The 126,455-nt window shown below is 41.6% G+C and overlaps 2 protein-coding genes and 5 long non-coding RNA genes across 18 annotated transcripts in view; 4 read left to right on the forward strand and 3 right to left on the reverse strand.

The window, feature by feature from the left end:
- LOC134299380 (uncharacterized) overlaps positions 1 to 18,484 on the reverse strand; it is a 19,345-nt gene extending 861 nt beyond the window's left edge. The window contains exons 1-3 of one of the 2 annotated variants that reach the window (XR_010006569.1): positions 18,396 to 18,484; positions 12,020 to 12,112; positions 9,452 to 10,555 (exon numbers count right to left, since the gene is read on the reverse strand). This is a non-coding gene — a long non-coding RNA (uncharacterized LOC134299380). Of the gene's footprint in view, positions 1 to 9,451; positions 10,556 to 12,019; positions 12,113 to 18,395 lie in introns of those variants that run through there. The other variant, XR_010006570.1, reaches the window with a different exon arrangement.
- The window catches only part of LOC134299381 (uncharacterized), a 38,502-nt gene extending 12,114 nt beyond the window's left edge, over positions 1 to 26,388 (forward strand). The window contains exon 2 of the long non-coding RNA XR_010006571.1: positions 26,234 to 26,388. This is a non-coding gene — a long non-coding RNA (uncharacterized LOC134299381). The remainder of the gene's footprint in view (positions 1 to 26,233) is intronic.
- Positions 26,389 to 32,461: 6,073 nt separating this feature from the next.
- On the forward strand, positions 32,462 to 39,806 carry LOC134299382 (uncharacterized). The gene is made up of 2 exons (XM_062982113.1): positions 32,462 to 36,221; positions 39,435 to 39,806. Exons 1-2 carry the CDS (start codon positions 34,605 to 34,607, stop codon positions 39,516 to 39,518), a joined length of 1,701 nt encoding a protein of 566 aa, XP_062838183.1. The 5' UTR covers positions 32,462 to 34,604; the 3' UTR covers positions 39,519 to 39,806.
- Positions 39,807 to 52,033: 12,227 nt separating this feature from the next.
- On the forward strand, positions 52,034 to 65,823 carry LOC103278731 (uncharacterized). 5 transcript variants are annotated; one of them, XR_010006578.1, is made up of 8 exons: positions 52,035 to 54,139; positions 61,442 to 61,515; positions 61,691 to 61,732; positions 61,813 to 61,888; positions 61,997 to 62,067; positions 62,166 to 62,209; positions 62,649 to 62,793; positions 63,036 to 65,823. It is a non-coding gene; the product is annotated as an uncharacterized LOC103278731 (long non-coding RNA). The 5 variants fall into 5 exon arrangements; XR_010006581.1 differs by lacking the exon at positions 63,036 to 65,823 and adding an exon at positions 62,457 to 62,540 and having other exon boundaries at positions 52,874 to 54,139; positions 62,649 to 62,935; XR_010006579.1 differs by lacking the exon at positions 63,036 to 65,823 and having other exon boundaries at positions 52,041 to 54,139; positions 61,816 to 61,888; positions 62,649 to 62,935.
- Positions 58,763 to 70,445, reverse strand: LOC134299385 (uncharacterized). The gene is made up of 2 exons (XR_010006584.1): positions 69,933 to 70,445; positions 58,763 to 63,998 (listed from the first exon to the last, which is right to left on the reverse strand). It is a non-coding gene; the product is annotated as an uncharacterized LOC134299385 (long non-coding RNA).
- A 1,104-nt stretch (positions 70,446 to 71,549) lies between these two features.
- LOC134299384 (uncharacterized) lies at positions 71,550 to 97,546 on the forward strand. 2 transcript variants are annotated; one of them, XR_010006583.1, is made up of 5 exons: positions 71,550 to 71,833; positions 75,290 to 75,544; positions 78,541 to 78,797; positions 79,289 to 87,594; positions 97,412 to 97,546. It is a non-coding gene; the product is annotated as an uncharacterized LOC134299384 (long non-coding RNA). The 2 variants fall into 2 exon arrangements; XR_010006582.1 differs by having other exon boundaries at positions 78,541 to 87,594.
- LOC134299383 (uncharacterized) lies at positions 97,317 to 117,122 on the reverse strand. Of its 6 annotated transcripts, none has more exons than XR_010006576.1 (14): positions 115,874 to 117,122; positions 115,225 to 115,345; positions 113,784 to 114,009; positions 112,527 to 112,625; positions 111,816 to 112,012; positions 111,618 to 111,707; positions 111,465 to 111,536; positions 111,340 to 111,383; positions 106,665 to 106,890; positions 105,028 to 105,882; positions 104,516 to 104,605; positions 104,364 to 104,435; positions 104,239 to 104,282; positions 97,317 to 97,619 (listed from the first exon to the last, which is right to left on the reverse strand). XR_010006576.1 is itself a non-coding variant. In XM_062982114.1 (2 exons), exons 1-2 carry the CDS (start codon positions 103,435 to 103,437, stop codon positions 98,486 to 98,488), a joined length of 1,737 nt encoding a protein of 578 aa, XP_062838184.1. In that variant the 5' UTR covers positions 103,438 to 104,229; the 3' UTR covers positions 98,214 to 98,485. The 6 variants fall into 6 exon arrangements, 1 of the variants encoding a protein (XP_062838184.1); XR_010006574.1 differs by lacking the exon at positions 97,317 to 97,619 and adding an exon at positions 98,214 to 98,593 and having other exon boundaries at positions 104,364 to 104,605; positions 105,028 to 105,270; positions 105,784 to 105,882; positions 115,874 to 117,121; XR_010006573.1 differs by lacking the exon at positions 97,317 to 97,619 and adding an exon at positions 98,214 to 98,593 and having other exon boundaries at positions 115,874 to 117,121.
- Between the last annotated feature and the right edge of the window lie 9,333 nt (positions 117,123 to 126,455).

Genomic DNA, 126,455 nt, shown 5'->3' on the forward strand with positions numbered 1-126,455 from the left:
CTGTCACGTTTTCCCCTGGCGCGTCCAAACGGCACCACAGGGAAAAAAACGAATGCATTTGGCACAAACCCCAATTTCAAGAGTTCTTCCAGAACTTTATCACACAAGGCGGATAAACCGTGTGGATTCTATTGCCTGTCTACCTTCTCCCCATGATTCTCCCATCCTTAACTGTTAATCAGTAAAAGCTCTCAGTAGGTCCCAAGCCCACAATGGTCCTGTCACTTACTCTGGTGCAATTGGTCCCTTCTGTGCTGGGCTGCCAGCAGTAAAGGCTGGGAGTCTCCTCCTCATCCTTGCTATTTCAAAAGATGTCAATTTTCATTTTATCTATTATATTATATTTGTGTAAGCTTTTTTTTCAAAGCTGAAATTGCAAATAACTCAAAAATAAAAAAATAAAAACAGTGGTAGTGCAGGAAGGTGGGATGATGAGGATATGTGGAAGTATGATTGCAGGACCATAAATTGATGAATCTGCACAATTGTAGGAGCAAAGAGAGGTGCAATATTTGAGGTGCTTTACCCGGTATGTAATAACTACCAATGATAGCACAACTGCAGTGGTATAACTGATTCATGTGATAAAATCTTTAGTGAAATCTAGGCAGTAAACATACAGTAGAGTCTCGGTTAACCGAGCCCCGGTTAACCGAGCCTCCATATTATCCGAGGCGCCGCTGGGGGCGCCCCTCCCTCTCCCTCTCCTTCTCTTGAGCAAAGGGAGCTCGAGAGAAGGAGAGGGGGGAGGAAGCAATCCGGAAGCACCCCGTGATCGGCAAGGGCTTGGCCCATAGAAGCGCCCTGCGATCGCTGCAGAAGCGCTCGTGGGGTGTTTCCATGGGCCGAGCTTTCGCCCCTTGGGAAGCACCTCACGGGCTCTGCTATGCAGCACCACTTGTGGGGTGCTTCCCAAGTGGCGAGGGCTCTCCCTGGATCTTCCTCGGCCAGGCCCTTGCTGGAGGAAAAAGTTTCCTCCAGCAAGGGCCTGGCAGAGGGAGATCCAGAGCAAGCTCCAGCAAGGGCCTGTCCCTCTGAAAGATGAGGAGCATGCTGCGGGTTTTTCTTGGCCAGGCCCTTGCTGGAGGAAGGGCCTGGCCGAGGGAGATCCAGGGAGACGTCCCTCGGTGAGCCCTTGCCCCTTGGGAAGCATCCGTGAGCATTGCTAGGCAGCAGCGCTCACGGGCGCTTCCCTTAACCGGATTGCCGGAAGGGATAATAGGGCCTCCTAGCAATCCGAGCAGCTTGGTTATCCGAGACTCTACTGTAGTTTGATGCCTGCTTCAGATCCAAATGAAAGAGATTCAGGCCCTAGAGACAAAGCTAAAATGTCACCATCACTACTATATAGGTACAATTCTTTAAGATGCTTGACTACAGAACCTGGACATCAGTTATGGCCTTTGCCTATCCCCCCATTTCCTTTATAGTGCTCCTTTAAGCAAGCCACTCCAGACTGCTGTATCATAAGCTTGATCCTGAAAGGTTTCGTTTTTTTTTTTTATCAAAACATAAAAGACTGCTCCAGTTCTTCTTTAAGTCAAAGGCAACACCATTAAATGACATTATAATCCTGATTATCTCTTTTGTGAGTATTATCACCCTCTTTTCCGATTCCGTAGGCTTTGGTCAATTTCTGCCAAGATTGCTTCATTCATTTCCAGGCTTGAGATAGCTGAGTTTATGGTCTCATTCATCACGCTGCCAACACTTTAGGGTTTCCCTTTGACATTTTGCTAAAGCAGATTCATTTAATCTACCCTGTGTAATGGGGCCATTGGCAGCATTTAGCAGTTATTGGCCTGGGCCATCCATTGGTTTGGACTCCCATCGTTTTGCTTCCTCCATTCCATTTTGGAATCTCACTCATACTGTGGGACTCATTTTTTGCCAAAGGAATTGCTGCACAGAGGGCCAGTTTGCTTTTATTTTATAGCTGTTTTGAGTTCCATTTGAGGTACAACCCCACCAATCTAACTCTGTACGCACACTATGAGAATTCAGAGGTTTGTGAGGAAGCAGAATTCTAGAATATTCCCCTATATTAATTATATGAAAACCCAAAACAAAAAATAATTTTTAACTTATAAAAACATTTTTAATATATGTTAAAAGCTATTACATCAGGAAGAAAGATCCACATAAACCTTTGTCCTTTGGCACAAGGTTACGCTATGATGAAGGTTTTCTTTCCAAGGAACTAGTATTAAACATAGTTTCATTTATTTTATTATTTATTTACTATTGCATTTTGTCAGCCTTTAGATAAACATTGAACTAACTATGAAAAAGAGACCTTTAATTTGGAATAGCATAATTCACATTTGTGCCTCCTTGATCTTCTGATTTATTCTATGTAACGTGTAAGTCAGACCTATATCATAGATAATTCTGAAAGCTTTCTTTTGCTTGATGTTCCTCTGTCTACAAAAAAAGCTGAATGGGATTATTACTGCAGCTATTTTATCTGTACTGGCTTCTAGTGAGTTTCTAGGCTCAATTCAAAATGTGGGTATTAATCTGTAACAGCTTGAGTCAAGTTACTTTAAAGACTGTCTCATCCCAGATATACTTACCTGGATCCTAACGTAATCTCATGGGATTCTCTCTGGAATCACTTACTCTTCAGCCATGTAATAACAGGTAGTTGGCTACTACATAGGTGGCTAGTGCCTTTTCAGTGTTAGCAACCAACATGGAATACCATGCCCTAGAGATGCTTGCCATGACACCAACATTATGGTTTTTCAACCGCAGTGAACACCTTTTTTCTTTTCCCAGCATGGTTTTAATTAAATATTTCAAAAGGGCTTATTTTTAGATCGGACATACGCTCTGTTCCTGATTTTAGCCTTGCTTTTAAAAAGTATTTTTAAAATGTTGTTTTCCTCTTGTGCTTGTATTTTGTAGTATTATTTTGAAAAAAAAACTGCCCAAAGAAATTAGTGGACATTTTCTCTCTCTCTCTCTCTCTCTCTCTCTCTCCCCCCCCCCTCCTAATTGATTGATTGCTCATGTTTCTCCTTGGGAAGATGAGCTACTAAAGAAGAGTTAATAGAAAGAAACATAAACAAAATGAGGGGGCTAACAACTTTAGGATACTACTCCAACTTTCTCTGCTTGCCTTCAAGAGAGTTGCAATTTTCAACTGCCATATGCCAACTTTTCATGTTGTAGTGATTTCAGCTAGGACCATGGTTAGAGAGTCCATGCCTGGTGAGCTTCCACTAAACCAGATCAGCCAGAACGTAGAACAAAGCACTCAGGGTTTGAAGGCAAACTACAGAGGTTTATTGCAGTTTGGTCAGAAGGGATGCAAGTACTAAGCCATCACTTGAAAAAGTACAAGCATACTTTCACAGTAAGATGCAAGACATTTTATACATTTTGACAGCTATTCAGCCTTCCCGTGCCTCCCCAACTGGCTGAGAAACGGACTGACTAGGATCCATGCAGGGATTGGCCAGGGGTTTCTCTTTTGTCACAGATAAGAGAAAGGTATTCCCATGGTGGGAAGAAGAACTGATTATTCGTTGGTTTAAAAATCTAGTCCATTACAGAAATGCCTCTGTGAGGGGTTAGAAACTGAAGAAGATGATAATGTGGGTATGCAGATGACTCCTTGATTGACTTAAGTGTCCAGTTCCAAAAAGACAAAGGTGCAAGGCAAGGAAAACAAATGGTGATAATGCTGGATATTCATAAGCTTGGCTGTTCTTTTAAAAGGATAATTCATTCACCTTTGTTTTAGCCTTCACTTCAGTGGGAACTATAAGCTTCTGGGCACTTAAAATTAACACAGCACACAATTAATGTAAATTACACAAACATATTATTTAGTACATTTACTAAAGGGTTTAGTTTGGGGTACAGTAGCTGCTGGGTCCTCCCGGACCTTTTAGTGGCTTTGGAACTGCAAAACTTAGAGTGGAAAAGGTTTTTAAAAATAAGAAAAAATATATCTTGTGTGAGGTTTTTTAAATGTCTAAATTAATTTTGGAGGGGTGTGTGGTAGCTTGACAACAATGTGAAAAGTCTTACATGCAGATAAATGCTTTACCTCTTCATTAAATGCCTTACAGGACCAGTCATTCACTCATGTTCCCATGCCTTCACATTTTTTCATTTTAGATAATACAAGCATTTTTTTTCAAATTAAGTTTTGACTAAATAAAACTGCAGAAAAACAGATGGAGGACAGGTGTGGCTGATGCCCAACATAATTACCCCTATCCTCCCATCAGAAAGTATGCTGAGAAATTGTCCATAACTGGCAAGATTCTTGTATTGCATTTCTACCCAAATTGGCTGTAGTCCAAATGAAAGTGAAACACATAAATGTAATCATTAATCTTGGGTAGATCTTCCTGTCTCCCTTTAATAGGAAGCTGGCATAGGAAATGTATGTCCCACATCCTATGCAATAGAAATGTTCTTCATCTTTTAATCTCAAGCATTGATCCTAAAGTACATATAAAATTTATTGGGTTACCTAAATAATAATTCCCAGAGCTCAGAGACATAGCTGTTTGGCTGCATCTTAGGCCCTTTCCACACAGATGTATAAAATCCACATTGAATTGGATTATATTGCCCAGTTCAAAGCAGATATTGTGTATTATCTGCCTTAATATCCTTGGTTATATTACTGTGTGGAAGGGCCCTTAGTTGTTGACTCTAGAAGATCCTGATATTAATTTCATCTCGGGTACAACAAAGTGTGTCCCCATGATGGCATGCAATCCCTCGGTCCAATATTTCCTGGTCCCACATTTCTGCAGAGTCAAATAAGTCAAACTACCTAGTAAAGGCATTATCATCGTTAATGTAGTAAGTATTTGTATTAACAGCAATTTTGGTACCAAATGCAGAAGTGACATGAAAAGAATAGGAATTAGTTCCTGTGCCACAAAAAAGTTTCAGCAAACGGTTAATCCAACAATATGCACATGTGAATTGAAAACACCCAGATCACCTAAATCTGGCATAAGTAAAAACTCAACAACAAAAAGACATTTCTGACCGTCTAGAAACTACTTGGAAACTCTTCCAAAATGTATGTATTGAGATTTCCTATGCTGCAATCTCTTGGGAAGACAGCTGGACAAACATCAGTGTGCTGGAAGAAGCAAAGACCACCAACATTGAAGCACTGATCCTCCAAAATCAATTACACTGGACTGGCCACATCTGAATGCCCAACCACCGTCTCCCAAAGCAGTTATTCTACTCTCAGCTGAAGAATGGAAAACGGAAGGTTGGTGGACAAGAAAAGAGATTTAAATATGGGTTTAAAGCCAACTTTAAAAACTGGAATAGACACTGAGAACTGGGAATCCCTGGCCCTTGAGCACTCTAATTGGAGGTCAGCTGTTACCAACAGTACTGTGGAATTCCAAGAGGCACAAATGGAAGGCGAAAGGGAGAAAATGTGGCAAGAGGAAGGCATGCCAAGGCAACCCTGACCGGGACCGCCTTCCATCTGGAAACCAATATCCTCGCCAAGGAAGAGCATGCGGATCAAGAATAGTTCTCCACAGTCACCTATGGACCCACCGCCAAGCCCCTACACTTGGAACGCCGTCCTCAGACATGAGTCATCGAATATGATGATTGATGTTTCCTACCAAGTTTAACCTTTCTTGTGATTTCCATTTTGTTGGCCAAATATATAGATATATATATAGATCTGTGCTCTTTTTCTTACATGCTTGGGGTGGGACACATTGGGGTTCTGGTTAAGCAGAGTTATCTATTCTTCCAGTTTTGCATGTTAAACGTGCTCAGTAAGGGATTCTAGAGTGAGGGACTATTTACTTTTCCTGATGTATATAGGCGCACACAGCTACAGTAGGGTATTCTAGAATAGACTCCAGCTTTTTCCAACTAAGCTGGACAGACAATGAGGAGAAAAGGAGGGTTGTGTAGGCATTAAAAGACTTCATAATGAAAGTTTCTTTGTCAGATACTTTGTTAATTGAGGTATGTCTGTAAAGGGTGCTAGAAAAGGAGGACCATTTATAACAAGTCAAATTATATTTGGAATACCATAGGTCTGAGGTGTCCTAAGGAAGGGGCGGTTGGTGGCACGGCATCTTTTCATCTGGGCCCTTAACTGCAGTATAGGTATTTTACTCCCACAAAATTCAGTTGGCATCACTGTGATCAGGCTCACAGCTATCTGCACATATTTAATTAAACATTCTCAATAAATGTGAAAAACACAGCTTTTCAATCCATGTTAAAACAGATGTTCACATGGAAACAAAATATTTGCTAAATATTCAGTAGCTAATATACATTTCAGTAGTTATTTTTGGGAGGTTATCAGTATTTCCAAAGCTTTTCAAATGGTGGTTATTTTTTAAAAAATAAAATGACTTCCATTTAGAAAGCTTTATGAGATGTTGTTTTTTTATTTTTAAAACACACACACACAGACTGATTTGGTTTTGCAGCTAATGGCGGAGCTATAACCTAGATTTTCTGTGGCTATTGCATTAGGCAGAAAGAGTTATGAAACTTCATGCCTCTCTACATTCTGTTGAGCTTGCAATCTTGGGGGAAGGGGAGAGCACATTCTCAGGTACTAAACGTCAAATTGCTGATTGGAACAGATGCTGGAGTGAGCTGAGTAAGCAAGACTTTCAAGAGTGGCGTTTTCTTAAATAATAGAACTTCTGAACTGGTCACGGGCTCAGTATTACACAGTGGTGGTACTGTTTTTATTTTAATGGGTTTTCAGAGGTATTGTTGTGCTGCTATTGTAATAGATTTTAATTTCTGAGATGAGCATGAGCCGGTATCGTAACCAGCTTCAATTAGCTCTAACCTGTGGAGCTGTAGTTTTCTCACCAGCATCACCTATGGTTCTTTGAAAACTTGACAAAGGGTGTACAATGAAAAGGCCTGTATAGATGGACCAGCTTTCTGGAAGAATAGTTTCTATCTAATGCTTCAGGTCCCAATTTAAGCAGGGCTACAATGAGGTCCAGTGAGCCTGGACACTGGTCAATAGTCAAAGGGTTCTCTGAAGAAAGAGAACACTTGTGGAGGCATTTAATTCATGTTTTAGTTTCCAAAAGATAGCCCATCCCATCCAACAGGCAAAGTACATATATCAAATAATTTGTTATTGTTGTTGAGAACCTTCAAGTCATTTCCGACTTATGGCTACCATACCATGGGGTTTTCTTGGTCATATTTATTCAGCGAAGGGTTGAGTCTGTTTTCACTGTGGCTTGCCAAAGGAAAACCAGTGGGTTTTCATAGTGAGCAAAAATTCGAACTCTAGTCTCTAGAGACACAGTGCAGTGTTCAAACTACTGCAACACGCAGGTTCTCATTCAATGGTGAGTAGAGTCTCACTTATCCAAGCTAAACGGGCCGGCAGAACCTTGGATAAGCGACTATCTTGGATAATAAGGAGGGATTAAGGAAAAGCCTATTAAACATCAAATTAGGTTATGATTTTACAAATTAAGCACCAAAACATGTTATACAACAAATTTGACAGAAAAAGTAGTTCAATACGCAGTAATGTTATGTTATAATTACTGTATTTACAATTTTAGCACCAAAATATCATGATATATTGAAAACATTGACTACAAAAATGCCTTCGATAATCCAGAACCTTGGATAAGCGAGTCTTGGATAAGTGAGACTCTACTGTATATCTTGTTTTAATAAACTCCAAGTGGGTTGAAGAGGTTCCCGAACAGATACATAGGTTGATATTAACTAATTCAACCTGTATTGTTAGTGTTATTGAACAACTTGACCAATATTTTAAATACCACATTATATTCATATCTCATCAGGCTTCAAGTTGGTCAATAAGCACGTAAGTATCTACTTGGAAACAGCTTTAAGCCACTTGGATTTGTTAAAGTGGAATATAGTAATAAAATCAACAAATATGTGATCATTCACTTTCATGTGCATGCTAAAGCAAGAACTGGAAAATCAAGCTGCAAGTTTTCCTACTGAAACAATGATTGTCAAAATCATATCAACAAATCTTGGTTTAATGTTAAATTGTTATGACCCAATGGGTAAATATCTATGTCCCATCCTTCATGCAAGGATCTCTGTATTTACTCGATTCTAATGCTCACCTTTTTTGACTAAATTACCTTCCCAAAATTAGGGTGCACATTAGATTTTTGGGTTTCAGAGTTTTGAAAATTGAGATATGCATTAGATTCGATTGCACATTAGACTCAAGTAAATATGGTATTTCCTTTTGGTGTATATGAATAGCTACTTGGGGAAAAATAATAGGGACATAAAAACAAAATTTTATAGTATAGAGGCTGGACAAAATATAGATTTACCTGAAACTGCCTGCTATAGGGTCAGCTAGGTAGCCAATAGCCCTTCCGATGTGACAGCCCTCCAGTTTCCAGGAAAAGTCTTAGCTAGTTTTGCAGCAGAGCTTTGCATTCAGAAATGACAGCTAAAGATGGGATAACCTGTGGACCTTATGTTCCAATCTGAGGGCAATTACCAGGATCAAAACAGTGCGCCACAGGCTTGCATTAGCCTCATCATGTCTTTTAAATCCCTGTGTACCCTGCGGTGTCATTGCATTTGTCACTATCGATGCCAGAGGCAACTGTTTTCATGTGGCCTGCCGTATTCCCTCTAGGCTTTGTTTGCAGTGGTCCGTGTTGGCCCATTAGCACTTTCCCTCACCTTTCTCATAATTTATCAAAGAAAGTGGCAAAATATGCTGTTGATCCATCTCTCTGGTTTAATTTCGCAAGACAGGTCGTAATGACTGCGTTCCTCGGCCAGTGATGCTCGAATGCTGTTTCCCCATATTTAATGTGACACAACTTTGGATAGCTGTAATTACTATGACAAGATAAAGGGAATTAGCTAAAACTTAATTAAACCCACGTGATGTGAAACTCTGACACTGTACATATTTAATAACATTAACACTTTGTTTCTGGCTTATTGAAAAGGGAAAGGGTGCATGAGCATTTCCTTTTGCATTAGAAGTATGCCAATTAAGGAAGAAAATTAAAACACTGATTGTGAATAGCCAGATAAGAAACAAAACTAAAAATGGGTATATGCTTGGCCTTGTGGATCAGTAATTAGTTTCCTCGGGGATACCTGTTTGTTAAAGCAAGGATTAAGGTTTACTTTCCTCTGCTGTTCGGTATAGTGTGGTTTTCCTTCTTGCAGGAACCTAGAGTGTATGAAAAGAGTAAAAACAGAATCTACATTCCCAAAAGCACTTCTGACAGAATTTTCATTCACATCATGGGCCCATTTTTAGGTTGCAAAAAATATATTAATGCCATAGAGTGCTGGATCATTTCTTGAACTTCCTCAGTAGTAGTAGTAGTAAATAATAATAATAATAATAATAATAATAACAACAACAACAACAACAACAACAACAACAACACACCCCCCCCCCCCCCCCGTAGGTGCCACCTTGCCGTGGTGGAGGGGCTTAACTACTCCAATGATGACTGAGAGCTGTGCTTGCGGTAGTGTAACTACCGGCAGGTCCAACCAAGCCAGAGAGGCCTCAGCTGAGGAGTGGAACTAAGAGCACCTAACCCATTAGCATTATGGAGAATCAAACCAAAACGAAGTCTATACTCGCTCGCGTCGTCGCCCAGGATAAAAAGGACCGCGGTGGATGCTGCTGATTCGGGACATCCATCAACAAGTGGGCTACGGAATCAAAATACAAATGAACAGTCACAGAAGCAGCAGACATATACAATGCCAGAAAACCGCACAGTTATAAAATGCTATTACAAATCTGAACCTCAAAAGCGTGGCTACCAAAAAAGGATGCATCAGCTATGGAAACAAGAATACCCTGACTCACAGATAACAGAACCCCGACTGGCTGACCAACGAAGATTCATAATCAGAAACAAAGTGTTCAGTGAAGTTGAACTCAAAGAAATCCAGATAATCTGCAAAGCAAATTACCATTAGACCACAGCACAGACAGCAGCAGAGACTCCAGCAACACTTGGAATGGTGGAACAGATTCAACCAGAAGAAAGTGTGGAGCTTTTGCAATAATTTGAAGTAAACAAAATCCAGCATATCTATCTTGTTTGCTGTGTCATACAACAACAATAAATAATAATAATAATAATAATAATAATAATAATAATAATAATAATAATACATTATATTTGTTACCTGCCTCTCCTAATGGCTAGAGGCTGGGTACAACAAAGTCAAAACATATGAACATAAAATATATACAATAAGATAGATAAAAACACACCATTATAAAAATACACCAAACACAGGATACAAAAATCAATATATTGAAGTAATAGAATGCAAATTAAAAACACATGATTCAATGTTGACTGAGTAGGTCTGCCAGAAGAGATGGGTCTTCAATTGGGTCTTAAATTTTGACAGCTCATTTAGCTTTCAGATATCTTCCAACAGATCATTCCACAGTTGTAGGGTGGCCAATGAAAAGTTTCTCTGGGTGAAGGTTTCCAATTGGGTACTTGCTGGTTGACGTAAGCATCCCTCAGAGGACCTCAGTGTCCTAAGAGGCAGATTGTACGGGAAAAAAGAGATCCTGTGGGTAACCTGGACCCAAACTCATACCTTAGCTATCCCTTTGTATTTTGGAGGTAGCTGTCTGCCTTATTAAAAATAAAGTAGAATATGGAAACAGGTGTTGGTCCCATACCTTTAAAGAAATGTTTTCACATTTTTGAAAATTCTAAAACTTCTATAGCATATAGGGACTGTAGAGTGTAATGGTATGCATGCTGGCCAACAAATGTCTGGAACTCTCTCCCCCGGACTGTGATGGAGGCTCCTTCTTTTGAGGCTTTTAAGCAGAGGCTGGATGGCCATCTCTTTGGGGTGCTTTGAATGCTATTTCCTGCTTCTTGGCAGGGGGTTGGACTGGATGGCCCATGAGGTCTCTTCCAATTCTACTATTCTATGATTCTATGATTCTATGAAATGTATATGTTAGGTTGATTTCCCCACTGCTCATGCAAGTGTTGGAACTTGCATAACTCCCAGAAGTTGCCCTATTGAGAAATGCATATCTGGGGCAAGGTAGAAGAATGATAACATCGGTGTGAAAGGCCAACTTTAAATAGAATCATAGAATCTCCTTTCCTGTAGTTTAAAGCCATTGTTCTGCGTCCTAGTCTCCAGGGCAGCAGAAAACACTCTTGCTCCCTCCTCTCTGTGACTTCCCCTCACAGATTTATACATGGCCATCATGTCTCCTCTCAGATTTCTCTTCAGGCTAAACATCCCCAGCTCTTTCAGCCGATCTTCATAGGCCTTGTTCTCCAGATCCTTGATCATTTTAGGCACCCTCCTCTGGACATCTTCCAGCTTGTCAACATCTCCCTTCAACTGTGGTGACACAGTATTCCAGATGTGGTCTGACCCAGGGCCATAGCCAGAAAAAAAATTCGGGAGGGGTTTTGAAATATCTGCTTGAGATAGTGCCTGGAGGGACTCTTAATGTTTTGCGTCTCATAGACTCAGCATGGGGATTTGGTTAACCAATTAAAATTCATGAGTAAACCAGTTTTTTTTATAACCTGAAAAATTTAGGGGGGAGGGGGTTGAACCCCTAACCCCCCCCCCCCACCTCGCTACAGGCCTGGTCTGACCAAGGCAGAATAGAGGGGTAGCATGACTTCCCTGGATTTAGACACTGAACTCTTATTTATGCAGGCCAAAATCCCATTGACTTTTTTAGCTGCCACATCACATTGTTAGCTCATGTTTAATTTATGAGTTTTGGTAAACTTTTGTGAAGTGATCTTTCTCTTGGGGAAAATAATTTTTAGAATAGTTTATAGATGACTTGGGAAATTATATGGCTTCCCCCCCCCCCCCCCCGACACTGGTACTGTGGTCAGAAAAATGTGGTATCAAATATGAAATTGCATTTCTTTTGTTTGACAAGAGACCCCTCCCTCTTTTGCATTCATGATCCATCATGAAATATGCAATTTCTGTGTAAATGAATTACTTTGACTCCTCCTGTGGTGATTCGCCCCATTTCACTCCGCCAGTCCCAGAAGGCATGAGCAAGTACTTTGGCCAAAAATGGAAGACCAGAGACCTAGAAAGAAGAAGAACCAAATTACAGACCCAAGCATGAGCTACTACACGATTCTTATAAAGCTACTGAAGAGAGCATACTTTATATGATTTGCATGCATTTTCAAAGTAGGTATTTTAGGAGCTTTATTTATTAAATTTTAAAACATTATGTCAGGTAACAATGAACCCCTCCCCTACTGCTTTTCCTGCACCCAGGTGATTAATACAACAACCAAGAAGGGAAAATAAGAACGGCTCATAATTGCTTCATGTTCAAATCTTCCGCCATGAATTATTAATTATAACATGATTGTATTAAAATCTAATATCCCAAAATGCTATTTTTCAATCCAGGAGGTTTATGTTTGATGAAGTCATCCAAATCCTCCATCCCTTCCTGGCGAGCTCCTCTTGGTCCTACTTCTAATAATGCAAATAGCTGGAGCTTGTTTCAATTGAACTTTTGTATACAGAGAGCATCTGAAAGACATTCATCAGTGCCCTGATGTACAGCTTATGGTTGTCTGAAGAGGGACCACAAACAGGGCTCTATCACAGTAGCTGCTGAGCAAAAACTCACATTCAAAGCAAATGGCAGAGCTCACATGTCTGTTGCAACCCTTCTTCACTCCACCATCACCCTTTCCTTGTTTTTCGACTCTGCTGATGCCTCCCAAGACTTTACTTCAGCAGAAAGAAGCTTTGTCAAATCGACAGCCTTTTCTCTGGCAATCACATCATTCCCCTTCCCAGAGGATAAGCAGGGGGCATGTGCCAGGATATATGCCAGAGGAAGCTGGCAACCAACCATGGGGAGTGCAAGCCAAATTTTTCAAATGGCTCCATTCCAGCAGAGAGAATGTGTTTTCCAGATGCTTAACCCATTCAGACTGCAATCCCCCCACTTGTTTAGTAGTAAACTTCACATGAATGAGCTTACTTCTGAATACACATGTTCTAAATTGCTCTCCAAGGTTAGCATTTGGCAGCCTCAAACTATCTCTGAAGCCACCAAGAGGAATGGCATTGTGTCTGGAAATTGATCATTACCATTTTTTCAAGAGGTTTTAAACCAACATTTGTCCTATCTAGAGTAGACCCATTGCAATTAGTAGAACTTGTTAATCATTTGCTCCTACTAATTAATGATTCTCGTTTCAATTGTTATCTCATATTTCCTTTGGAAATGCTAGGATTCAAATCATGGATAATTGAGGATTTTGTTCAGTCCACATTTTGAAGCAGTCTTTTATTTTTATTTCTCACATTACTATGAGAACTAGGATTGAATTAATGTTTTGTTTTTGCAGTTTTCCAAATATTGTAATCCAGTTATTGTCTAAAAATATATACCAACATTCATTTTAGGTTAAACCCCTATAGATGAATCCATAGCTTAGTTTGAAAATCATTAAAAATGTATATTTCATGAAAAATGCATTAAAAATAATACGGATTTTGATAGGGCTTTTACGAACTCTAACTCACAACTGATTGGGAAATGGAATGGATGGCCTTGACAAATACCCATGTGAAACTGACAGATTGCAAATAAATGGATCTGTCCATCTTTGTTAAAACCAATAAAATAAGTATAAAATCAATTCAAAGCTATAAATCACACTTGCTAAAACAGTGCATTAAAATAGCTTTCTCATACTGATGTGTGAGGGTTCTAAAAAGAAAGAAATGTATTCAGGTCTCAAATATTTAAAGTTTTACTGAACCCAGGGTAGATATCATCTGTATTATTCAGCGATGTACTATTTTCCTGAAATGGAGAAAACTTTGTAGGAAGCAAAGTGGATCTGCCCTTTGGCCAGTTAGACCTTTACAGGTTAAGAGTATGTGCTTTCAGTTCATATGAGTCATCTTTTATATTGAGTAGAAATGTTTGTGATTCCTGAAGTTCTCTCTCAGGAAAGCATAGAACACCACTACACTGTATTTATTTCAGATAAAAATACACATAACTGTTTTGTTTCTTTAAAAATAAAACTATGGACATTTTTTTAAAAAAAACAGATCAGCTAATTATTTGTTGAAATAGTCAACGTTTGGCCAAGGGCTGCATAAAGTTACCTCAGGGACCTGGTCCAATCTGTAGAGCAACCAGTTTTCCATATCTGTGGAAAGCACTCGTACTAATCACGAGGAAATTGCACATAACGGATTGTGAAGCATGCTTCAGCACAATGGAAAAATTAGCTTGTGGATATTGACAAAGGTTGAAAATTTTTATTGGACCATTAACATTTACAAAAGGGAATAATTGTTGATTATACCAATCCATAACACGGTACTGGCAAACTATGCTCTTCTGATTTCTAATAACACTACTTCAGGGAAGGGGAAAACATGGAGGCAGGGAGTTATGCTTTACTAAATAAGAAGTGCAAAGGGCAATAGGGAAATTGTGTGATCATCACTGGAGGAACATGAGGAATTTCAAAGTTAATTGGCACCAGGATGGTCGTGTAAGGCTGGTTTTTGCCATATACATGATTGGTTTTTAAAGCAACATCAGGAGAAAGAAAAAGTGACTATATTGACCAGTTTTGGTAAAAGAGAAAGCAGAGGGCTTTGCTCCCTACTTGGAGATTTGCAGATACCATTTCCTACTCTTGGTTCTCCAGGCTCATAGTCAACCTTGGTCTGGGTAGGAAAATGACTATAGTATAACAAGGATTACGTACAAAGAAATTATGGATGACATAGAACCATGGACTCATAGAGTTGGAAGCGTCCACAAGGGCCATCCAGTCCAACCATATTCCATGTAGGAACACACAATGAAGGCACTCCTGATGTTGTTGAACACGGCACCCACCCACCCCAAATAAAAAAGATGTATAGTTCGCCAAGGACAAGGTCCTGAAAATGAAATACAATGGGCTCTTCCCTTTCTATGAAGTCTTCCTCAACCTGTCATGGACCAGTAGCAGACCACACTCCCAAGAAATCTGCTGCTGCTGCTCAGTCGCTTAGTCGTTTCCTACTCTTTGTGACCTCATGGACCAGTCCACGCCAGAGCTCCCTGTCAGCCATTGCCGCCCCCAGTTCCTTCAAGGTCAAGCCAGTCACTTCAAGGATACCGTCCATCCATCTTGCCCTTGGTCGGCCTCTCTTCCTTTTTCCTTCCATTTTCCCCAGCATCGTGACCTTTTCCAAGCTTTCCTATCTTCTCATGATGTGGCCAAAATACTTCAACTTTGCCTCTAATATCCTTCCCTCCAGTGAAATCAGTTTTTCCTATTTTACATTTTTTGATCTAACTCTTTAATCTGCATGATCTGGATCAGTACCAGATCAGTGCAGGGAGACAGGTCTCCTTAAATGTGCACTGACCAGGACTGAGCATGGATCTCATAAAGTTGAGTCCAACTGAGAGCCTCTCTTATGAGCCCCAGGAGTCTTTAACGGGTGCCTGGTCCTGATTTTGTCCTGATCACATGGAGCCAGCCCTGGCTCTTTAATCGATACTAGTTCACACCAGCGCTGGTCTCATGGACCTGGTGCGAGGTCTCTCTGTCTCTGTTTCCCACATTCAGCTCCTTCTGAATTCAGGGGCAGATGGTAGCCAGGAATTTCATGTGCCATTTTGTACATGAGTCTCTACCAGGGCATTTGGTCCTATGTGAGACCAGAAAGCAGTGATTTTACCAATTGAGAAGTTATTTATGCCCAGAAAACTGTTAATGCCTTTGGCTGATTGCTTCAGTGTCGGGTTCTTTAGCGCTGTGTACGAGTTTTCATTTATTCGGACGGGGGATGGAGAAAATAATCATTGCTTAAAAATGCATTGGGCCATTTTGGGAGTTGAAATGCAAACAACTGTTTCAAGCTACTTGAAGCATCCATGTTTCAATATGATTGTGCCATGTTCACATACAAATCTGCTATAAATGGGCATAAAAGCTCCCCGACATGTAGAATTGCATACCTATAGAAAGCCAGTGTGAATAGCACAAGTGCCTGTCATCTAGTTAGCTCAGACATCAACCTTGTGAGAAGAAAGCTTGCTGGAGTTTGTGATTTTGAATAGAAAGCCTATGTCTGAGTAAGAAACAGTGTTTATTTAAAAAAAAATCCGTTACTTTACTGTAATGGAAAAATGGAGAATGGAGAACAAATGGTGGCAAAAGAAAAAAGTTGCAGCTATCAAAATTATTTCAAAAATATTATGTTTAACCATCTATACTCACTGAGATTAAGGGCACAGGACCTCCATGAAAATGGATAAACCATGAACTAAAAATGCAGATTTTTAAATCTGAGAGAACAGCTCTCCAATGCAACTCCATGGTCGATGTTGGGCAGAAGCTGACTGTAGAGTCACGCTGCAGTGGTTCTCAAACTGTGGGTTCCCAGATGTTTTGGACTTCAACTCCTAACAACTGGTAAACTGGCTCTGATTTCTGGGAGTTGTAGGCCAAAACATCTGGGGGCTCACAGGTTGAGAACCACTGCACTAAAGGACCTACAGATCCCTAAAGGGATCATATTAATCAAATCTGCAAATAATCAAATCCTCAAAATCTAACCTACAAGTGTAGAAAGCCAGCAGCATTTCTTTAATTATGCCACATATCCTTAATTATGTCATCTTTCAGATGCCTGTTTGGTCCTGCAGAAATGTATATGAAGTTCATTATTCCTATGAAGTCATCATCCATATGTTCCATGATACTTTAAAAATTAGACTGAGTTCCCACACCTGAGGAACAAACCTGATAATTTCCTTCCTAAACATGTCCATCTGTTCAACTGGCTAGCTGCCCAATTACAATGTACAGTTCACTGGGTAGGTTTTTCACAACTGAGGTACTAAGGCAGCATGTACTGAGAAAGAAAATCTGTTTGGTGCCATATGTCAAATTTTCTTCAAAAGAAGTCCCAGTTTTTGTCAATCTAGATAAAAATATGTAAGTGCAATGCTTTTTACTAGAGATCTACGACACTGATTTTTTTTAAAAATCTAAGCACGGTAGGTTGAAATGAAAGTTAGAAACTATATCCAGAATCCTAAAATTTAACATACTCCAAAATTATCCACCTCAGTGACTGATAGTGACACCTTTGCTTTCTTTTTTTAAAGTATTTTATTAAAAAAAGAAACATACAAGCGAATTGAATAAACATATACAATTAGAAACTTAATCACATACTATCTACTACTACTAAGCTACTATGCAATTATTTAAAATAACAAAACAGGAAGACAAGAAGAAAACAGACACAGAGGGAAACAAACAAACTTCTGGGAATCTATTGAGACTCAAAATAACTCTTTTTCACCAAAAATATAGCAGAGTGCTAGAAGTACACAGCAGAAACGTACATGTGGTGAGCTGGGATAAGCTTCTGTTGCTTAGAATGGCACAGGATTGCAGAGCCAAAAATCTAAGTTCAAAAGTATTGAAGTAAAAGAAATACATTCTGGATAAGAATGTTCTTGGAGCTAACTAACTTTCTAAATTTCATATTCTAAGGAAGGCAAAAGAATGATATCAGAACAATATGCATGCAGCTACATCTTGCCTAGAGAATGGCAAGATGCGTCCTCACAGGAGGAGACAAAAGGCAGAAAAGAAGAGAAAATGGAGGCCAATCATGTGGTCAAAGCCTAGGCCCGAACAAGATGGCAATAAGGAGGAAATTACTTCATACCTCACAGAAATCAACAAATGGGAGACGAGATAATACCAAACGGAGAGAAGGAGAGACAGAAACCACCTTCTAGGAAGGCATGCATGGGAATAGGGAAAGGAATCCCTCATTCTAATCCTGTTTTTGTAGTCTAGCTACTCATTGGGGACTGGAGACTTTTGGAGTCCAGGATGACATCCAACACAAACAAAATCCACAAAATTCCCACTCTGTAATTGATTGTTATTTTCTCTTGTCAGTCTACTCCCTTTATATGATAATGTTATCACACTTCTACTTTAGACAACACCTCACTAATTCATAATTCCTCCATCATTCTTGTGAAAAGTTAATGAACAAGTCCCAATCTTTCTTAAAGTTGGTGAAAGATTTTATCTTAATCAGTAGTTGCAAAGAGACAAAAGACCACAGAAGAACATTAAGAGGCTGTCTTTTGCTGTTGCTGCCTCAGAACTCGGCTTGCTTCTTCATCAGTGGACTCTGTTGCTTTTAGGACCTTATCACACAACACTCCCCCCCCCCCCCCCGGTGCCATTTCACCAACAAGTGTGGCAAAATGGCAGACGCCCCACACACTTCTCTGATGCAGTGACACTTTCCCTATCACACAGGAGAAGTGTAATGAACCTTACCTGTTAGGCCTGGGATGAAGCCTTGGTAACAGTGAGTGAGGCAGCCTCCATTTTGTTGAGGAATGCCAGGCAGCCATCATGAGTGTGGTTAGAAAGGGGGAGGAGCTTAGAGAGAGATTCTTAGGATTGGCCAACCAGAGCAGATGGGAGGAGCCAAGTCTTAGAGTGCAGAAAAAAAAAGAGCTCCAGGGAGTTCTGGTTTGAGGGTTTGAAGAAGAGAGTTCTGTTTGAGGGTTTGAAGAGAGCAGTTTGGTTTTGGAGTTGGGAGATTGTATGTGAGAGAGAGAACGGAAAGCTGTGGAAACTGACAGGCGAAGTCAGGCAGCTTGGATCTCTTGACTCTCACTATTGGGCTGATTAATAGAAGGACTCTAGGTTAGAGTTAATTAACAACCCAGGGGAACTCGTGTCTATTCTCAGCAAATAGAGCGATGGTTTTTGTGACCAATAGATAGATTGGTTAGTTGGAACTGTTTGAAACTAAGTGAAGTAAATCTGAAACATACAACTAAGTTAAGCTGAAGAACGTCTGTAACCAATTACGCTTATGAACCTCTCTGAAGTAATCATTTACCTGTTTTCAAGAAAATAAATTTTTATTCTATTCTTCAACTTTCAAGAGCCTCCACAGTGTATATTTTCCATCAAGAGATCTTAATAAAAGTTCCAGCAATACAACAATAAAATACCACAGAAAAGCCTCATAGTGAACATCAGTTTGGGAGCCTGGGGCGAAAACGGTGTGGGCAGAAATGGAATGAAGTTTGTCTCAGACACATTTAACAACAAAAATCCTAAAGACATTTTAGGTTGGTGTCAGCTACCAGTTTTAAAAGAAAATCTGTTATAATTAGTCTCTCAGCCTAGTCTCCCCGCTTTGCTCATATTGGTGGCAGAGGTGGGATATTATTATAAAATATTTCCCCACTGCCTCAACAATTCCTTTATATTGGTGGCAGTGATATTATAAAAATATCACAGGGATATTATAAAAAGATTTCCCCCCCTTGCTATCGTTTGCGTTATAAGAAGCATCGCCCAACCGGAGCAGAAGTATGCTGATGTGAGAACAAAGTTCATTGCCTGCTTTTAATATCTGCCTTCCTATGTCAGTTTATTTTTAGTTGACACTTCTTAGCCTGCCCAATATAGGAAGGATGTGTTGCCCAGAGGAGGAGAGAACTTAGAGGGGGTACAACTACACTACTATAGCCCTCTGATTCTATTTTAACATTCATAGTTTCAGCCTATATAATCCTAGGATGTATAGTTTAGTAAGAAAGTGCTTCCATTGTTATTCAGTACCTCATGAAGAACCGTATGTCAGGATGCAAAAAGCCCAGTATTCACCCAACTGACCTTTTCACTTCTGACCAGAGCAAAAGGGGGGGGGAGAGAGAGAGAGACAGAGAGAGAGAGAGAGAGAGAGACAGATGAGGAAGACCATTTGTTTGGAAAGAATGATTTGTGACCTGCTCTGTGTTTCAAACATGGGAAAGAACTGTTGACGGGGAGGTGTGAATGGGAAAGGGGAAACATGGGAGGGAGAGGGAAGAAGCATCTTGATATACTGGGGAGCTGGCGGAAAAGGGGCAGTGTAAGCTTTGTGATCATCTTGGCAAGGCGGATTCAATAAAGTTCCCATAGCCCCAGCTGTGTGAGCTTACCTTTGTGTCCTACACCTTCCGAGGACTGACACCGTAGGGCAAAATCAGAGTGGTATCAAACTGGTTTAATTATACTATATGTATACCCCTTAGAGATAGTCTTACAGAAAACTTTTTTTTCTAAACCTCAAATCTATCAGTGCCTGTGATGACACAAGTATTACACTAGTATAGATAGAACAAGCTTCACAGTTTAACCTTATTGTTTAAACATAGTGGCTAACAATTTATGTTAGTCACTGCAAACAACCTGAAAGATGGGACATGTTTATTTACTTTTCTGGAGGTAGTTCAAATACAAGCCAGCTAGCAGATGCAAAGGTAAATCCATGACACCGAATGTTACATGGGAACAAAAGTATTCAAGGCCATTCACTTGCAAGGAGAAAGATTACAATGGAAATCAACAGGGTTATAAAACCTTCAATCATTTTTCTAATAAAGTTCTACTGGACTATGGAGACTGATGAAAGTTTTCCCATAAATTTGTGCCTTTAAAAAAAGAGAGAGAATGCATTCTCGACAGCCTAAGAGGCCTTGAGAAGCCAGCATCAGTTGTCCATATTTCTAGAACAGTTAGGGAATAACAGCCTGAGAATCCATATGTCCAGAATGACCTAATCAATACAATATAAAATATTTTCTATTTTCCCCAAAAGTATAACAAGGGTGATTTTTTTTTCATGTCAAGAGTGACTTGAGAAACTGCAAATCACTTCTGGTGTGAGAGAATTGGCCGTCTGCAAGGACGTTGCCCAGGGGACGCCCGAATGTATGATGTTTTACCATCCTTGTGGGAGGCTTCCCTCATGTCCCCACATGGAGCTAGAGCTGACAGAGGGAGCTCATTTGCACACACACACACACACACCCCAGGTTGGATTTGAACCAGCAACCTTCAGGTCAACAACCCAACCTCCAAGTCAGCAGTCTGCCAGCACAAGGGTTTAACCCATTGCACCACCGGGGGCTCCCAAGTGTGAGACGAAAGCCACATCATTGGGAGATCCTACACAGACACTCTATAATATAATTTGAAGTCAGCTCAAGGACAGAGTATCCGCAAAATGTACACTTTCAATGCATACTGCAATGAACTTCAAGCCAACATACAGTAGAGTCGCACTTATCCAACACTCGCTTATCCAATGTTCTGGATTATCCAACATATTTTTGTAGTCAATGTTTTCTTCTTTTTTTTTTTTGAATAGTTTTTTATTGATTTTCCAGAAATTTAGAGAATTACATTACAAAAATTATGAGGAGGGGAAAGGAGAAAGAAGGAGAAAAGAAAAAAATAAATAAAAAATAAAAATAAAAATAATTATTACACACAGCCAGCAGACAGCAAAAAAAAAAAAAGGAAAAAAGGGGGAAAAAACAAAAAAACAAAAACAAAAAACACACCAATAACTTCCAGTCGATTCCACAGGGGCAGTAATTCATTTACATTATGCTATAAATTTTCCTTGCCCATATCCCCGCACATTCTCAGTCTGACGCATGTCTATCTTTGCTCTGACCAACTATTCAAAATTAATCTGATGTTTCCCTTGTAAAAAATTTTTTACTGGTGACCAGTCCGTCCTTTGTTTTTTGGTATAATCTTGCAGTAAAAAGGTCATAGTATCCATGTCCATGTATTCCCTTAATTTGGTGATCCATGCGTCTTCCGATGGGATATCTTTCGAACGCCATCTTTGAGCTATTAAAGCTCGAGCAGCTGCTGTTATGTGAAAGAATAATATATCTTCATTTCTTTCTAAGTGAAAGTTGGTAATATTTAACAAATAATATTCAGGTTTAAAATCAAAATTCTTATCTAAGATTCCTTTTGCATAATTATGTATCATTTTCCAGAAACCTTTGACCTCTTTACATTCCCACCATACATGTAAAAAAGTCCCTGTTTTATTATTGCATTTCCAACATTCTTTTTTCTGGTTTTTGTAAAATTTAGATAATTTCTGGGGGGTTAGGTACCATCGGAAAAACATTTTATACCAATTCTCCCTTAATTTGAGTGAACTAGAATATTTCATTTTAGTTTTCCACAATTTCTCCCAGTCTTCAAATTGAATTGGGTGTCCCACATCCTGTGCCCATCTAGTCATAGTGTCTTTTACCCCTTCAGATTCTGTATTCCACTCGAGTAGTTTTTGATATAAAATCTTGATGAGATCCTACAGACACTCTATAATATAATTTGAAGTCAGCTCAAGGACAGATTATCCGCAAAATGTACACTTTCAATGCATACTGCAATGAACTTCAAGCCAACATACAGTAGAGTCGCACTTATCCAACACTCGCTTATCCAACGTTCTGGATTATCCAACATATTTTTGTAGTCAATGTTTTCAATACATCATGATATGTTGGTGCTAAATTCATAAATACAGTAATTACAACATAACATTACTGCATATTGAACTGCTTCTGTCAATTTTTTTGTAAAACATGATGTTTTAGTGCTTAATTTGTAAAATCATAACCTATTTGATGTTTAATAGGCTTTTCCTTCCTCCTTATTATCCAACATATTCTCTTATCCAACGTTCTGCCGGCCCATTTATGTTGGATAAATACATGTAAATACATGCAGCTACTGTATTTACATGTAATACAGTAATACATGCTGTAAATACATGCAGCAGCACAGCTCAGTGGACTGGCAAAGTGAAAAAAACCCTGCATTTTCTGGTATGTGTTTAGCCACATATTCTTTGGTTCTTAGTTTTGATTCCAATCCACATTCAGTGGATGTTGTGGCCAATATTTCAACCTCGAACAAGTTCCTGGGGTGTTTGTGTAGGTTCTGCACAACCAAACGGTTTTGGTTTTTTTGTTGTTGTTGTTTTTTCAATCCAATTCCAAACTAAATTATTTTATCTGTATACTACCACCCTAAATCATGGCCAGGTATTTTGGCTGGGCAATTTGATGTAGCTGCATTTCCCAAATAGATCTTTCATTTCCATAAAAGAATTAAAACAGGTCTGGAAACGAGAAATGACGAGGAAAAACCAAAAAGGAAATCACCTCTCCAGGTGTCAAGAAAATATTCCCTGTTTAACTGTTTCAATTCACAAGTTATTAGATGTAAAGCTGTACTTCAGAGACATCCAACACACTAATGGTAAAATCTTGGACTTCGTTTTTATAGGCAAGTAAGGTCTTTGCATTTTTAAATGAACTGCTACGTACACAAGCCTTCTCTTGTCACAAACCAGCATGTAAAGGGGAAAGCTTGAGCAGAAGCCTCAACAGAATATATTACACTATGTTAAATGTTAAAGACTATTAAATAGTTGCACAAACAAAACAAAGACAGAAGGATGAATATGTTGAAGTTGAGGAGAAAATGTTTTCTTTGACTGGTTTGATTATAAGATTAACTTTGCAAAGCATCTTCCTCTTAACCTCAACACCTTTTTAAAACACGGAATTAAATAAAAAATTATCGTTGTTATGTACTTTCAGGTCTACTCCGTCTTCCAGTAACCTTGTTGTAAGGTTTCTTTAGCAAGATTTATTCAGAGGAGCTTTAGCTACACTGCCAAATAATCCAGTTTCTGAATCCAGATTATCTGATTAGAACTGGATTATATGAGTTTACACTGCTTTATAATCCAGTTCAAAGCAGACAATCTGGATTCAGAAACTGGATTAAGGACCCCTGCTAGAAGTATCCCTGCATCATGTGATGGGTTCCAGCTCCATCCGACTCCATCTTGGCTCCGTAGAAAATGTCCTACGACGGAGGCCAGACCTCGTGTGATGGGGTTGTATATAGTAGTAAAGATGGGGCATAAGACTTAGGCACAATCTACACATGCTGTGAAATCCAGAATGATGTGGATTAATTTTTTTTGGGGGGGGGGTCACTAGAAAACACACACCCATAATGTGCACTGCAACATGTATCCACATGGAAAACACGTGTTTTAAAAAATCAGGAGAAAGTCTAAAATCGGTAATAAAATGCACTGCAGCAGATCAGTGTATGAATTCTGCAGAGAATTCAGTAGCAATGTGTAAACAGCTCCACCACTGGAAAATTTGGATTAAGGAATTGCTTCCCCCCACTTTTTAAAATTTAAATTTAAATTTTTGTGGTATGAGGATGCCATGAGAGCTTTTTCCGCAGTTCCCAGAGTGTGTATGTGGAGACTCTTAAGGAGTGGAACTGGATTTTTTAAAATCCACATTCTGACCCAGATTATAGGACTGTAAAAGCAGTCTGAAGATTATGATGTATCTCTACATTGCAGAATTAATGCAGTCTGACACCATTTTAACTACCATGATTCAATGCTATGGAGTCCTAGAAGTTATAGCTTGAAGCTCCTGAACTCTTTGACAGAAAAAAGCTGAAGATTCTTAAACTATAACTCCTAGGTTTTCATAGCACTGTGTTGTGAAAATTAAAGTGGTGTCAAACAGCATGAACTTCATAGTATGATACACTGTGTCTTGCACAATGTCACACAGTCGGTTTCTATGGCCAGCATGGATTTGAAGCCTTATCTCTTCTTAAAATATAATTTATTGAAATTTTTCAAGTATATAAATAACACCTGAAACCAGATAGTCAAATGTACTGTATGGATTAAAAACAAAACAAAAGCTCCAAAAATGGATTAAGGATGGAAGTAACTTTTTAAATTGGAAGATAGGGTGTGCTTGTAGCACCCACTGGAGCAAAACAAGACTGGTATATTTTGAGAAAGCAGATTTGTTTCGGCTGGCAAAAGCTTCCCACTGAAAGCAATTGGAATATTAACAGATGATAAACATTGGACTCAGTTTCTACATTGTTTTGGAAGAGGCATCGAGTAGGCAGAAATGTTAACTCAATGCCAAGATGTTGTCTAAAAGAAGAATGTTAAAGATGCAAAATTTGCAAGAGGAAACTGCAGGGATGTGGCAGGAGACAGTGCAGGAATACAAATGGATGAAAAATAACTATAAGAACTTTAGATTGAAACTTGGATCAGCTGAAGAACTGGACCTGCAAAAACGTAGACTGGATGAGTGACACTGAGTGTGAAGAGAGTAATTATGTGAATAGAGAGGTTGGAAAGATTGGCAGAAATTATTTTGTAGAGGATTATCCTATGTCCTTCCCTCCCTGCACAATTTTTTTTTTTAAAAAATGATTCCCAATTTGTTGAATTGCAAAGATTTGGTTATAAAAACCCACAAAGTTAAATATAAGTAAGAAGAATATAGAAATAAATATATTAGTATTGGCCCATCATCTGATTTTGGTTCAGGGTAAAGAATTCTGAAAGAATAGACATTTGTGGTAAACTTTTCTTTTTCATGTCAGGCACGACTTGAGAAACTGCAAGTCGCTTCTGGTGTGAGAGAATTGGCTGTCTGCAAGGGCGTTGCCCAGGGGATGCCCAGATGTATTTTTTTTAAAAAAATTTTTTTTACCATCCTTGTGGGAGGCTTCTCTTATGTCCCTGCATGGAGCTGGAGCTGATAGAGGGAGCTCATCCGTGCTCTCCTCGGGTTGGATTCGAACCTGGCAGCCTTCAGGTCAGCAACCCAACTTTCAAATCACAAGGCTTTAACCCATTACACCACCGCGGGCTCCTGGTAAACTAATTGATGAATGGGCAACTGTTTTCAAAGATGATTTTTTTTCTGTGGATAATTGGGAAAACTGTAAATCAGTAAAATTGATGCTTGAAATATATGGCTATTAAAAGGGATAGTGAGAGCAAATTAAATTGATTGTGTTAATGTTTATTTAAGAGTCAATGTGTTACAGTTTTGCTAAATGCAAGATGAGCGAGAACAAAAATAAAAACTAGCTGATAATGATGACACGGTTTATTTTTGCCTAGGTAAAGGTAAAGGTTTCCCCATGATATTAAGTCTAGTCATGTCTGATTCTACGGGGTGGTGCCCATCTCCATTTCTAATGTATTTGGATGTGTTTGTATGAATTTTATATGTTGTACGCCACTTTGAATCCCACCCACGAGAGAAAAGCGGGATAGAAATGAATAAATAATAATGATAATGATGATAATAATAATAAGCCAAAGACGCCTCCTAGGTCATGTAGCAAGCATGACTGCATGGAATGCTGTTACCTTCCCACCGAAGCAGTACCTATTGATCTACTCACATTTGCATATTTTATACTGCTAGGTTGGCAGAAGCTGGAGTTAACAAGGGGAGCTCACCTTGTCCATGGAACTGAAACGTCAACCTTCTGGTCAACAAGTTCTGCAGCTTAGGAGTTTAACCTGCTGTGCCACTGCAGCCCCTTTTGCATACATAGTAATAACTGGAACTTCCTGTAATGACCATCGTATGTGAGTGTTTGTTTGATTATCATAATTCCATTTTATAGAAAGAATTTAATTCTGTGAGAGAGGCACTGATAGATTATATAGTTTGTTCTAGTTAAACATTGGGACTAAGTTTAATTTTCTTTTTCTAATTTTATTTACTACGCTTTCGTTCTTTGCTCTTTTTCTTTTTGTTTTACGTACTGTTGTGCTGTATATTTTAACCCCGACCTTTTGGAATCCCAAGCTCAACAGTCAGACCACCCCAACATGCCGGTCTCAAAACCAGGCAATGCAGTTAGTCCAATATACTCTCTCAAGCAGTGAAAAGTATCAGTCTGTTCTAACATGTTTTTCCTTTAAGCTGTATCTTATTAATGCTTTGTGTTGTGATTTGAAGATAAACTTGGACTTGATTTACAAGTCTGGTTGTTGATGCTTGCAGCTCTGGGAAAAGCCCATTATTGTGGCGGGGGGGGGGGGGGATGAACTAAAAGCAGGGAACACATTCGATCCGCATAAACTGCTTATTAAGACGAATAAAGGAGTTAGTTAACACAAACATCAGAATGTCAGCATTCTCAAGACATAAAGGTAAAGGTAAAGGTTTCCCCTGACGTTAAGTCCAGTCATGTCTGACTCTGGGGGTTGGTGCTCATCTCCATTTCTAAGCCGAAGAGCCGGCGTTGTCCATAGACACCTCCAAGGTCATGTGGCCGGCATGACTGCATGGAGCAAGACATATGACTCATGAAATCAACAAGCCAGTGCAGCTTAGAAATCAGGTATGATACTCTGTGCTTCATTAAATAGTGATGTGCATTTGTATGAAATTGCTATCCATTTTGTTTTGTTTCATTCGTTCTGCTCCGTTTTTGTTTTTGTTTGCCACTTCCGAAAATGGGACCCTATCCGATTAGGATTTTTGTCTCGCATCCAAAAAAATGAAAATGTTCAGACCATTGGCAGCAATGGGAAGGCTTCCAAGGTGTGCCCTCCCCTCAATTTTAGGGCTAGAGGAGTGAAAATCGCCATACATGGAGGGCATATCGACCCCTTTTAGCCCACCAACTTAAAAAAAATCTAAATGGAGAAGGTAGAAGCCTAACCATTTCTTTCCTTTGAAAAATATATTTTAAAAGAACCAATACTACCCAGGGGGAGGAAAAGGTTTTTTAAAAAATATAATTAAGAATACAAGATTTAAAGAATTAAAATATTACAGTACAGCAAATAGAAGCTACAGAGATTCTTTTCCCCACCCCAAAGCCCTGCGTGCACTTCCCAGCCGAACTCACCCCACCCCTTTAAAAATCCCAGCCCCCTTCCCTTCAAAGAAAGAATAAAAATAGAAGCAAAGCAGCCAAGCTTGGGGAAAAAATAAGATACAAACAAATCTCTTTCCCCTAGCAGCAAGGCAAGGACAGAAGGCAAGACAAGGCAAGAGGCAAGGCAACAAGGCAGCAAGCACACTAGCACAGAGAGACTGAGTGAACTGAGTGAGCAGCAGTAAGGCAGGCAGCCAGGCAGCCAGGCAGCACCAGCAAAGGACATGCCCACAATGGGCTCTTTGTGGGCAGTTGCCCCATTAAATACCCTTGCAACATCACAGTTTCCTTGGCCTCTGATTGGACAGTACGAAATGAATACCCGAATAAAACAAATGGAGCAAATAACGCGCACACCACTATCATTAAAGTTTCCTGATTCAATTCATCATTCACAAGATCAGCAGTCAGGTCTTTTAATCTGGTGGGGATTTCTGGGCTATATACATTCTCCTTTCTTGTCTGTTGAGTTTCTTCTGCCTTATCCCTGATCAATGATTGGGATTCAGAGATGAGAGATTATTTAAAATTTAGTAAAGCTTTGTATAAAAAGAGAGAGAGCATTGTGATTTGGAATTCTGGAAGAAGCTCTGGTTTGCAGACAATGAACAGCTTGAAAATTGTTTCCCTATAGAAATTGGCAAGATTTACATCTAGTGCTCACTTTCTTAGTAATGTCAACTGTATTCATAAGAACTGTCACAATTTTACTCCCAGAACAGAGAAGCTGTCCCCAACCTGTGCTAAAGTAAAGCTTCTTAAACTGTGGGTTGAGATCCCCTTTGGGGTCTCCTTACTCAATGTAGGGGCTACAATAAAAGTGTGTATCTTGCCACCTACTGGCTGTTTTAGACATTTATATGAATGTTAGCAACAGCATGCAGCAATGTTTCAGCTACTTCATAAAAAAAGAAAATCAGCCTGCCTTGTTTAGCAAGCCTTTTTGCTCGATGAATTTCTCTTCAGTTTCAGAAATATTTCCCTTCGAAATTTAATTCTAATAAACCATACTCAATTGAAGTTAAAAACATCAGTCATCTACTATTAAATGTTCGAGAAGAATTTGCCTGCAACTCTGATTCGAAGGAGCAGGGAGGAAAGGATATAGATTACATGCATGTATGTGAACAGACTATGGGAGCAAGATGGAGGGAGATATAGGTCCATTTCAAGCACATGGCTCACTTTGCAACCTGGGACCTTTTAGGTTGGAGTTACAAACCCCCAAAACACTCCACTGTGATTCCCCAATTCAGGAAGAAAGGGAGAGCAAACAGAGTACATTCTGCCACTTGAGGCTGCAAATCAAGCATGCCAACATGGCATGAAAAAGTGTTGAAGATTTTATGTCTTCCAGCATGAAATAGTCAGCTGGGATTTAATTCTTTATTTAAAAAATAAACAAGTGCATTCATATGAAAATTTACTTTCATATTTAACACATAGTAAAATTATATGTATGGCAAATAATTGTTTTAAAATAAATTTCTTTACTATTTATTATGAGCAAATCTTTGATTTAGGCCTGGGCTGTGGCGCAGGCTGGAGAGCAAGCCAGCTGAAACCAGCTGCAATGAATCACTCTGACCAGGAGGTCATGAATTCGAGGCCCGCTCAGAGCCTATGTTTGTCTTGTCTTTGTTCTATGTTAAAAGGCATTGAATGTTTGCCTATATGTGTAATATGATCCGCCCTGAGTCCCCTTCGGGGTGAGAAGGGCGGGATATAAATGCTGTAAATAAATAAATAAATAAATTGTGTATACCTATTTTACATACCTATATACCCAGGATGATGTAAAAATTTCTTAGGATGTTGTGAGTATAAAGCCCTGTGGTAAAGGATCTGTAACTGGATCAAGAACAGGCAGCAGCCAGATACCTTCCAGTTTTACAAGATCTTTAGCCTTCTTTGCCAAAGAGTGCTGTTGCCTCACTAAACTAAATATCACAGAATATTACAGCATTGAGGCATAGAATTTAAAATGGGATCAAACCTCATTAATACTACAGTGCAGATAAGTCCCAAAAGGAACTGTTTTAGGAAGGACAATGTTTTATTTCCAATAACCCAGTTACATGCAGCTCAATCTAAATTCATTCCATATTATTTGATTTATTTTCCCATTGTGGACAAAATAAATTCCTCAAAGCAGACAGCTGCAATCCACATCACGTGACTCAAGGGAAACTGGGTGGTTACTCCCCCCACCCAAGAACCTTAAAATGCATGTGTGTGTGTGTGTGTGTGTGTATGTATGTATCCAAAGTGAGGAAGCTGAGGCCACATACAAGAGAAACAGCCAACAATTCTGGGTGTGCAAAATCTATTCCCCCCCCCCCCCAAGATTCAGGAGATTATTCATAATTTGGAATCCTTAAAACAGAACTGGGGGGCAGGTACCTGAAATTTGACACAAAAACAGGATGAAAACAGAACGCTTTTCTGCCATTGTGCACACCCCTACAACTTACCAAACAGACAATACATGCTATTTGCTAATTACTGAAATTCATTTTGTAAAGAAATGGCTCTAACAACTTCATTTGTTTGTACTTGGATGTAAGGCTTTAAGAATTATAACTACAGTGTTCCCTCACTACTTTGCGGTTCACTTTTCGCGGATTAGCTGTTTTGCGGTTTTTCAATAAACTCTAAAAGACTATTATAAATCATAAAAAATACAATTTACAGCCTAAGGAAGGGAGGAAGGAGAAGCCAAAGGTGGAGAAAAGGAGCCCAAACAGCAACGGGAGGAGAAGGAGGCAATTTATCAACACACAATTGGTTGATAAACTTAAAATAGTGTATAACTACTAAAATAATGTATAAATATTAAAATTAATATAGTGTCTCTACTTCGCGGATTTTCACTTATTGTGGGTGGTCCTGGAATGTAACCTCCACGATAAGTGAAGGAACACTGTATTCATATTTTGCATGGAGCAGGAGAACAGTATAATGCAGTGTGGTGTCCAAGACAATTTAATTAAAACAGCCATTCTCCTATGTGCCATATACACTCGTGTGTGAGTGGACCTTGTGTATTAGTTGAGAGCAGCTTTAGGGGGGCAAAATTGGGTATTTTGATATGACACATGGATAAGTAGAAGGTAATTTCACAGAGCCAATGGTGTCTTGGGGAGACTGTTGTCCCTGGCCATCATCACTATTTCCCTGCCCAGTCATTCAGAAAGACCAAAAGCAGTATTGTTGTGGCCAAAAGTAGGCTGAACTGGTGCTTCTTTTGGGTTCTCTTGGAATGGACTAAGTTCTTGACTTTTATGACCTAATTCAGGTCACTTCTATACTGTCTATACTGTCTAATATTATATTTATGGCACCCAAGAAATGGGTGGATGGGGAACCCCCTCCCTGGAGTTATACTATGAGGCATTTCAATTTGCTAGGTTAGTAGAACTGGAATTGGAAGGGACAAAAAGGGTGAAATTAGAGAAAGAACTAAACAAAAGGAAAAAGATATCATGTATGGGAGGAAAAATCGATAAGAAGAGATTATCAGTTTATCCCAGATTATCTGGCAGTGGAGATTCATATAATCCAGTTTAAACAAGATAATCTGGGATCAGATCCTGAGATAGAGGGCAGTATAGAAGGGGCCTCAGGGGAGGGAAGGTTTCCTCTTTTGATAAGCATCAAGGTACAACTCTTACACTGACTTGTGGATAAGTCAACCTAGGGCGGTTTGGGGGGGGGGGGGGGCATTTTTTGACAAAAATTTCTGGACTTATACATGAGCAATCAGTGTTCCCCCTCACTTATCGCGGGGGTTAGGTTCCAGGACCACCCGCAATAAGTGAAAATCCATGAAGTAGGAATGCTATATATTTATACATTATTTTAGTAATTATACACCATTTTAGGTCTTTATCAACCAATCGTGTGTTGATAAATCGCCTCCTTCTCCTCCCGTTGCCGCTTGGGCTCTTTTTCTCTCGCTTCGGCTTCTCCTGCCTCCCTTCCTTAGGCTGTAAATTGTAATTTTCTATGATTTATAATATTCTTTTAGAGCTTAGCATGAGGATATTGGATGAACGGATTTTAACCATATTTTTTATATTTTATACTGTATTAATTGTTTATAATGGATTTTATATACTGTTATGATTTTAATTATGTGTCGGCATCGAATTGTTGCCAATTGTGTATGCCGCCCTGAGTCCCTTCGGGTGAGAAGGGCAAGATAGAAATGATGGAAATAGATAAATAAATAAATAAATAAATTTATTGAAAAACCGCGAAACAGCAAATCCGCAACAAGCGAACCGCCAAGTAGTGAGCGAATACTGTATACAATAATTTAGCATTGTGTCATTTAAAAAACAAAACAAAAAGGAGCAATCATTCCCAGTTTTAAAAAAAAAACAATAAGTGTTTTCATCAATAGCTGATGAAAAATTAGAAATTTGGAAAAGTCCAGACACACACCAGGAATACTCCCTGAACAAACAGCCTAGGAGTCAAAAACTTTGATTTTCAGTCTGTGACAGAGCGAAGAATTCTGTGCGCTACTCAGGTTAACGCCAAACAACCTTTGTAAGAATATACTTCAATCAGACTGAGGATCGCATAATGGTGCCTCCGTATCGAGGGGGAAAAAATAGAACAGAAATGACAAACCCAATCATTATCAAATAAAAACAGGTTAAACAGAATAGGGTAGACACGGATAATTAAAAAATATATATTATCCTTCCCTATTGTGTCAGACATAAGACTGTAAAAAAATAAAAAAATAAATGTATTTAAAAGCAGCGAAGCATTTTTAATTGAAGAAAAATTGGAATTTATTTTGTGCAGAGAGAGAGAGAGATTCCAGCCTTCCCTCTGCTCTCCGAGAAGCATCCCATATTCTTAGATGTGATGTTGCCTTGGCAACCACACTTGGTGACCTCGTTATTTCAACCTAATCCTGCTTTGAAATTATAGATGCTCCACCCTTTTGCCTGGCTAGGCTGATAACATAATCATTGTAAATGAGGATTGGGGAGGGGGGAAAACAGCAAGATAGCATTTCCCTAGTGACATAAGACTAGTCGCACCTTATCAAGAAAATATTCCCAACAATTAAAGTGCATAAATCTCAATGCCCCAGAAAAGGGAGGCTTGGGGGATTATTATTTGTGCGGGCGTTGAGTCTGCTGTTCTGCTTTGCAAAATGCAACTGCGGCAGTGTGCTGGTTAGATTTGGAAATTAAAATTCACCTACATTAAATTTCTTTTTTTTTAATTCCTAATATTATGAGTAAAGCATAGGCGTTCCAAATTAAGCATCTGTTTTGACGACAGAAGGATCTAGGAACTATACAGTATGCAAAACTACTCATCAAAAACAGACTTTCGGGTTTTTAGTGGGCTCCTTTATTGAAAATGGGTTAAAATCATAAAACCGGGGAGGGGAGGAGAGTGTGTGTGAAACTATTTCAGCTCTTACTGCAGTGGAAAAGAAATAGACTTGCTCATCTTACACACTACATGAACTATATTTCTTTTAGGAGAAATGTAGACAACATGATTTGATTGAGGACCCATCCAGACAGGCCCTATATCCCAGGATCTGGTCCCAGATTTTCTGCTTTAAACTGGGACCTCTTCCACACAGCTAAATAAAATCCTACATTAGCTGCTTTGAACTGGAATATATGGCGGTGTGGACTCAGATAAACCAGTTCAAAGCAGATATTGTGGGGTTTTCTGCCTTGATATCCCAGGTTATATGGCTGTGTGGAAGTGTTGGAAATAGCAACCTTCTACAAGCCTCCTACACTAGTTATTTGTTATGTATATAATTCAGATTGCTTATTGTATAAATGTGTGTTGATATGCAGTTTTCCTTAACTCTATGTTGTGGGAGGGGCTGCAGACCATGTGATCAGATCTGGGACTATTCAAGACTCAGACTCCATTTTAGAAACTGTATGCTTTTAGACGTCACTAGGAACAGTATGCTTACAGAAGCCATTAGACTTTCAATGTAGTGACTTCAGTAGAAACAGTACAGTTTAGAAGTTAGTTGAAAGAGACTATGGAGCAGTGGTTCTCAACCTCAGATGTTTTTGGCCTACAACTCCCAGAAATCCCAGCCAGTTTACCAGCTGTTAGGATTTCTGGGAGTTGAAGGCCAGAAACATCTGAGGACCCCAGGTTGAGAACCACTGCTATAGAGACTCTATTAGACTCTCAGAACAGAGAGATGCTTTAGACCAGTAGTTCTCAACCTGTGGGTCCCCAGAAAAGACATTGAAATCCACAAGCACATGAACAATTTCAACAGAAAGGAGAAAACCATGAAAATGAACAAATTCTGGTTACCAGTATTAAAAAAAAACACCAGAATCAAGACAGTAAATAAGAAACACCACTCAAAAACAGGGGAACTACAGATAGCAATTGCAACATTTGCATTTGCTTTAACAGACAAGCATTATTTCTCCCACACTGGAGATTCCACAGATACACACATGTCATGGAACCCAGTTACAGGGCTTTGGTAATTCAGCCCTGTAACTGGGAGTCATAACATAAACAATCCCAGGAGCACCTGGCAGAAGAAGATAGAATATGCCTGGGAACTTGGGGCCGAAAGTATAAACAATTATAATTGGTCTAGTGTGTGAAAATGGTAGTAATGTGATATTGGGGGTGGGACTTGATGATGATATTTACGTGTGGTGTTACGTAGCATCAAAAGTTATAAAAATAGTTGTATGTAAACATTGGGTCATTCCTGACTTTTCCAAAGTCATGTGTTCTTCAATAAAGATTGGATTTGAGAGCAGCCATCTCTGATCTGCGTTCAGACTGATCCTTTGAAGTGAGCAGGACAATTAAGTCAGGAATCCAGTTCTCACCCTCCTGCAAATTTGCAGTGAAGTGATAATGAGCAGGGAAGGAGATCAAAGCCATGACGGAGCAAAGGGGCCTCCGCTGGGAGCTCTGCCGTTGGCAGAAGAGACATTGCAAGCCATAGCTTCCTCTACGGGGTACCCCAAGCCGGACGGCGTGACCCAGAGGATTCCCAGAGGGGGAAGAGGCGTTCCGGCGGCGGCAGAAACCAGTTGGGGATCTGGAGGAAGCATGCCGGAGACCGTGGCCCAGCGGTTATCCATCCTGGAAACTCATTTATCCAGGCTGTCGGATACCGTGGGGAGAATAGTGCCAATATTGGAAGAGAATCTCCAAAAAGAGCACATCCGATATGGCGCCGAGAGAGAGCCAAGCAAAGGAGGCGATTGGAGCCAGAGGGGACAGCGAGCTTCAACGCAGAGTCCCGCGGCGGCAAGGGACGAGGGAGACGAGGAATATTGGCAAGAGCTGGAGTTCCGGGACAGAATGGCGCGCGAAGTGGAGCGCCAGCAAGCTCTGGGAACTCTGAGGCCGCCAACCCCAACAGAGCTCCCAACCCCCCGAATGGGCGTCGGAGTAGAAAGACCACTGGGGCCAGGGATCGGGTCCAGTGGATTAGCTGACGAAGGCGGAGAGGAGCAGGAGATCCAGGAAGAGGAGGAGGATGTGCCGTACGACGGGGAAAGGCGAGATGCGGGGGCTACAGCGAGGCCAGTATGCGGATGGGGGGAAGGGCCGACAGCGGCGGCAGGATTTCGGGAGCCGCGCAGAATGACCACCGGAGTGGGGTGCGGCGTGATCCAAGGAAACCCGATGCAACCCTTCCCCATGCCTCCCAGACAGCATCAACGGGCCGCTGAATGGATGCCAAGAAGGGAAGATCTCAAGCTAGAATACGGAGGGGAATCAGCCGAACTGAACTTTTTTCTAATTAGCATCAGGGGATACATGGAAGACAATGCACACACATTCCCCTCCGAAGCAAGCAGGGTTCGGGCCATCGGCAACACACTAAAGAGAGGAGCGGCCAGCTGGTATGTGCAACTACATGCCAGACAGGACCCATGCCTGAGGTCAGTGCCCCGCTTCCTCGCCGCACTGGAAAACCGGTTCAGAGACCGGCTAGAGCAATTGAGAGCTCGAGACCAGCTTAGAGGAATAAAGCAGAGGGACAAAACGGTGCCCGAGTACGCAGAAGAATTCCTCCACCTCGCGGAAAGGGTACCAGAGTGGTCTGAAGTGACCAAAGTGGAATTATTTAAAGAGGGACTACGCCCCGAGATTTTCAGCTGGGCAGCGCACAGAGATGACCCCGAAACGCTCCAGGGATGGATTCAACTAGCGGGGCGCGTTGAATCCACCCTGGCCCAAGTAAAGCGCTTCAGGAGCAGCGGCGGCCAGCAAAGACCGGTGGCGAGAGGTCGAGGAGAAACGAGGAAGCAGGAAAGACCCGGAGGGAGGCCGGGGATTCCCTCCAGAGGAGACGACAACAAACCTAAACCGGGATGCTTTGTATGTGGGAAGACGGGCCATCGAGCAGCAGAATGCTGGGCACGGAAGGGGGAGCCGCCAAAACCCTCAAAGCCCAAGCCAGCAACCGGGAGGCGTGCGGAGGAGGAGGTGCAAGCCCCAGAATCTCCAGAAAAATTGGTGAGTCGGGACAAACGCATGATAGTAGTGCCAATCTGCCTATCGGGGCTAGAGAATCGGGCCACCTGCAAGGCATTTGTGGATTGTGGTTGTTCCAGGAATATTATAACTCCAGAGTTAGCAGGAGCGTTGAAATGCCAGCAGATGGCGCTTGACTCCCCAATTGCGTTTTCGCAGCTAGACGGATCAGTGGCTACTGGGGAAGTATCTACAAAGGAAATACGGGAGGTCCCATGTAAAATAGGCAAATGGGAAGGAAGAATATCCTTTGTGATAGCCCCTATTGCCACATACCACGTAATATTAGGGATACCATGGCTCGAACAGGCAAATCCCGAAGTAGATTGGAGAGGAAAGAGCCTAGCATTTAAAGAACAGCAGACGCAATGGGAGATAAGCAAGATTGCAGAAGAGGAGGACGAGGGAGATGAAGAAGGTGAAATAGACCCACTGCTATTGCCACCTGAATACAGAGACTTTGTGGATGTGTTCAATCAGAAAGAGGCAAGTAAATTACCTCCCAAAAGGAATATAGAAGTAGAAATTGAAATAACCCCCGGAGCAAACTTACCAAAACCAAAAGTGTATCCCATGTCTGTGCAGGAGAAGGAGGAATTGAGGAAATACATTGATAAAAACCTGGCGCGGGGCTTCATTAAGCCATCCAATTCTCCTCTCGGGGCCCCAGTGTTATTCAGGAGAAAGAAAGACAACTCCCTAAGATTGTGCATTGATTATCGAAATTTAAATGCAATTACTAAGGACAATAAATACCCTATGCCCTTAGTAAAGGATTTAATTACCGTATTGAAAAAAGGGAGCATATTTACTAAACTTGATTTAATTGAAGCATATCATAAATTAAGGATCAAACCGGAAGATACTTGGAAAACTGCATTTTCCTGCGCATTCGGCCATTTTGAATATAAAATTTTACCTTTCGGTTTAAAAAATGGAGGCGGGTGCTTTATGCAGCTCATAAATGAAATACTGCACCCATTGTTGTACAGAGGGGTATTCATATTTCTTGATGATATCTTGATTGTGACTGAAGATAAGGAAAAGCACGTGAAATTGGTCCGGGAAGTTTTGCAGAGACTAAGAGAAGCAAAGCTGTACGCAAAACTGTCCAAATGTGAATTTAATAAAACTCAAATTGACTTTCTGGGGTATCGGATATCTCCAGAAGGGTTAGCTATGGATCCAGCTAAAGTATCAGATGTAAAAGAATGGGGAGTGCCTCAAACAAGGAGGCAATTGCAATCGTTTCTGGGGTTTGCAAATTTTTATAGATCCTTCATAAAAGGCTTCGCGCAAATAACCGCACCCCTTACTGAACTTTTAAAAACAAAAGGGAAAGGGGAGACAGCAAAAGTAAAAGCTCCTGGCGCCAAACTAAGTTGGACGCCAGAATGCCAAAAGGCATTTGAAACCCTAAAAGAATGCTTCACAGAAGGACCCATTCTAAAACACCCCGATATCAGGAGCCCTTTCATAATCCATTGCGATGCCTCAGACTGTGCGTATGGGGCAGTACTATTGCAAAAGGATCAAAATGGGAACTTAAAACCCTGTGGATATTTGTCCCGGAAGTTCAGCGAAACTGAAAAATGTTGGCCGATATGGGAAAAAGAGGCACTAGCCATATTAAAAGCCTTAGAATGCTTTTAGAATCCTTTCTCGAAGGAAGCGGAATCCCATTTGAAATTTGGTCTGACCATAAGAACCTCCAGTATTTAAAGTCCCCTCGAAAATTGTCCCCCAAGCAGATTAGATGGGCACAATACTTCAGCAGGTTCGATTTCCAATTAAAGTTTTTTCAAGGGAAGCAGAATGTCTTGGCAGATGCTCTTTCACGCATGCCTCAACACGAAGGAATACCCACAGCAAAAGAGGGAACAATATTCTCTGACAAACAATGGGGCTTAGCTGTCAGAACAAGAGCACAAACCCAAAAGGAGAACACTGCTATGGTTGAACTCGACGGAAAAGATAATTGGGGAAACGAGCTGAAACAGTCTTATGACGGAGACCAGTGGATCGCATCCAATGCAGAACAGGGGGAGCAGAAGGGGGGATTTTGGTTTGTGAACAAGAAACTGTATATCCCAGCAACATTAAGGATCAAGATTTTGCATCGTTTTCACAATAACCAGAGCGCTGGTCATACAGGAATTACAAAAACAACAAAAGCAATAGCAAAACATTGCTGGTGGCCAGGGATGAGGAAGGACATAAAAAATCATGTTGTTCAATGTGATGATTGTGCCAGAAATAAATCGAGAGGAGGGAAGCCAATGGGATTATTACAAACAGTAGCAGAACCTACCAGACCTTGGGAATGTGTAGCTATGGACTTTGTGGGGGAACTACCGGTTAGCAAAGGACATCGTTATATTTGGACAGTATTGGACCTGTTTTCTAAACAGGCCCACTTTATAGCACTGACGAAACTACCATCAGCCGAGAAACTAGCTGAATTGTACATAAACCACATTTACAAACTGCATGGATGTCCCAGTAGAGTGGTCAGTGACAGAGGAGTACAATTCACAGCAAAATTTTGGGAAAAATTCCTGGAAATGCTAGGAGCAGAAAGGAGTTTAAGTTCTGCTTTTCACCCCATGACAAATGGGGCGGTAGAACGTACTCAGCAGACACTTGGGCAGTTCCTTCGAATGTACTCTAACATGAGACAAAATGACTGGTCTCGGTGGTTGGCTTTTGCAGAACTAGCTTTTAATTCGACTATACATTCAGCAACAAATAAAACCCCCTTTGAAGTAGTTTACGGGTATGAAATACAGCCTCTGCCCCAGCTGCCGAGATGGACAGAGAATGAGGGAACAGAGGCAGGGAAATGGAAAGCGCAAATGATGGAATGCTGGAGTCAAGTGACTGCATCCTTAAAAGAAGCACATAAAAAGTATAAAGTATTCGCAGACAGAAAGAGGGTGGAAGGTGATAAATTGGAGAAAGGAGATTTAGTGTGGCTAAGTACCCAAAACATCAAACTGGGGCTACCTTCGAAAAAATTGGGCCCTAAATATATTGGACCATTTAGAATACAGGGTGTTATCAACGAGGTGACTTTCCAGTTGGCATTGCCAAAAAGTTTAGGGAAAATACACCCTGTATTCCATCGTAGCTTACTGAAAAAATATATGGGTACTTTGGACAAAATGGACACATAGAATTATTGTTTTGTTTCAGGCTTGTGATGAAAGAAGAACCGAAGAGGAGGACGAAGAAAAGGAGGGCACCATGTCATGGAACCCAGTTACAGGGCTTTGGTAATTCAGCCCTGTAACTGGGAGTCATAACATAAACAATCCCAGGAGCACCTGGCAGAAGAAGATAGAATATGCCTGGGAACTTGGGGCCGAAAGTATAAACAATTATAATTGGTCTAGTGTGTGAAAATGGTAGTAATGTGATATTGGGGGTGGGACTTGATGATGATATTTACGTGTGGTGTTACGTAGCATCAAAAGTTATAAAAATAGTTGTATGTAAACATTGGGTCATTCCTGACTTTTCCAAAGTCATGTGTTCTTCAATAAAGATTGGATTTGAGAGCAGCCATCTCTGATCTGCGTTCAGACTGATCCTTTGAAGTGAGCAGGACACACACACACACACACACACACACACACACACTCCACTTGCCTCACTTCCAACAGAACTTCTGAAGATGCCAGCCACAGATGCAGGTGAAATGTCAGGAGAGAACGCTACTGGAATATGGCCATACAGCCCAAAACGTACAACAACCCAAAGTTTAAATTGTATTGACATGCTTTTATTGTAAGCCGCTTTGAGTCTCCTTTGTGGAGAGAAAAAGCAAAGCAACAACAACAACAATCAGAAGAAGAAGAAGAAGAAGAAGAAGAAGACTTGTAGTGTATTCATTCACATGGTGAAACTGCTTCCTTTTATGCTGGTTTCACCCTGGATTACGTGGTTAGTATAGACATTATTCTACCTATTCAACTTGTATGCAGAACACATCATACGACATGCAGAGCTTGATGACTCCAATTGCTGGAAGAAACATTAACAACCTTATATATGCAGATGATACTACTCTGATGGCTGAAAGCAAAGGGAAGCTGAGGAGCCTTATCACCAAGGTGAAAGAAGAAAGTGCAAAAGCTGGGTTTCAGTTAAACACCAAGAAAACCAAGATTATGGCAACCAGACATATTGATAACTGGCAAATAGAGGGAGAAAACGTGGAGGCAGCAACAGACTTTGTATTTCTAGGTGCAAAGATTACAGTAGATGCAGACTACAGCCAGGAAATTAGACTATGTTTACTTCTTGGGAGTAGAGCAATGACCAATCTCGATTAAATAATGAAGAGTAGAGACATCGCAATGAAGGTCTGCGTAGTGAAAGCAATATTATTCCTCGTAGTAACCTATGGATGTGAGAGCTGGATCATAAGGAAGGCTGAGCGAAGGAAGATAGTAGGAAGAAGGAAGATTATTTGGTATGGCACTAGAAAGCTCTCTGTCCGGGTATTCAAAACATCTCTTCCTAAAATACCAGTTCCAGGATTCCATAGGATGGAATCATCATAGTTAAAGAGGATTCATAGTGCAATAACTGTTTGGTGTGAAAGGGCTCCTTATATTAAACCACATTTTAAAAAAACAAATCATGCCAAACTAATCTGATCTCTTTTTTCGACAGAGTTACGAGTTGGGTCGATACAGGGAACGCCGTAGATGTAGCGTACCTGGATTTCAGTAAGACCTTCGACAAAGTCCCCCACGACCTTCTGGCAAACAAACTAGTAAAATGTGGGCTAGACAAAACTACAGTTAGGTGGATCTGTAATTAGCTAAGCGAACAAACCCAAAGGGTGCTCACCAATGCGTCGTCTTCATCTTGGAAAGAAGTCATGAGTGGAGTGCTGCAGGGTTCCGTCCTGGGCCCAGTTCTGTTCAGCATCTTTATTAACGACTTAGACGAAGGGTTAGAAGGCATGATCATCAAGTTTGCAGATGACACCAAACTGGGAGGAATAGCCAACACTCCAGAAGACAGGAGCAGAATTCAAAACGATCTTGACAAACTAGAGAGATGGGCCAAAACTAACAAAATGAAGTTCAACAGGGACAAATGCAAGATACTTCACTTCGGTAGAAAAAAATGGAATGCAACGATACATAATGAGGGACGCTTGGCTCGACGACAGTACATGTGAAAAAGATCTTGGAGTCCTTGTGGACAACAAGTTAAACATGAGCCAACAATGTAATGTGGCTGCTAAAAAAGCCAATGGGATTCTGGCCTGCATCAATAGGAGTATAGTATCTAGATCCAGGAAAGTCATGCTCCCCCTCTATTCTGCCTTGGTCAGACCACACCTGGAATACTGTGCCCAATTCTGGGCACCGCAATTGAAGGGAGATGTTGACAAGCTGGAATGTGTCCAGAGGAGGGCAACTAAAATGATCAAGGGTCTGGAGGACAAGCCCTATGAGGAGTGGCTTAAAGAACTAGGCATGTTTAGCTTGCAGAAGAGAAGGCTGAGAGGAGACATGATAGCTATGTATAAATATGTGAGGGGAAGTCATAGGTAAGTGGGAGCAAGATTGTTTTCTGCTGCCCTGGAGACTAGGACGCAGAACAATGGCTTCAAACAACGCCCCTCCTGTCCCTGCTACTATTCAATGCTAGGTCTATTGTCAACAAAACTGCTACCCTCTCTGACTTTATTCTCGATCAAGCAGCGGACCTGGTTTGTATCACAGAGACCTGGATCCGTGAGGGTGATAACATTCCCTCACATGAACTGACACCTCCAGGCTTCCAGATATTTCAACAGCCACGGAGTGGGGGTCGGGGTGGAGGGGTAGCAATACTCTCCCATGATTATTTTAACATCAAAGCTATTCCAACTCCAAAGATAGCCGGTATTGAGTGTGTTGGTGTGGTCCTGGCTAGCAGGGAATCCCTAGCCATTCTTCCGGGAGAGAGTCTGCTGAATTTATTAGATCTTGTGGCGGACTGGGTCCTGAAGTTCCCCAGACTTATTGTTCTGGGTGACTTTAATGTACATGTCGAAGCACTGCCATCTTCATCTGTGACTAAGGACCTAGTACCAACCTTTGAAGCTCTGGGGCTCTCACTACTCAAGACTCGCCCTACTCATCGGGCCGGCCACACTCTGGACCTGATTTTTAATATCGGAGTACGAACATCTCTATCCGCGGTAATTGATGTTCCCTGGTCTGATCATGCTGTCCTGAAGGCCTGGATTGAGATTCCATCTCCTCCTCCCCATCCTGCTACACCAATCTTTGCTCGGCCCAGGAGACTCATGGAACCTGCTAGGTTCTTGAATGCCTTTAAGGGCCTGGGAGCTATGTGCGTCACTCTCAATGAGCTAGTCAACACTTGGAATGTCAGTTTGTTGGCTGCCTTGGATGAGATTGCCCCCAGACGCCTCCTTCGCCCTCACCGGAATCGCTCCCCCTGGTACACTAATGAGCTGCGGACGATGAAGCAAGCACGAAAGCGGCTGGACGGAAACCCGACGAGGTGTCACTGTCCGCTTTCAAGGCTTTTCGTAGGTCCTACGAATCAGCCATCAAGGATGCTAAAAAATCTTACAATTCCTCTTTAATAGACTCTGCTAGATCGTGCCCAGCTCAAGTATTCAAAATTGTTCGTGCTTTGACCAGTCCGGCTCCCTTAGTCCAAAACCCAGCAACCATGGCTCTTACAGCAGAGGCATTCCAGAAGTTTTTCACTGATAAAATCACCGTGCTTCGGTAGGAACTGCCCCCTACAGTTGATACCTTAAGTGAGCTTGAGACTTTGTGGCCGCTTAGTGGGGCTATCTTTGACCGATTTACTCCGCTTGACAGGGAAGATGTCGCTAGAATCCTGGCTGTTGCAAAACCAACCACCTGTTCCCTTGATCCGTGTCCCTCCTGGCTGGTGAAGAGCTGCCTGGAAGATCTACTCGATCCGCTAATATAATCAATGGCTCTCTTGAACAGGGGGTCTTCCTGGACAACCTAAAAGAGGCAAGGGTTCGTCCCTTGCTAAAGAAGCCTAGCTTGGATCCCATGACCCTTGCCAACTATTGTCCTGTCTCCAACCTCCCATTCTTGGGTAAGATGATAGAGTGGGCTGTACTGGGACAATTGCAACAATTTCTGGAGGATACAGCCAGCCTGGACCTTTCCAGTCAGGCTTCCGCCCTGGCCATGGGACGGAGACAGTCTTGGTTGCCATTATAGATGAACTTCGTCGCCAGTCTGATAGCGGCGGATCAGCACTACTGGTACTTCTCGACCTTACCGCAGCTTTTGACACCGTTAACTACGAACTACTGATTCACCGTCTCGCCATGTCCGGAGTTCGCAGTCAGGCCCTCAATTGGTTCAACTCATTTCTGCGAAACCGGAGCCAATGCGTGGAGTATATGGATCAAGTCTCTGACAGATCTCCCCTCCTATGTGGGGTACCCCAAGGTGCAATTCTCTCCCCTCTTCTCTTCAACATCTACGTTAGACCCCTTGCTAGTTTGGTTCGGAGTTTCGGCCTAGACTGCTATCAATATGCGGACGACACCCAATTCCTTCTGCGCCTGGAGCCTGGAGCAACGTCAATACCAGACAATTTCACCTTATGTCTGGAGGCTCTATCGAACTGGCTACATGCTAGCAGACTGAAGGTGAACCCGGCGAAGACCGAGATTCTCTGGCATGGCCGCTCGACCGGTCTGACCCATTTGCTACCCACCTTCGATGGTGCTGCCCTATCTCCTTCGCCTACCGTTAAGAGCCTGGGTGTCGTTTTGGATTCGCAGCTGACAATGGAAGCTCAGGTCGCTGCTGCCAGCAAACAGGCCTTTTTCCACCTACGACAAGTGAGGCAACTGGCACCCTATCTATCTGATGAGGCGCTGGCAACAGTCATCCATCCCACGGTCACGTCTAGGCTGGACTATTGCAACGCCCTGTATGTTGGCCTTCCAATGTCCACGACCCGAAAGCTCCGTATTGTTCAGAATGCGGCAGCCAGGCTACTCACAAGAACACCCATGAAATGCCACATAACACCAGTGCTGCAGCATCCGCATTGGCTTCCAACTGATTACCGTGGTCTATATAAGATGCTAGTTCTGACCTTCAAAACCCTTTACGGCCAGGGCCCATCGTACCTTAGGGACCATCTCTCCTTCTCCCATCATCGGAGGTCGCAACGACCATCCCAACGAGACTTACTTTATGTACCGGGTCCTAGAGAAGTGCACTTGGAAAGGACCAGACGCAGAGCTTTTTCTATTTCTGCCCCTGCCTTATGGAATGCCTTGCCGCCCTATATGAGAGCCATGCATGAGTTATGGCCTTTTACCCTCGCACTCAAGACCTGGCTCTTTACTAGAGCTTTTAATCTATGTTAATTTTATTAATATTTTTATGTATTTATTTTTATCCTTTACAATTTTATCTTGTAAATCGCCTAGAGCATCGTGGATGGAGGGCGATTAATAAGTTATTAAATGATGATGATGATGATGAAACTACTGGAAAGGAGATTTCACCTGAACATCAGGAAGAACTTCCTCACTGTGAGAACTGTTCGGCCGTGGAACTCTCTGCCCAGGAGTGTGGTGGAGGCTCCTTCTTTGTCGGGGGTGTTTTGAATGCGATTTCCTGCTTCTTGGCAGGGGGTTGGACTGGATGGCTCATGAGGTCTCTTCCAACTCTACTATTCTATGATTCTACCTGAACATTTTCTGAAACAAAACTCCCAAGCAATCTCCTGAATGAATCCAGATGTTTGAAAACTACTTGCACCTAATGTTTCCTAAGCAGATAAATATGTGTTGCTTATTCTCTGTTTGTGAGCTGAAGAACAACATATGCTTTACACCTTTCACCCTGCAGATGATGAATATGAGACAGGGCTCATGGCTTTTAAAAAAGTCTCTGTGGCTCAAAGTGGTTGTGTTAACTAATTGCTATAAACTGGGGAAATCTGTTTTATAATATATTGCTGCCTTCTGGGGTGAAACACATCCTGTAACTTCTAAAGATATAGCCAATGAGATTATTAGAGACTAACTGACTGAGAAAACAACTTTACTTAGGAGAATGATTTTCTAGAATCTAATCTTGCATTGGTGAAAGCTATAAATAGAGATACTGATAAAAGTCAAAATAATGAGTATGAATCAAAGAGGTATGGTAAAATCAGTGGATTTTCAGCACAGAAGTCCCATTAGACAGCTGGTCAAAATATTTGATTCAACAGAGCCCATGTTTAATGAAATATCATTTTTATGGTGCTTGCTCGAATCTTCTTAAAAGTCCTACAATACATATTTTAACTAATAGATACTAGTATCAGGCACTACTATTGTAGTATTGAAATTATTGTTCTTACACATATCAAAATACATTGTGTATTTTGTTAATAGGGAAGGGGAGAATTTGTATTGCATAGGTATAACCCTATGACCCCCATGGCAACTAAATGGACAATACTAACTCCAGGGATTCAAGTTCTTCCCTGAGTTAGGGCAATCCAAACAGCTGCAGGCATTTCCTAAGTGTAAATGGCTGCAACAGCCATCTAACATTAAGGTTATGCGCGGATTTAATTTCCTCCATTTCCCCCATTTGTTTCGGTACCTTTCGTACTTCGGGAGCATGTAACAGTAAGGGGTCTCTGTACGAAAATCCGTCTGACATGAAAGCAAGCGGGAGCCAATCTCGGCTCTTCCTCCCCTATGTTGTGGTTTGACCTGATGAAGATTAGGGGCTTGGGGTTTCAGAGCCTGAGAAAATGCTGGGACCAGCTGCAGTTTCAGGGCCTTAGAGAATTCTGGAACTAGATGCAACCGAAAAGGGGGAAAAGGAAGGGCCGTTAGTGTAAGATGCTGTTTCTGAGACTCCATGTGAAAGTAGAGATGTTTTGGAATCCAGCAGCCAGATCTTTCACCTACAAGCAGTCTTGATAACATTCGCTCATCCGGGGGAACAGTTGACTTGGATACACATTTGAGACGGTTTCTGAGGGAGAAGGGATTCAGGTGCAGAAGGCCATTATTGAACATCCTGAATATTGAGAAGGTATTATTCTGTGTAGAACAATACACCATTTTTGATGCCATCTCTTCTCTCAAAATTCTGTTTTTGTTCACAGAAAATTGCATTTTGTGCAAAATACATGTGTTTTCTATGCAGAATAATTCCTTCACAACAATCTACAACATTTGAGTATGGACAAATTTCATTTTCTCCTACTGTATTTTACATAATTACACAAGCCAACTCATGTTTTGGAACCTTAAATGTTAAACCTGTTTCTGGGTGTATTTGACCTGCTGATTCCAAAAGTGGCACAAGCTTTCCCCTATCGGCACTAGTTTTTGAGATACAGAACATATGCCTTCTACCATCTGCTAACCCATAGAAACATATCTAAGAAACTACAGCAGGTGCAGTATATCCAGTGAAGTCTGAATTAGGACCCTAAATAACCCCAGACACAGACCTAAAAACCAAGACACCAATAAGGGGTTTTTTTTTGTTTTGTTTTTTGGTTATTTTTGTTAGGCTGTGTTATTAATCCCTATGTATGAGAATGAAGTACTTTGGGACATATTCCTGGTCAGAGATGTTGGATCAGATTTAGAATTTGGTTTAAAAAAGTGTGGTTAGGTAGGCTGATTAATCTCAATAGGCATCAACTGCGCTGCAAAAAATTAATACTTTTTGTGTATAGTTGAGAAAGCTGTGTAAAAGCCACTGAGATTGTTAGCATCTCTCTGCCCCATACAACAGACTTTTTTTGTTTTTATATAATTTTGGAGAGAAAGTCTTGATTTTTTAGATTGCACATTATTGCAGAACTTTCCAAACTGTTATGAGATATGTTAGCGTGTCATCTTTGTAGGCATGTTACATGAGCATAATGAGAAAGCTCTGAATTTGTGTGAAATAAGCAATAAATCATATATATATTTAAAATATATAGATGTAATGTTTTTATGAGATATTTTGTGTCCCCATACATGTCATTAGTACAATTCATATCTGGATTCCTATCTTTTACAAGGTGTTGGTTTAACTTCCAGTTTGCTAGGGGAAAAAAATGTATGGCAGTGTCCCAAAATGTTGCAAGTCTAAAAGCTATGTACTGCAAGTTGAATATCCCTTATCAAAATGCTCGAAACCAGAAAGGTTCCATAGTTTGGAATATTTTTTTCATACTTTGTAAGACTAGCACATACATAACTAAATATCTTGGATAGGACCTAAGTCTAAATACAAAATTCATTTATGTTTCAAATATACCTGTAGTAATTTTAATATACCATATTTAATAAAATATGCACAAAAATCTTTGTGTAGATTGAAACACTGGAAAGCATACATTCCACTCCCTTAGCCATACATGTAGACAGTTTTGGATTTTGTAGTTTTTCAGATTTCAGCATTCTGAATAAGGAATTATCAGCCTGTACAGTGTCATATTACACAAAATTAGTACAGAGTTTGAAGCATTTATTACACATGATGGACCATTTCAATGTTTTCTCTAATAGATTTGCATTAGGATCTGGTGTCTTTCAAATAATAATACCATTAATCATTTAGAATCATAAGGAGTTTATAGTTATCTAGTTACCATTAATATTTACATTTATTGGGATGTGATGATGAAGTAGTTGCACATTACCAGTACACTCGCTTTAGATGTACAATAATAATTCCTAACTATGCATTTGTCTTCCAAATCAGTGTAGCAATTGTTAAACAGTTTAAAGATACGTTTCCATCTTGAAAATGCACACAGTTGTAGCTAACACTGTGAAAGCAGAAAGAAACCCTTTGACAGCAGTCAGAGAGGTAGAGTGAAGACACCTCTTCTTTTCTTGGGCAGGAAATGTGAGCTAGGAAGTGCCAAGGGTTTGAACTGGATGGCCCTTGTTGCCTCTTCTATTTCTGATTGTCTGCAGCAAATAGAAAGAGTGACACAGAAGGGGAATGATAAGGGAGCAAGGAATGATTTTCCTTAAGTTGCAGATGTAGGTGGGCACAGGTGGGTTTTGGGTTTCAGGAGTTGTATTTGTGCTTCTTGCATGTGTGGTTGCAGATTGTGAACTCTATCCTAGTCATATTATTGATCCTCCCACCCCACCCAAGCTACTTGTTGTGGGATTTTAAAAAGTTGTTCAATATACAATACTGTTTTTCTTTTCTTTTCTTTTTTTATATTTTTTTACATTCCTTCTTTATTTTACAGTATCCCAGACATATCACATTGTATACAATCCAACAATAAAGAAAAATCAGAATCAAAACATCTTTATGCATATTTCTTCATCAGTTTTAGACTTTTCCATTCCTTTACTACATATCTCTCTACTACACCCTTTTATCTACTACACCCAGGCACCTTTTAAAACTTTAAGATGTGCTTCTTCCTTTGCCCGGGTGAACTGCGGGGGCCTTACTTAGAAGCTCTGGAAATCCCAGTAACCAAAAGCACTTCAAGTTGAACAATCAAACAAAATTTTATTTTCACAAAGTCCTTGGCAGACTTGGCACACATAGTTAAGGTTGCAAATATAAACAGTTAACTTATAAAACTTTGCAGATGTTCTTTTCTTACTTTTCCTCTTTAGTTGCTGGTTTAACTTCCTCTAAAGGCGAAGAGATCCTGAGATCCTCTTTACCCTAGCCCTGAGCTATCAGAAAGAGCAGGTCTATAACTATCTAAGCTCCAAGCTAGTTTTTGAGGCGAAGTAGGTAGAACTTCCTCCAGTGGCAGAGAAATCCTGAGATATTCTTTGCCCCAGTGCTAAGCTACTATTTTTAGAAAGAACAGGTATTTCCCTATTTGTGCTCAGCACTGGTTTTAAAGGCAGGTCAGTACTGATGATGGCTTTGTCAGAGTTGGCCTGGCTTGGCCATACAAGCACATCTGACATCGTTTTTCTTCAGTCTAGAAGGCAAGAGGCTTCTCAAAATGGAGCCTTCTTTCCCCAGGAAAAGGGGTGGTCTCTAGAACAATAAGATACATTTGCAAGCTGCAAGCAGCAAAGACTTTGCTGAGCTGGCTACAAACTCTACTAATAGCTAACTATCAGAGTGCTGCAGAATCTACAGCAACCCTGGAACAAATGAAAACAGGTGCTATTTCTACAACTTATGGGCAGCTTGTAAAATCAAACTCCTGGGAGATGGAACAAAAGTAGTTGTTGTTATTATTATTATTATTATTATTATTATTATTATTATTATTATTATTATTATATTTTGCACCCTTTTGTGGGGATTTGTTGTCTGCCTGCCACAGTTTGAAGCTAGTTTCAAACTGCAATAATTGGACAGGGTAGATAGAACCTGAGTCCACTTTCTAGTCCCAAACAGACCCACTGACACAAAGGGCCTTTCACAAGTACCTCCTTGCATTGACTCATTGGTTCACTGGGTATGGCGGAGCAAGGGGTTTTGGCTTCAAAGAGCTGGCCATGACCAATCTTCTGTTTGCAGCTGGGACTCAGGAGAAAAAGTCGAGGGCAGAGTAGAATAGAGGTCTGGCAGGGAGGAGGAAGCAGGTCTGGTATCGCTCACTGTCTTCCCTCAGTCCTTCCGGACTCGTGCATTGCAGGATTTTGAAGTCCAACAACTCCTTTATGGGTCCCAAATTCAGCTGCAGATTGGACATTTTCTTTTTTTGTGATAAATTTTTATTAAGGGTTTTCAAAAGTATAATAAAATAAAGGTAGGGCAGACTTTTGGAGAAAGGGATGGGGGTAATGGGAATAGGGTAGAAAATGGCAGGAATAAGAGGGGAGGAAAAATACGGGGTGAGTTTGTACTTCCATTCTTCTTTGCAATACAATAAAATGTTTTAGAATTTGTGTGTGTGTGTATCGTTACCCCTTTTCTTTAGTCTATTTCCAGGACCTTTCCTTCTTTCCTTCTTTTGGTTTTTACAGTTTGTTTTTCCTCTTTCAACTATATTTTCATGTATTCCTTAAAGGGTCAGTGTTATAGGTCTACCTATTTGTCTCTTCATAAAAATGTTAATCTGTCCATATCCATAATCTCCATTATTTTATCTAACCATTGATCTTTGGATGGCACTTCTTCCAGTTTCCAAAATCTTGCATAAACCATCCTTGCTACCGTAGTCAGATACACAAACAAAATATCTTTATCCAAGTCCATTTCCTCATCTGTCGTACTCAATAGGAAGTATTCTGGCTTCATTTGAATATTTATTTTTAGACTCTTTTGGCAAGCCTCCCGGACCATTTTCCAATAACTATTGTCTTTTTTACAGACCACCACATATGATAGAATGTGCCTTCTTGTAGGCCACATTTCCAGCATTTATTTTGTACATTCTTGTACATAACCCTGAGTTTTTGTGGCATCATATACCAACAGTACATCATTTTGTACCATAGGTATATCTTGGGGTTTTTGTTTTTTTGTTCCACATCTATTCCTATTCATTTAATTGAATAGGTCTTCCTATATTTGCTGCCCAATTAATCATGCAGGTTTTTTTACTAATTCTGATTCGGTAGACCATTCCAGTAATTTATTATATAATCCTGTTATATTCTTCTTGTCTGTGGGAATCAATTTTTCCCAAAATGTTTCTTTATCACCGAAGCCTATCTTCTTATCAAGATTAAATTGTTATTTGAGTTGGGCATTTCTGATGAAAGAGTTTTCCTGAAGAGAGAAAGAGATGCTCAGGAGGGAGGATTGAAGGAGTGGGGCACTGGGCAGGTCTGTGTTGCTCTTTTCTCACCAACAAATCATCCTCCCCAGTAGTTAAGCTGGCTAGATTTTCAGTGGCCTCACCTCTGCTGCATTCTTCTAATGCCATGTCTCCCATCCCCTTTTTAATGAAAGACCCCCCCCCACAGACTACTTTTATGTTTCTTGCATACCACCTTCGGTCCATGGAGCACCGATTGGGAACCAATGCTTTAAACAGATGAAATCCATTGTCCCTGATTAAACGATTTTTGGTTCAGGTCATTTTTGTTTCAGCATCCCTCAGACTTTTCCTTTTCCAGAAATAGTCATTTCTTCAAAATATAGTGACAATGATTTTTCAGTCTGACCACACTAATCACATATGTCTTTCTTCATTATGACAATTCTGCTATTTTTCATTCACATTCCTTGATACTGAGATCTCGACCCAATGGACATGGATGCACTTGTGAATTAGCTTTGACTGGTGCTACTGGGAATGTTTTCTTTAACTCCTCTGTCTATGGAGTCGCCTAAAACTAAAAATTAAAATATGGGAAGTAATATGTTTCATGGGGATTGGAAACCAGAGTCAATTAGCTATTGCAAATATACTACTAATGTTTTTAGATTGCATTTGTACCTTAATACATGATCAGATGTATAAAAACTTGTCAGTATGTCATTGTCCTTGTTAAAATGCTGGAATAGCAAATAATTAAAATAAATATTAAGAAACAAAAACACCTTGCTAATAAGCAAATGTCTACAACAATGAGAATCCCAAGGAAGTGGAGGGAATGGCTATGTGTTTGCTAATCGCCCATGAAGCACTTCAATTAATTTTTAACAGCAAAAATAAAAGGGTCTAGATTTAGTATATTTTGATAAATTGGAGCCCACCTTTCTCCTAGATGACTAGTGACTCCCAGTGGCCAAATTTAAAAATTGCATAAGACTTACAGAATGGGGAAAAAACTACTATGATGCTACAGCTAGACAAATGGAGAACTGTTTAGGTTGTTGTGAGATTTCTGGGCTGTATGGCTATATCCCAGAAGCATTCTCTCCTGACACTATTTGAGAACACAGAAATGCTAGACCATTCTAACAACTACCACGTCAGATTACACAGAGAAGCCATTGAAATCCACAAGCATGTGAACAATTTCAACAGAAAGGAGGAAACCATGAAAATGAACAAAATCTGGCTACCAGTATAAAAAAACTCTAAAATCAGAACAGTAAATAAAGAGCAAGACTCAAAAAGCAGAGGAACTCCAGACAAGAATAAATTAGGGCCAGCTAACAACTCCCAACAAAGGATTCCCCCAGGCAGCTACCAGTCAGGCCTTGAAACTGTGGGCCATTATCATGCTTATCAAGTTGGCAAATTGCAATATTCAAAGGTCAGGAGAGAATGCTTCTGGAACATGACCAGGCAGCCTGGAAAACTCACAACAACCCAATGATTCCAGCCATGAAAGCCTTTGACAACACGGTGGGAGAAAGAACGTTTGTCTGTTGGAGGCAAGTGTAACTGCTGCAATTACTCACATTGATTAGCATCAAAAGCCTTGCAGCTTCAAGGCATGACTGATTCCTGCCTGGGGGAATCTTTTGTTGGGAGATGTTAGCTGGCTCTGATTGTTTCATGTCTAGAATTCCTCTGTTTTCAGAAAACAGTTAATTCCATGGCCAAACTTCTGTTTGTGTGTCACAAATTTCATTAAACGTGTGGAGGATGAAGTTTCTCTTGCCAGGATAAATTTTCGCCCTCTAGTCAACTGTTACCATGTTTTTAGGAACCGACATGTATAATCTGGGAACAAACCAACATAAAAATCCTGCATTTTCTGAGTGTAGGGACGTACAGAGATTAGAATATCCGCATTTTCCGGACAGAACTGGAATATTCCTGCAACTGAAAATCTTGCGTTTTTAGTGCTTTGTAGCTATTCCTCCTGTGTTTTCAGAGGACGTAGTTTGGCCACCCAACATACTGAAACGGGAGCTCCTGGCATAAAGGTGTTGTGTGGATAGGCCCTCACTATATGACATATGGAGCAGCCTCTATAGATGTATATATTTTATATAATTCATTTGCGGGTGGAGGAGTCCGATTTCTTGACAACACAGTCATGTTAGAGATCATAGCAGTTTCTAGAGAGAAGTGTGGATTGAGGGTTTTGAATCCTTTTGAAGCAGGGAGAAACCTCACCTTGATTCTATGTAAATACAATGGTTAACTAGAGGGTACTAGTTAGAGATTTTAAAAAGGATGGTGTATATTATATATGTCTTGAGAAGGTATGTCTCCTATCAAAGGAAGGTTAAAGGTAGGAGGAGATAATGTCCTTGTATTGTATTTAATTCAGAGCTGCTTTGTCTCCTTTGTGGAGAGAAACGCAGAGTACAAATAAACATAATAATCATAATAGTAATTGAACATTTGTAATGCAATTGCAAAGGGAAATATGTAAAAAGTGTAGAATTATTGCAGTTTGACTTCACTTTAACTGGTGGGTGGAAAGGAAAGAAGAAAAAAGAATAATACGAGTATCTTTAAATATATTTTTGCATAAACTTTCATTGATATAAACCCATTTTTTGGATTGCAGTACTGAATGAAAGTAATAAAAATATTACGGTATCTAATGAACTATGAATGTTGTTGATTTTTAAAAGTATCTCTATTCCATTCCACAACAAGCCATGAGGTGGCGTCATTTCCAAACATATGGTTGGATTGATGGTTAGAATAATTGCAGTCTGAATGTCATTCCAATTATTTCAACAAGACAGAAAAATACAAATGAGCTGTGGCTAGATGGTGTTTAGAGGTCTGTGAATATGCCAAGGGACAGGTTACGTGAGCCTAAGTGTTTGCTTACTGTTCTCCAGTCTTGCTTCCTTTTGAGTTCTGGTTATGTTTGAAGGGGTATCATCCAAGGAATGTGGCCGGTGCAATGGGCACCAGGTGAAACCTGCCTCTGAAACAGTGTGGCTGTGATGGACTGTAAAGGCAACCTGGAGATGCTCTGAAGGCAGTACGTGAAAAGGGGAGGAAGGAGAGCCTGACACCCCAAGTCCCTGGACCCATTCTGACCACGACTACCCACCCTCCTCTTCAGAATCCACCACCAACTACAGGTTAGAGGCCCCTGCTTTCCTTAATGATATGTAGGCGTTAAGTGCTGCAAGTGAGATTTTAAAGTGTTTTGTCAAATCTGGAAATGTAAGAAAAATGTTGAGGCTTGTTAAAAGGTCCAGAAATATTATTTGACTAGCTTGGGGACCCGGTAGTGCCCGGGTTATTAGAATAAAACATTGTTTGTTTTGGGATGTTAGGGAATATCCTAAGTTTGGTCCAGTTTGGTAAGGGTGAACTATAACTCCCAGATTCCCAGGGCAATCACCCCCAACCCCTGCTTGTATGCACAGTTGGCCATGTTGGGTCTGTGTGCCAAGTTTGGTCCAGATCCATCATTGGTGGGGTTCAGAAGGCTCACGGAATACAGGTGAACTATGACTCCTGGAGATAAAGGTCATTCACCTCCAAAGTCCACCAGTATTCTCAGTTGGCCATGTTGAATGTGTGTGCCAAGTTTGGTCCAGATTCCTTATCTGCTGGGTTAGGTGTTCTCTGAATACAAGTGAACTATAACTGTTGGGTGTCAAAGTCAATCACCCCCAAACCCCACCAATATGCAGATTAGGCCATATTGGGTCTGTGTGACAAGTTAGTTCCAGGTCCATTGTTGGTGGGGTTCAGAGTGCTCTTAGATTGCAGGTAAACTATACACCTCATTCGCTACAATTTCTATAAATTATGGTGAATTCTCCTCAAACCTCTCTCTAGTATGTTCAGTTGCTGATCAATTCCTCTGTTTGCTGTGTGCCATAGGAAAGGGTAGGAAAGGGTTAATGGAGAGACAGTGGGCGGGATCATGCAAATGGAGAGAGAAAGTAACACTGGGATGTGCTCGCTGTAACTTGCAATGTCCTGGGAAGGAGTGATTGGTGGCTCCACATCACTGAGAACTATAGCCTATTTGTGGAGGTTGGGGGCTGTCTGTATGAGCGTGCCACATACACACATACAGATTTTCACTTCTATTACAGTATGTGTATAAATGATTGAATGGATCTGATTGTCTTATATATATGAATGAAAACATCCTCCCTTTCCATTTTTGCTTTCAATGACCCACTGGTTACACCAAAAACAATCTAAACACATTTCTCTTTCCTGTCCTTTTGCTACTTCAATAAATCTCTTTTTTGCTAAAGGATCAGGACATTCTACGTGAAAGTGTCCTAGTTAACCAAAGCTTTGTATTTTCTGGCTACTGCCCACATTACCCTTCTTTTCTGAAACTGCCCACCGTGGTCTATCTCCTATTGCTTCCTACAACAGACTGAATCATAAAATGAAAATAACTCTCACAGCCAAACCACTATGTTGGAGTCAGAGGTTAACTGAAAGGACATCACAGTGGCTCTGGTCTGAAGCCACTTCCCTTTCCCACTTTAGCCCAGAGTCTATCCCCCAGAAATGCTATTGTCCAGAGGGTGGAGGAGGCAATAAGGCAATAATATTTAGATCTGTTCCGAACCAGTGCTGATGAGCTTGTGAATGAGGTGTAAGTGGCAGGTTCCTTTGGTGGGAGGCAGGTGTAGAATGGATGACACTTCCTTGAGAGTAGTAAAGGATCTAGAAATATTGCTAAAGGTATCTTGAAGTATTGCTAAAGGTATCTAGAAGTATTAGTCACCAGTGTGATGCAGTCAATGTCATGTTAGGCTGCAATAGGAGAATGATGATTACATCTAAGGATGCCACAGTACTACTCTTTTTTTGTCACACCTCATCTGGAATAAAAATGCGTGCAGTTCTGGGCACCACAATTTAAAAACAATATCAACAAACTAAAAAGCGTCCAAACAACTAAAAATTCTGGAAACAGTTCCTATGAGAAGCAGCTTAGGGAGCTGGGGATTTTTGGCAAAGCATGCCCTTTTAGAGATCATAAGCTTTTTGAAAACCAGGAATTTCAATAGCCTTTTGGATGCATGACCCTTTTGGAGATTAATTGGCATACACACTACAGCTTTTGTAAAGTATGATCTTCCTGAGAAAAGTTAAATACTTGTTTGAGTGAATCTTCTCCTTAGTGGTAAATATCCACTAGTATTCACGCAAGGCAAATTTGGCTTTTCTGTTGTTAGAGTGATATACTTGGTTATTTCTCTGAACTGTTAGGAACAAAGATATGCCAATGCACAAAATACATAGCAGATCTTCAGAATTGTTATTTCAGTTGCCCAAAAAACATCATCTCTCCCATAAAATATATTACTTTTAAACCATTCCAAAGCTTTGCTTGTCTATAATGGTATTTTAATTATCATTTAATTAATAATTAATTATTAAGGGGTACTTTGCTAGTGCTTTTGGTGCACAAAGGCAGAAGACTAAATGGCCCAAGGAGTCTCTTCCAACCCTCTTTATTATTATCACAGAGACACAGTATGACACAACAAATGAGATATACATATATGCTGGATTTCGTATCACAAAATCACAAGTCAAATACTTCCCAAGCGTTTAGGACTGTGTGATGTTTATTATTATTGTTGTTGTTGTTGTTATTATTATTACTGTATTATTATTGACACAACGACATTGTATGACACAGCAAACAAGATCTATATGCTGGATTTCGTATTATCAGCATTGTGGCTGGGTGGCCATCTATCAAGGGTGCTTTGCTAGTGCTTTTGGTGCACAAAGGCAGAACAGGGTTGGACTAAATGGCCCAAGGGGTCTCTTACAACCCTCTTTATTATTTTTATTATGATTATGATTATTAACAATGAGGCTGTATTTGTTCCCGTTTTGTTTTTTTTACTTTGAAATAAGATATGTGCAGTGTGCATAGAAATTTGTTCATAGTTTTTTTTTAACTATAGTCCGGCCCTCCAACGGTCTGAGGGACTGTGAACTGGCCCCCTGTTTAAAAAGTTTGGGGACCCCTGGTTTAAACAATAACTTCTCTAAAGCATTCTGTTTTAGGCTCTTCTTTGTTGCATACAGACTAACACTCTTTTCAGTCTAATACATAAAAGGTTGACTACTCACTGCAGCATACTGACACTGACTACTAAATACTAACTGCTGACTTCATAAACTGTACTGCTTCTGAAGTAAAACTGCTTCTAAAATTGAGTCTCAGTCTGAATAGTCCCAGATCTGGTCACATGGTCTGTAGCCCCTCCCATAACCTTAAATAACATAGAGTTAAGGAAAAAACTGCATACTAAATCATATACATACAATATAGTAAGCAATCACAATTATATACATAACAAATAACTAATATTGTAGGCTTGTAGAAGGTTTCTATTTCCAACAGGCATGACTAACTTGGAGAAGAGACAAGTAAGAGGGGGCATGATAAGCATGTCTACATATTAGGGAGGATGTCCTATTGAGAAGGGAGCAACATTTCTTTCAAACTAAGACGACTCACAAAATTCAAGAGTCTCCCAAGTCGAGCTGAGTCAGCAGCTCTGCTGCACATGCCTACATACAACAGGGCAGCTTTCCTCACAGTCTCATTTTTGATGAATGCGAGCACACATACACATACACACACACACACACAGATTTAGGGCACCCATTCATTTTCTTAGAGGTTTTTTCTAGTGGTGTTTTTAATTCAACAGCATTTCCCTTTTAGTTTAACTCAATTTCATCCTAAAGCCTCAACTTTGAGTTGAAGCATCTAAAGAGTCAGAGTTTCATAAGCCCTTTCCTGACTTGACTCCAAATAACCAGTACCTAAGTGGAGGTTGGACTCGATGGGGCTGAGATCTGGCAGGGAGGTTGCTTCATCAAGGAGGTCATGTCTCTCCATGACTTTCACAGAGGTCAAACCTGGTGTCAAAGGAGTGAAGTTTAGATAGTCTCTGCTGCAGTAAGCAGAGGCAAAACTTGGGGGAAAGGTGAAGGTTGGACACTGTGAAGCTTGCAAAGTGGCAGCAGAAGGCTTGGGGAAACCAAGCACAGCTATAGAAGCAATAGGAGCAGAGTCCTACAAAGTCAGGGTAGCAAGGATGGGGAAGGTGCTTGAAAGCTTAGGATCACAGAAATAGAAATGGGAAGCCACTGAGGGACTTTTCTTTCAAGATGGACTCCCAGGGAAGAAGTTACTCAAGACCACAGACAAAACGGCTCTCCTATAGGCAGACAGTTCCTCCCACAGACAAGTTTTCCAATATTTCAGATGCTTTTTCCAAGCATCAACTCTGAATCTTCCAATGGTCTCAGAGGTCAAAGGGTCCCAGTTGGGCCAGATTTTAATTCTGTTTCTGGTTGAAGATGTGTAACTGGGCCGCTTCTTGACACATATCTCTACAAAGCAGCAGTGAACAGCTGACCTTCCTCCCACGACTGGCACAACCATCCAATGGACCTGTTGTGGTGGCGTTCCCTATACACTCCCCCACCTTTCCTAATCTGGAGCCCACAACGTAATGCTTAGTCCACTTAGACTCTCCCCAGTACCATTTCCATGAAGATGGCCAGAAGACTAACCCAGTCATGGGATACCCAGTATGCAGTAGTAAGAATTCCAGGGAGACAGGTTTGGGCTGGGCTAACTGCCTGTGTTTGTTGTATCCCAACTGTTTGTTTGGTCAGATCAAAATGAGTAAACCTGCTGCAAATCTTCTGGTGGAAACACAGATAGTGAATAACAATAACAATAATAAAAATCGTAATATTTTATTTATTGCCCGCCTCCCCCATTCGACTCACAACATAGTTAAATATGTCAATAAAATCACATATTAAAACATAGTTTAAATGCAACCATAAAAGCTTATTTTAAAACATAAACATATTAAAATACAAGAGATAGAAGTTAAAACATGATAAACATAGAACATAATGTAAAAGCCATTGTTGAAACAGACTGGGTAGGCTTGCTGAAAAAGATAGGCAACCAGTGGAATGATTTCAATATAGCTTATTCCTAGATGTTCCTATAATTAGTCTTGCCACCTTGTTTTGAACTAATTGGAATTTCCAAACTTGGTACAGAGGTAGCCCAATGGAAAGTGCATTGCAGGAGTACAATCTTGACCTTACAATGTGTGCATCACCATCTTAAAGTCCTGCAATTCTTGGAAGGGCACAACTGGCGTATCAGCCATAGCTGATACTAAACACACCTGACTATCACATGTCTACATAGGCTTACCTATTGAGAGACAGATTGAGGAGAACCCCCTCTCGCCTCCCGCCCCAAGCTGCAAACAGTATTTCAGGGCGAGTGTAACCCTATCCAGAAATGACAGATGCACCTCCATCCCTAGGCCCTTGATGGCCAGTCCCTTTGCCTGGTCTTGATTCAATTTCAATTTGCTTTTTCTCATCCGGCCCATTATATCCTCTAGGCATTGATTCAGAGACCTATCTTTAGCTAAAAGATAGTTAAAACTTCAGCTTCCTCTTTCCTTTCTTTTCCCATCCACAAGATCGAATATATTAGTTTTTTGGTTTAAAAAGAGTGATTTCTCAGAAATAATAAAGGGGTGGTGGTCGTGCTGCTAATTTTTCTGATACGTAAAACAACTATATAACATTTCTTCTCTGAATGGTTTTTGGCTTTATGAAATAAACCTTTGGGACCAATTGAAAGTTATCATAATACTGTTTTTAAGTGGGACGAGTTCAACCATCCCATGATATATGACTATACTTCATACTATAGTAGAGTCTCACTTATCCAAGCCTTGCTTATCCAAGCCTCTGGATAATCCAAGACATTTTTGTAGTCAATGTTTTCAATATATCGTGATATTTTGGTGCTAAATTCGTAAATACAGTAATTACAATATAACATTACCGCGTATTGAACTACTTTTTTGTCACATTTGTTGTATAACATGAAGTTTTGGTGCTTAATTTGTAAAATCATAACCTAATTTGATGTTTAATAGGCTTTTCCTTAATCCCTCCTTATTATCCAAGATATTCGCTTATCCAAGCTTCTGCCGGCCCATTTAGCTTAGATAGGTGAAACTCTACTGTATTTATAAAGGCTAAAAATATGCCCCCTTTACCAAATTTTCTTTCTTTCTTTCTTTCTTTCTTTCTTTCTTTCTTTCTTTCTTTCTTTCTTTCTTTCTTTCTTTCTTTTTGCCATTTTGCAAATTTTGACTCCAGGAGTGATACTGGAATGATTAGTTTCCAGTATGGATAATGGTTAGTCTGCCCAACAGAGACAACTGTAGATTGGACATACCACTGATTTTTGCTTAATATAACTAAATATGTACTTGCAACTGATCGGTCCATTTGGGAGAAAGCCTTCTTAATGGCTATTCTCAGGTTCTGAAAGTCCCATCCCAGACAGGGGATCCAGGAATCCCTTTAATATTTTTCCACAAGTGGGTGGAGATCTTTTTCCAAGAGGTCTTCAGCTCTTGATTTTGCAGGGCATGCATAATGTGTTGGACTCTTATTTAGTCTTCTTTCTTTAACTGTTCTTCAATTTGTTGGCATTGGCTTCAAATTTGGTTGGGCAACTACCCTATTTGTATGGATTAAAAAAAGGGGCTATCACTTCCCTGGAGCATGGTGCCCCTTTTTTACCATACGAATGCAGTTCCAAACAAGATCAGTGCTGCCCATTCCCTTGGAAGATGTGGAAGCATGCTTCTCTCTTCTCAGACTCAGCCTTGGAAAGGAAGAGTTTCATCTTGCCAAGATGACATTCAGAAGCCTTTTCAAAGTAAGTCTTGGCTCTTTGGCACTGGTGGGGTAGAAGGTGGGCCCATGGGGAGCTCAGAGCCTGGCAGAGCCCTTCAAGCCCTAGCCAAAAAATAAATTAGAAAACTTGTTTATAGCTAAACAATAAAGGTAAAGGTAAAGGTTTCCCCTGACGTTAAGTCCACTCATGTCTGACTCTGGGGGTTGGTGCTCATTTCCATTTCTAAGCCGAAGAGCCAGCATTGTCCATAGACACCTCCAAGTCATGTGGCCGGCATGACTGCATGGAGCGCCGTTACCTTCCCACCGGAGCGGTACCTATTGATCTACTCACATTGGCATGTTTTCGAACTGCTAGGTTGGCAGGAGCTGGGGCTAACAGTGGGTGCTCACTTCGCTCCCGGGATTTGAACCTGCGACCTTTCGGTCTGCAAGTTCAGCAGCTCAGTGCTTTAACACACTTTGCTCCTATCTAAACAATATAATACAAATAAGCTGTAACCAATTATGGAAAAAATATGGTCTTCAGAAAACTCGTCAAAGTAATTACTTGGCTCTTTGGCACATTGGGTTTCAATCTACCATGGGAAGAGCAATGGCCCTAAAACAATCCCTCTCTCAAGGCAACTCCTCCTTCTTCCTCTGAGCTTGTTCTCCTTTCTCCTGTGCAGAACCTCAGGAAGGTCTGTGTGAATGTTTTCCCTTGTTGTTGGCGGAGGAGGATGATCAAAGTGTATCCTATAAGGTAAACCCTTCCTTCTTTTATGGTTGTTTTTTTCTTCCTCATAAAAGACATTTGTTCACTGGTGCTTTACTGAGCATCCTGTCAAAACCCTTGATCCCCTTCTAAATAGCTACACAGGGTTCTGTTGCTATGTATTGATGTTTTCTCTTCTTCTCTATTCCTCGTTGACGACTAGGAGTCATTCTCCTCCAGTAAGATCACCGCAATGGACACCTGGGTAAGGAGGGAAAGGCAGAAATGAACTTCTGCGAAGAGGGGATCAGGATTGCAACAAAGTATCCTCTCTTTCTTTCACAGCAGTTGTGGATGGTATCAGCTCCGCAGTGGGGCCGGGATGCAGGGCCCCATTCAAACAGTATCCTATGAATCCTGGGTAAGGAGCGAAATGCAAGTGTACTGTCTTCCTGCAAAGGGGAAAGGGAGGTCAAGTTTTCAGAGGAAGGTTCTCCATAGTGACTTTGCTCTTCTCTCTCTTTCACAGTGCACCCTGGCCAGGGGAGGAGACAACGACAGTTTGGACGCACTTTGGAGACAGCTGTCCCAGGAATTGAGGCAATTTCTTTTTACTTTTTGGTTGTGAGTTGAGCCTTTTCTTGGCTCAGAGTCTTTGGGTGTTATGTTGCTACATATGATTTTTTTGTTTCTCTTAGTGAAGCACCACCACTGGAGATTGAGGATTTGGAGGATGCCAAAGGTGAGGTGGGACTGAAAAACAGGGAGGGATGTGCCTGTCATGGGGAGCCCAGAGCCTGGCAGAGGCCTCCAAGCCCTATCAAGGGGGGGCAGAAAGGCCATGGAAAGTGGCTACTTCCCTGGAGAGGCAGAAAGACATCAGAGACACAGGGCCCCATAAACTGTGCTAGGAAAGGAAATCCAGGCCATGTTGTCTGGAGCCCTTTCCAGAGGAAGTATAGATAAAGTTTCCTTTCTTTCTTTTACAGCATTTCTGGGTGGTATTGGCTCTGCAGCCAGGCCAGGTTGAAAGGAGTGAGGGTCCCATTTGAGGGGAGTTCTATGAATCCTGGGTAAGGAGCAAAAGGCAGGAATACTGTAGTTCTACAAAGGGGAAAGGGAGATCAAGCTTTCAGAGGAAGTTTCCTAATAGTCCCTTTGCTCTTCTCTTTCTTTCACAGTGAACCCAGACCAGGGAAGGAGACACACTTTGGAGCCAGCAGTCCCAAGCATTCAGATTTCCATTTTCCTTAAAATGGCCGATGGCCTATGGTGCTTGACCAAGGATTGGGATTACTGTCTATGTTTAAAGTTATTTTAACTTTTGTAAGATGTGTTATTATATTGTGATTTTATTGTGTTACTGTTTTTAGTGATGTAATACTTTTTGGGCTTGTCCCAGTGTAAGCTGCCCCAAGTCCTTCGGGAGATGGAGCAGGGTATAAATAAAGTTTTATTATTATTATTATTATAACTTCTTTTCACTTTTTGGGTGGGGGCTGGGTCTTTTTGTTGAGCTGGAAATCTTTGGGTTTTATGTTCTTACATATTATTTGTTGGTTTCTTAGTGAGCCAATGTCATTGGAAATCCAGGATTTGGAAGATGCCCGAAGTAAAGTGGGACTGGAAAGCAGAAAGGGATGGCAGCGTCAGTCATGGGGCCCCCAGAGCCTGGCAGAGGCACCCAAAGTGCCTTAGTTGTAATTGCAAAACTCATGGGGGAAGAAGAAAACATCTCTTGCTGGCTGAACTTTTCCAAAGTTGTTTGGAAAAGTCATTTGCAAGGAGGCATAATCCTGCAATAGTGAGCATCCTGTAGTAGCACTTGATTTCTTTCAGCATAGTTGCACAGGGTTCTGTTGCTTATGTTTTGCTGTTTTCTCTTCTTCTCTAGTGCTCCAGTTGAAACTCAAGAGTCCTCCTCCATGAACAGCACATTAGACACTTGAGTCGGGTGGGAAAGGCAGGAGCATTATAAGGGATCAGGATTTCAGAGGAAGTCTCTCTCTCTTTTACAGCATTTCTGCTTAAAGGTATACTCCATCTCTGTCTAAGTTTCAGACTGCAGGCAAAACACTCATTTTGCCTTCAGCCATAACTAATGAAAAGCAACCCCACCAAAAAGCTTAACCATTATGATGATTTCAGAGCAATAAACGCTTTTGTGATCAGCTCAGCAGCTGTGCTTGGATGCAAGAAGTGAGGGCCCCTTTCAAGAGGAGACCAATGAATCCTGGATATGGAGTGAAAGGCAGGAGCATTATACTTCTACAAAGAGGAGGGGATTGGGGTTTGGGAGGCTCAGGACAACAGAGATCACCTTCAGCCAGGTAAGTCATGGATAGGCCCCCACAGAGGATTGGTTGGACAACAGGAGCACCTCTGAAGAGGAAGAGTGGAAGACCTCACTGTCCTTGGATGAAGGTGCATTGTTCTACTGGAAAGGGAAGTTAATCCCATCTGAGCATCCAAAGTTAATGTTCACCTTGCTGATGTTTCCTCTCTTCCACTTCTGCTCTCAGGATTACAAACTGTGAAGAAAGAGAACAATGTGAGCAACTCACTTCAGGCTCATCCTTGTCAGTCCATCTGCATAAGAGAAAGTATGAGGCTAAGAGGGCACTCTAGAGAGAACTGTACGCAGGAGCTTGTATATTCAGCTAAAAACATCAAAATCCATTAGTATTTGAGAGCTTTTCAAGGAAACAGAACAAATGATCACCCCTCATTTAGTCGTAACACTATTCAAAAAGTTGGGAAGGTCTACAAAGAAGCCATCTTCCAGCCCCACTATTTAAAAATGAAACATGCAAGAGACGAGGAGAAACCAGAGAGAACTAGTTGTCTCTCCCTCATTAAATACCACTCCCAAATAACAATTAGAATGCAATGCCTCTGAGCAGATGCAGAGTCCCATTGTGTACCTTTTAACACACCATATATTCAGGCAGGGCATAATTAAACATCTCCCTTTTTACTGAAAAAGGAGGAGCCACAGTTACATCTATTGGATGTGTATCATTTTTGGCGTCCAAGTGGATCTGAGTGATTTAAGAAATTATCACAAAAGGATAACATAGTGCAACTGCAGGTGTATAAAGACCCCTGCACAGGACACTGTGGCTCTCTTGATGCTGGTGTGAATTCTGATCATTACAATTGAACAGTTCTGCCAATATAAATATTTTTTTAAAAGGGGATCAGCTGGGAAGGACAAAGTTGGAAAAACTACCTACAGGAAAGGAGATTCCACCTGAACATCAGGAAGAACTTTCTCACTGTGAGAGCTGTTCAGCAGTGGAACTCTCTGCCCCGGGGTGTGGTGGAGGCTCCTTCTTTGGAGGCTTTTAAGCAGAGGCTGGATGGCCATCTGTCGGGGGTGCTTTGAATGAGATTTTCCTACTTCTTGCAGGGGGTTGGACTGGATGGTCGCTTCCAACTCTACGATTCTATGATTCTATTATTCCAAGCCCCCCTTGGCTACATGCCTGTATGGGACTATGGTATTTAAAGTGAGGTCCAGCTGCATTCATTCTATAGTGTAAATGTACCAAGAAAAGGGTATGGATCTTGGGAAACAATAACTCCCAGGAGGACTCCATCTCATGGAGCCATGGCATTAAAGTGAAAAACCTTGGAAAACTATGGCTCCCAGGACTGCACAGCATAGAGACATGGCATAATAATAACAACAACAACAACAACAACAACAACAACAACAACAACAACAACAACAACATTGATCTGCAAAGACTCTGGCACAAGCCAGTAAAGGTGGTCCCAGTGGTGATCAGCACACTGGGTGCAGTGCTTAAAGACCTTGGCCTGCACTTGAAAACAATTGGCGCTGTTCTGCCTCCGTGCATAACTAAATGAACTGGAAGGCACTGTAGCACAAAGAACAGATCAGAGGCTGTATTTGGCAAATCAAAATGTTTTATTAATGGACAAGTTGAACTTTTCCTCTTGGTTGCCACTATAAAGTCTCTATGAGGAAATGAAATATTTGAAGTCTATGCAGTTTTGGATGGTTATTGCCATGCAGTATAAAGTCCTAATATGACTGTATTCTATTTATCTTTGAACTGACTTTAATACAATGTTGACATGACTTTATCGTTGTATTATAATCTAATTTGAATACACTTCCAACATGACATGAATTTCTGTGCATTTTCTAGCTTCCTATGCTTCCTTCCAGAGCCATTCTACTAATCAGGAGAGCCTTTTGTGTTTGGGTTGTGCTCTTGTTACCATCAAATTTTGCTGTTCTTACCATAAAATTAATTTACACTATCAAGACTTGCCATCAGTTGGGGGCCCCTCCCCCTTGCAACAACATAGTACTATATAATATAATAAAATTGTGCTATGATAATAATATAATCTATTGTATATACATATTGAAGGGGCAAAGATGTAAAAAATACTCCTCTTAATCCAAAGTCAAAAGCAGGAGGCCCCTTTTCTGTGGAGAGGGCGAGGAAGGAAACCATGAAAGTTGGATCTTCAAACTGCAAAAAGCTATTTATTGCGAGCTTAGCAATACGACAAAAACATGCATACATCAATGCAATAAAAGGATTTGTCGCCCTTCTACAGAAAATGGGTGCAGGGGTTTTTATCACTTCTACAGAAAGTAGTAAGCATATTCTTATTGGCTTACAAAGATCATTTACCCCATTCGTCTAATGTTGGCTACATCACAAGCATCTTAACCATCATGCAATTCCATTGGTATTCTATGCTGTAACAACATGTGACTCTTTGGACAATGGTGTTTTTCATGTTATTGACCTTGATCTCAGTACAGTAGAGTCTCACTTATCCAACACTCACTTATCCAAGCTTCTGGATTATCCAAGCCATTTTTGTAGTCAATATTTTCAATACATCGTGATATTTTGGTGCTAAATTCGTAAATACAGTAATTACAACATAACATTACTGCGTATTGAACTACTTTTTCTGTCAAATTTGTTGTATAACATGATGTTTTGGTGAATAATTTGTAAAATCATAACCTAATTTGATGTTTAATAGGCTTTTCCTTAATCCCTCATTATCCAAGATATTTGCTTATCCAAGCTTCTGCCGGCCCGTTTATGTTGGATAAGTGAGACTCTACTGTACCTGCTTATCTTCCTTTTGTTGCAAGTATAGGTTCGAAACTGTATGGGAATTCTAGGGAGTAGTGGATAACCGTGATGTAATGCTATTATTGAAAGTAACTTCTTTTTCTCTGGAACAACTATTTTTCCAAACATCAGCATTTTCTCTCAAACATAGGCTTATCTCAAATATAGGCCTTTTGCAACTTAGGTCAATCAAAACATATGGGACTTATAGTCATTAGAAGTACCTTTGAAAATTCTCTTTTTAAACCCACGTCCCCCTCATTATGATATTGATACTAATATTATAATGTATTGCAAGATAATACTAATAATAATACAATATAATAATATTAATTATATATATATTAAATGTAATATTGCTAATAATATTACAGTATAGTGGTATAGTACAATATAGTAATATATAATGCTAATATTGTGCTATGCTAATGATATAATATATTGTATGTACATATAACTTGTAAGCCACTCTGAGTCCCCTTTGGAGTATAAATGTAGTAAATAAATAAATAAAACAATAACTGACAAAATCTAACTGACAAAAATAACTCCCATTTCAAAACTGGCAGGAGCTGAGGTTAAGCTCCGCCCAGAGCCGGCCCTAGGTATTTTTCAAGTGTAAGTGAACAGAATTTTGCCCCCCCCCCCAACCAATCACTGAAAAATAAAAGCGTTGGATAAGCGGAAATGTTGGATAATAAGGAGGGATTAAGGGAAAGCCTATTAAACATCAAATTACATTAAGATTTACAAATGAAGCACCAAAACATCGTGTTTTACAAGAAATCAACAGAAAAAGCAGTCTCGACTGCGCCCCCGTATGTTTTGCGCCCCAAGTGACCGCTTAATTCGCCTCATTGTTGGACCAGCTCTGGCTCCGCCCTTTAGAAACTTAAAGAGACAGGGCAGCAGGTAAGAGCCTTCTGGTGGCATGGCAGGCGCTGACATAATTACCATCTGTCACATGCAAAAGGCCACCCTACTCGGAACTGCACACACTATTCACCAATACATCGCATAGTCCTAGACGCTTGATAAGTGTCTGACGTGTGATCCAATACAACAGCCAGCTGAGTGACCTTGTTTGCTGTGTACTAATCTTGTTGTGACTCACATAACAACAACAACAACAACAATAATAATGGCATTTAAAATGGGTCCCGAATGCATTTATTCTCCAGTGCAGATGCATCCAGAGAAGGGTATGGACCTTGAGAAACTATAACTCTCAGGGTCACATATGTTGTTTAAAGTAGGGCCCAAGAGCATTCATTCCATACTATAAATGCATCAAGAGAAGGGTATGGACCATGGGAAACCATATCTCCCAGGACTGCACATCATGGAGACATGGCAAAATCCAGCATATATATCTCATTTGATGTGTCATACTCTGTCTTTATGTCAGGAATACAGTAGAGTCTCACTTATCCAACATAAACGGGCTGGCAGAATGTTGGATAAGCGAATATATTGAATAATAAGGAGGCATTAAGGAAAAGCCTATTAAACATCAAATTAGGTTATGATTTTACAAATTAAGCACCAAAACATCATGTTAGACAACAAATTTGACAGAAAAAGTAGTTCAATACACAGTAATGCTATGTAATTACTGTATTTACGAATTTAGCACCAAAATATCAAGATGGATTGAAAACATTGACTTCAAAAATGCATTGGATAATCCAGAACGTTGGATAAGCGAATGTTGGATAAGTGAGACTCTACTGTAATAATAATCCTCTCCCGACTTTCCCCTGCAACAGAAGGCACAAACATATCATGGAAGGAAGGGAAGGGAAAGGAAAGGACTCGGAAAAGCTATTTTTTTAAAAAAAGTTCTGACAAAGTAAAAATCCAGTGAGCAAAAGGTAATGCTTTTCGTAAAAGGGTACTTTTGGCTCTGCCCACAATTTCCTCTCCCACAAACTGAGAAAATGATTCATTTTAAACTTGGGAGCAACAAATGGCATCACATTAGAGAACTTTCAAATCATCTGGATAATTCCCCCAAAATCTACTTCCAACACCACCTCCTGAAATGTTTTAAAAGAATGCTGGCCCCCACGCTTAATATAGGCAAAGAATGCTCTATCCTACACTTGAAGCCAAATTAATGTGATGAGCAAAATGCCTTCTCACATTTTAAGTGTAAAAGGTAAGTGTAGCACTCAGTAATTTAGTAAATGTGATGAAGTGGCTGGTCAGGGCTTGAGGGCCTCTGTCAGCCTGCACTCCCCTCCCTTCTTTCTTGTCAGTCCCTCCTCATCTTGGGTGCCATTTTGGGAAGTCCTCTTTCAGTGGAGAGCCATTTTCTGACTCAAAAAGGGCTCACTTTTGTGCTCCTGGCAAGGCCACACTTGCTCCACTCTCCAGTCTCCCTATAGCACACATGCATTCTGTCAGTGTCACAGCCTCAGATTGGGCAGCGTTGAAAAGGTACACTGTCTCTGCAGGCATATAGCCGAGGGGGGGGGGGGCTTGAGGGGCTTCAGCCCCCCCCCCCCCCAAATTCTCAGGGTGGTCCGCGAGAAGGCCTTACATTTATTATTTAAACTGTTATGTTTATTCAGATCATGATCTGATCACCATGCTCAATATATCCCATATGCATGGGATAATACATATGGGATAATGATACAAAAAGTTTGCTAGGGTAGACCCTCTCCCGCTCACTCAGCGCCCCCCCCCCCCCGAACCAAAATCCCAGCCCCTCCCAAAACAAAATCCTGGCTATGGGCCTGTGTCTCTGCTTCAAATAAGCAGCACTGGAGGGTCACCTTGTCTTAGCTCCAGATGGGCAGCATTAAATGATCGTCCTATCTCAGCTCCAGATGGACAGGATTAACTGGTCGCCCTGTCTCAGCCTCAGATGAGCAGCAGGAAATGATCACCCTCTCAGCCGCACAATGGCAGCATTGAAGAGGCATTCTGTCTCAGCTTCAGAAGGGGTGCTGCTTCTAATCATCATCATCATCATCATCATTTTATTTTTGTACCCCTCCTCCATCTCCCTAATTTGGGGCCAAGCCCAAATTGCCACAAAAAACAAGATAGAATACATTCAGAACAAAAACAGGCATCATCAACAGTAAATTTTACACAGATTAAAACACAATTTTAAACAATAAAGTATTAATTAAATAAAACCGCCATATATGAACAACATAGCAGTTTAAAATAGTGAAAAGACTGGGCAGAGGTGCAAAGAGTACAAATTAAAAATCTGATGAGGTAGATAATAAAGTGCTACAGTATAATAGGGAAAATTCAGAGGTGGGATACGCGAAGAGAATTATTACCAAATAGGGCAAGAAACAATACCTCGAGCACGATGATAATCAATACTGAGGGGATTGATCGTAAAAAGTGCCAGGGTTTTTTTCCAAGAGGGCCACACTCTCTCAGCCTCAGGCCTTGGCTGGGACCCTTGGATCCTTCCTTCCCTCCCTCCTTCTCTCCTTTCTCTTCCTTCCTGGCAAGCCATGAGGCCCAGGAACGGCCCAGGTGCCAGGCCCCCTCAGGCCACGCCTCCTCCTGGCTCTGCTCCTTATGTTGTGGTTGTTGTAATTTTAAAAACACCATGATGAATGGGTTAACTGGAAAAGTATGTGTAAGAAGCTGATTGGCTGAACCTGAGCTGGGAATCTGGTTACTTTCTCTGCCATGCTGCTGGTGAACTGGTTTGAGCAGGTTTACTTAAAAGAGAGAGAGTGTGTGTGTGTGTATGCTAACTGAAACAGCCAGGAGAGAAGATGGCTGCCAACTCTCTGAAGCCTTGTTATTTCTAAGGCACTGAGGCAAATTTATGGACTTTAAAAGGACTATGCATTCCTACTGTTCTCTGTAAGCAATCAGAGAGACTATTGTATATTTCGTTGCTCTGTTTGGTCTCTTGAAGTTAGTAAAAAGTTCCTGTTACTTATTCTACAAAGCTGAGTGGCGCATTATTACCCTGCAGGGTGAGTTCAGGCTCACAAGCAGGTGTAAGAGCTTCCATTTAACATAATCTACAATCCCCAACAGTGGTGACCTCCAACCATAAAATTATTTTTGTTGCTCCTTCTTAACTATAATTGTGCTACTGTTATGAATTGTAATGTAAATATTTGATCTGCAGGATGGATTTTCATTCACTGGACCAAATTTGCCACAAATATCCGATACGCCCACATTTGAATACTGGTGGAGTTGGGGTGGGGATTGATTTTGTCATTTGGGAGTTGTAGTTCACCTACAATCAAAGAGGTTTCTAAATTCCACCAACGATGGCATTGAACAAAGCTTAGCACACAGAACTCCCAGGCACGGCTTGTTGGAACGAGGGAGAGAGCCTTCCTTGTGGTGGCCCCTCGGCTCTGGAATTCCCTTCCTAGGGAATTAGACTGGCCACAACCATGTCTAATTTATTAAACAGCTAAAAACATGGTTTTTCAAATGTGCATTTGAACAAACAATGACATGTTAGACCACTCTCATTGACTGACTGGTTCTTCGCACTTTATTTTCCCTCCTGCCTTCCCTACCCAAATTATCTCAGGATATACTTTGTCCAGGTACTTTACTAACGTTCTTGAAATCACACACTTTTTGACCTGATTGCCCCCATTTTATCAATTGATGGTGATGTTCGTTTTTACCATTTGATCATTACGGTCTTTTTTGTATTTTGTGTATTTAATTTGTCTATTATATCTGAATGTTATGCTGATATTGTTTTTACTTACTTATATTAGTTTTAACTGTCATATTTTGTTCTTGTTTTGGGCTTGGCCCCATGATAGCTGCCCTGAGTCCCTTCGGAGAAATGGTTGCGGGATATAAAAATACAGTAGAGTCTCACTTATTCAAACTTCACTCATCCAATGTTCTGTATTATCCAACGCAGTCTGCCTTTTAGTAGTCAATGTTTTTGTTCCGTCTCCCAGAGGTTTGGTTTGCATTTTTCCATAGGTGTAGAAAATAGCACCTGTTTGCATTTGCTCCAGGGTTGCTGCAGATTCTGCAGCAGTCTGATAGTTAGGATATTAGCAGAGTTTGTAGCCAGTTCAGCAAAGTCTTTGCTGCTTGCAGCCTGCAAATGTATCAGTTTGTTCTGGAGACCACCCCTTTTTCTGGGGAAAGAAGGCTCCATTTTGAGAAACCTTTTCTGCCTTCTAGACTGAAGAAGAAACAACTTAGATGTGCTTGCGTGGCCAAGCCAGGCCAACTCTGAAAAGACCATCGTAAGTACTGACCTGCCTTTAAAACCAGTGCCAAGCATAGATAGGGGAAAGACCTGTTCTTTCTAATAGCTTTGACACTGGGGCAGAGAACATCTCCGGATTTCTTTGCTACTGGAAGGAGCCCTACGAACTTCGCCTCAAAAACTAGTTTTGAGCTTAGTTATAGACCCTTTTGATAGCAGCTCAGGGCTAGGGCAAGGAGGATCTCTGGATCTCTTTGCCTTTGGTGGAAGTTAACCCAGCAACTAAAGGGGAAAAGCAAGCAAGGAACATCTGCAAGGTTTTATAAGTTGACTGTTTTTATTTGCAACCTTAATTATATGTGCCAAGTCTGCCAATGACTTTGTGAAAATAAAATTTTGTTTGATTGTTCTACTTGAAGTGCCTTTGGTTACTGGGATTTCCAGAGCTTCTAAGTAAGGCCCCTGCAGTTCACCTGGGCAAAGGAAGAAGTACATCCTAAAGCTTAAGAAGGTGTCTGGGTGTGACGGCATAGTTTTTGTAGTCAATGTTTTCAATATATTGCCATGTTATGGTGCTAAATTCGTGAATACAGTAATTACTACATAACACTACTGTGTATTGAACTGATTTTTCTGTTGATTTGTTGTAAAACATGATGTTTTGGTGCTTAATTTGTAAAGTCATAAAATAATTTGACATTTAATAGGCTTTTCCTTAATGCCTCCTTATTACCCAACATTTTCACTTATCCAACGTTCTGCCAGCCTGTTTATGTTGGATAAGTGAGACTCTACTGTATTATTATTATTATTCCTAAGACCATCGGGAATGGTCTTTGGCGACCCCTCTGACACCCCCTTGTGACGCCCCCCCCCAAGGGTCCCGACCCCTAGGTTGAGAAATGCTGGTTTGGGGCAAGGATGCTGTAACGGATCTGATTTATCTGGGGAAAAGTTGGTATGTGGCCTACTTCAAAGGGTTGGTTTGTGAGCAGCCATTTTGTAAAGCTAGGAGGTTAGGCAGACATTTTGTGGATCCCATTGTACAGAGCTGAGGGAGGAGCCACTTGGCAGCTATTTGCATAAAGTGGCTTGATTGGTCAGATGCAAATGAGCAGGTGCTAAGGCACGAGAGATGGGCGGAGCTAAAACATCCATTAGAGCAGTTATTCCTGAATATTCTAGGCAATTAGCTGGGACAGTTAATGGAGATAGCTGAATAGCTAGGACAGGGGTCCCCAAACTTTTTAAACAGGGGGCCAGTTCACAATCCTTCGGACTGTTGGAGGGCCGGACTATAGTTGGCCACCGAGCAATAATAATTAATAATAATAATAATAATATTGGAATATTATTGGTTGGAAGAGACCCTTTGGGCCATTGAGTCCAATCCCCTTCTGCCTTTGTGCACTGAAAGCACAAGCAAAGCACCCCTGACAGATGGCCACCCAGCCTCAATGTTAATAATAATAATAATAATAATAATAATAATAATAATAATAATAATAATAATAAAGAGGGTTGGAAGAGACCCCTTGGGCCATTTAGTCCAACCCCTTCTGCCTTTGTGCACCAAGAGCACAAGCAAAGCAAAGCACCCCTGACAGATGTCCACCCAGCCTCAATGTTAATTATAATAATAGTAATAGTAATAATAATAATAATAATAATAATAATAATAATAATAAAGAGGGTTGGAAGAGACCCCTTGGGCCATTTAGTCCAACCCCTTCTGTCTTTGTGCACCAAAAGCACAAGCAAAGCATCCCTGACAGATGGCCACCAGCCTCAATGTTAATAATAATAATAATAATAACAACAACAACAACAACACAGGGTTTTGGAACACTATACTCCTGACCTCACAATCGGGTTAAAAACAAAGTATGGATTGTCGATGTTGCAATCCCAGGATGACAGCAGTATTGAGGAGAAACAACTGGAAAAGCTGACACGACATGAGGATTTAAAGATCGACTTACAAAGACTCTGGCACAAGCCAGTCAAGGTAGTCCCAGTGGTGATGGGCACACTGGGTGCAGTGCCTAAAGGCCTTGGCCTGGACTTAAACACAATCGGTGCTGACAAAATTACCACCTGCCAGATACAGAAGGCTACCTTACTGGGGTCTGCAGGCATTATTCGCCGATACATCACACAGTCCTAGACACTTGGGAGGTGTCCACCGTGTGATCCAGTACAACAGCCAGCAGAGTGTCTGCTGTGGACTCATCTTGTTGTGTTTCAAATAATAATAATAATAATAAGGGTTTTAAGAGAAGAAGAGACCCCTTGGGTCATTTAGCCCAACCCCCTTCTGCCCTTGTGCCATGGGGGCCAGATAAATGGCTTTGATGGGCCGCATCCGGCCCCCGGGCCTTAGTTTGGGGACCCCTGAGCTAGGAGCTCAGAGAGGACAGTTAGTCCTAGCGAGGGTTTTAAAGTGCAGTTTAGCCAGGAATCAGAATCCAGTTTAGAAGTGTAGTATTTGGAAGTCTATTTTTTAGAATTAATATTGGAACAAAGTAACACAGAAACTATTTTAAAGTAACATCTTCACAAAAAGCATTCAAAAATCATTATTACCAGCAAGCATTAGTACTGTGTATATCTATTCTGAAACCATTACGCTTCATTACCTCACGAGTGAAAAATAAGCAAATATTTATTGTTCCATTCTATGCAAAGTCTCGCACTCATCTCCAAGCCTCACCATAAATAAAGCAAGGCACCTGAACTCAAAAGGTGACAACAAAAAATAAATTATATCCCCAGCCTGATTGAGTTGGTCCCTTTACATTATTTTTGTGGCAGCAGTGGGATATCAAAAAAAATTCCCCCCTGCCTGAAAAGTCCTTTACAGATGACTCTACCCTATAATTTCACAGGGTCCCCAGTGGAGAGGGGCTCAAGGTGCAAGGCAGCCTTTCCGAGAGGACTCACCCAGCTTGGACTTGGCAGGAAGGGGCTGGGCCTCCATCATGGAACTGGAACTCGTCCGTAGCATTGAGCCATAGCAATCAAAGTGGTATCCAACACTTGCACAAGCCTACAGTAATGTACACTCACTAAACACACGAGGAGTGAAACTATTCTGCAAACTTCACACTCTTTGTCTGTTCATTTCTACCGTTTATTATCCTACTCCTTTTAGATAGCACTGTATAACCTTGCACCTACTTTTAATAATTGTCTTCTAACTCATATATCCAACAGGTGAAATTTGCCCCCATCGTTGCTCTGAAAAAGTGATAAATGGAAGAGAAACAGTGAAAAACATACCAAATACCTGCTAGGTAGGCAGGTGAATTCAGTTCTTTCATGGCCTCCTCCAGCTGCGCAATGGGGTAGACCCATAGGCAAACAGTTGATTCCAATCGCCAAAACACTGCAGAGTCCTGGTCACAGTTCAATGTTCAATCTAGAGTGGGACGAGCAATTGACCTTGTCCTTTTTTCTACTCTCCCTGACTATCCTGCTTTCTCCTTTGCAGAACATCAGGCAGATTTGCATCAGGTGCATCCTTTACTGCAAAATGAAGAGGACCCCAAAGATCTTCCCGCCAGACATCCTGCTTCCTTGTGCAAGTCACATCCTCTCAACCTCAGAGGAAAACAAAGGAAACACTCTCTCAACAAGTCTGTCGGAAACCCCTTAGATAAGCTCACTTTTGGGTCCCACATGCCCATTTGTTGGGCAGCTTGACTTCCAAGGATTTCAACAATGTCAGACTATCAATATAACTAAGGTTGTTTGTTGTACTTTAACATCTGCACTCTCTCCTGTAGTTATACAACAATTGATCTGTGATCATGCAGCTCTCTCTTTAAGTTTGGCTAAGCTTTCTCAGGGGCATGGGTTGTCCTTGCATGATGGATATGACCACAGGTTTCTAAGCCTTTGATCTCAGGCAGTTTCCAGAGAAAACTATTGTGTTGTCGAAGGCTTTCATGGCCAGGATCACAGGGTTGTTGTGTGTCTTTCGGGCTGTGTGGCCATGTTCCAGAACTCCAAAACTCTATTGGTATCATGGTTTCAATCGCTGCCTCCCTCAGGGACGCTGGGACTCTGCCTTGGTTTCCTGAGACATTGGCCTCTCCCTAGACCCTTTTGGCACCTCCTCCTCTGGTTTTTTAAGATGCCAGGTGTAAAGAACTCAGGCAGAGGGGAATCTTTTTATCAATCCCATCGCTGCCACCAATTTGTGGCAATGTCAGAAAGGGGGAGAAATCCTCCCAAAAATCCCACCTCTGACACCGATTTGTAAAGATGTGGAGGAGTTTCTATTAATTAATTATTATGTATTTTATATCCGCTGCCACTAGTTATTAAACATGTTTTTATTTAAAAGCTGCCACCAAATTATAGATGTTTTATAATGCTGCCACCAAATTACAAAGGGGATTATCAACTCTTGCCACCACTATTGGAAGATTTAGCCACTGGCTACTTAAAGAGGAGACTTTTATTTTTCTTCTTTATTCTTGATGTGTGTATATATGACAGACTGAGATGTTTGAGAGAACAATAACAAGTTTATTCAGGCACAGCTTAATGGTTACAATTTCTCACCTAGAGGCACTTTCCTTAACAATTGCAATAACAGAATGAGGTGATTCAAGCTTCCTAAAATGTCACTTCTTTCTCCACTAACAGACTACCTTAAAATAAGCCACCAAACTTATTTTAAACTGACTCAAACTCTTGAGTCTCCATGATTCCCTCAACTGAGAATCAGACTTCCCTGTACCTTATCAGGGCACAGACTACCTAAAATAAGTCACAAACTTATTTTAGAATGGACTCAAATCCCACATTTGAGCCACCCTGGTCCTCCAACTGAGAATCAGACTTCCCTGTGGTTCGCTGACCACTGACTGACTTTCCCTCCAAATTCTGCTCTCCCTTCAGCTAACCCAGTTGGCTCCGCCCCCTTCTCCATGGCAACCAGCCTCTGGTGCAGAGTAACTGAAATATTAACCCTTTTTAAAACACAGTTAAACATGGCATCTGTAAATTAAAATTCATACTTCTTTACACCAGGAAAGGGATCTCACAACCACGGGGTGGGCTTCACCATCCAGGGATCCTGATCACATCCTCGGGCTGGGCAAAATGAAATGTCTGTTTCCAAAAAAAGGACCCACAGTTCCATGCAGTGGAGTTTTTCTGACCATCTTCCTTGCTCCAACTCCTTTCCCCCTCCATGCTGCCATGCTCCTCTTTCTTGTGTTATCTCTACTTCCTCTGGAAAGGGCTCTGAGCAGCAGGGCCTGGCCTTTCCTTTCCTAATGCAGTTGATGGGGCCCTATGTTTTTATTCTCCTTCTGCCTTTCTGGGGAAGCAGCCACTTTCCAGGGCCTTTCTGACCCTCTTGGTCAGGGCTTGGGGGCCTCTGCCAGGCTCTTGGCTCCCCATGACAGGCACATCCCTCCCTCTGTTTTCCAATCCCAACTCACATTAGATGTCCTCCAAATCCTCAATCTCCAGTGGTGGTGCTTCACTAAGAGAAACAAAAAATCATATGTAGCAATAACACCCAAAGACTCTGAGCCAAGAAAAGGCTCAACTCACAACCAAAAAGTGAAAAGAAATTGCCTCAATTCCTGGGACAGCTGTCTCCAAAGTGCGTCCAAACTGTCATTGTCTCCTCCCCTGGCCAGGGTGCACTGTGAAAGAGAGAGAAGAGCAAAGTGATTATTGAGAAACTTCCTCTGAAAGCTTGACCTCCTATAATTGTAATTGATATGAAGAAATAGATGCTTTAATAATACCTTTGTACACCAACAGTTGTCTCTTCTTCCTCTCTTTAACTCCCTCCATCCCTTTTTGCCGCATTATTGATATTTGTAACAATTCAACTTGCTAACAATAACTCTTTGTTATTGTTAACAATAACACTTTCCCCCCATTTTTATTATTTTTTTCTCTCTTTCCTGCTTTCCCTTTCCCTCTTCTTGTGTTGTAAAAGAGGGAAATGTTCCAATAATAAACAATTTTTTTTAAGTAGGCCTAAACATCCAACATTTCCTGGAAAAAATAAATCAGCATTTGCAAGGCTTGCTAAACAGGCTGGTTTGGGTTGTAACATTGTCCAGATACCTTTTACTACATTGTGGGATATTTTTAAACATTTTGAATTAGCTTATATAAGTAGAGCATATCATTACACAATCACATTAGAGAAAGGAAATGAAAAAGAAAAGAAAGGCTTATCTAACTCCAGTATGTTCCTTGAGCCACGACTAGATGCAGGTAAGAAAATTATGATTAGTAGTAGTAGTAGTAGTAGTAGTATTACCAATACTATTAATTGACAGTTGTAGTTCACCTATAATCAAAGAGCACTCCACCAACGATAGCATTAAACAAAGCTTAGCACACAGAACTCCCATGACCAACAGAAAATACTGGAAGAGTTTGGGCATTGACCTTGAGTTTTGGAGTTGTACTTCACCTGATCCAGAGAGCACTTTGAACTCAAACAATGATGGATTTGAACCAAACTTGGCACAAATACTCAATATGCCCAAATCTATTTTAAAGTAACATAAAGACAGTACACCTGCATTTTGTTCCTTACCCAGGACTCATACAGTGGAATGGGGCCCTTCCTCCTCGCATCCCGGCTGGGCTGCGGAGCAGATGCCATCCATTGGCGCTGTGAAAGAAAGAGGAGACTGTTGAAATCCTGATCCCCTCCTCTTTGCAGAAGTACAATCCTGCCTTTCCCTCCTTACCCAGGTCTCCATAGCCGTGATCACCTCGGAGGAGGAGGAGTCCAGATCTTCAATTGGAGGACTAGAGAAGAAGAGAAAACGGCAAAATATTAGCAACAGAACCCTGTGTAGCTATTTTGAAGGAAGAAAAAAAACAACCAGAAGAGAAGGAGGAAGGGTTTACCTTATTGGATACACTTTGATCTACCTCCTTCCCCGACAGCAAGTCAAACAATTTCCGCATAATTTCCTGATGTTCTGCAAAGGAGAAAGGAGAACAAGGTCAGAGGGAGCAAGAAGGAGTTGCCTTGAGAGAGGAGCTGTTGTAGGGCCATTTCTCTTCCCATGGGAGATTCAACCCCAAAGGGCCCCAAACCTTTATTCAGATGGGCCGTTCCTCCCCACCCCATATCACTTTGAAAAGGGGGGAAAACAGCATCCCTGACTTCTTCTGGTGATCTAGTACCAGACACAAGGAAGGTTTTGTCCCATGTTAGCGAAACATATTATTGTACAATAATTACAAACGGATTCCATTAAATGTTTAGATTTATCATGCAGTACTGTAACTAAAATTAGATAAAAGATTTCTTTATTATTTATTTATTTACTATATTTATATACCACCTTTTTCACTGTGGGGGGGGGGGGCTTAAGGCGGTTTACAACATACTAATGGGAAAAATTCAATGTCAACATACATGTAGATAGAAAAAAATCATTAGACACTAAAACATCACTATAACTTAAAATCATTATTTAATTTAAAACAGATAATTTGATAATAATGATGAAGATACACTTTTAAAGGTGAAGATCTGGGAGAGGAAACTGGAAAACGGGATAATCTTCGAAGAAGATACGAATCTTGAATTTAATGTTTGGTGACAATATTATTCCTCTCTTGGAGGAATATGTAGAGTTTTTGATATTTTAGGTAATTTCTGTAATTGTAATTGATATGAAGAAGTAGATGTATTAATAATAACTTTGTACACTGACAGTTGTCTCTTCTTCCTCTCTTTAACTCCCTCCCTCCCTTTTTGCCACATTATTGGTATTTCTAACAATTTAATGTGTTAACAATAACTCTCCCCACCTTTCCCCCCATGTTTATTAACTTTTTTCTCTTTCCTGCTTTCCCTTTCCCTCTTCTTGTGTTGTAAAAATGGGAAATGTTAATAAACATATTTTTTAAAAGTAGGCCTAAACATCCAACACCATATTTTAAAGAAGTGTCTAAAAATCCAACATTTCCTGGGGGGGGGCAGCATTTTTAAGGCTTGCAAAATAGACTGACTTGGGCTGTTAAACATTCAGAAACTTTTTACTACAAAGGGGGGAGGGTTTAAAACATTTTAAATTAGCTTACCTAAGTAGAGTATATCATTACACAATCACATTAGAGAACAGAAATGAAGAAGACAAAGAAAAGCTTATCTAACTCCAGTACTTTCCTTGAGACACGAGGAGAGGTGGGTATGGAAATTATTTTTATTTTTATTAGTAGTAGTATTACTAATACTATTAATTGAAAGGCCTCCAAATAACTCTGGAGGCTTTCTGCTCCCCACCCTTCTTTTTTTTTTTTTTTTTTTTTTTTTTTTTGCAAAGAGGAGAATGTCATAGTGGCAATTCTACCTTTATTAACCCCCTAGTACCCAGGTTTTAATTAAGGTTGTTTTGACCACTTTTTGGTCATGGCTTGAGGGCCTCTACCAGTCCCTGGGCTCCCCATGGGCCCGCCTTCTGCCCCACCAGTGCCAAAGGCCCAAGAACTTACTCTGAGAAGTCTTTGGAAAGACATCTTTGTCTCTCTGCAACACAGGAAGACAATAGAGGGCTACGTTCCGTTTTTTTTATTGTGAAGTTTATAAGCAACTAATTTACATTTCTTATTACAATAAAGATTGTCTTTTCTCGATATAATAAAATACATAAATCACAGCTTACAACCAATATGCCAGGGTAATGAGAGGGAAGGGTGGGTATTGGGGAGATGGGAAAAGGATAGGGGATATGTGATATCGACACACAAAGTGAATAGCAATATTGAAAATAAGAAATAAAAATAAAAAAGACATAAAAGAGAGAAAGAAAAAGAAAAAAAAAGCACACACACAAAAAAAGAGAAGCAAAAGTTTTACATATAAACAGTTGCTATATTGTCCTTGTTACTTCCAGATCTCTGGATGTGGTCCTTTTTGGGGTTTTTTCCCTTCATTTGTTTTATTTATGTAGTTAAACCAAATTTAACTACCTTTACTTTATACTATTTCCGCATGTAATTTCCTTAGTCCAACTTTATATAGAAATTTATTTTCTCTTTTTGTAAAAATTCTTTCATAGGTTTCCAATCGGTTTTGTTTTATGTTCTATCCTGTGCTCATTTTTGTGTTAATAAGTCCATATTCATCACGTCCATTACTTTGTGGAGCCATTTCTCCATAGTAGGTATTTCTTCTGATTTCCATACATATGCCAGCACTATTCTCACTGCCACGGTGAGATAGAATATTGGTCTGTCTGAATTTTATCTATCTGTGTGTCAATAATCCCCAATAAAAAGCATTCCAGTTTTAATTCGATTTTTTGGTACAATATTAATTACTTTTTTATGTATTTCTTTCCAATTTTTTATCTTCTTACATTCCCACCACGTGTGTAGAAAGGTGCTGGTGTGCTTTCCGCATTTCCAGCATACTCCCTGGGTTTTCCCTCTATTAACTTTAGCAAGCTTATTTGGTGTCAAGTACCACATATGGAACATTTTATACCAGTTCTCTTTTATTTCCGTAGCATAGGCCTACCTAAACTTTTTTACCCATATCTCCTCCCATTAGCGTAAATATATATTTTTTTATTTAGTATTTCCCTTTGTTCTTCGGTAATTGTATTAATTTTTTGTTTTCCTAAATATTGCATTATGTTCTCGTTAGGGATCTTTCCATCACCATATAGTTTTTTGTAATAGCTTATGAATTGTTTTTCTATTTCAATTTGTTTAAGATATATTTTCCCCTCTTCCTCAATTTTATTTATATAGTGTTGATGTTTCCTTTTTGTCACTTTCCAAGCTAGCCACCTTCCTATCTTGTCTGCGTTTTCGAAATGGTATTGCTTTATGTATTTTAATCTCTTTTCAATTTCCTCCAACTGTGTTGTATCCATCTGTTTCTTCAATACATTCAGATGTAATTGAGCTTTATTGTCTTTAGGGGTTTTTTTCAATTTTACTTCGACTTCAGAGATTTCTTTGTCTAACTTTTTGGTTTCACTTTTCCTTTTCTTATCCCTAATGAATTTATGTTGAATGAAGTGTCCCCTCATATATGCTTTGCTAGCATCCCATATTGTTTCTATCGCTGTTTCATTTACTGAATTGAGTGTGAAATATTCACTCAGTATTTCCCTATATTTTATTTGATCTGTCTGTCCTGTAAGTAGCTGATCATTAAGTCGCTGTCTGTATGTTGTCGCTCTAAGTCCGGGACTTCCTAATGTTATTTCTAAAGGTGCATGAAATTAATCTTGGGAGAATTTTTGATTTAATTATCTTTGATACTATTTCTCTCATTCCCCAAATCGTATCTATTCTGGACCATGATTGATGTCGGTCTGAAAAAAAAGTATAGTTTTTCACTTTTGAGTTAAAATATCTCCATACATCAACTAATCGGTGGTCCTCCTTAAATATTTTGAAACCTTTTGGAAGTTCACCTGCTGATGGGATCTTAGTATTTTTAGCGGCTTTGGTTCTGTCCTGAGCTGCTTCTAATACCCTGTTAAAATCTCCCATTATGATTATGTCGTCGTAATCTTGTTCTCCAATTTTGGGATTAAGTTATTTTACAAATTTTGTTTTTGTTCCATTTGGAGCGTATATATTACACAGCAGAAGCTTCCTGCCCCCCCCCCCCATTCTATATTTATTTCCAATATTCTGCCCTCTTGGTCTAAATGCCAGTTTTGAAGGGATTTTCTCATTTATGGCCCCTGGTGGGGGTGCAGTGTGTTAAAGCACTGAGCTGCTGAACTTGCAGACCGAAAGGTACCAGGTTCAAATCCCAGGAGCGGAATGAGCGCCCGCTGTTAGCCCCAGCTCCTGCCAACCTAGCAGTTCGAAAACATGCCAATGTGAGTAGATCAATAGGTGCCGCTCCGGCAGGAAGGTAATGGCGCTCCATGCAGTCATGCCGGCCACATGACCTTGGAGGTGTCTATGGACAATGCCGGCTCTTCGGCTTAGAAATGGAGATGAGCACCAACCCCTAGACTTGGTCACGACTGGACTTAACATCAGGGAAATACCTTTACCTAAACCCCTTTTTTTCTCTGCACTTGAAGTGTAATATAGTTTTCCTAATTTTTTCTACTCTAAGTGTGTGACATGTTTGTGGGAGATATGCATTTCCTGAAAAGAAATAATATCATAATACCCTTTTTGAAATTGGAGCCATAATCCTTTTCTTTTATTTGGGCTGTTAAGCCCATTGACATTGTTTAAGTATATTTTAATCTTTTGTGATGGTTTCTTCTTCTATTTCTTTATCACTGTCTACCATTGGGTTTGCCATTGCCATATCCATTTGTGTGAGATAATCTTTGGGGGATTTCTCTCTCATCCTTTTCTTTTCTCTGCCGCAAATTTCGTCATAATTATCATCTCCTGTCATTCCATCACCTTTCTGATACTTTTCGTGTTTTTCCTGGCCATCTCTCCCATTTTTAATATTTTTTTGTAAAATGCCTTTGCTCTATATTCTGATGTAAGCCAATGTTTAATTCCCTCCCAGGTGACCATAAGTCCCTCTCTTTTCTCCTATTTAAATCTCACATTTCTTTTCTTTAATTCATCCATTAAGAAAGTATATTTTCGTTTCCTTTCTATAACTGACAAAGGGTTTTCCTTTAGTATTGCTACTTTGTTTCCTTTGTAATATGTTGGTGTTATTGCATTTTCTTTTAGAACTTCATCTCTTAGATTTTTCCTGCCGAAGTCTTGGTTAGACGTCTCTTGGTATATTATGCATCTAGCATAATTGGTTTGTACTCTAAAGACTCTGTCTATACTTCCTTCTAATTCCTCAATTGTTTTTTGGGTTATTTGTGTTATCATTTCCATAATTATATCACTAATGTTTTCCTTTTCTTCTTCCAGTATATTCCTAAACCTCAGTTAGTATTCTTTTTCCTTTGCCTCTAATATCTCCTGTTGTTGTTTAAGTGCCGCAACTGTTTTTTCCATTACATTCATATGGATATTTTTCCATATCCTTTTGTTTTTTCTGTAATATATTATTCTCATTGATACAGTCTTTATTTCCTTGTTTTATCATTTCTATGTCTTTTTGAGCTGATTTTAGTTCTTCTTTTATAGTTAACTATAACTCCTCTTTCAATTCTTTCTTTATCTCTTCCATCTGCTCTTTAATTAAATTGTATTGCCTATCCTGCTTCTCTTGCATTTTTTGTACCTCTATTTGATTTTTAAAAAATTTCCCTCATAATGTCCTTCATATTAAATTCCTTTGTTATTGAATCCTTCCTCCCTTGAGTTCCTTGAATTTTCTTTTCCTTATCACTTTCTATTTTAAATTTTGGTGTAGTCATTCTCTTTTTCTTTATAAGTTTAATATATGTTGTCCTTGCCCCTCCACTAATACTAACGTTCAATAATTTGTGTCCCAGGAGGAGCTACTAATTGGCTGCTCGAGCAGTGGGCTGCCTGTTCTATTCACTGCTACTAGGGATTTTTTTAAAGGGGAACCAATCTAAATGCTTAAGGTGTTTAAAATTTAAAACAAACAAAGGGAAGATCTAACCTACATATTACAAGCCCTGTGTATTAATAGAACTAATACTAGTTCCAGCAATAATTAACCTGCACTGTTCGCAGTCTCTAATAATTTTAAGAGGATCAAATCTAAAAGCTTATGTCAAAGGTCAGACGCCAACTGAGAGCAAAATATAGTTTAACTAACAATTCAAAAATAGCTCAGTAAATTGTCAAAGGCTTAAAACACTTAATCTTCAGTGTTATTAAGCAGTCAAAACAGAAAAAAATGCCAAAAACATGAACTGGCATATAATCCGGAGTAACCAGAGATATAATCCGGATTTAACATAAAGTACTTGAACTCAGCCCAAAGACACAAAACGGGCTAAAAATGGCAAAACAAACAAAGGTAATTCACCGCAAAGCCCCAAAACCCAGGAGTACAGCAGCGATTCCAAACTGAGGCAAAAACCCAAACCGGGTTAAAGGCTCTTCGCCGAAAGCGGCACAAACAAACAAACCTGGAAAATGCTGAGGAGTTAGCGGCAAGCCGCTGCAGAGACGAAAGCCAGACCAGGAGCCAAAGGAGCATAGTGTTGTAGCGAAGTCAAGCTGGTCCGAAGTCGGGATAAGGGAACATTCCTCATCAGAATCAACATCATCCTGCCCACACCCCACTCTGTCCACACCTGTGGAACTACCCTGATTCCTCCAGGCAGGCCATGTGGGATCTGCTTCTGAAGATACCCAAGCCTCTCCAGCATCCACAACCTCCATGGACCCAGATTCCTCCCCAAGATCCTTCGGAGCCTGTGCCCAATCTATGGCAACTTCCTCTGTCACCACTGGTTTCTCGGCATCCATTTCCAGCTCAAGATCCCCTCCCAAGTCCCCACATGAATCCTCCTCGGACGACTCCCCATCAATCTCCCTTAATCTCTTCCTGTGTAAATCTTCCAGCAAGCCCTCCTCATGAGGGTTCTTCCTCTCCTAATCTCTCCATTATCATTCACAGCCTCAGAAGACTCATTCACAACAACTTATGGTATTTGAAACTCAAGAGAAACAATGGGTGGGTCTAATCTTCCTATTGCAAATCCTGTGTATCTTGTGAGAAATAGTAATTAACCTCAAGAGTAGCACAGTTAGTGCAGTTGATACTAGTTCAGTTAATAGGCAACCTGAACTGTTCGCTGTCTCTAATAGATACCGGAAGTCCCGCTATGTTCCGTTTTGTCTTCCTGTCACAAACGGAACCAGTCTGCTTCAGAACTGCATTCTCATGGCAATGGTGTAAACCAAGGGGCCCCAGACTCCAGGGAAGTGATGCCCCCCCCCCACCAAATTTGAAACCAGTGTTAACAAATTAATGAACAATTAGAAGAAATAAGAGTCCAACACATTATACAGGCCTCCAAAATCAAGACCAGAGGACTTCTTGGAAATCAATCAATTTGTGGAAAAACATTAAAGGGATACTGCATCCCCTGTCTGAGAAGGGACTTTCAGAGCCTGAGAACAGACACTGGGAAGGTTTTGTCCCATGTTTCTACCAAATGGGCCCATCAGTTACAAGTACATATTTCGTTGGTGCTCACAGCCATTTCTAATCCGAAGACCCGGCATTGTCCATAGACACCTCCAAGGTCATGTGGCCGGCATGACTGCATGGAGCGCCATTACCTTTCTGCCGGAGCTGTACCTATACACTGCCCTATACCCCAGGATCTGATCCCAGATTGTTTTCTTATCCCAGATTATCTGGCAGTGTAGACTCATATAATCTGGTTCAAAGCAGATAATCTGGGATAGGATCCTGGACTATAAAGCAGTGCAGACCCAGCCTGATTGCTCTAAAAGTAAAGGTTTAACACTCAGTGAGAACTGTAAGGAGAAGAGAGATCCCCAATTATTTTAGAAGAGCTTCCTTTTGAATAGGAAGTTGGGTGCATTTTTGCTGCTGCACTCTGGACTCCCTGCCTTCTGGTCAAGGTTTGTATGGTCTAAGGCTGAGAGAGTGTGACTTGGCCAAAGTCACCCAGTAGATGCAAACAACTGGATCCAGAAATATTTTGATATTTGGGGGAGCCAGGTTGTGTAGTGGTTTGAGCCTAGAGACCGGAGTTTACATCCTGCTCCACCGTGGAAACCCACTGGGCAACCTTGGGCAAGTCACAGTCTCTCAGCCTCAGAGGAAGACCGAGGCAATCTAAACCAATTTTGCCCAGAAAAGGTTGTGACTGTAGGTTCCCAAGGACTTGAAGGCACATAACAACAAGGCCTCTTTATCAGGATGGAACAGGATGAATGGGAAAAAATTGATCAGAGGATTATATATTTAAAAATATATGATAACGGAGGAAGATGGAAGAAAGGAGAAGGGGAAGATATAAATGCATTTTGCCCCAAACCTCCAACTTTATCTATTCATGTTTACCGCGTTCAATTCCCTACCCATAGCTAGTTTTTTAATAAGAGTGTAATAAGACTTCCTTATCAGCAGGGTTTACTTCCGAGGACCACAGAGTAAAATCAATGCCATGAGGGGTTTATCTGCTTTGAACTGGATTATATGAGGCCCCTTTTACACAGCCACAAAAATCCAAAAACTGAATTATATGGCAGTGTAGACTCATAAAACCTAGTCCAAAGCAAATGATGTGTATTCTTTGCTTTGATAATCTGGATTATATGGCATTGTAGAAGGGGCCTGAGTTTACACTGCCATATAATCCAGTTCAAAGCAGATAATCCGGATTTTATATGGTATTGTAAGAGCCTCAGAGATACTTGCTTACACTTAACTTAGTAAAAGTTTAGGATTTATGGTATGTAGGTGAATTTCCTTCTGAAGTCTAATGTCGGCCCCATGTACACTGACCATTAAATGTCTTTCAAACTCAGAGGTATTTTTGCAAATTTGGTGCTAAATTTGTAAATATAGTATTTCCTACATAACATTACCATGTATTGAACTGCTTTTTCTGTCGTTTTGTTGTAAAACATGATGTTTTGGTGCTTAATTTGTGAAATCATAATGTAATTTGATGTTTAATAGGCTTTTTCTTAATCCCTCCTTATTAGTCAACATTTTTGCTTATCCAATGCTTTTATTTTTCAGTGATTGGTTTGGGGGGAGCACCAAAATTCTGTTTGCCTACACTTGAAAATTACCTAGGGCTGGCCCTGGAGGCACATCAATCAGTTCTGGATGGGGTTACACTCTCCATGAAAGACTGTGGTTTCAGCTTGGGGGATGGGGGTGCGCCCCTCGATCCATCTCTTAAAGTGTATGAACAGGTAAATGTTCTGTTTTAACTATGTCTGTTTTAACTATGGCTTTTGCCTCATATTCTGTGTTTCTGTATTTTAATATGTGTATGTTTTAAATATGCTTTTATGTTTTCATTTAACTATGTTTTCAAATTTTATTTTATAGATGTATTTAACTGGGTTGTGTCTCACCTCAAACCAAATGGAGAGGCAGGCAATCAATAAAAGATTATGATAATGATTATGATCATTATTGTTATTGTTATTTTGTGTGTCCACTGGAGGATTTACAGCAGATCTAATATTTTCAGTTGGGCTCAACAGTTGCGGGCTTGTCTGGGATACAACAAACACAGGCAGCCAGATTAGCCCAAACCTGGCCTTGTCTTATTCAACTGCTGAGTACGCCTGTGCTTTCTGGCACAAGTCTGCCCATGCGAAGCAGGTAAACATAGCACTGAACGAAACATGCAGAATAATCACAGGATGCCTTAAACCTACACCTGTTAATAAACTCTACAAGTTAGCTGGCATTCCCCCCCCCCCCCCCCGATGTGCGACTGGAAGTTGCTGCAAACTATGAGACAAATAAGGTTGAACATTGTGAAAGCCATCCACTGCATGACTATCAGCCTCCTCCAACTAGACTTAAATCGAGGAAAAGCTTCATGAGAACCACCACTCCTCTTGATGTTCCTCCAGCAACAGCAAGAATATCCATCTGGGCAGCTAAACCAGGCAATCCCAACTGAATTGCCCGCCATGAGGGTCCACCTCCAGGGGCAAACCAAGAATGGGCAACTTGGAAGTCCCTAAACAGACTCAGAAGTGGAGTGGGCAGATCAAAAGACAACCTGACAAGATGGCACTACCTGTGGAGCAGAACAAACAACTCCGCATAGGTATGCTTGCCTACAATGTCCTGCCTCATGTATGAAGGAGGAGTTGCTTAAAGCTACTGACAATGCGATCGCTGTTGCTCGCTTTTTGTCTAAAACTATTTAGCTACTTGTGATTCCTTGTGATGCTTTTGACACGAAATAATAATAAGCCCAAACCAGCTTCTTCTGAATGCTTACTGGTGCATACCGAGTAGGCCATGATTTGGGGTGAGTCTTCTGGCCATCTTCATAGAAATGATGTCTGTGGGGAGGTTCAGAGTGGAATAATTATTAAGTTATGGGTTCCAGATTAGGAAAGGTGGGGGAGTGCATAGGGAACACTGCCACAAAATGTCAATGGGATGGTTGTGCTAGTTGTGGAAGGAGGGTCAGTTTCCCACCAAGACCAGCATGCACCTTTGATGTTTTGTAGAGATATGTGCCAAGAAGTGGCCCAGTTACACATCTGTTACCGGAAACAGAATTAAAATCTGTCCTAACTGAGGCTCTGTTTGGTCTTGGAGACCATTGGAAGATTCAGCATCAACTCATGGAAAAAGCATACACCAGGTTTGACCACTGTGGATGTCATGGTGATGGTGGCAATCTTTAGGATATTGTGCTGAGAGAGACATGACTTCCTTGCTGAGGCAATCTCCTTGCCAGGCCTCAGCCCCATTGAATTCACTCTTCACTTTACAACTAACCTTTGGAGTCAAGACATGAAAGGACTTATAAGAATTTGACCTCAAAGTTGAGGCTGTAGGATGGTTTGAGTGAGACTAAAGATCTCTGAGAAACAAAAAATCGGGTGCCCTAAATGTGCGTGAGTGTGTGTGTTCCTATTCATCAGGAATGAGAACGTGAGGGTTATACCTTGTGGTATATGGGCATGCACAGTGGAGCTGCCGATTCAGCTCGGCTTGTGGGATACCTGAACTTCATCAATCTGTCTTCTTACTTTGAAAGAAAAATGGGCATCTTCATTTCTCTGTGAGTAACAGAGCCAACTACAAACATTTTATTTATTTATTTATTTATTTATTTATTTTTCAAACTTATATGCCGCCACTCCCCTAGGGCTCGGAGCGGCTTACAAGAACCGGCTAAAATCAACAATTTAAAAAACATTTTAAAAACATCATTTAAAAAAAATCTTTAAAACATCCTAAAAGCGCCTTTTAAAACATCAGCAACAGAACTCAAAAGCCTGCCGAAACAGGTGTGTCTTACATGCCCTGCGGAAGGCCAACAAGTCCCGCAAGGCACGAACTTCAGGTGGCAAGGTGTTCCACAGAGATGGCGCCACTACTGAAAAGGCTCTGCGTCTAGTTGCAGTTAGACGCAAGGTCTTAAAACTGGGGACTTCCAGCAGGTCTTGGTCCTCAGAACGGAGGGATCTCTGGGGTTTGTAAGGGGTGAGGCGGTCCCTCAGGTACATCGGCCCTGGACCATGTAAGGCCTTGAAGGTAAGCACCATCACTTTGAAAGTGATCCGGTGCTCAATTGGTAACCAGTGCAGCTGCCGTAAGATTGGTGTTATGTGGCATCTTATGGGGACTCCCGCAAGGAGCCGGGCAGCTGCATTTTGCACCAATTTGAGCTTCCGGATCACCGACACAGGAAGGCCAATGTAAAGGGCATTACAGTAATCCAGTCTCGAGATGACTGTAGCCTGGATCACTGTAGCCAGGTTGTCCCTAGATAGATAGGGGGCTAGCCGTCTAGCCTGCCGAAGATGAAAAAAGGCAGTTTTGGTAACGGCGGAGACCTGGGCCTGCATCGTCAGTGAAGGGTCCAAGAGGACTCCCAGACTCTTTACTAGTGAAGACGGGCGTAGCACTTCACCATCCAGGGTTGGCAACTGGATATCCCCACTGCCCGGTCGGCCCAGCCATAGGAACTCCGTCTTTGCTGGATTCACCCTCAAACTACTGGAACGCAACCATCCAATAATGGCCTCGAGGCACTGGTGAAAACTGTCGGGTACAGACTCCGGTTGGCCTTCCATCTTTAACACAAGCTGAGTGTCGTCAGCATATTGATAACACTCGAGCCCGAAATCTCGGACCAGCTGAGCAAGTGGTTGCATATAGATGTTAAACAACAGAGGGGAGAGAATGGCCCCCTGAGGAACCCCACAATGTAGAGGGGACCTCTCAGAGACCAGGCCCCCCCTCTCCACTCGCTGTCCACGGTTGTGAAGAAAGGAGGCCAGCCAATTTAAAGCTGTCCCCCTAACTCCAGCAACGGCAAGGCGGTGGGTCAGAAGATTGTGATCGACTGTGTCAAATGCTGCTGTGAGATCCAATAACACAAGCAACACCGACCCGCCCCGGTCAAGCTGGCATCGGAGATGATCTGTGATGGAAACCAATACAGTCTCTGTCCCATGCCCCTCACGGAAGCCAGACTGGAAAGGATCCAGTCCGGCTGTGTCGTCTAGGAACTGCTGCAGCTGCACCGCTACTGCCCTCTCAATCACCTTGCCCAGAAATGAAAGATTCGAAACTGGGCGGTAGCTGGAGGGAACCAAACGATCTAAATCTGGTTTTTTCAGCAGAGGAGAGACCACTGCCTCTTTTAATCCCTCTGGAAAGACTCCTTGCTCAAGGGAGCTGTTTATTATCTTCAGCAGCGGGTCACGTAATCCCTCCAAGCAGGATTTTACTAACCAAGAGGGACACGGGTCAAGGGAGCAAGTGGTCGGTCTAGCTGCAGCTATGAGCCTATCGAGACCCTCTGCGTCCAGTGGGATGAACTGGTCGAGGGTGGGCCCAGCAAGTGGCCACGGAGTCTCAAGTTCTCTCATTGTATCAGTTGTGGCGGGGAGGTCCCGGCGTAGTAGTGAGATCTTGTCAGCAAAATAGCTTTGAAAAGCCTCGGCTGAAGGGGTCTGATCATCACTTTTTGGGTTGGTAGGAACCGTCGTTAGAGATCTAATTATTTTGAACAATTTTGCCGGGCGTGAGCTGGCGGACTCTATCAAAGAGGCATAGTATACTCTCTTTGCTTCGATGGTAGCATGCTCATAGGACTCCATAAATGCCCTGTAAGCTGATCTCGAAGCTCTGTCATGAAGTTCTCGCCACACGCCCTCTAGCCGTCTCTTTTCCCGCTTCATCGATCGAAGTTCCTCGGTGAACCAAGGAGACCGATTTCGGCGGGGTTGGAGAGGGCGTCTAGGGGCGATCTCGTCGAGTGCATTGGACAGCCTGATGTTCCACATGTCCACCTGCACATCGATTGAGTCGCTGACAGGCTCCAGATCCTTCAGAGCATTCTGGAACCTACTAGGTTCCATAAGTCTTCTTGGGCGAGCCCAAATCGGCTCGGCGCCCTTGCCAGGTGGGTAGGCATGCTCCAGCCTGACTCTCAGGGCACAGTGATCCGACCATGGAACCTCTAAAATAGAGGCTTGGGTCACTTGAATTCCTGCGCTGAAGATCAAGTCTAGCGTATGTCCTGCTTGATGCGTGGGCCCAGTACTGCAGAGCAAGAGTCCTAGTGTCTCCATGGTAGACACTAGGTCCATAGCCGCTGCTGAGCAAGAGTCCGTATCAGCGTGGACATTGAAGTCCCCCAGGACAACAAGTCTGGGGAACCTCAAGGACCACTCCGACACAGTCTCGAGCAGCTGGGATAGGCTGTCTGCTGGTGCACTAGGCGCACGGTACACCAGCAGAAAGGCCATGCTCTCAGGGGAATCCCACACCAGACCAACACATTCAGTGCCAGAGATGTCCACAACAGGAACTGCCCTAAGAGAAAAGCTTTCTCGGGAGAGCATAGCCACCCCACCCCCCCGCCTCCCACTCCGCATCTGGTGGGTGATTACATAACCTGGAGATGTTATTTCCTGGAGTAGGATCTCGTCCCCCTCTTGGATCCAGGTTTCAGTGATACACACTAGGTCAGCTCCCTGGTCAGTAAGAAAATCTCTGACAGTAGCAGTTTTATTCCTTATGGACCTAGCATTCACCAACACCAGGGTAGGAGGGGAGGAAACTGGTCGCCTGTCATAGGTGCACTTGGGGATAGGCCGCAGGTCAGAGGGGGGCCGAGTCTTCCGTCGACTCAGCCTCCCTCTAATATTCGGCCTGAGCCTACCGTCATATCTCCCCCTCCCAGAGATCGTAGGAATTCCCATACACAGACCTACTTCTCTTGGGGGCTCTACAGCAGAAACTAGGTGCCCAATGTTCGACTGGCCCCCTGAAAAGGAGGTGGGGCATGGCCAATTACCAAGTGGTCATAAATAGAGCCCTCAAAGTAATGAGGGGCAGGTGTAAAGGCCAGAACACCCGGCCAGCATTGTGGGTGGGGGGGTGATCTAGGGGACGTCAAGTCTAGGTTCCCTCGAGAGTGTTGGGATAAGTTCTTAACTCCACCACACCGGGAGGTCACTCTCTCTTTTATGTCCACAGTTCTGATACTCGAATCCCAGGTACTAGTGTTTTGGGGGCGTGCTCCCTTCTCCATATTAACAGATCTAGAACCACTTGGTGGAACATTGGCCAATTTGTGGGAGAAGGGAGTAGTTGCAGGTCTTGTCCGGTTACCGAATCCTACTCCCCAGAAGATTCTAGTCTTAAATTTCTTTTGATGACAGCCACGTCTCTGAGACCTACGATTTGGAGGCTTACCGGTTCCCATCATTGTATATTTGTCCATGTCTGGGGCTTCAGGTTCTCCAGAGTCTGTGGTCAGACCATCTTGGCCCGCTGCCAATCCAGCACTCTGCAAAGTGCCAGGAACTCCCTCTGCTAGAAAAATAATTTGTTCTGGCTTCTCACCAGAAGTCCGGCGCATATCATGGCAGCGTTTCTGTCTCCAGTCGGTGTGACCCGCACGCCTGTGCCGAAGCTTTTTGGGGTTTGGAGAAGAAGGCATGAGCTCACCGATGGCGTTCCCAAGGTCAGCCGCCATCTTTGGTGCTTGCCTCTTTGACAGGGAGAGGCAGCGACGTCGTTGGGGGCTTCCACAAAAGGGGGGCACTGAAGGAGAGACAGGCACCCGTCCAAGGATCTCTGTCACATCCAATGCGTCCATTTCAGGCAGAGAGGGCCAGTCCTTTTCCTGTCTGGTGGTCCCAGGGGGTCCCTGCCCAGACCAGGGACATGGGTTGGTCGGCCCAAGATCAAGAGGGCATAGACCACCAAACAAGCAGCCATGGGAAGCTGACTCTAAAATCTCCCCCTTCGGCATCGAGAGCGCATCCTGGCTCATCATGGGACTCTCAAATGGCTCTCGTTTCCAGCGAAGCTCTTCGCAGAATTGAAGAAGGCTCCATGGGGTGGTCCCGGTTTTGAGCCCAAGCTAGGTCTCTGGCATTCTGAGGGTCAGGATCCAATGAATTCCATATGGTTCTCCCTTGTGTGTAATCTAGGGATTGAGCTGATGGGTGGTTCAGTAGGCAAAGCAATCTCCCAAACCGATTAAGCTGATCGGCCAGTTGGTTGAATTCTGCAAACAGCAGACTCACCAATCTTGAATCTGATCTTCCACCATCTTGACCAGGTCTCTGATCATCCGAACAGTTTGAGCGGTCTGGCCCCTTCAGATTTTCTTCCAGGGGGTTCGGTAGATCCAAGATCGCATTCAGATCCAGGAATCGCACGGGGCTGTTTGTGGTCCCCTCATGGAGATCCACTGAGGCCCGAGAAACCTGGAAAACTTACATAAATTATTGTTCCCGCCTCTACCCCGGGTCGCTCCTTTCTTTCTGCAGATGTTTATCCCATCTACCCCTCCCTTGCCTGCCTCATTCTTTTCTTTGATCAGACAAGGAGATTTCACATGAACATTAGGAATAATTTCTTAACTGTAAAATCTGTTCAGCAGTTGAACTCTCTGCCTCAGAGTGTGGTGGAGGAACCTTTTTGAAGGCTTTTAAACAGAAGCTGTCACTGGTAGTTTGAATGTGCTTTTCCTGCATGGCAGTGGGTTCGCCCATGTGATCCCTTCCAACTCTAAGAGTCTATGAATCAGAAATAGACGAGACAACAAAGGCCATGCACTTGAACTGCTTGGGATCTGCTTGCAGATGTTCTAGTCATCTTTTGTCACAAGCAGTGTCGCCCACATTTCCACCCAAGAACAGGAGAGGGGAAGACTATTCAAAATAGGGGATGTTAAAGATCTGCACAAGGTGCATTATTTGCTGTCTCAGGAGTCCTGATCAAGAGGGTCCCAAATATCTGCTGCCAGACATCTTCCTTCTGTCTTTTCAGTCCAACCTTTTCCCATGTTGGTTTCCAAAGCCATCCTCATACTCCCAGGGATGGCTATTTTGAGGCACCTAAAAACATCATGCGTTCCCGGCCCTGACGCTGTTTCCTTATCCTGACTTCGGACCGGCTTGACTACGTTACAACGCTCTTCTCCTTTAACTCCTGGCTTGGCTTTCGTCTCTGCAGCGGCTTGCCGCTATCTCCTCAGCGTCTTCCAGTTTCGCTTGTTTTTGCCGCTCACAGCAAAGAGCTTTTAGCCTGGTTTGGGTTTTTGCTTCAGTTTGGAATCGCTGTTGTACTCCTGGGTTTTGGGAAAGTTTTTGGGGCTTCGTAACAGTTTACCTTTGTTTGTTTTGCCATTTTAAGCCCATTTTGAGCTTTTGGGCTGAGTTCAAGTACTTTATGTTAAATACGGATTATATCTCTGGTTAATTCGGATTATATGCCAGTTCATGTTTTTGCCATTTTTTTCCGTTTTGACTGCTTTAAAACACTGAAGATTAAGTGTTTTAAGTCTCTGATAATTTACTGAACTGTTTTTGAATTATTTCTTAAATAAACTATATTTTGCTCTCAGTTGGCGTCTGGCTTTTGACATCTTTTGCTCTTCAGAGTTAATTAGAAGTATATTGAGAGTTAAGTTCAAAGCTTCCCTTATGATAAGAGTAACTTAATATAAACTTATCAAACTGTTGTCATTATTCCTCTTCATTTGGAGGTCTCAGAAGGTAAACTCCTTAAAAGTCTATTAAAGTCTCATCTGTTGATGAGCAGGGCTGGAGCTCCTCCAGCAGCAGAAGCTACCTCATAACGCTTCTACTTTGCAAAAAAATAAAATAGCCTTTTAGGGTACCTTTTTCCTTTCCTTCCATGATTTATCTGTGTCCTCTGTTAGGACACAGATAAATGGGATTTCCTCCCATCCCTTCTCTCTTCCTCTCCCTCTCCCTTTTGGCTGTTGGAGATTGTGGGAGTTGTAGTCCAAAGCCCCAGCTGAGCCTCTGCTGCTGACGTTCCAAATGGGATTCTCTCTCACCCCCTTTTCCCTCTCCCTCTCTGCTTTTGGGAATTGTGGGAGTTGAAATACCAAAAAGCACCAAGAGGGATGGTGGGCGGAGCCAAATGTCTTCAGTGTGGAAACCTCTTCATTGAAAAATATGCAAGACAACGGAATGCACTAAACAGTGTGATCCCAAGGTAGGGCAAACTCCTATTCATTACGGAATGGAGTTAGACTGAACTATCTTCTTCTGAACACTTCTGAACACTTCCCAGTGTAATCTGATGAAGTCACTACTGAAACATAAAAGACTGCTAGCCACCACTTAAAAATAAGCAAAAAATGCTCTCTCCTACACTTGAAGCCAAACTAATGTGGTGGGAATAGTGGCTTCCTGGATTTTAAGTGTAGCCGTCAGTGGAATTTAGTTAATGTGATGAAGTGGCATGTGTGCAGAGAGTGAGAGCTGTGAGCACGCCTGTCTCCAAAGGACTGGAGGAGAGGATGATATAGGCCATATGCACCTTATTTTTTGGCCCTTAATGTTCAATCTAGAGTGGGAAGAGCAAAGGATCTTGTCCCTTTTTTGCTCTCTGGTTATCCTCCTTTCTCAGGCCGATCTGCACCAGGTGCATTCTTAGTTGCCTGAGGAATCCTGATTCTCCAAAGATTCTCTTGCCGGGCACCCACCTTCTGTCTTTTCAGTCCAAACATTCCACAGATTTATTTCCAGAGCCATCCTTGTACAGTAGAGTCTCACTTATCCAACACTTGCTTATCCTACATTCTGGATTATCAAACGCATTTTTGTAGTCAATGTTCTCAATATATCGTGATATTTTGGTGCTAAATTTGTAAATACAGTAATTACTACATAGCATTACTGCGTATTGAACTACTTTTTCTGTCAAATTTGTTGTATAACATGATGTTTTGGTGCATAATTTGTAAAATCATAACCTAATTTGATGTTTAATAGGCTTTCCCTTAATCTCTCCTTAATATCCAACATATTCGCTTATCCAACGTTCTGCTGGCCCGTTTACGTTGGATAAGCGAGACTCTACTGTACTTTCAGATATGGCAACCATCTTTTTGAGGCACCCCAAAAACTCATGACTTGGATTCATAATTCATTTGTCTCAATTCTGTGTGCAGTTGGCCCTGTCAATTTCATTAGAAAATGTTTCCAACAAAACATCAGGTAGTGCTACTCCAATCCTGCCTATGGTTGGCAAAGGGCCTGTGACCATGTGGCACAATCCTTTTTCGAAAATGCCCTTAATGCCTGGATGTTGAGCTGGAGGTATTTGTTAGAGAAGCAATGTTGTTTAAGAGTTTCTGGAGAGCAGGGTTCAAATCCCTGTTCAGTCCTGGGAAACCACAGGCCGACCTTGTGCAAGTCACTCCCTCTCAGCCTTAGAGGAAGTCAAAGGGGAAAAGGCTGTTGGAAACCCCTCGGATAGGCCTGCTTTTGGGTCCCACATGACTTGAAGACACACATCAAGACATGTCCATTAGTTGAGCAGCTTGATTTCCAAGTAGTTCAACAACGTCAACAAGGTATCAGTATAACTAAGGTGGTTTGTTGTACATTAGAGACATATAAATTGTAAGAACAAAATGCATGGGAAACAACATGAAACCCATTTATTTATGTTTCAAAAGAAATAAGATCATAGAAAATTGATAACACTGGCAACAATATATATAGTTTCTTTCTTTTACAGCACTTCTGGATGGTATCAGCCCCATAGCCAAGCTGGGATGGAAGAAGCGAGGGCCTCATTCAAGCAGAGTCCTTTTCACCGGGTACCCTGACTAGAGGAGAAGGAGGAACATCTGTGGGTATGGGCACACGATGGAACCAGCAGTCCCAGGCAGAGATGGAAGATCATCTTCAGCCAGGTAGGTCATGGAGAGGATGTGTGAATGGCTCTGAAGAAGGAGAGTTAATTTCATCTGATAATAATAATAATAATAATAATAATAATAATAATAATAATAATAATAATAACAACTTTATTTTTATATCCTGCCATCGTCTCCCCTAGGGGACTCGGGGCGGCTCACATGGGGCAATGCCCAACAACACAATTAAAATAAAATTACATATGAATGCAGTTTACAGTATAAAAACAGAGTAAAAACAACATTATAACAATAAATAATGACATCAACGAGCAACCAAACACAGTTTCTGTTATCTTCGTGGGTGGATGGACTAAATGTGGCAGTACAGGGTAGGTTGATAATAATAATAATAATCATCATCATCATCATCACTTTTATTATGTGTATAGAAGATATATACGTAAAGGTAAAGGTTTCCCCTGACGTTAAGTCCAATCGTGTCCGACTCTAGGGGTTGGTGCTCATCTCCATTTCTAAGCTGAAGAGCCGGTGTTGTCTGTAGTCACCTCCAAGGTCATGTGGCCGGCATGACTGCATGGAGCACCGTTACTTTCCCGCCTGAGTGGTACCTATTGATGTCAGGCTTACTTCAAAGGACCAGTCTGAACGCAGATCAAAGACAGCTGCTCTCAAACACAATCTTTATTGAAGAATACATGACTTTGGAAAAGTCGAGAATGACCTAATGTTTACATACATCTAATTTTATCACTTCTGATGCAACGTAATATCACACGCAAATATCATCATCAAACCCCACCTTCTGGATCACATTTCCACCAAGGTTTCTATCCCCCCCCCACACTACAGCAATTATAATTGTTTATACTTTCACCCCTGAGTTCCCAGGCTCATTTTATCTTCTCCCGCCAGGTGCTCGCATGTTTATGTTATGAAGTCAGATTCAGGGCTTGGAAATTCAGCCCTGGGATCTGGCTGCATGACATGGCGCCCCCGTTTTCTTCGTCCTCCTCTTCGGTTCTTCTTTCACCATAGTCCTGAAACAAATCAAACAATAACTCTATGGGTCCATTTTGTCTAAAGTCCCCATATATTTTTTCAGCAAGCTGCGATGGAAGACTGGGTGTATTTTCCCTAAACTTTTTGGCAATGCCAATTGGAAAGTCACTTCATTGATAACACCCTGTATTCTGAATGGTCCAATATATTTGGGGCCCAGTTTTCTTGAAGGTAACCCCAATTTGATGTTTTGGGTACTTAACCACACTAGATCTCCTTTATCTAATTTATCGCCTTCCACCCTCTTTCTGTCTGCGAACGTTTTATATTTTTTGTGTGCTTCTTTTAACGAAGCAGTCACTTGATTCCAACATTCCATCATTTGCGTTTTCCATTTCCCTGCCTCTGTTCCTTCATTTTCTGTCCACCTCGGCAATTGGGGTAAAGGTTGTATTTCATACCCGTAAACTACTTCAAAGGGGGTTTTGTTTGTTGCTGAATGTATAGTTGAATTAAAGGCTAGTTCCGCAAACGCCAACCACCTAGACCAGTCATTTTGTCTCATGTTAGAGTACATTCGAAGGAACTGCCCAAGCGTTTGCTGAGTACGTTCTACCGCCCCGTTTGTCATGGGGTGAAAAGCAGAACTTAAACTCCTTTCTGCTCCTAGCATTTCCAAGAATTTTTCCCAAAATTTTGCTGTGAATTGTACTCCTCTGTCACTGACTACTCTACTTGGACATCCATGTAATTTGTAAATATGGTTTATGTACAATTCAGCTAGTTTCTCAGCCGATGGTAGCTTCGTCAGTGCTATAAAGTGGGCCTGTTTAGAAAACAGGTCTAATACTGTCCAAATATAACGATGTCCTTTGCTGACTGGCAGTTCTCCCACAAAGTCCATAGCTACACATTCCCAAGGCCTGGTAGGTTCCGCCACTGTCTGTAACAATCCCATAGGCTTCCCTCCTCCCGATTTATTTCTGGCACAATCATCACATTGGACAACATGATTCTTTATGTCCTTCCTCATTCCTGGCCACCAACAATGTTTTGCTATTGCCTTTGTTGTTTTGGTAATTCCTGTATGACCAGCGCTCTGGTTGTTGTGAAAACGATGCAGAATCTTAATCCTTAATATTGCTGGGATATACAGTTTCTTGTTTACAAACCAAAATCCCCCCTTCTGGTCCCCCTTTTCTGCGTTGGACGCGATCCATTGATCTCCTTTATAAGACTGTTTTAGTTCATTTCCCCAGTTATCTTCCCCGCCGAGTTCGACCAAAGCCGTGTCCTCCTTTTGGGTTTGTGCTCTTGTCCTGACAGCTAAGCCCCATTGTTTGTCAGAGAATATTGTCCCCTCCTTTGCTGTGGTTAGGCCTTCGTGTTGAGGCATGCGTGAAAGAGCATCTGCCAAGACATTCTGTTTCCCTTGAAAAAACTTTAATTGGAAATCGAATCTGCTGAAGTATTGCGCCCATCTGATTTGTTTGGGGGACAATTTTCTAGGAGACTTTAAATACTGGAGATTCTTATGGTCAGACCAAATTTCGAATGGGATTCCGCTTCCTTCGAGGAAGTGTCGCCAGCATTCTAAGGCTTTTAATATGGCTAATGCCTCTTTTTCCCATATTGGCCAACTTTTTTCAGTTTCGCTGAACTTCCGTGACAAATATCCACAGGGTTTTAAGTTCCCATTTTGATCCTTTTGCAATAGCACTGCCCCGTACGCACAGTCTGAGGCATCGCAATGGATTATGAAAGGGCTCCTGATATCAGGGTGTTTTAGGATGGGTCCTTCAGTGAAGCATTCTTTTAAGGTCTCGAATGCCTTTTGGCATTCTGGCGTCCAACTCAGTTTGGCGCCGGGAGCTTTCACTTTTGCTGTCTCCCCTTTCCCTTTTGTTTTTAAAAGTTCTGTAAGGGGTGCGGTTATTTGTGCAAAGCCTTTTATGAAGGGTCTGTAAAAATTTGCAAACCCCAGAAATGATTGTAATTGCCTCCTTGTTTGAGGCACTCCCCATTCTTTCACATCTGCTACTTTAGCTGGATCCATAGCTAACCCTTCTGGAGACATCCGATATCCCAGAAAGTCAATTTGAGTTTTATTAAATTCACATTTGGACAGTTTTGCGTACAGCTTTGCTTCTCTTAGTCTCTGCAAAACTTCCCGGACCAATTTTACGTGCTTTTCCTTATCTTCAGAAATGATCAAGATATCATCAAGGAATATGAACACCCCTCTGTACAATAACGGGTGTAGTATCTCATTTATAAGCTGCATAAAGCAGCCGCTTCCATTTTTTAACCCGAAAGGCAAAATTTCGTATTCAAAATGGCCGAATGCGCAGGAAAATGCGGTTTTCCAAGTATCCTCCGGTTTGATCCTTAATTTATGATACGCTTCAATTAAATCCAGTTTAGTAAATATGCTCCCTTTCTTCAATACGGTAATTAAATCCTTGACTAAGGGCATAGGGTATTTATTGTCCTTGGTAATTGCGTTTAAATTTCGATAATCAATGCACAATCTTAGGGAATTGTCTTTCTTTCTCCTAAATAACACTGGAGCCCCGAGAGGAGAATTAGATGGCTTAATGAATCCTCGAGCCAGGTTTTTATCAATGTATTTTCTCAATTCCTCCTTCTCTTGCACAGACATGGGATACACTTTTGGTTTTGGTAAGTCTGCTCCTGGGGTTATTTCAATCCCTACTTCTATATTTCTTTTGGGAGGCAATTTACTGGCCTCTTTCTGATTGAAAACATCCGCAAAGTCTCTGTATTCAGGTGGCAATAGCTGTGGGTCTATTTCCCCTGCTTCGTCTTCCTCGTCCTCCTCTTCTGCAATTTTGCTTATCTCCCATTGCATCTGCTGTTCTTTAAATGCTAAGCTTTTTCCTCTCCAATCTACTTCAGGATTTGCTTGTTCGAGCCATGGTATCCCCAATATTACATGGTATGTGGCAATAGGGGCTATCACAAAGGATATTCTTCCTCCCCATTTGCCTATTTTGCATGGAAATCCCCGTAATTCCTTTGTAGATACTTCCCCAGCAGCGACTGATCCATCTAGCTGCGAAAATGCAATTGGGGAGTCAAGTGCCATCTGCTGGCATTTCAGCGCTCCTGCTAATTCTGGGGTTATAATGTTCCTAGAACACCCGCAGTCTACAAACGCCTTGCAGGTGGCCCGATTTTCTAGCCCCGAGAGGCAAATTGGTACTACTATCATGCGTTTGTCCCGACTCACCAATCTTTCCGAAGATTCTGGGGCCTGCACCTCCTCCTCCGCACGCCTCCCGGTTGCTGGCTTGGGCTTTGGGGCTTTTGGCGGCTCCCCCTTCCGGGCCCAGCATTCCGCTGCTCGGTGGCCCGTCTTCCCACATACAAAGCATCCCGGTTTAGGTTTGTTGTCGTCTCCTCTGGAGGGAATCCCCGGCCTCCCTCCGGGTCTTTCTTGCTTCCTCGTTTCTCCTCGACCTCTCGCCACCGGTCTTTGCTGGCCGCTGCTGCTCCTGAAGCGCTTTACTTGTGCCAGGGTAGATTCGACGCGCCCCGCTAGTTGAATCCATCCCTGGAGCGTCTCGGGGTCGTCTCTGTGCGCTGCCCAGCTGAAAACCTCGGGGCGTAGTCCCTCTTTAAATAGTTCCACTTTGGTTACTTCAGACCACTCCGGTACCCTTTCCGCGAGGTGGAGGAATTCCTCTGCGTACTCGGGCACCGTTTTGTCCCTCTGTTTTATTCCTTTCAGCTGGTCTCGAGCCCTCAATTGCTCTAGCCGGTCTCTGAACCGGTTCTCCAGTGCGGCGAGGAAGCGGGGCACTGACCTCAGGCATGGGTCGCGTCTGGCATGCAATTGCACATACCAGCTGGCTGCTCCTCGCTTTAGTGTGTTGCCGATGGCTCGAACCCTGCTTGCTTCGGAGGGAAATGTGTGTGCGTTGTCTTCCATGTATCCTCTAATGCTAATTAGAAAAAAGTTCAGTTCCTCTGATTCCCCTCCGTATTCCAGCTTGAGATCTTCCCTTCTAGGCATCCATTCTGCAGCCCTTTGATATTGTCTGGGCGGCATGGGGAAGGGTTGCATCAGGTTTCCTCGGGTGGCTCCTTGGAACACGCCGCGCCCCACTCCGGTGGTCATTCTGCGCGGCTCCTGGAAGTCTGCCGCCGCTGTTGGCTCTTCCGCCCATCCGCATACTGGCCTAGCTGTAGCCCCCTCATCTCGCCTTTCCTCGTCGTACGGCACATCCTCCTCCTCTTCCTGGACCCCCCGCTCCTCTCCGCCTTCGTCTGCGAATCCACTGGACCCGATCCCTGGCCCCAGTGGCCTTTCCACCCCGACGCCCATTCGGGGGGTTGGGAGCTCTGTTGGAGACGGCGGCCTCAGGGTCCCCAGGGCTCGCTGACGCTCCACTTCTCGCGCCATGCTGTCCCGGAACTGCAGCTCCTGCCAGTATTCCTCATCTCCCTCGTCCCTTGCCGCCACGGGGCTCTGCGTTGACGCCCGCTGGCCCCTCTGGCTCCAATCTCCTTCTTTGCTTGGTTCTCTCTCGGCGCCATATCGGCTGGCCTCCTTCTGGAGATTCTCTTCCAATAATGGCACCAATCTCCCCACGGTTTCCGACAGCCTGGATAAATTAGTTTCCAGGATGGATAACCGCAGGGCCACGGTCTCCGGCATACTTCCTCCAGATCCCCAACTGGTTTCTGCAGCTGCAGAGACGCCTCTTCCGAGCCTGGGAATTCTCTGGGTCACGCCGTTCGGCTTGGGGTACCCCGTAGAGGAAGCTATGGCTTGCAGCGTCTCTTCTCTCTTCGGCCGGGCCCCTTGCAAAGGCCTCTCTGCCTCATTTGGGCTTTGATCTTCTTCCTCGCTCATTATCACTTCACTGCGAATTCCGCAGGAGGGTGAGAAATGGGATTCTCGACTTTAATGTCAGGCTTACTTCAAAGGACCAGTCTGAACGCAGATCAAAGACAGCTGCTCTCAAACACAATCTTTATTGAAGAATACATGACTTTGGAAAAGTCGAGAATGACCTAATGTTTACATACATCTAATTTTATCACTTCTGATGCAACGTAATATCACACGCAAATATCATCATCAAACCCCACCTTCTGGATCACATTTCCACCAAGGTTTCTATCCCCCCCCCACACTACAGCAATTATAATTGTTTATACTTTCACCCCTGAGTTCCCAGGCTCATTTTATCTTCTCCCGCCAGGTGCTCGCATGTTTATGTTATGAAGTCAGATTCAGGGCTTGGAAATTCAGCCCTGGGATCTGGCTGCATGACATATTGATCTACTCACATTTGCATGTTTTCGAACTACTAGGTTGGCAAAAACTGGGGCTAACAGTGGGCGCTCATTCCGCTTCCTGGATTCGAACCTGTGACCTTTTGGTCTGCAAGTTCAGCAGCTCAGCAGTTTAACACACTGTGCTACTGGTGTGTTATCCAAATAAGATATGTGCAGTGTTTCAGAGGAATTAGTTAGTATTTGACCCCCTAATAGTCTGAGGGACCACAAACCAGCCCGCGGCTTTAAAAGTTTGAGGAGCTCTGTTCGAGGAAATAGACTGTTGTTGCTTTTTTGATCAGGGCTTGGGGGCCTCTGCCAGGCGCTTGGCTCCCCACAGCCTGCGCCTCCCTCCCTTTCTAGTCCCACTTACCCTTCACATACTCCAAATCCTCTATCTCCAGTGGTGTTGGTTCGCTAAGAGAAACGAAAAAATCATATGTAAGAACATAAACCCCAAAGACTCCCAAAAAAAGACCTGAAGGAATGTGTTTTTACCTGAGGAGTTCTTTGGACGCCCCAGGGAAAAACACAGGAAGGTGTGTATTTTAGGTGCTGTCTGGGTGCGCCCTAAGAGAAACAAAAAAAAGCATGTGTAAGAACATAAAACCAAAGATGTATCCAGCTCAACAAGAAGACTCAACACTCACCCAAAACGTGAGAAGTTACCACAATTCCTGGGAAAGCTGCCTCCAAAATGCGTCCATACTGTCATTGTCTCCTCCCCTAGTCAGGGTGCACTGTGAAAGAAAGAGAACAGCAAAGTGACTATTGAGAATATTCCCCTGAAATCTTGCTCTCTCTTTCTCCTATGCAGAACTACAGTATTCCTGCCTTTTGCTCCTTACTCAGGATTGGTACGAATCCTCTCAAATGGGGCCCTCACTCCTTTCGTCCCGGACCCACTGCAAAGCTGATACCATCCAGAAACACTGTATCCAGAGCCGGCCCTAGGTATTTTTCAAGTGTAGGCAAACAGAATTTTGGCACCCCATCCCAAACCAATTACTGAAAAATAAAAGCGCTGGATAAGCTAAAATGTTTGATAATAAGGAGGGATTAAGGAAAAGCCTATTAAACATCAAATTACATTAAGATTTTACAAATTAAGCACTAAAACATCATGTTTTACAACAAATCAATAGAATAAGCAGTTCAATACCTTGCGGAGGCAGGCCGCAGGAGACAGGAGTTGCCTTGATGGCGCCCCCAACAAGATGGTGCCACAGCTAACTGCCTAGTTGGCCTGGTAGTTGAACCGCCTCTGACTGTATCCCCTCTCTTCACAGAAGTACAAAGCTCCTGCCTTTCCTTCCTTGCCCAAGTGTCCAATGTGCTGTTCACGGAGGAGGAGGAGGAGGAGGAGGAGGAGGAGGAGGAGGACTCTTGAGCTTATTGCAGAGTACTAGAGGATAAAACAAAACAGCAAAATGTGAGCAACAACCCTGTGGGTGGATGGACTAAATGCAGCAGTACAGGGTAGGGGGATCAAGGTTTACTACAGGATGCTTAGTAAAGAACCAGTGAATTAATGTCCTTTATGAGTAATAGTCTTTCAATGCTCCTCATAAAAGACATTAACCTTGGGAGAAATATTCAAGAATCAAATTCAGAATTCTGCCTATAATATGGAATTGGAGAAATGCAGAAAATGAAGCAAAAGGGATAAAGGTTTACTCAATGAAATAAAATGATATTTAATCCCTTCCCCCCATATAAAAAGTATGAAGGTGAAAATAATAAATGTTGGAAATGTGACACTCACGAAGGGTCCTACTATCAAAGGTAGTGGATATGTCAAAAGGCCTTAAAAATTCTGGAAACAAAGCCATGGGATATTACAAGAAATTCCTCAAACAAGAATGGGCTTAATTCCCAAACACTTGGGATACTGATTTCTTCATGTAAGAAAAGCAACCTGAATAGAAAGAGGAAGGGCTTTCCTTATGGGGTATACTTTGATCGACCTCCTCCTCCAACAGCAAGTCAAACAGTTTCCACATAACTTCCAGATGTTCTGCAAAGGAGAAGGGAGAACAAAGTCAGAGGGAGGAAGAAGGGAACTGTATTATATTAGTCTACATAGACCATAGAATGAAGTTTAAGTTGTGTAGATGGGGGACGTGACCAGTTCCTGCCTTCTGCCCCACCAGATAGAGGACCAAATGCATTACCAAATATAGGACTACTAGCTGTGCCTGGCCACGCGTTGCTGTGGCATTGTCTGGTGGTGTTGGTGAAAAATTGTTGAGGTAGTGGTGGTATTGAATGTCTGTTGTATGGTTGTCTTTATGTTTAGTATGCACACTGAAGTGGATTATATGGCAGTGTGGACTCAAGATAATCCAGTTCAAAGCAGATAATATAAGATTCTAAATGGGTTATATAGCTGTATGGAAGGGCCTTGAGTCTACACCTCCATATAATCCAGTTAAAATCTGATAATCTGTGGAAGAGGCCTAAGTGAGGCCTAACTGTGCCTGTCCCCTGGGCTGAGTAGGAGACCAAGTGGGCGGAGCTTAGCCTTCAAACTGGCAGCAATTGGATTAAAAACTATTATTCCTCTCCCTGTAATGAGGACTTTATTTTTCTTTTCTTTTTGTTATATCAACCTAGAGCCGTGAATGATGGGTTGTGTTGTCAAATTTCGAGGTTGGGGGGCCTGTAGTTTTGTTGTTTTGTCCGCTGCCCTGATGCCATCACTCTTTTATATATATAGATATTATGGTGCTGCAGCATGGACATGGATTAAAAAATGATGCCTTCCGGCCCACCAATGACCAAGAGCTAAGCACTTACTTTGACCAATCTTCTCAAGGCTATCTGGGCAAGATGAAATGTTCCTTCTTCAACAGAATAACTAAAGCAACTGCCTATCTCTTCTGCGTCACCAACGGAATGGGCAGCACTGATCTGATTCAGAACGGCATTCTCATGGCAACGGTGTAAACAAAGGCACACCAGGCTCCAGGGAAGCTATGGTCCCTTTCTGAATCCATGTACATACATCGGGTAGTTACCCCACCTAATTTGAAACCAATGACAACAAATTAAAAAACAATTAGAAGAAATAAGAGTCCAACACATTACACATGGCCTCCAAAATCAAGACTTGATTTTGACTTAACTTGAAATCTACCCATTTGTGGAAAAACATTAAGGGATGCCTGGATCCCCTGTCTGGGAAGGGACTTAGAACAACCACTGGGAAGGCCCTCTCCCATTTTCCCACCAAATGGCCCATCCATTACAAGAACAGTGGAGTCTTGCTTACCCAACCTTCACTCATCCAGCGTTCTGTATTATCCAACACAATCTCCTTTTTAGTAGTAAATGTTTTTGTGGTCAATGTTTTCAATACATTGCAATGTTTTGGTGTTAAATTCGTAAATACAGTAATTACTACATAACATTAGCATGTATTGAACTGGTTTTTCTGTTGATTTGTTGTAAAACATGTTTTGGTGCTTAATTTGTACAATTATAATGGAATTTGACGTTTAATAGGCTTTTTCTTAATCCCTCCTTATTATCCAACATTTTCACTTGTCCTGCCAGCCCATTTATGTTCGATAAGTGAGACTCTGCTGTAGATATTTAGTTATATCATGCAAAAATGTTTGTCTGTGTTCCCATTCATCAGAAATGAGACTGCCTTGTTGTATGTAGGCAATGTAGGCATGCACAGCGGAGCTGCTGACTCAGCTTGACTTGGGAGACTCCTGAACTTCATTTGTCTTCTTACTTTGAAAGAAAGATGGGTATCTTCATTTCTCTGTCTTCATTTCTCTGTCTGCCTCTGACACTCAGTGTGTGTGCCTTTTAAAAGTATCAACATTTCTTCCTTACCAGGGAATGTCCGTTTTCTTTTTGTTCACTTTTTTTTCTTTGATTTACACAAAGTATTCAAAGATTATCTAATTGTACAACATTTATCATATCTTTCTCTTCTTTCTAACAATATATTTTAATCCCTCAACCCTACTTTGGACCAGTTTTTAAATATTCTACCTATTTATTCTGTGAAAGGCTTCCAATTATTTTGAAAACATTGTATTGTTTTATTTCTAAGGAGACAGGTTAATGCATCAAATTCTGCAAAATTTAGCAGTTTGGTTGACCATTTGTTTACAGATGGAATAATACTTTCTTTCCAGTGTCTGACATAAACTATTTGGGCAGCTGTTGCAGCATTTTCAAAGAAACCAATATTTTTCTTATTGATGACATCATTTATCAGTCCCAACAAAAATATCTCTGGTAAAAACAGTATATTCTGCCCCAGGTAGGAGTGTGACAAGGTATCTGTGATGTCTCAGGTACCTTTGACCCCTGACTCCGCAGTCAGTACTGATCAAGCTACTGAGGAGTTTTTCCCAGCCCAGCAAGTCTCACTCCCTTTCCAGATGCCGTCTGTTGATGTTTTGCAAGACCCAATTAAGACCCGCCTTGAGCCTGAGGCAATTCTCCCAGACTCCCCGGAGAGCTCAGTGTTTGATAGAAGACTTTCTATTCAAACAGATAGGTATCGGAGGCAGATTATCTGCAGGAGCACAAGATTAGCAGAACGGAGTTATTGTGTTTGAATCCACAAACTGAGCCTCTTCCCTTGGGAAGATTAAGGGAGGCTAACATCTGGCAGGTATGTTGTTACCAGTTCATTCTCTTGGGAAAATGGGGAGACAAGCACCTGTTTCAGGGAGTTCTTGAACTTCCATAAAAGTTCTGTGCAAAGGTTACCCATTGCAGAGTTCAACGTGACTGTTGAGAAACATACTTCGACTCTTGTTCCTGAGTTTCCCAGTGGCCTGCCAGCGAGCTTACTCTTGAGAAGACCGGGAGTTACATCCCCATCCTTGCCAAGTGTGGACTGCGTTTAGATCCACCACGAACAACCTTGCCTTGCCTTGAATCCTTGCTCTGGACATTTATTCCAAGAACTTCCCTGGAAGACTTTGCTCATTTCCCCACTCAAACTGCCTGAGAGTTTGAGTGTGTTTCGGTTACTGGATTTTAAACTTTGAACTCTAATACTGGACATTGAATTTCGTTTTATTGGACTAAATTTCACCTTTCCACAAAGGACAATTGCTGGACTATATACTCTGCTTATTTTTGTTTGTTTCTTTTATTTCTTTAATAAAGATATTTGATAGTTTATTGGCCTACGTGTTGATTTCCAGTGTTCGCGCAGCCTAGAGCGTTACAGTTTGAACTCCGCCACAAAGGCACTTGGAAATCAAAGGCCAATATAACCGAAGAACAAGGCGCCGGAGCCGGTCCAGCAGCCGGAACCTCAGAGCCTCAATACAGCATTGCGCAGGAGGAGTACCGCAGGATGCGGGACGATTCGAGAACAGGAGGAGGAGATCCGCAGCTTGAAGGATCGCGGTACACGACTTCCCACTTTGGCGTTGCCTACCAAGTTCTCAGGAGATCCACAAAAAGTCCATGTATTTCGCTGGAGGCCCGTGAAGCAGAGTTCCCTCAAGAGGATCTAAAGGTAGCCTGCATTTACAGTCTCCTGGATGGGCCGGCTGCTATTGGGCGACGGCTTTGTATGATGCGGCGTCTGCACCCCTCGCCTCTGCACGACAGTTTTTGTGTCACCTTCGGGACACTTGGGGAGTTCAAGATAATCAAGAAGCGGCCAGACACAAAATCCAGCGTTTATTTCAAAGAGACAGACCTTTGGCTCAGTATATAGCCGAGTTGCGTGTTTTAGCCCAAAACACGGGTTGGAACGATGTTGCTTTGAAAGGGCAGTTCCGTGAGGGGCTCAATCTGCAAATGCAGGAGGAAGTGTCCAAAGTAGAGCCACCGGAGACTTTGGAAAGACTCATTGCACTTTGTTTACATGCGGAAATCCTGATTGCCAACCGAAAGCAATGGACTCGGGGCCAGAGTGGGAGACCGGGAATTAAAGCTCCCTCCACTAACTATCCCCAGCCCCGAGCGGTCTGGAAACCTTCACCATCGACACCCACATCAGCCTTAGATGAAGAAGAACCGATGCAGCTGAGTCATTCTTTCTTTTACAGCATTTCTGAATGGTATCAGCCCCATAGCCAAGCTGGGATGGAAGAAGCGAGGGCCTAATTCAAGCAGAGTCCTTTTCACCGGGTACCCTGACTAGAGGAGAAGGAGGAACATCTGTGAGTATGGGCACACAATGGAACCAGCAGTCCCAGGCAGAGATGGAAGATCATCTTCAGCCAGGTAGGTCATGGAGAGGATGTGTGAATGGCTCTGAAGAAGGAGAGTTAATTTCATCTGATAATAATACAGTAGAGTCTCACTTATCCAACACTCACTTATCCAACGTTCGGGATTATCCAACGCATTTTTGTAGTCAATGTTTTCAATATATCATGATATTTTGGTGCTAAATTCGTAAATACAGTAATTACTACATAGCATTAATGTGTAATGAACTACTTTTTCTGTCAAATTTGTTGTATAACATGATGTTTTGGTGCTTAATTTGTAAAATCATAACCTATTTTGATGTTTAATAGGCTTTTTCTTAATCTCTCCTTATTATCCAACATATTCACTTATCCAACATTCTGCCGGCCCGTTTATGTTGGATAAGTGAGACTCTACTGTAATAATAACTTTATTTTTATATCCTGCCATCATCTCCCCTAGGGGACTTGGGGTGGCTCACATGGGGCAATGCCCAACAACACAATTAAAATAAAATTACATATGAATGCAGTTTACAGTATAAAAACAGAGTAAAAACAACATTATAACAATAAATAATGACATCAACCAGCAACCAAACACAGTTTCTGTTATCTTCATGGGTGGATGGACTAAATGTGGCAGTAAAGGGTAGGTTGATAATAATAATAATAATAATAATAATAATAATAATAATAATAATAATAATAATAATAATCACTTTTATTATGTGTATAGAAGATATATAGGTAAAGGTAAAGGTTTCCCCTGACGTTAAGTCCAGTCGTGTCCGACTCTAGGGGTTGGTGCTCATCTCCATTTCTAAGCTGAAGAGTCCGTATGTCACCTCCAAGGTCATGTGGCCGGCATGACTGCATGGAGCACCGTTACCTTCCCGCCTGAATGGTACCTATTGATCTACTCACATTTGCATGTTTTCGAACTACTGGGTTGGCAAAAACTGGGGCTAACAGTGGGCGCTCATTCAGCTTCCCGGATTCGAACCTGTGACCTTTGGTCTGCAAGTTCAGCAGCTCAGCAGTTTAACACACTGTGCCACTGGTGTGTTATCCAAATAAAATATGTGCAGTGTTTCAGAGGAATTAGTTAGTATTTGACCCCCTAATAGTCTGAGGGACCACAAACCAGCCCACAGCTTTAAAAGTTTGAGGAGCTCTGTTCGAGGAAATAGACTGTTGTTGCTTTTTTGATCAGGACTTGGGGGCCTCTGCCAGGTGCTTGGCTCCCCACAGCCTGCGCCCCCTCCCTTTCTAGTCCCACTTACCCTTGACATACTCCAAATCCTCTAACTCCAGTGGTGTTGGTTCGCTAAGAGAAACGAAAAAATCATATGTAAGAACATAAACCCCAAAGACTCCCAAAAAAAGACCTGAAGGAATGTGTTTTTACCTGAGGAGTTCTTTGGACGCCCCAGGGAAAAATACGGGAAGGTGTGCATTTTAGATGCTGTCTGGGTGCGCCCTAAGAGAAACAAAAAAAAGCATGTGTAAGAACATAAAACCCAAAGATGTATCCAGCTCAACAAGAAGACTCAACACTCACCCAAAAAGTGAGAAGTTACCACAATGCCTGGGAAAGCTGCCTCCAAAATGCGTCCATACTGTCATTGTCTCCTCCCCTAGTCAGGGTGCACTGTGAAAGAAAGAGAACAGCAAAGTGACTATTGAGAATCTTCCCCTGAAATCTTGCTCTCTCTTTCTCCTCTGCAGAACTACAGTATTCCTGCCTTTTGCTCCTTACTCAGGATTTGTACGACTCCTCTCAAATGGGGCCCTCACTCCTTTCGTCCCGGCCCCGCTGCAAAGCTGATACCATCCAGAAATGCTGTATCCCCTCTCTTCACAGAAGTACAAAGCTCCTGCCTTTCCTTCCTTGCCCAAGTGTCCAATGTGCTGTTCACGGAGGAGGAGGAGGACTCTTGAGCTTATTGCAGAGTACTAGAGGATAAAACAAAACAGCAAAATGTCAGCAACAACCCTGTGGGTGGATGGACTAAATGCAGCAGTACAGGGTAGGGGGATCAAGGTTTACTACAGGATGCTTTGTAAAGAACCAGTGAATTAATGTCCTTTATGAGTAATAGTCTTTCAATGCTACTCATAAAAGACATTAACCTTGGGAGAAATATTCAAGAATCAAATTCAGAATTTTGCCTATAATATGGAATTGGAGAAATGCAGAAAATGAGGCAAAAGGGATAAAGGTTTACTCAATGAAATAAAATGATATTTAATCCCTTCCCCCCCATATAAAAAGTATGAAGGTGAAAATAATCAATGTTGGAAATGTGACACTCACGAAGGGTCCTACTATCAAAGGTGGTGGATATGTCAAAAGGCCTAAAAAATTCTGGAAACAAAGCCATGGGATATTACAAGAAATTCCTCAAACAAGAATGGGCTTAATTCCCAAACACTTGGGATACTGATTTCTTCATGTAAGAAAAGCAACCTGAATAGAAAGATGAAGGGCTTTCCTTATGGGGTATACTTTGATTGACCTCCTCCTCCAACAGCAAGTCAAACAGTTTCCACATAACTTCCAGATGTTCTGCAAAGGAGAAGGGAGAACAAGGTCAGAGGGAGGAAGAGGGAGTTGCCTTGAGAGAGGGCCTGTTTTTGGGCCATTGCTTTTCCCAAGATAGATTCAATCCCAAAGGTCCCCAAACCTGTATTCAGACGGGCCCTTCCTCCCCATTCAATATCTCTTTGAAAAGGGGGGGGGCTGCATCCCTAACTTCCCGTTCTGGTGATCTATTTCCATCTGCTTTCCACCCAAGACATTTTTACATTACACCAGGCATATTGGTCAATAAAGTAGGTCTAAAAATCAAATATTTCCTAAAAATAAACCTTCATTTGCAATGCTTACTAAGCAGGCTGGTTTTGATTGCAAAAATGTTCAGAAACCTTTTATTACTTTTCATGACCCCAATATTGACCTAGGAAGACCCATTAGAAGGGAACTGTATTATATGAGTCTACATAGACCATAGAATGAAGTTTAAATTATGTAGATGCGGGACGTGACCAGTTCCTGCCTTCTGCCCCACAAGATAGAGGACCAAATGCATTACCAAATATAGGACTACTAGCTGTGCCTGGCCACGCGTTGCTGTGGCATTGTCTGGTGGTGTTGGTGAAAAATTGTTGAGGTAGTGGTGGTATTGAATGTCTGTTGTATGGTTGTCTTTATGTTTAGTATGCACACTGAAGTGGATTATATGGCAGTGTGGACTCAAGATAATCCAGTTCAAAGCAGATAATATAAGATTCTACATGGGTTATATAGCTGTATGGAAGGGCCTTGAGTCTACACTGCCATATAATCCAGTTAAAATCTGATAATCTGTGGAAGAGGCCTAAGTGAGGCCTAACTGTGCCTGTCCCCTGGGCTGAGTAGGTTGCTAGGAGACCAAGTGGGCGGAGCTTAGCCTTCAAACTGGCAGCAATTGGATAAAAACTATTATTCCTCTCCCTGTAATGAGGACTTAATTTTTCTTTTCTTTTTGTTATATCAACCTAGAGCTGTGAATGATGGGTTGTGTTGTCAAATTTCGAGGTTGGGAGGCCTGTAGTTTTGTTGTTTTGTCCGCTGCCCTGATGCCATCATTCTTTTATATATATAGATATTATGGTGCTGCAGCATGGACATGGATTAAAAAATGATGCCTTCCGGCCCACCAATGACCAAGAGCTAAGTACTTACTTTGACCAATCTTCTCAAGGCTATCTGGGCAAGATGAAATGTTCCTTCTTCAACAGAAGAACTAAAGCAACTGCCTATCTCTTCTGCGTCACCAACGGAATGGGCAGCACTGATCTGATTCAGAACTGCATTCTTATGGCAACGGTGAAAACAAAGGCACAACAGGCTCCAGGGAAGCGATGGTCCCTTTCTGAATCCATGTACATACATCGGGTAGTTGCCCCACCTAATTTGAAACCAATGACAACAAATTAAAAAACAATTAGAAGAAATAAGAGTCCAACACATTACACATGGCCTCCAAAATCAAGACTAGAAGACCTCTCAGAAATCCACCCATTTGTGGAAAAACATTAAGGGATGCCTGGATCCCCTGTCTGGGAAGGGACTTTCAGAGCCTTAGAACAACCACTGGGAAGGGCCACTCCCATTTTCCCACCAAATGGCCCATCCATTACAAGAACAGTAGAGTCTTGCTTACCCAACCTTCACTCATCCAACGTTCTGTATTATTCAACACAATCTCCTTTTTAGTAGTAAATGTTTTTGTGGTCAATGTTTTCAATACATTGTGATGTTTCGGTGTTAAATTCGTAAATACAGTAATTACTACATAACATTATCATGTATTGAACTGGTTTTTCTGTTGATTTTATTTTTTTCTCTTTCCTGCTTTTCTTTTCCCCTTTCTTGTGTTGTAAAAATAGGAAATATAAAATAAAAACATAGGCTTGCTGTGAGTTTTCAGGGCCGTATGGCCATGTTCCAGAAGCATCCTCTCCTGACGTTTCACCCACATCTATGGCAGGCATCCCCAGAGGTTGTGAAGTCATAGATGTGGGTGAAACATCAGGAGAGAATGCTTCTGGGGCATGGTCATACAGTCTGGAAAATTCACAGCAACCCAGTGATTCTGGCTATGAAAACCTTCGACAACACAATAAAAACTGATTTTTTAATAAGTAGGTCTAAAAATCCAACATTTCCTGAAAATAAACCAGCATTTTCAAAGCTTGCTAAACAGGCTAGTTTGGGTTGTAAAAACATTCAGAAACCTTTTACTACTTTTCGTGACGCCGACATTGAGTTTGAGGGACCCATTAGAACTGAACTGCATTATATGAATCTACACGGAAAATATAATGAAATTTAAAACTGAGTTATATGGCAGAGTATTTGGGGTCCGTGACCAGTGCCTGCCTTCTGCCCCACCAGTGGCCAAGAGCTAAGCACTTACTTTGACCAGTTTTCTGAAGGGCATCAATGAAATGTCCTTTTTTTGGCAGAAGAGATATATGGCAACTGCCTCTCTCCATTGATCTAGTTCTGCCCCACCAGTGCCAAAGAGCCAAGCACTTTGAAGAGTCTTCTGAAGGGCATGTTGTCAGATTAAATCCTTTCTAAGACAGGCCAAGACAGAATATCTGCCTTTTAACTTCACCTTAGCAACGGAATGGGCAGCACTGGTTCGGAACTGCATTCTTATGGTAACAAAGGGGCTCCAGGCTCCCGCGATGGTCCCTTTCTGAATCCATATCGATATGGTAGTTGCTCTACCAAATCTGAAACCAACGATAACAAATTAAAGGACAATTAGAAGAAATAGGAGTCCAGCACATTATACATGCCCTGCTAGTTCAAGAGCTGAAGACATCTTGGAAGATCTAAACATGGAAGGCATGCCAGGATCCCTTGCCTGGGAAGAGACTTACAGAGCCTGACAACAACCACTGGGAATGCCTTCTCCCATGTTTTCATAAGCAATCTTTGGGCCCTTCCACACAGTTATATAACCAAGAATATCAAGGCAGAAAATCCCACAATATCTGCTTTGATATCTTAGTCCACACAGCCATATATTCCAATTCAAATCCCAAATGTGGGATTTTATTTAGCTGTGTAGAAAGGGCCTTTGAAGAGGCACACAGTCGTAACCACAAATGAGCAGCTTTGAATGGTCACCCCCCACCCCAGCCTCAGAGGAGCAGCATTTGAAGGGCACACAGATGGCACTTCCAGACAACACTATATCACGGGTTTTAAACAGGGTTAAAAAAACCCAGGACTTCAGAAGAGGTCCACATACAGACCTGTTCTGGAATTTCTGCCTCCGTTGTCCAGACCTGCTGCTTTGTTCGAAGATTTAGAGGCTCCCAAGATGGCCGACAAGAGACTTCCTCCAGAAACCTCAGCAACTTTTTTTTTAAGCCTTGGGATGCAAATACAGTAGAGTCTCACTTATCCAACATAAACGGGCCGGCAGAACGTTGGATAAGCGAATATGTTGGATAATAAGGAGGGATTAAGGAAAAGCTTATTAAATATCAAATTAGGTTATGATTTTACAAATTAAGCACCAAAACATCATCTTATACAACAAATCTGACAGAAAAAGTAGTTCAATATACAGTAATGCTATGTAGTAATTACTGTATTTACGAATTTAACACCAAAATATCACGATGTATTGAAAACATTGACTACAAAAATACGTTGGATAACCCAGAACGTTGGATAAGCGAGTGTTGGATAAGTGAGACTCTACTGTATATAGATATGAGGATTTCTACAAAAGTTTTGTTCTTTGTCCTGGCCAGAAAAACTGTCCTCCAGATGTTTCATGGAGTATACCCCACACAAACAAGCCTCGTGAGGTAGGACCACTTCTGCCCAAGTCAGCAGTACACAATCAAACAGGAACACACACTTTTCAGCCAGCGCTTTGTGATTTTCGACTATTTTTACAGCCTAGCTGCCTGGCCATCTATCCAGAAAAATTTGGTTGTGTACTTGTGGCATTGAACTACAGGGTGCTGTTACTAGGTTATACATGGCTGTTTGTATTAGCCACCTGCATGACCTTGGCTCTCAGTATTTACATTCCTCTCCAGCACATCCATGTCCCACCAGCCAGTAGTAAATTTTTGCCATTTACTAAACTGTACCCATGTTGTCAGCATACACCCAATGAGAAACCAACATGTATAACTCCGCAACATCATCCTGTTTTTCCCTGGCACAAGTACACCATGAAATCTGTTTGCACATATGGCCATACAACAAGGTCTGACTAATTACAGTAATGATGACATTCTGTTCCTGGTTTGAAAGTGTCTGTTCCTGTGTCATTGTGTACTACTTAATGTGAAAGTACTTGTTGCACCCCAAGAACTTCATTTTTCTGGCTCAAACTTCATTAAACAGGTGAAGGACGAAGTTCCTCTTCCTAGGACAAAGTTTTTGCCTTCTACTCAAGTGTCACCTTTTTTTTAAGGAACTGACCAATCTGGAACAAATATCTAAAACCCGGGAATAAACCCAGATAAAACATTCTGTGATTTCCGATTGCAGGGACATACAGACATGCGAAGATCCGGATTTTCCCTCAAACCCGCGATATTCCCGCACTTGGAAATTTAGCATTTTTTGCCTTCTGTAGGGATTGCTTCCGGGTTTACAGGGAACGGCATCTGGCCACCCTCCGGATTGCTGCAGGAGCTCCTGGGATAAAGGTGCTGTCTGGACGGCTCCTGACTCAGAGCGGCTCCACACAGCACTTCAATGGGAGTGCAATCAAGTTTTTAAAACACAATTAGACTCGCACTGAAGTCTGCACACGCCTCAGAAAGTGCATGTTTTCTGAGGAGGGGGGATGTTCACATACCCTGTGGGGCTTTCCAGCAGACACCAAAAAAACTCCCAGAGAAGCCCTAAAAATGGTGAAGAACTTACCAGGCCGCCATTAGGCCTCAGAGCATACTTCCTGGAATGTCCTAACTATGGGCTGTGGTGCAGGCTGGAAAGCAAGCCAGCTGCAACAAATCAACAAATCACTCTGACCAAGAGGTCATGAGTTCGAGGCCAGCCCTGTGCCTGCGTCTTGTCTCTGTCTCTGTTCTATGTCATGGCATTGAATGTTTGCCTTTATGTGTGCAATGTGAACCGCCCTGAGTCCCCTTCGGGGTGAGAAGGGCGGGATATAAATGCTGTAAATAAATAAATAAATAAATGTGCGCGGAGGCCATGGCGGGAGCGATATGCCCCCCTCACTTGCTGACACATAATGGTACATTCCAGGAAGTGTGCTCTGAGGCTGTATGGAGGCCCAATACGTTATTTTAATTTTAATGGGTTTTTGTGGGGGTGGAGGTGCGGTTGGGGAGGAGGTGTGAGCCCTCTCAGTTTTCTGGACTGATTCAGCTCAGAAAAATGCGAGAGGGCTGTCTGGACTGCCCTCTCAGAAATCCAGGACTTCTGAGGGGGCAATCCAAATAGCAGCCATTGTGGGTTCAACCCACACCTTTCAAGAAGGCGCGGATCTAACCCACTGTCAAATTACCTTGGGACAAAGCAGGGTTTTCCTGCTTTGTGCCAAATGCAGTCATGTTTACCTGAGGCATTGTCTGATTGCCCCCGGTAAATATGTGAAAGGGCATGCGTTTTAGGGTCTGTCAAGATGGCCCCTCAGCCTCAAATGAGCAGCCTATCATAGACAGCCTGCCTCGGCCTAGGGTGGCCAGTCTTAGAAGAGGGACACTGTCTCAGGCCACTTCCACACAGAATAAAATCCCACATTTTCTGCTTTGAACTGGAACGTATGGCAGTGTGGACACAGATAACCCAGTTCAAAGAAGATATTGTGGGTTATTCTGCCTTGGCATTCTGGGTTATATGACTGTGTGGAGGGGCCCTCAGTTAGGTAATTTGTAACATTATTTATTGTTTGTTTTTGTGAAGGGGCATACGCTTTGCACGTTCTCAGGAGTCCCCTTCTGACTGGGAATGGCAGCGTGAAAGGACACACCAAGGACTTGAATCTCTCTGAAGATAGCTTTATTTGCCAGCCAAGCAAATAGCGGACAGTGGCTTGAAGCCTAAAGGATTGTTGTGTCCAAAGATGGGGCCGAGGTCTTTTATCACTTACAGTGACTCAAACAACACAATTTTGATTGGTGTTTACAGTTTGTCCCTTTCATTGGTTTATTCTTCACTCACTGTGTTCTAGTTGGCTCACTATCCAATACATGCAAACAGCTTAAGATGGAAATTTTCTGAAACTTCATGTTTCTGTGCTGACCCTGACGAACTTGAGCAGCAGCCAACACTGGTCTTATCTTCTAGTTTCCCATAACAAGAATTGGGAGAGGGCTATTTTTCTAAAACTGCAGTATCTGCTCTCTTCCTCTCAGGACTGCAACTCTCATTATCCATTTTCAGACTACAGCCCCTAGTCTGAGGAGGAGTCAAAATGAACTTTTTGGGGCAATTTCCATCGTTTCCTTTTGCTCCACAAGCAGGAATGTTTGGTTGTGAGCTACCTCATAACACTTCTACTTTACCAAAAAATAAAATAGCCATTTAGGGTACATTTCTTTTTTTCGTCCATGATTTGTCAGTCTGTACTGCGTTCCAAAGGGGAATGCTTCCCCCCCCCTCGATTTTCTCTCCCTCCCTCTCTGCAGTTGGGAATTGTGGGAGTTGTAATCCAAAACACCAGTTGAGCCTGTGTTGCTGCATTCCAAAGGGGATCCCCTTCCCTTTTCTCTCCCTCTCTCTCTCTGCTTTTGGGAATTGTGGGAGTTGAAGTACCAAAAAGCACCAAGAGGGATGGTGGCAGTGTGGAAACCTCTACATTAAAAAATATGCAAGACAACTGAGTGCACTAAACAGTGTGATCCCAAGGTAGGGAAAAGCTACTTTTTATTACGGAATGGAGTTAGACTCTTCTGAGCACTTCTGAACACTTCCCAGCGTAATCTGATTAAGTCCTTTGAGTTCTTGTTGCATTGTGGTCAATGGGACAGGTTTATAAGCAATGGCCACAGGCTCCTCGTGCTCATTGTCTTGAAAAATTCCTGCATTTTCTTCTGGCTCCAAGAGTTCACTGAATTCAGAAGTCATTAAAGCTTCTACATCTGTTTCCACAGTTGTTTATTCTTCTGTTTGATAGTTATTTTTTATTTCTTCAAGTTCGACTTCACTGAACACCTTGTTGCTGGTGAGGTATCTCCTCTGATCAGCAAGCTTCTGTTCAGTTACAGTTGAATCTGGTTATTTATTTATTTATTTATTTACAGCATTTATATTCCGCCCTTCTCAACCCGAAGGGGACTCAGGGCGGATCACATTACACATATAGGCAAACATTCAATGCCTTTTAACATAGAACAAAGACAAACAAACATAGGCTCCGAGTGGGCCTCGAACTCATGACCTCCTGGTCAGAGTGATTCATTGCAGTGATTCATTGCAGCTGCTCTCCAGCCTGCGCCACACCCCGAGTTATTCAAGTTTCCATAGCTGGTACATCCATTTTTGGGCTTGTTATTGTTATTATTATTACTACTACTATTAATTGGCAGGCCTCAAAATAACTCTAGAGACTATCTGCTCCGCACCCTCTATTTTCTTGTGAAGAGGAGAATGTCATATTAGCAATTGTACTCTTATTAGCCCCTACTAACCAGGTTTTAATTGAGGTTATTTTGGATTCTTTTTTGGTCAGGGATTGAGGGCCTCTGCCAAAGGCCCAATCATTTTGAGGAGTTTTCTCAACCCCATCTTCAGACAGGCAAAGATACACAGAGATGGGAAATCTCCCTTTTGCCTTCCTGTCCCTAATGGAATGGGCAGTACCGGTCTGCTTTGGAACTGCATTCTCATGGCAACGGTGTCAACAAAGAAGCCACAGGCTCCAGGGAAGTGATGGTCCTTTCTGAACCCATACACATTGGGTTGTTGCCCCACCAAATTTGAAACCAGTGTTAACAAATTAAAGAATAATTAGAACAAATAAGAGTCCAACATATTATACATGGCCTCCAAAATCAAGAACCGAAGACTTCTTGGAAATCCATCCACCCATTCCGCCCCACCAGTGCCAAAGGCCCAAAAACGTACATTGAAGAGTCTTCTGAAGGGCATCTTCAGGCAGACCAAGAATGATGAAGGCAAAAGAGAGAGCAAATCTCCCCTTTTCCTTAACCTCACTAATGGAATTGACCCTTTCTAAGACAGGGCCTCCTTTTATTTTCTTTATTACTCTGTTATCCAACCTGTCCTTTAAACAGATGCCAAAGAGCCAACTACTTACTTTGACTAGTCTTCTTTTTTATGTTGTAATGTTTTTTATTTTATTTTATTGAACAGTTTTCATATAATATAAAAGATAAGGAGTATAAAAGTGGGGAGGCAGGTAAGGAGGGAAGGAGAGGGAAAGGGTCAATAGGGAATTTAGGAGAAGGGGGAAGAGTGAAAAGTGGGGGGAGTTATAGGGTTGAAAAGAAAGGGATAAGGAAGGGGGTTGTGATGGGGAAAGGGAAAAATATCAGCTTCCATCTTCATTGATACAGGTAATTACAATCTGAGTTCTCTTATTTCTTTCATCTTACTGGTTGGTTTTGTTCTTTATTATTTGATTGTCAATCATTTTCTTATTTACTTTTCCACATGTATCTTTTTTTCCATATATTCTTCATACTGTTTCCAATCAGTTTGTTTACAGGTTTTCCTCTGTGCTGTCTCAGCAAGAATGTTAGTGTATCCATATCATGGAGGTCTTCCATTTTCTCCAGCCATTGTTCTGTTTTTTGGTATTTCCTGTGTTTTCCAGTACTTTGCAAAAATAATTCTCACAGTTGTATTCATATATGCGAATAAAATGTCCACATTTAAATTAAAATCTGTGTCTTTGTTGGTTATTCCTAAGAGGTAATATTCCGGTTTCAATGGGAAGGTCTTTTTCAATATTTTTTGAGTTTCTGTATCTATTGCTTTCCAAAATTTTACCGTTTCTTCGCACGACCACCACATGTGATAGTAGGAGCCCACTTGACTATTACATTTCCAACAATTGTTTTGTACATTTTGGTACATTATGCCTACATTTTTTTCGGAGTTATGTACCATCTATGGAACATTTTCAACCAATTTTCTTTTAAATCTGATGCGTAAGTGTAGTTTGACTAGTCTTCTCAAGGGCATCTTGGCTCAGTGAAATGTTCTTTCTTCGGCAGAAGAGATAAAGCAGGCTCAAGAACGGAATGGGCAGCACTGGTCTGGTTTGGAACTTCAGACTTCTGAAGAGCATCTTGGTAAAATAAAACTCTTCCTTTCCAAGACAAGCTAAGGCTGAGAAGAGAATGAATCTGCTTTTTGCCTTAAGCTCTGTAACAGAATGGGCAGCACTGATCTTGTTTGGAACAACAAAGAGGCACCAGGTTCCAGGGAAGTGATGGTCCCTTTTTGAATCCATACAGATAGGGTACTTTCCCAACCAAATCTGAAACCACTGGTAACAAATTAAAGAACAATTAGAAGAACAATTAAGAGTCCAACACATGTCCCGCAAAGTCAAGACCTGAAGACTTCTTGGGGAAAAAAGGTCTCCACCCACTTGTGGAAAAACATTAACGGGATGCCTGGATCCCCTGTCTAGGAAGAGTATTTCAGACCCTAAAAGCAGCCACTGGGAATGCCTTCTCTCATTTCTCCAAAATGGACCCATCAATTTAGTATAGAGGTTATATAGTCACTCTTGAATGTTCCTATAGCCAGTCTTGCCATCTTGTTTTGAACTAACTGGAATTTCCAAACTTGGTACAGAGGTAGCCCAATGGAAAGTTCATTGCAGGAGCTTTGCAGTGTCCAACTTACACCCTTTCCCCAAGTTTTGTCTGATTGTTGCAACTGAGACTATCCAAATGTCACCCCTTTACACCAGTTTGACAGCTGTGAATGTCATGGGTGATAGCGACAATCTTCTGGATATTGTGATGACTGAGATAGACATGACCTCCTTGGTGATGCAACCTCCCTGCCAGAGCTCAGCCCCACCGAGTGCAACCAAAGGACTTATAAGACTCTTAAGATGTTACAACTCAACAACAACAGCAGCAGCAGCAGAATTTATTATGGTCCAAAGACCCTTTTTCTCCATAGCCGTACAAGGTTAATAAGGTTAACAGCAGCCAACTCATTAGATATATAATTGAATAAAATTTACAACACATAAAACTGCTCAATTCAAATTTGAGGTTCTTGGATGAATTTGAGTGAGACTAGAAGGGAAAACATTGAAGGGATGCCTGGATCCCCTGTCTGGGAAGGGATGTTCAGACCCTAAAAATAGCCACTGAGAAGGCTTTCTTCCATTTCTCCCAAATTGACCCATCAGTTACAAATATAATATTTACTCAATTATAGCCTACCCAAATATAAGCTGAAGCACCTAATTTTACCACGAAAAACTGTGAAAACTTATTGACTCGAGTATAAGCTGAGGGTGGGAAATGCAGCATCTAAATTTCAAAAATAAAAATAGATATCAGTAAAATTACATTAATTGAGGCATCAGGTTGAATGTTTTTGAATATTTACCATATTTCAAAGAAAAAGAGTAAACTAATTCTGTAAGTAGAAAAGGAGGGTTAACAAAAACAATGGTATCAACCAAATAATAATAATAATAATAATAATAATAATAATAATAATAATAATAATAATAATTTATTTGTACCCCACCCTATCTCCTCATGGGGACTCAGGGTGGCTTCCAACATAGTAAAAGGCAAACATTCAATAGCTATATAAACAAAAAAACCATAAAATCTTTAAACAAAAGACAATACTAAACATCGTACAATAAGTTAAAATAAACAGTTGCATTCAGTAATTATCATTAAAAGCAATTTAAAAACCAGACAAGGTAAAGTGTCATATCGGTTCCCTTTCGCCTTCTCTCAGGCTTCTCCTGTTGATGCAGCCTAGAATGGCACTGGCCTTTTCATACTGTTGGTTCATGCTCGACTAAGACTCCTTTCATAGAATCCTAGAGTTGGAAGGGACCTCTAAAGGCCATCTAGTCCTACCCCCTTCATTCTGTTGTCATGCAGGGAAAGCAAAATCAAAGCACCCCCAACAGATGGCCATCCAGTCTTTATTATTATTATTATTATTATTATTATTATTATTATTATTATTATTACTTCCTCCATTATCCAGCGGACATTGGCAATTTGGTCTCTCGTTCCTCTACCTTTTCTGAACCCAGCTTGGACATTTGGCAACGCTCGCTTCATGTATTGCTGGAGTCTGCCTTGCAGGATCTTGAGCATTACCTTACTGGCATGGGAAATAAGTGCCACTGTACGGACGTTTGAGCATTCTTTAGCATTTCCCTTTTTTGGTATGGGGATATAAATTGATTTTTTCCAATCTGATGGCTAATCTTGTGTTTTCCATATTTGCTGGCATATGGCATGCATGACCTTGACAGCATCACCTTCCAGGATTTTAAACAGCTCAGCTGGGATCTCGTCATCTCCTGCTGCCTTGTTGTTAGCAATGCTTCTTAAGGCCCATTCAACCTCACTCCTCAGGATGTCTGGTTCTAATTCACTCACCACACCGTCAAAGCTATCCTCTATATTATTATCCTTCCTATACAGATCTTCTGTATATTCTCACCACCTATTCTTGATCTCTTCAGCTTCTGTTGCTGAAATTTCCTCTTCAAACTCTGGGGACTTCTGTAGTTTTCAATCTGGGAACTAATCAGACAAGGGAATGCCGGATTTGCCACAAAACTCTCTAGCACTACATGGACTTTGAGAAACCATGAAACCAGCAGAGAAAGATTATGGCCAGCCTACCATTAATGCAGAATGATCATCTCCTTTCATGAGACAACGGGAACAGTTTATTGATTGGTGGTTGCAAATTCCTAAGTCCACATGGTAAGGAGCTAATGGCAAGCGCAGCACATGTGTTGAGTTTAGTCCTCATAGGAAAACATAACAATATAATCTAAACAGCAAAACAAAGGACGATGGATTAGTCACACTGTCTTTGGTCGCAATGCAAGGTGATTCTGTTCTGTCCTTAAGCAGGTCATCCGTCTCAATTTGTCTGGAGAATACATGAGGCTAGCCAAAAATTCACATAGAATATTTTTTCCTGTTTTAAAACGAAAGATAGGTTTTTAAATTCATGAAAGAGAGTGCTTGAGAAAATAGGCTTGATAAACAAATATTCCCTTCACTTTTTATGAATTAAGAGATTAAAAAAGAGATGCAAGTGTCTAAAATACACCAACCACATTTCATTGATTCTAAGTGCCACTTTTGCCCATATAAACATCTCAAAAAACCAGGGCGCATTGTACGCCCCTTCTACACTGCAGTATAATCAAGATTTTCAAAGCAAATAATCCGCATTATCTGCTTTGAACTGGATTAATGAGTCTACACTGCCACATAAGCCAGTTCAAAGCAGATAATCCAGATTTTATATGGCAGCGTAGAGGGGGCTTTAGGCTGGATCTACATTGCCCTATATTCCAGGATCTGATCCCTGATTATCTGCTCTGAACTGGATTACAATACCAGATAATCTGTGATAAGAAGATAATCCAGAATCAGATAAAGGGCAGTGTAGATCCAGCCTTAGAATTACAGGTGCTTTTATAGATGACTAAATATATTGGTGGCACCTGAATTGGTATGTTTTTATAATTGATGGTGCCTTAGGACTCTTCTGTGACGTATTATCCAGATTATCTGCTTTGAACTGGATTATATGGCAGTGCAGATTTACATAAAAGCAGATAATGTGAATTACCTGTTTTGATAATCTGGATTATATGACAGTGTAGAAGGGGCCTTAGTAGTCCCCAAGATGAGCATGCATCCTCTTCTACACTGCTATATAAAATCCAGATTATCTGCTTTGATAATCTTGATTATGTAGCAGTGTAGAAGGGGCCTGAGTGCCCTTCCACACAACTATATAACCCAGTTCAAAGCAGATAATGTAGGATTTTATACAACTGTGTGGAATGGGCCCTATATCACAAGATCTGATCCCAGGTTTTCTGTTTAAACTGGATCATATGTAGATGTCTGTTTAGAATGTTTACGAAACGTCAGGAGAGAATGCTTCTGGAACATGGCCATACAGCCCAGAACCCTGTTATAGCTTCACGGTAAAGTCTAGTCGTGTCCGACTCGAGGTTGGTGCTCATCTCCATATCTAAGCCGAAGAGCCGGCATAATCCATAGACGCTTCCTAGGTCATGTAACTGCCATGACTGCATGGAGCGCTGTTACCTTCCTGCTGAAGCAGTACCTATTGATCTACTCACATGTGCATGTTTTTGAACTGCTAGGTTGGCAGAAGCTGGGGCTAACAGCAGGAGCTTGCCCCACTCCCTGGATTTGAACTTCCAATTCTTTGGTCAGCAAGTTCAGCAGCTCAGTGGTTTAATCTGCTGCAGCACCAGGGGCTTAGTTTTATATAAAATGAAAAATGTTTCTATTTCTGGTTTTTTATACTAGTGGCTTTTGCTTGGGTTTTTTCGCATTCTTAATTTTGGTTTAGTCTTTTTTTTGTCCTTTCGTGTTTTGTATGCTTGTATTTTTGTCATTGTATGTTTGAATAAAATTATTTTTAAAAACAATTTATTATTATACACAAAATGCATTATACACTTCCATATATCAATGCTATAGAATCCTGGGAGCTGTAGTCTTACAAGGCCAAAAATTCCTGGGATTTAAAACTACAGGAGAATGTGCAGATGTTAATGTATAACAAACTACCTTAGTTATATTGAAACCCTGACGTTAAAATGCTTAGAAATCAAGCTGCCACACTAATGGACATTTCTTGGTG

Source organism: Anolis carolinensis, chromosome 5 (genome assembly GCF_035594765.1).
Source record: "Anolis carolinensis isolate JA03-04 chromosome 5, rAnoCar3.1.pri, whole genome shotgun sequence".
Taxonomy (NCBI): domain Eukaryota; kingdom Metazoa; phylum Chordata; class Lepidosauria; order Squamata; family Dactyloidae; genus Anolis; species Anolis carolinensis.

Coding starts and splice junctions, on each gene's coding strand:
- LOC134299382 (XM_062982113.1), top strand. CDS start 34,605: ATGAGCAGGGAAGGAGATCAAAGCCATGACGGAGCAAAGGGGCCTCCG. Junction 36,222..39,434: donor CAGAATCTCCAGAAAAATTG/GTGAGTCGGGAC, acceptor GTTTTGTTTCAG/GCTTGTGATGAAAGAAGAAC.
- LOC134299383 (XM_062982114.1), bottom strand. CDS start 103,437: ATGAGCGAGGAAGAAGATCAAAGCCCAAATGAGGCAGAGAGGCCTTTG. Junction 98,594..101,808: donor CAGAATCTTCGGAAAGATTG/GTGAGTCGGGAC, acceptor GATTTGTTTCAG/GACTATGGTGAAAGAAGAAC.